The sequence below is a fragment of the Oryza glaberrima genome, chromosome 2 (genome assembly GCF_000147395.1).
Source record: "Oryza glaberrima chromosome 2, OglaRS2, whole genome shotgun sequence".
Classification (NCBI taxonomy): Eukaryota; Viridiplantae; Streptophyta; class Magnoliopsida; order Poales; family Poaceae; genus Oryza; species Oryza glaberrima.
In genome coordinates, this window is record NC_068327.1 from 30133486 (window position 1) to 30252817 (window position 119332).

General features: G+C 43.9%; 13 protein-coding genes, 1 long non-coding RNA gene and 1 other non-coding gene across 29 annotated transcripts; 9 read left to right on the plus strand and 6 right to left on the minus strand.

Moving 5' to 3' along the window:
• Nucleotides 1-415: 415 nt before the first annotated feature.
• On the minus strand, nucleotides 416-5375 carry LOC127762969 (soluble starch synthase 2-2, chloroplastic/amyloplastic). Its single transcript, XM_052287513.1, has 8 exons — nucleotides 4792-5375; nucleotides 4015-4390; nucleotides 3827-3891; nucleotides 3326-3403; nucleotides 3119-3229; nucleotides 2976-3020; nucleotides 2323-2496; nucleotides 416-1821 (listed from the first exon to the last, which is right to left on the minus strand). Exons 1-8 carry the CDS (start codon nucleotides 5068-5070, stop codon nucleotides 865-867), a joined length of 2085 nt encoding a protein of 694 aa, XP_052143473.1. The 5' UTR covers nucleotides 5071-5375; the 3' UTR covers nucleotides 416-864.
• A 4276-nt stretch (nucleotides 5376-9651) lies between these two features.
• LOC127763342 (geranylgeranyl diphosphate reductase, chloroplastic) lies at nucleotides 9652-12240 on the plus strand. The gene is made up of 3 exons (XM_052288009.1): nucleotides 9652-10243; nucleotides 10907-11362; nucleotides 11448-12240. Exons 1-3 carry the CDS (start codon nucleotides 9744-9746, stop codon nucleotides 11881-11883), a joined length of 1392 nt encoding a protein of 463 aa, XP_052143969.1. The 5' UTR covers nucleotides 9652-9743; the 3' UTR covers nucleotides 11884-12240.
• A 1-nt stretch (nucleotide 12241) lies between these two features.
• LOC127763343 (protein RKD1-like) lies at nucleotides 12242-14035 on the minus strand. Its single transcript, XM_052288011.1, has 4 exons — nucleotides 13953-14035; nucleotides 13665-13747; nucleotides 13226-13572; nucleotides 12242-12783 (listed from the first exon to the last, which is right to left on the minus strand). The coding sequence occupies exons 1-4, from the start codon at nucleotides 14033-14035 to the stop codon at nucleotides 12598-12600; spliced, it is 699 nt and encodes a 232-aa protein (XP_052143971.1). The 3' UTR covers nucleotides 12242-12597.
• Nucleotides 14036-16307: 2272 nt separating this feature from the next.
• Nucleotides 16308-19486, minus strand: LOC127761176 (ATPase GET3B). Of its 3 annotated transcripts, none has more exons than XM_052285424.1 (10): nucleotides 19079-19486; nucleotides 18923-18985; nucleotides 18494-18604; nucleotides 18279-18353; nucleotides 18130-18198; nucleotides 17979-18044; nucleotides 17184-17258; nucleotides 17015-17098; nucleotides 16773-16907; nucleotides 16308-16677 (listed from the first exon to the last, which is right to left on the minus strand). In XM_052285424.1, exons 1-10 carry the CDS (start codon nucleotides 19433-19435, stop codon nucleotides 16540-16542), a joined length of 1173 nt encoding a protein of 390 aa, XP_052141384.1. In that variant the 5' UTR covers nucleotides 19436-19486; the 3' UTR covers nucleotides 16308-16539. The 3 variants fall into 3 exon arrangements, 2 of the variants coding, with proteins under 2 accessions (XP_052141384.1, XP_052141383.1); XM_052285423.1 differs by having other exon boundaries at nucleotides 17000-17098; XR_008015214.1 differs by having other exon boundaries at nucleotides 16529-16677; nucleotides 16987-17098.
• Nucleotides 19487-29716: 10230 nt separating this feature from the next.
• Nucleotides 29717-33367, plus strand: LOC127761004 (aquaporin NIP2-1). Its single transcript, XM_052285206.1, has 5 exons — nucleotides 29717-30000; nucleotides 30143-30367; nucleotides 31973-32167; nucleotides 32272-32333; nucleotides 32683-33367. Exons 1-5 carry the CDS (start codon nucleotides 29851-29853, stop codon nucleotides 32945-32947), a joined length of 897 nt encoding a protein of 298 aa, XP_052141166.1. The 5' UTR covers nucleotides 29717-29850; the 3' UTR covers nucleotides 32948-33367.
• A 2762-nt stretch (nucleotides 33368-36129) lies between these two features.
• On the minus strand, nucleotides 36130-47005 carry LOC127763901 (uncharacterized). 9 transcript variants are annotated; one of them, XR_008015773.1, is made up of 9 exons: nucleotides 46512-47005; nucleotides 46316-46398; nucleotides 44898-45159; nucleotides 44025-44200; nucleotides 43391-43582; nucleotides 43173-43244; nucleotides 41225-42471; nucleotides 39614-39740; nucleotides 36130-37016 (listed from the first exon to the last, which is right to left on the minus strand). It is a non-coding gene; the product is annotated as an uncharacterized LOC127763901 (long non-coding RNA). The 9 variants fall into 9 exon arrangements; XR_008015770.1 differs by having other exon boundaries at nucleotides 41225-41300; nucleotides 42332-42471; nucleotides 43173-43582; XR_008015768.1 differs by having other exon boundaries at nucleotides 41225-41317; nucleotides 42332-42471; nucleotides 43173-43582.
• LOC127763900 (putative NAC domain-containing protein 94) lies at nucleotides 43592-46418 on the plus strand. Its single transcript, XM_052288701.1, has 3 exons — nucleotides 43592-44159; nucleotides 44839-45143; nucleotides 45462-46418. Exons 1-3 carry the CDS (start codon nucleotides 43973-43975, stop codon nucleotides 46128-46130), a joined length of 1161 nt encoding a protein of 386 aa, XP_052144661.1. The 5' UTR covers nucleotides 43592-43972; the 3' UTR covers nucleotides 46131-46418.
• A 686-nt stretch (nucleotides 47006-47691) lies between the features above and the next one.
• LOC127761804 (probable galacturonosyltransferase 9) lies at nucleotides 47692-49541 on the plus strand. Its single transcript, XM_052286137.1, has 2 exons — nucleotides 47692-48952; nucleotides 49050-49541. Exons 1-2 carry the CDS (start codon nucleotides 47744-47746, stop codon nucleotides 49326-49328), a joined length of 1488 nt encoding a protein of 495 aa, XP_052142097.1. The 5' UTR covers nucleotides 47692-47743; the 3' UTR covers nucleotides 49329-49541.
• A 3938-nt stretch (nucleotides 49542-53479) lies between these two features.
• LOC127763207 (uncharacterized) lies at nucleotides 53480-61728 on the plus strand. Of its 3 annotated transcripts, none has more exons than XM_052287846.1 (5): nucleotides 53480-53608; nucleotides 54164-54765; nucleotides 58466-58582; nucleotides 58691-59133; nucleotides 61160-61728. In XM_052287846.1, exons 2-5 carry the CDS (start codon nucleotides 54166-54168, stop codon nucleotides 61464-61466), a joined length of 1467 nt encoding a protein of 488 aa, XP_052143806.1. In that variant the 5' UTR covers nucleotides 53480-53608; nucleotides 54164-54165; the 3' UTR covers nucleotides 61467-61728. The 3 variants fall into 3 exon arrangements, with proteins under 3 accessions (XP_052143806.1, XP_052143808.1, XP_052143807.1); XM_052287848.1 differs by having other exon boundaries at nucleotides 54175-54765; XM_052287847.1 differs by lacking the exon at nucleotides 53480-53608 and adding an exon at nucleotides 53618-53973.
• Nucleotides 61729-62443: 715 nt separating this feature from the next.
• Nucleotides 62444-64654, plus strand: LOC127764588 (sphinganine C4-monooxygenase 1-like). Its single transcript, XM_052289485.1, has 2 exons — nucleotides 62444-62980; nucleotides 63791-64654. Exons 1-2 carry the CDS (start codon nucleotides 62750-62752, stop codon nucleotides 64355-64357), a joined length of 798 nt encoding a protein of 265 aa, XP_052145445.1. The 5' UTR covers nucleotides 62444-62749; the 3' UTR covers nucleotides 64358-64654.
• Nucleotides 64655-66266: 1612 nt separating this feature from the next.
• Nucleotides 66267-70901, plus strand: LOC127761005 (probable hexosyltransferase MUCI70). Of its 2 annotated transcripts, none has more exons than XM_052285207.1 (8): nucleotides 66267-66544; nucleotides 67045-67138; nucleotides 67245-67297; nucleotides 67896-68251; nucleotides 68520-68731; nucleotides 69098-69354; nucleotides 69439-69617; nucleotides 69933-70901. In XM_052285207.1, exons 1-8 carry the CDS (start codon nucleotides 66376-66378, stop codon nucleotides 70191-70193), a joined length of 1581 nt encoding a protein of 526 aa, XP_052141167.1. In that variant the 5' UTR covers nucleotides 66267-66375; the 3' UTR covers nucleotides 70194-70901. The 2 variants fall into 2 exon arrangements, with proteins under 2 accessions (XP_052141167.1, XP_052141168.1); XM_052285208.1 differs by having other exon boundaries at nucleotides 66268-66544; nucleotides 69827-70066.
• A 340-nt stretch (nucleotides 70902-71241) lies between these two features.
• Nucleotides 71242-72598, minus strand: LOC127763379 (uncharacterized). Of its 2 annotated transcripts, none has more exons than XM_052288060.1 (4): nucleotides 72457-72598; nucleotides 72200-72302; nucleotides 72034-72115; nucleotides 71242-71912 (listed from the first exon to the last, which is right to left on the minus strand). In XM_052288060.1, the coding sequence occupies exon 4, from the start codon at nucleotides 71883-71885 to the stop codon at nucleotides 71328-71330; it is 558 nt and encodes a 185-aa protein (XP_052144020.1). In that variant the 5' UTR covers nucleotides 71886-71912; nucleotides 72034-72115; nucleotides 72200-72302; nucleotides 72457-72598; the 3' UTR covers nucleotides 71242-71327. The 2 variants fall into 2 exon arrangements, with proteins under 2 accessions (XP_052144020.1, XP_052144021.1); XM_052288061.1 differs by having other exon boundaries at nucleotides 72007-72115.
• A 133-nt stretch (nucleotides 72599-72731) lies between these two features.
• Nucleotides 72732-75703, minus strand: LOC127763378 (cullin-3A-like). The gene is made up of 2 exons (XM_052288059.1): nucleotides 75366-75703; nucleotides 72732-74864 (listed from the first exon to the last, which is right to left on the minus strand). Exons 1-2 carry the CDS (start codon nucleotides 75533-75535, stop codon nucleotides 72824-72826), a joined length of 2211 nt encoding a protein of 736 aa, XP_052144019.1. The 5' UTR covers nucleotides 75536-75703; the 3' UTR covers nucleotides 72732-72823.
• Nucleotides 75704-79053: 3350 nt separating this feature from the next.
• On the plus strand, nucleotides 79054-79125 carry TRNAM-CAU (transfer RNA methionine (anticodon CAU)). The gene has a single exon. It is a non-coding gene; the product is annotated as a tRNA-Met (tRNA).
• A 35906-nt stretch (nucleotides 79126-115031) lies between these two features.
• On the plus strand, nucleotides 115032-117372 carry LOC127761185 (transcription factor TCP14-like). Its single transcript, XM_052285434.1, has one exon. It carries the CDS (start codon nucleotides 115784-115786, stop codon nucleotides 117017-117019), a length of 1236 nt encoding a protein of 411 aa, XP_052141394.1. The 5' UTR covers nucleotides 115032-115783; the 3' UTR covers nucleotides 117020-117372.
• The last annotated feature ends 1960 nt before the right edge of the window (nucleotides 117373-119332 follow it).

Genomic DNA, 119332 nt, shown 5'->3' on the forward strand with positions numbered 1-119332 from the left:
AATATAAGACTTTCTAGCATTACCATAAACATATATATATACATATATATATATATATTTAGTTATATATCTAGATTTATTGATATCTATATATGAATATAGATAATATTAGAAAGTCTTATATCGTAAAACGGATAGAGTACTACTGTTGGTACTACTGAGCTAGCAGCCGCAATGGCCGTCTGACTGAGATGTCTCCGGCTGTGTTTCTTCCTTGTACGTGCAGTATCTTGGGATGGCAATTATTGGAACACAGTCATTTAGTCATTGACATTAACACGAGCGCGCGAATCCCGGGTTGTTTAATGGTGTTCCTATCCCCTAACACAGTTCCAAATAGCAGCATGACATGGTAGTGTCAGTAGAAGCCCTGTGCTTCACTGCTTATATGAAAGAAAAGACAAGATTCAGAACATGGTTAACATCCGGCACTGAACTTGCTTGGAACCTGCACTGAAGAGCCGCACTGGCTTGAAAAACTCAGAAAGCTGGCAACATATACAAATATAACTCCCGCGACCCGGCCATCTCGTCTCCACCATTTACCAGGACAATGCCTTTAACACACACACACAAGACACAACACATTCGGTAATTCAGCGTGAACGTGAGTACGTGACCAAGAAGAGCAGATCTCATGTAGTAGCAGTGTAGCACCAGTAGTACAGTTCACTTCCACCGTTGCTCCTACCGTCCGGTGGCATGATGGCATCGCGTGCCGCCGTCTCAGCAGCAGCGTGCCAGTCATCGTGTGGGCGCGAACGCGCGCGATGCGTCTGAGCGTCTCCGACGCAGAGCCGCCCTAGAGAAAAAGCGCGCCCATCCACGGCGGGATCCAGAGGCGTCGCGAAAAATACCACCAGCTCACCACTGGTACTTGGCCTTGACGAGGACGTCCTCGTAGAGCTCGGCGGCGTGGTCCCAGCTGAGGTCCTGCGCCATGCCGCGCGCCTGGAGCCCCCTCCAGCTCTCCTTGTAGTTCCGGTACGTGTTGAGGCAGTGCCCGAGCGCGTCGATCATCCGGTTCGCCTCGGCGCGGTCGAACGTCCACCCGAGCCCCGTGTCGGCGAACGGGTCGAACGGCGCCACCGTGTCGCGGAGCCCGCCCACGGCGTGCACCACGGGCACGGTGCCGTACGCCATGGCGTACAGCTGGTTCAGCCCGCACGGCTCGAACCGCGACGGCATCAGGAGGACGTCGGCGCCCGCCGTGATCCGGTGCGCCAGCTGCACCGAGAACCCCACCCACCCGCGCACCTTGTCGTTGTGCTCCGACTCGAACCGCCGCAGCATCTCCTCCAGGTCCGGCCGTCCCGTGCCCAGCATCACCACCTGCACGTCCTGCCCGGCGATCCACGGCATCGCGTCGCCGATGATGTCCACGCCCTTCTGGTGGTCGAGCCGCCCGATGAACCCGATCAGCGGCACGTCGTCGCGGACCTGCAGGCCCAGCTGCCGCTGCAGCGCCTCCTTGCACTGTTTCTTGCCGGTGTCCAGCGTCTCGAACGTGTAGTTGGCGTAGCCGTCGGACTGCAGGTGCTCGTCCACCTCGGGGTTCCATTCGGCCATGTCGATGCCGTTCACGATGCCCTGCAGCTTCCAGTCGTTGTGGTTTATTATCTCGTGGAGGCCCCAGCCACCGTCCATTGTCTTGATCTCCCACAGATAGCCATGGCTGACGGTGACCGCGCGGTCAGCCATCTTCAGGCCAGCGGCGAACACGTTGCTGTGCTCACCGCCGACGGGGTCGTACAGTCTGAAATGATCGATGTAGTGCTCGGGCAAGTCCATCGTGGCGAAGTCATCTACAGGGCCACGACCCTGAAAGAAGAAAATCATGAAACATCTATAAGAGATTAGCATCAAGGTAAATGCCCACGGATGACAAGCGGGAAAACAAGATTGAATTACATTGCGAAACGCAATCATAAAATAAATAGAAGCCAATTTAACTTTCATAAGAACTAAATTGGTGTCACTATGACAGTAGTATAGTCAATTATCTTTCAAGAGGCAAAATCAATAACTAATTCAACTTCGTAAGAACAAAACTGGTGTCATAAATAAACACAAATTTCCTATATTTTCTACATATAGGGTAAAATAGCAGGTGCACTCTGCTGTATTCCAGTACACAACTCTGAACTGAATTTTGTACTTTTATCTGAATACCAGGTTTAAAATTGTATGGCCCTTATTAAAGAAAAGGAGAAACACTTGCAAAATACAAATGCCATTGAGCAGATCACTTGAAAACAAGTACATTAGTGGTTCAGATAATATTCGAAGAATGAAATTGCAGAATAAGACTAGGTGAAAAACCTGATGAGCAATGTTGTGTATCACAAGAACAGAGCGAGTATACTGCATCAAGCCATTATCTCGGTAATATGCCTTCAAATATACGGGTAAAAGTGCAGTATGCCAATCATTTGCAATGAAGACTAAATTGCCATCACCGTAGATGGAACCACCACATGGAGCAAACCAAGGAACCTGCAAATGTTTCATCAGATGAATAAATTGTACTTATTCGAGAACATAACATCAGGCTCATTCACCTCATAAACTAAAACAAACATGAAAATCTTATCATTAATTGTTCTTGTGTTTTCTACAAAGTAGTCAATGGCGCACAAACAGCTTGCTGCAAGACACTCAGATATATATCGACTGACTAGATGGTGTACTAAATTCTAATTGTCAAACATCAAAATTTTAGTATTAACTGTTTGCTATGAAGTAGTGAAAGGTGCATAAACAGCTTGCTGCAAGAAACTCAGATATACATCGACTGACCAGCTGGTGTACGAAATTCTAATTGTGGACTGTAGTAAGAAATTATTGTGTTTAGTCCCACTGGAAATTGATGGTGGTGAGATCTGGGTGGCCCACTCGTGGTGGGGTGAGCTGCGAATCTAACAGAACTGTAAGGAGTACATTTATAGACTAGTAGCAATAAAATGGGAAGTTACCTCAACAGCAGCTTTGCAGAACAAAATCATACGCTTCAAAACATCCTGCCATCAAATGATAAAATTGTGCAAAAAATATTTACAGAAGATTTAAAAGGAACTTATTTGTAAGTCAATTAAGCTATAGAAAAATTGGGACTTACAAATCTTTCTCCTCCATAAATATCATTGTGCCGGTGTCGAAAGGGAGGGGCCTCTAGAAACACAAAATCAACACCATCGATAAAAGCATGAAAATAACTCACTTCTGAATCCTGAAAACCACACACACAGAAAAAAAAAAGATTCTGTCATGAACCTTTAAACTTTTCATTTCACATTGCACAATAACTGTTTCAATGTTTTCTTACCTGTCCAGCTACCCTGTAACGTTTGCGGACACCTAGATCCTTGGCTTCTGCATATTCTCCGTATCTTGGTATCACAACCTAAAATTGAAATAGCCGCTTATATTTGGATCACTTAAAACTAAGCCACTGAACTCAATCGGTGCATATCCTACTACATTTCAATTTAAGATGCTATCTTAAGAATTGTCATCCATCTCAAGCATGCTAAATCATACAGCTCAAAAATTGTTATCTAACAAGAATACAAGATAGATTTCCACACTTCTCTCCTAAATATGTGAAACAACATTTAATAGCTGACAGAGACAACAGGGTAACAATTTGAGGATTGTTTTCCATGATGCACGCAAATCAAAAGAATGAGACTTAAGAGTTTCAGATATAACAATCAAAATACCACCTCTTAGTCTCTTACGTTGTGGATTGCACATATACTAGTACTACAGATTGTTAATCTCTTCCGAGACAATCAAACAAAGACAAATGTGAAGGAGTACGTACCATAACACGATGTCCTCTTCTTGCCAGAGCCTTAGGCAAAGCACCCACAACATCTCCAAGACCACCTTCACATGATAGCAGTTATTAGAAGGAACATTGCCTAAGCTTAAAAGTAAAAGCCTGATTGGTCATGCTCAAAAAGGGGAAATGATGGGGTCAGGCCCAATTTCCAGTTTAGATATGCATACCTGTTTTACAGAAAGGAGAACATTCAGAAGCCACCACAATGACATTCATCACATTTGGCCCTGCCAATGGACCAGATTCCTTGTTCTCACTATCATCTGCAGAGCTTACTGCACCTGCATCTCCACCAGCATCAGCCTTAGCTTCCAACGGTTCAGCAACACCGACGTCTTCCTTCTTGTCCAGTGCAGCCTTCGATTCCACAGCTTGTGCATTACCATCAGCTTCAGCCTTGGAAGCAGGAACTGACGGGTCAACTTTGGGTTTAGACACTGGTGCATCAGATTTGGTAGCTCTGCTCACAACCGCTCCATTTTGCTTCGCAACGGCAGGTTTCACGGATTTGGGTGATGAAACTGAATCCTCAACATGATCAGCCTGAATGCATATACACCATCACTCAACGAGAATCAGCAAAGTTATAAGCATTTAAGCATTATCAACTTGAAAAATGAAATGTCACACAGGGGTAGTGGAATATACTAAACAAGTTGGATAGGGAAATTCATGTCAAAAAGTGCAGCGAGGTAACATTTCCGAATAACAAATGGTAAATAATTAGCTCCCAGCTCGCTAGATCAAGCAACTGTAGTTCTAGCAACATGGCTCTACATGTAACTGCGCTATTTGCACTAACTAATTACACGTTCTGGCACGCATACTATAATCAAATCACGAAAAGTAGTTAAAATATCAAAATGACACGATCTGAAAGTCTGAAACACGTGGGCCAACAGTCTCAAGCTTGGTTCTAAAAAAAATGGAGGAAAAGTATCAACCTTGGCCGTGCTGCCCTGCACAGCGACCGCCTTCGAGCTCCCCGCTGACTTCGCCTTCGCCTTCGCGACGCCATCCTCACCACCGGCGGCCGACGCCGAGCACACGACGGCTCCGTCCCGAACCAAACCCCGCCGCTCCCAATGCAACCGCAGCCCCGTGCCACCATACGAGTGCCACCAAACCCCGCTCACCCTGCTCCGCCTGCGCCGCGGCGAAGAGGAGGAGGAGCCAGCGAGGAAGAGAGTAGCCGCCGGCGAGGAAGCGATTGCCCCCGACATAGGATCCGCCGCCGCCGCCGCTCCTCCTCCTCCTACTACTACTACTACTAGATTGCGGCCGAGCTAGCTAGCTAGGCAACGAGCGGCGCCGCGCGCGCACGAGGTGAATTAAGCGGCGGGGGAAAGATCTGCCGGAGGTGTGGCTGATGTTACGCCGGTGTGGTCCCCGGGGGACGGAGGGGGTGGAGGCCACTGGCCACCGACGGCGGAGAGTGGCCGAGGTGGGTCGTGCCGTGTGGAGCTCGGGAATCCGAGAGGTGGGAAGACGAGACGACGACGAGAGGAAAGAGATTGGAGGGAAGGCAAACGGCTCGCCGCTCTTGTGCAGCAAAATTTTCAGGATATTTTCCTGTATTTTTTTCTATTTTCTGACAAGTGGGCCCCACCGTTTGGAATGGCCGTCTCCGATTGGTTGTGGGTACTGGGGTGGGCCATGGAAAGGGGCATGGGAGAACAAGATTGGGTTTTGGTTTGACTGACCTGTGGGGCCTCAATTTGGTGGGTGATGGTGTGGGGCCCACGTGTCTGGCAGAGGGGAGAAGGTGCCAGAAGGACCGGCCTGAAACACGTCGTGGGCTCGTGGCCCTGTCCAGTCTTTGGACTTGATGATGTGGTGGCGATGTGGCTAGTGGAAAATGCAGTGTGCGGAGTGCATATGCAATCGGTTCGCTAATCAACTTCAGTCCAATAATTCACGTCTCCAAACAATAATTTTCATACTTCAGTTCAATAGTTTACCTCTTCAAAGAATTTTCCTACGGTACCGTTGTGCAAAGTACACAATTAGTTGTGCATTATACTCGGCCTAAATTTTCGTCTTAATTTCTATATGGATATGAATCATTTCAGCCGGAGTTGGATTGTAAATCCACCCAGCCAGTCAACTTGTTTACTTACCAAAAACCAACAAAATCTTTTATTATGGCTGTGTTCGGAAGAGCTAGCAGTGGCTGCGCTGCAGCCACACCAACAGGATCTACCAAGTAAATTTGTACTAAAACAATTGCAGCACTACGGCTGTACAGCTACTGTCTAGCTGAACCGAACAGACCCTATATATCGTTTGATGTCGCTGAGGCAAACATACTGTGTTCAAATCGAGCGGACTCAAACGGTATATTTTCAAATGAAAAATAATTTGTGAATAAAACTTTTATATATGTGTTTTTAGCGATCTAAAAGCAAAGGCTGAAAAATAAACTTCGATGAAAAAACCCAAAATCAACTTCAAATTTAAGGTTGAAAATTTAAATTTTGATTGATAAGTATAAGTATAAGCGAAAAGATGTGGCCCGAGCTTTCTTGAACATAACACTCAATTATGAATGTTTAGACCAACTCCATGGCACATACAATTGCAATGCAAGGGGTGTATTGAAACCAACCAACAGTGATAAACAATAGGTACTTTGTATGTATCTCGGAGCAAATCATAATGATGAAGAAATATAAAACATGAATACCTCAAATATTTCATGTCTGGTTTGTGCATATCTCTGTTTCGACCTACCAATGAAAATGGCACATGCATCTCCAAAATGCTCCAAAAAATACAATAAAACAATAAATTTCAATTTGAGAGGAATGCATGTTCATACAAGAAATCCAAGAAAATAACTAATTTGCTAGTATGAGGCGGCCATGTTCTAGAAAAATATCATAATAAGTTTTGCTAACTTAAGACAATCAGAGAGGCCCAAGTCATTCAACAATTAACACTAGCACAATCAAGGAACATGCTATGTGGAGTATACATTTCTATGGGCTCTATCCTTACTAGGTGGCACAAATCGGCTAATCTATAAGTGGTAGTTACTTACTATATTAGGTTATAACGTTCTTATTGTCTCATGCTTTGAGAATGGACATGTAGCCTAGTGGTTGCAGTGACATAAGTAGTACACCAAGTCCTGAGTTCAAATCTCCATATGAGCAAATTTTAGATTGAGTTGTTTGAGGGGCTAAGTTCTCAATTTAAAAGGCTGCATATATTCGGTTGGGTATAGAGACCAGATAAAGAATACCATTCTCTAAAAAAAAAATTGTCCCATGCTTTTAAAGAGACTAACATTCATGGCCCTTCACCAGCTGAAAAACACCCTTATGTTGAGATCAATATTTGTAATTTTTCCATGGCCTCAAATTTGCCGAGCTCATCTCCACCACACATGCACAAAACACACACAAACACATGCATGAATCCACATGGGGTTGGCCACATATGCATGACATATAATCTTCACTTCTTCCAAGAGATCAAGTCAACATAGGGCACTTAACACATGAAAAATTTACGACCTAACTTTTCTATCATGTGGCACATAGCACTTTTCACCATTTGCTCTTGCCTTCTTTCGATTGCCACTCATTTGTATATTGTCAATCATCGAAGAAAGCTCTAAACATTATAGATTATAGAACCAAGGTATGGCCATGTGGCTAGGTTCAATCCCATGCTATTACTTATTGCGCCTCATATAAACCCTTGGATTTGATCCTTGGGTTAGTCATGGCACATATGTATGCGCATCAGTGAGATAGTGGTTTTCATATTTGTTGAAGGTCGGATCGGTATCATATATTCCTACTATGTGGAAGCAAACATGAGTATGCTTGCGTAGGGTGTAGGTATCCACTTACCCTTAAGAAGCGTATCTCCAAAAACCGTGGAGTAGAAAAACCAAAACCTTTAATGATATAGCTCTTGAAGCTTGGGGTCTCCAGTAGATGCCTTTGAAAGAAAGTAAAATCTTTAATGTTTTGAGTGTTCATACCGCATACGCCCATAGCAATCACTTAATAGACGAAGGTTCGAGAGTTTCAAGAGTTACTAAGACCCAAGATTAATGAGCAACGGATAATATTTGTTTCAAGCATAATCTATAAAATCTTTTAGTTTGTTACCCTATCAAAGTAGCAAATGAATATTTTCGTGCATTTCTAAAAAAAAGTTGGTTTTATAGAACGACAACCAACCACATTCATTTTGTAATAAAAATTGCTAATGTCAATGCACCCATATCACAATTTGGACCGCTATACCACGGGATTCTGTCCGGACGATATGATATCAAGTAGGTATTAGATCTAGATACCCATGGGTACCAATTGATGCTCGTTTTGGTACTAGATCTCATACCCTATAGGTACCATCAGTATCTCATTGGTATCAATTGGTAACCGTCTGTACCAGTTGATACCCTATCGGTTCCACGGGTCGATACTCATTGATACTCGTTGGTGCCATTAGATATCGGCCTGTTGGTACCAGGAGGAAGGAGAGAAAGCAACACAGACAAATGAATGTAGTGTTGTCCTCTTCCTCTTCCCATTTTCTCACTCCCACATGATGAGACTTCCAACTGAAGACTGGCGAGGTCTTGCTAGCTAGGGAGAAAAGAAGAAGGAGCTCGAGGAGGAAGAAGAAGCTTGACAAATGATATCAAATTCAAACACCGGAGGAATGACGAGTTTAAGGGAGGACACTATATGACAAAACGAAGCCCGGTGCCTCCCTAATATGCAATGGCTAAAACCAAACTTCGGGAGCTCAATCCTTCCCTTATCCATTCCCCTCTATCTCGCTCAATCCTTTCCTTATCCATTCCCGTCTATCTCTTTCTCTTCCTCCTTCTTTCTCCCTTTCTTCTTCCTTCTCCGGCTCTTGTATACTGAGACCTCCTCCCTACTCTGCACCACGTGGCCATCAGCTCGATCGGCCCACCCCGCACCGTCACTAATCCCGTGTTCGAAGAAATCACTCTTCATTGAAGCACTGCAACAGCCCCTGTGAAATCTGGCTGCCTCTGCATCGTTTCTTTGCCATACCCGCATGAGGGAGGAAGAGGATCTCATTCTGGAAGCTAAGAATGATATGCGATATCTAGCATTGCCGTAAAATATTGGTTAAAAAAATACACAACACAATCATTTGCCACCCAATTCTTTTTATTGCCAAAACTCATCGTTACCAAATATGTTTTCTGATTACACGAAATACGCATACATGCACACCATGCTCACATACACGCAATTCCGCAAATAGACACCGCAGCACACGATAAAAAAAAAACAGAGACCAACGACAAGTCTTTAACCTCATTACAATCCTATTAAAAAACACATCAACAAGTATAAAATATACGTGGGCATCAAGATTTTAATCATGATGGATACAATAATACAACGATCACTGTGGCACCCGCCACACTTGATACAGTAGATAATCAAGCAAGCACTTCTTCAAGCTTGTCAGCACGCGTAGCACTGTGTACTATTACAACTACACAAGCGTCACGGTACAAAAACGTTGATCAACAAACAGTACGACGTGACGTGGCAAAGTATCGTCCATCACATACAGTACACAACGATCCAAAAGATTCAATTCCGACCTGGCAAAGCGTCAGCCACTCGCGCGGATCAAACGGCGAAGGAGAAAGCGGACAAAAACCTCATCCGTATCCAATCCGCGCCGTCCAATCGCTCGATCCAACGGCTCGTGTCCCCCGCAATCTCCCCTCATCCTATCCACTACTCGCCCCCCAAACCTAACACTTCACTACTCCCACCCTCTGCTCGCGTCTCACTCTCGCGCTCACTCCTCCACCGCCAGGTCGAGCTCAAACGAGAGAGATCTTTTCCGAATCCGAGGAGGAGAAGCCACAGAAACGATGACCTCGCTGTCGTCCTCCGCCGCCGCGGCGCGCGCCACCTTCGTCATGCCGTCATCGGTGCGTGGGGGCATGAGCCGCGGCAGGAGGATGGCGAGGCTGGTGACGCGCGCGGCGGCGTCGAGCCCGAAGCTCCCGAGCGGGCGGCGGCTGCGGGTGGCGGTGGTCGGGGGCGGACCCGCGGGCGGCGCGGCGGCGGAGGCGCTGGCCAAGGGCGGCGTGGAGACGGTGCTCATCGAACGTAAGCTGGACAACTGCAAGCCCTGCGGCGGGGCCATCCCGCTGTGCATGGTGTCGGAGTTCGACCTGCCGCTGGACCTCGTCGACAGGAAGGTGAGGAAGATGAAGATGATTTCGCCGTCCAACGTCGCCGTCGACATCGGCGGCACGCTCGCGCCGCACGAGTACATCGGCATGGTCCGCCGCGAGGTGCTCGACGCCTACCTCCGCTCCCGCGCCGAGGGGGCCGGCGCCGAGGTCGTCAATGGTCTCTTCCTGAGGTATATTGCTAACTCAGTCACATGCATTGTGAATTTTGTGAGTAAAAACTTCTGCCATCGTGTTGGATTTCTGATTGCTCTGAACCTTTGTGCGCACTGAACACTAATTTTGCACGATGATGAACAAAATTATATAGTACCTGCACGAAAATGTACATGTTTGTTTATTACTACTGCCTCACCAAGAGCTGATCTGTGTGCATGTGTGCAAAACCCAAAATTTCTAGTACTGTTCAGACGATTTGTGCATGTTTGTAGAACCACCCTGAATTCTAGCAACCGTAAAATAGCATGAATATTTGTTGCAAATTTATCTTAGGAACAGTCTATCTGCGTGGAAACCCCAATTTTCTAATACCTGTAAAAAAGCAATACTAATTTGTACGTGCATGTTGAAATAATGAAAAAAAATGATAATGGCTTGATGTTTGGATATGTTGCAAGATTCTAACTATTGATTTCCGTAAAGTCCAGAAAAATTTCATTGAAACATAATTCAGCACCACATGTATAAAGAAATACCTCCATGTTCTAAACTAGGCCCATTCGGTGTGATTGCAACATTTTTACTTGATTTATGCTGCCCTGTGCATTAACACTATTACAAGTTTATTGGGGAAAATAAACATGTTTTTGGATCATGTCGTCTCTGTTGTTTGAAAGGTATGAGGCGCCCAAGGAACCCAACGGGTCGTACGTGGTGCACTACAACCACTACGACAGCTCCAACGGCAAGGCTGGCGGCGAGAAGCGGACGTTCGAGGTGGATGCGATCGTGGGCGCGGACGGCGCCAACTCCCGCGTCGCCAAGGACATGGGCGCCGGCGACTACGAGTACGCCATCGCGTTCCAGGAGCGCGTCAAGATCCCCGACGACAAGATGAAGTACTACGAGGAGCGCGCCGAGATGTACGTCGGCGACGACGTCTCGCCGGACTTCTACGGCTGGGTGTTCCCCAAGTGCGACCACGTCGCCGTCGGCACCGGCACCGTCACCCACAAGCCCGACATCAAGAAGTTCCAGGCCGCCACCCGCCTTCGCGCCAAGGACCGGATCGAGGGCGGCAAGATCATCCGCGTCGAGGCTCACCCCATCCCCGAGCACCCGAGGCCTAAGAGGTAATCAACAATGCCAGAATCCACAAGCATTTCTGCATCAAATCAATGGCTGGTCGATCGGTCGGGGTTGACACCTGTTCGACAGGGTGGCGGGGAGGGTGACGCTGGTGGGGGACGCGGCGGGGTACGTGACAAAGTGCTCCGGCGAGGGGATCTACTTCGCGGCGAAGAGCGGGCGGATGTGCGCGGAGGCGATCGTGGCCGGGTCGGCGAACGGGACGCGGATGGTGGAGGAGAGCGACCTGCGCAGGTACCTGGCCGAGTTCGACCGCCTCTACTGGCCGACGTACAAGGTGCTCGACGTGCTCCAGAAGGTGTTCTACCGCTCCAACGCCGCCCGCGAGGCGTTCGTCGAGATGTGCGCCGACGACTACGTCCAGAGGATGACCTTCGACAGCTACCTCTACAAGCGCGTCGTGCCGGGCAACCCGCTCGACGACATCAAGCTCGCCGTCAACACCATCGGCAGCCTCGTCCGCGCCACCGCCCTCCGCCGCGAGATGGAGAAGGTCACCTTGTGAGCCTGAGCTGCCATGACCACGACCGCGATCGAACACTTTGCTTCATTTTCTTGAGGCATTAGAAACTGCAATTTGCGGTGGATCAGTGTGCATGTATAGTACAGATTCGCGGCTGATCAAACAGATTTGAACAAGCGTAAGTAGAGATGGATAAGAGAGAGAGGCTGTGTACCGATCGACCCTGTCCGATTTTCTTGTACAACACAAGGTGATGTTCAGACTTGGGGGCAGTTTGGTTGGATTACTGAAGCACACCAATCTTCGGTGTGAACTCAATGTACTACTATATAAGCTCCATGTTTCTGCATGGTTCATGTTTCCTGACGAATGGTGAATGACATGAAATGGTTTACTTTAGCTGTTCTTCATGCAATTCTGAATTTCTCCACAGAACAAATGTGCAGCAAAAGACGCCATGTTTATTTTCAGAACTAAAAGCACTAGTTGTTCACACGCCAGATCGTGTCTGAAAACAGATATATACATGATACTTCCCATGACCAACATACCAAACTAGTACTGTTACTATCAGTGAAGACTTGGCTAGAAAAGAGGTATATACAGCAAAAATTCCTACTTTTCTGCCTTGGGTCATACCTAAAAGCCTGACTAGAAATTACTGCCTACACATTTGATCAGCCAAAATAACCTGATTACCTGCACTATCCTGATGTTACCATCTACAAGCAGAGTCACCTTGCTACATATCCCTCTTCATCCTTCAATCGCCAGGAGCCTCCTCCTCTTGTAGTTCTCCTTGAAACACGCTTGCCTTAACATCTTCGTCCAATCATCCAGCTTAGCATCAGGACTTTGCTCGATGAGCTTCTTTGTTTGCTGCAACATCTCCACTGCGTTCCTAGTATTATCTTCGTCTTGGCCAGTCTCCATCCCTAGCTCCTGCAGGACATGAAATTCAGATTTGCTCAGATATAAACTTAGACACTATACTATTTACATAGATGGAAAATTACGGGAAAACTCTTATGGTAAGGTAATGGAATTGTTGGTAAATGACTTCGCCCATCAAAGATCACCAGGATAGAGGACTACAGGGGCGTGTGTGTATCAGGGTTTTCAATTTCGAAATTGGATTTTATGCCGGGGGTGACCAAAATTTCAGAAATTTCTGGCCGGAATTATTTGAAAATTTAACTGAATTTGAATAAAATTTGAAAAATTCACAAAAAATTGCAAAAAAACGAAAATTTCGGACGAAATTTGAGCATACCGGTGGGGGCCGAAATTTCCGAAATTAATTTCGAACCGAAATTTCAAACCCTGGTGTGTATACCTCTTCCATCTAATCGAGAGAAAAAAAATGAGATAGGAAAAATACTACCTGGACATTCTTGATGAGCGTCTCCAAGCTCTTGACCTTGCGGTGCGGCCATCGTGGGATGCCGAGCACCCTGCATCTCCTCTTCAGAAGCGTGAGCCCGACGTTGAGCTCCTGCGCCGCCTGCTTGATCGGCAGGCAGAAGTACTGGGACACGAGCTCGAACGTCAGTGTCTTTTCCCCTGATTGACGGCCGCTCGGGAGTCGTTGCAGCTGCAGCTCCATGGCCTTCTCATGATCCAGCTTCTCTTCCTTCTCGCCGCCATCTTTGTCGCTCCTGTGATAGGCGTCTTCTTTCATGTCGCCCCAAATGCTCAGGATATCTCCGTCGAAGAGGGTGTAAAGCTCGTCTGCATTGATAGATAGAAAATACATGAACTTTCAAAACTTTCTACTGCATACTTGCTTGAGTACATGATGCTTCATTTTTCCTCGGTATTACCTTGCACGAAGTTGCTATGAACACTAGTGCTGAAGTGGTGAGTGAAAAAGGGCTCATCCTCTCCCAGCAGCAGGTAATCAAGACTCCAAGATGGCAAAAATGGACAGTGTCAATGAAGAGTACAACATAAATTACAGGCATCAGTGAAGTTCTCTTTCTAATGCAGAGTGCAAACAAGAAGTTCATCTTGAAGAAAACAAGGTAAAATGAGCAAAGTTTTGCAAAGGATGGCATCTTCAGAGAGTATTAGTAAAAACACAAACCTTGCATGAGATTTTGACTGCTTACCTCCAATCCTGAAAGAGGTTCTCCTCTTCGTGAAAGCTGTAACTCTGAAACTGATGGCCCCCATAGAACCTCCACTTCTCCATTGGCAAGGGCTTAAGGGCAGTGGCGTAGCTACGATTTTAGGCTAGGATGGTCCAACTAAACATAAATTTTCTTTAACACTATAAATGTAATATGTCGACATAGAAGTATAGAATTTACCAACACAATGCGATCAGTTCATGCGATGCCGGTGCTTCATTCAGCTTTTGTCTTGTGGCCTGCGAGCGTCGTGTTGGCCGTCGGCAAGGGCGCAAGTTCTAGTGGCCTAACCGTTTACTAATCAAATTAGTAATTTAGTACCTAGGATTAGAGCTTAATGAAGACGGGAGGGATCAGAGAAGGGAGGGCCAAAGGACAGGAGCAGGAGATGAAATATACTTACCCTGATCCTGATCGCTGCCTCGCCGGCCACCGATTGCCGCCGTCGGTCACGGGAGTTGAGTTGCGGCAGCGGTGCTCGCGCAATCGCTGGCGCAGTCGCGAACTGGGAAGTGTGGAGGGCGGAACGACGACTCGACGAGGCAGATTGATCGCCAAAACCAATTAGCTCCGCCCCTGATTAAGGGTGGAGAAGCTGCTCACTCCTCCTGGGAATGGCACTTAAGAATTGTACTACTAGTAAATAGCCACATTCATGAGTAGCTAATGCAGTAACCGCAGAATGAGTGCGTTATGCAAACGTTAAATGAGATTAGGGAAGTGGCCAATGATGTGTTTGTGTACTGGAGTAGTAGTACTAGCAAATCTTTGCAGCCTGCAATGTGTTGAGCAGTGCTTTTGTCTCCTCTCTGCACATAGGATTTCTCATTATTAGGAAAATCCCAGTTTCCAAGACATGCCATTTTTGAAGCATGAACTTTTCATCTACCCTTTGAGCTTTGACGTCATCAACACACTGGCTGATACTATTCCCATATCGTTGAGGCTCTAATATCCACTGATGCACTCTACTCACATGTAGGAAAACCACAAACATATATTCCCTCGGTCTCAAAATATAAAAAGATTTGGATATATGAGATAATTTTATAGTACAACGAATCTGAACAAAGAGCATTTCCAAATTCGTAGTACTGAGAAATATCTCATCCGTTCAAAACCTCTTATATTTTAGAACAGAGGGAGTGCTACTCACTCATACGGAGTATAAACGTACATATAACCATGAACACCTCCCATCAAAATATTTAGCTGTCATATTTTACGATTGATAAAGTCAATCACTATAGATGCCTCGTTAGTGCGGCACGAAGCCACTGATGTAGTAGGCTCCTATGGAAGTTTACGGGCTTTGTGAAAGAAAAATAAAGTCTATTGACGGATTTGTCGGTGTCGTTGAAAAAAATAATTAGTCATAAATATAAAACATGTGTATACGTGAACATATGTGCTCGCATAATTTCTATAGAAACCTTTGTTTTATAAAAGAGATTTGTCATATTTGTACAATTTTTAATGAAAAAATATTAGAAAAATGAAATTCCTACGTAAGAAGCCATCGATAGCAGTATTGCACCCCAGCGGAAACATTTTTGGGTGTAGCGGGATAAGGGCTTGTTCGGTTAATTCTCATGAGGAAGGGATTAGAGGGGATTTATTTAACACCTATTATGATGTGAAATTATTACCCCTCAGTCCCCTCTAATCCTCTTCAATCCCCTCTAAACCGAACAAAACCTAATCGTGCAAGAAGCCCTAAGCTTGTGTTGTCTACCGTGCTCATGATTGTTTTGGGTCTAATCAGGGATGAGTAAAATCTACTGTTCGTGGAGTATATGGATAAATGTAAGATTTTTAGTGGCAAGATGTGATTGGGCCACATATATTCAACCTGCACAGAACAGAAGTGGAGTAGTACATCTCGATTGGATGGAAAAGATCTTCAACCGTCTTGTAGTACTACGAAAGACATAAAGGAAGATTACTACCCCAGTCACTGGTTTATCAGTACTGCAACGTCCATTGTGTATACTACCCCTACCTCTGTTTGAAAAACTTACCCCGTAGGATAGTTTTTCCTAGAATTTTCAGCTACTTAAATTAAAATCTCAACTGCTGCAGCTGTCTTGTCAATATTGTCTATTTACATTTAAGTCACACTAATCTGTAAGAAAATTTACTTAAAAGTGTTGTCTGATTTTCTCCATTCTTCATTCTCTAACCGACTTTACATGATGCACGAACAAAATTAATTTTAGTGCAAAGTTATGGACTCAAAACCCTCAGAATCGCTCCTATTAAAGGGATAAAGAAGCAGAAATATCACTGGCATGTTGCCTCAATGGACTTGATATTAGTGCAGCTTGATCCAATCCCCCCCCCCCCCCCCCCCCCTTTTTTTTTGAGAACACAATCCCCCTAGTATATGCTATTCCGGCAAACCTTCAGCGAGATGCTACTTACTCACATGAGATTGGGCATCTGCTAAGTTGCACACTTGCATTCTAGCTCTATCCATGCTGATACTAGCAGCTACCAAAGTTTGCATTGCAAAGCACTTCAATAAGTAGGTGTGATGAAGTTTATCGTATTTTCCATTGTGAAGTTACTTCCATACTATATCGCCCAAAAACTTCAGAGCAGGAACGCCTCTTATTTCCATGTCGACAAGAGGTGCTTGGATTAAGTTCAGCCCCATTAGCTCTGGATCATTCCTTATCATATCCAAAGCACGTGTTTGATCCTGGATGAAAGAAGATGGTAAATGGCCCTGCAACACAGTTTCTACAAGCAGCAGACAATTACTAGAGAATCATTTCGGCAGATTATGAACTCTACCTTTCTTTTTATAGCACAGAATTTACAGTCTGATGACGAAGGTGGTAGAATTTGGTTAACAATGAGTCTCTTAACGGGAACACTCTCCTTTCTTAGGGAAGAATGTAGTCTTGCTGATTCACTTATTGCCATCACCTGAAAAATGCCAAAAGGAAATATAAAGATGGCTATTACACTGATAAATACATACAGAAGGTGGTGGGGGAATGGATACACAGAATCTTTACTGTTGGAATAGTCACAATTATAAATTCAGTTGATTCTGTGTCACGAAAAAGTTCTCGCACTTGGACCATCCTTTCTCTCAGCTGCTCCAATTTGTTTGCCTTAAGGGGGAGAATAACAAATTCAAAGGTTTAAAGACATGGTGAAGAAACACCAAGTTCAGAGGAATTTTAGGCAAATACTTACTGCATCCTGCTGTTGAACTTCTTGTCCAAAAACTGATTTAATAGCTGATGTTGCAGAAGCGATCTTGCTCCTAAGCTGGAAAAAAAAAAGATGATAAATCAGTATGACAAACCACAACTTAGATGGAATGCCTAGCTCTTGGTAACAGGACTTGAAGAATAACTTTGCATTAATTCCTTATTAAATTCCAGAGACATGATATTTCATCATATGAAGCAGAACAAGGATAAGCGGTTTCTTCTAACAAGTGTCTAAAAAACTCTGATGAAAAAGATGTAAACAATGTATTTGAGCAGATAAATATTCAACAAGATAGGCAGCCTTCCAATTTCACAAGTTAACAAAAAAAAAAGCACAATCTGAAGCTGCGCAAACGAACACAAATGAATAATAGCAGAAATGCAATAAGCTTCCCGCTACCATTTAGCCACAAAAATAACAAGATTGTAGTGGCTACTCTCTCTGGTCACCATTATACAACTTTGACTACCTAGTTCTTTAGCATTTTTTTTAAAAGAAGGTTACATAAGTGTAGTATTATGAAATCTCTTGTTATGGCAAACTTAAATATATCATTTTTCATAGCCCCAAAACCTATATTTTAAGTGATATTTATGGTCAAAGTTAACTTGTGTTGACTACACACATTCTAAAATGACTTTGTTTTGTGTGACGATAGGCAGGATAATAGTTACACAAGATAATACACATTTTCTTCATCAATTATGTATGTACTGCAGGCCTTACATTGTAGCATGATAGCAAAAGGTGCACAAGCAATCAAGCAAATAATACCTTCAAGATCTTCCCAATAGATGCATCCAGGAAATCTGGCAAGGATAATAAACGGAGTGTATGGCCCTGTTGATGAGGGAGACAAATCATAGGTAATAATGTGAATGTGCGTATGGAGTCAATTGTGGATTCACATATATAGGATAGTTACCGTTGGAGCAGTGTCAAAAACAATGCGTCTAAACATGCTATACTCTTGTGCTTCAAGGAATTGCATAACCTGGATGCAAGTAGGAGTCACATGCTAGAAGAAGAACAACAAGATGAACCAGGTAAAGCCCATGACCTGCTTTTTCTCACCTTTGAAATCGCTATTGCTTCATCCAATCCTGGTGGTGGTGTGTCCAATAACTCCCCCAGTTTTAACTCCCCCAGCTATATGGAATAAGATGGTAATACCAAAGTTAAACAAAGAAATTCAGGCAAATTCACGAACACAAGGACCACAACATTCAGACATAATGGGAGGTGATGAAATACAGAGAGCGACAGTAAACAGATATGCAGCCTTGCACCTGCTCAGCAAGCACTCCCAGTCCCATGCCATCCATGAAGTCCTTTAACCCAGTCCCTCCATTCTTCTGACTTGCTGCACGAAACTCTTCTCGGGCTTTCTCAGGATTTATCTGCATTAAAACTCGAATATGCCACACTCAAGCACTATCTATATCGATCTAGAGTAAGTCAATCAGAAGGTTGATCTAAATTAAATCATTCTGATTACAAACAAATCCTAGAATTTCACAGGTAGAGGTTTTCAGCTTATTACTGTAGAAGCTAAATGATTATATTGCATAGCTCAAAGTTTCTCAAAGCAAAATGGATGTTCTCTACGATGTTCATATGCTAACACTTTATTACAATCTAAATGATTATGTTGCATAGCCCAAAGCTTCTCAAAGCAAATGGATGCCCTAAGATTTTCATATACTAATACTGCTCACCTCAAGCGCAAACAATGGCGCCTCAGGCCCCTCGACCGGCACGAGCGCCCCGCCGCTCAAATCCTAAAATGAGCAGGCAGGAAGTGATGTTAGCTACGCAGTACGCACACAAGAAACCTCGAACCGAGACAGCAGGTGCTCGACGGGGGAGGCGACCTGCGCGAAGGAGTCGCTGAGGGAGTGCGCGGGGTCGGTGGAGACGACGAGGGTGGGGTGCCCGTTGTTGGCGAAGCGCACAGCCAGCGACGCCGCGCAGCTCGTCTTCCCGACCCCGCCCTTCCCGCCGAGCATGTAGTAGCGCCTCCGCGTCCCGGCCGCCATCTCCTCGAACCCCATCTCCTCCGCCCCTTCCTTCGCCGCCGCCGCCGCCGCCGCCGAGGCGCGCAGGCGCAGCGAGGCGTAGCGGCCGGGGAGACTGAGCGGGAGACTCACGAACTGCGCCCGCACTGGCGCCGGCGGCGAGAGGCTGCCCCACGCGGCGGCGCGGAGGCGCGGGGCGGCGGTCGCGAGCATCGTGGCGGAGCGGTGGATGAGGCGGAGACGGGTCGGCTTCTCCGCTTCTCAGTTCTCTCACGGCGACACCGCCATCAACTGCCACGCACGCCTCTTCCGCGCAAGACAGCCCATGGGCCATGGCAACTCGCCCATGTAAAGCCCATGATCAGCGTCAGCCCATATGGAGGTTAGATCAACTAAGCAATCCTACTGGGCCGATAGCCCAATTCGCCCCAAACAGCCTTTTACTGTACCAAATCCTCATCTTTATTCCCATTTTCTTCAGAAAAGACTTTCAATTACGGCCTCATTTTTTTATACTTATAATTATAAGTCAAAAGTTAAATTTTAAAACTAAATATTGAACTTATTTTTTTTATCGCAGTTTATTTTACAACATTTATTTTTGAGTCGTTAGTGAGACTTATATGAAAGTTTTATTTGTAAATTATTTTCTATTTGTTAATAAGCTGTAAGGATAAGTATATGTATAAGAGAAATAATAGGGCTCTTTGGAGCTCAAGCCAGGCCAATGAACATGGTCAACATTGCACAAGAATCTGGACTACGATACAGTAGAAATCGACCTCCACAACGCGGAGGAGCAAAAGAATCATTCAACCATGATTAATCATGATACCATGGACCTACGACTACAGAACGATCCTTAGGTTCAGGACTGCAACACAGGAAGTCATGAACCCTGCACACTACAGTGCAGATGATCCGGGATGACCCTTCACCGAGTTGGACTAAAAACGCAAATGACTCCAAACTCCTCCTCCTGTAGCTGAGTCACGTCGAGCTCACATCCATCAGGTCGGCATTGCGAATGATAACAAGCGTCGCGTTGTCTGTCAGCGGCTAGTTGCACACACTCCAGTCGTTAGCCACCCTGGCTGGCAAACGAGGGCCCCGGTTTCGCTTTTCTTAAGTCGCATGGGATTTCTCTGTCAATCGCTCTGCATCGCTAGCCGAATGTGGCCATGATAAACAACGGGTTTTGCAACATTCTACAACTTGGTCCACTTGTGAGCCATCCTGACAAGGGAAAAAACAGCGAGATTAGCAGATAAATTAGACGGTTTCATCAGCTGTTACCGACATGTTTGGTGCCATATGAAAGTTGCCTTGTCGCCTGTAGCAAACAGGGGATTCTAAATGCCGAAGCTTTTCTGGACTGGAGAGAGCGAGAGCCTGCTTAGTCAACTGACTGATTCCTTCAAGATAACTTGCTGTCGTGTTCGCGGCCGAGCTAGATTAGCTTAGCTCCTGGCTCTTCTTGATTAGACAATGTGATAATCTCTACACGCAAGGATGACACCACACCTTCAATAAACTAACCACCATGCAAAAAATTCTTCAGGTAGCCTAAAGTGCGTACTAACTCCAGTTTCTTATTGCAATCTTTTACCGGTGCAATAACTAAAGAAAGATTGGAACATCATCAGATATTTGTTCCAGTACTTCAGTACTCCCTCCGTCCCAAAATAAATACAGTTTTGCACTATTCACGTTCAACGTTTGATCATTCGTCTTATTTGAAATTTTTTTATGATTAATATTTTTATTGCTATTAGATGATAACTTTATATGTGTGACTAAATATTTTTAAATTTTTCACAAATTTTTCAAATAATACGGACGGTCAAACGTTGGGCACGGATATTCACGGCTGTACTTATTTTGGAACGGAGGTAGTACGTCAATAACACATGAAAAAAATCTCATGCAAGGAAGTAAATCAAAGGAGACCAGCAGTCACAAGTCTCCTTTAGAAGCAGTAAGGGCAGTCCCAACCCATAACACTAGACATAGTTTTCATAAACTCCACATCATCAAGAAACTAGTCCTAGATACTACTCTTCCAATGCAAACACCACTATTCCATACTCCAATTTAATGCTATTTATCTCACATGATGTCTTGGATGTTGTGTAAAAAACCATGTCCCATGCAAGATATGGTTTCTTTCTCTTTTCTCATTTATTCACTTGCCACATCATTTTTTATCCTAGGTGACAACTTATTTAATGCTATGGACACCATCCTAGTCATTGGATTGGAAATACCCTAATACTAAGAGCAAGTATACTAGTAGGCTATAAGCCAACTATAAGCTTATGTGGATGAAAGAGAATTTGAAAAATGGAGAGGATTGGCTCTAATACAAGAGCTAGCAATTCACATACTTCAAAATAAATACATTAAATGCATAGGTGAGAGATAGAGAGAGGAGGAGAAAAAAAAAAGAGATAACCTTTGTAGCTTACTTACTATACATGTTAACTTTAATATAAACTATAAGCTTATAAGCTTATAGTTGGCTCCGTTATTAAACTTGCTCTAAGGAAGTACATTATTGATTCTTGCAGCTGAAGAGTGTCCATTGACACACATGCTTTCTCTGAATGAAATTGCTGCAACAAGCAAGGGGATCGAAAACGATGACTGAAAGTCTGAACCTGATGTTCGATGGAGCAAAAATTGTCAACAGTTTCAAGCGTGTGCCAGCTACAAAAGGCAGGGCCTTACTCCTCAACTACTAGTAGCCAAGCCGACCTAAGATGAAGAGAGATTACTGGCCAGCAGAGTGATCAAGAACTAATCAGTGCAGTACTTGGCTGGCCCCTCCTACACGGACGCCCAAACGGTGACATCAACGGAGCCAAGGCGACCTAAACCCGGCGTCAAACGCAAGGGCCCTTCAGTTCGTCCGTATCGTAGACTCTCGTAGTGTTCCAGTAGACCTTATGTTTTCCTGTTGTTTTCCGTGCAATATCAACGATCACGCTGACGGATAACCAACCTTGATAGGGGCTAGCATAAGTCGATACAAATGCCTTTTCAACCATCAGACGACCACGATCAAATGCTGGATTGCTGGTCTTCTCATGTCGGCTTTGCTCAAATGAATGAATCATGTAGTGATACATCCATGCTTCTACTATCATTACTGGATAGAGCAGTTAAAGTTACAATGATTTTGAGGTTAAAGGCCCTGTTTGGTAGTACTGCTTTTGATCATGTAGAACCACCAAAGCGCTTGTTTGGTTTATTACTGATGCGTATGCGCGGGCACTTATATTATTGAAAGGTAAGATTTTTATTGTTTGTTAAAAAAAATATCTCATAATTAAGGGCAAACTAAAGTTCGGATACTATTATTTTGTAATAATTTAAGGGTTCGATTTTTTGTTAAGATATCTTAAAAATCCATTTACAAACTTTGAGTGGGAGATGGATTAAGTACTTACAACTTTTGAAACATGTTTTTTTCTTGAGTAAATAGATTAAATCGTCTCATGAAGGTGCATGATATAGTAAGAAAGGGAGGGAAGCATATTCATGGAGAAAAGAAGAAATGAAAAAATAAAAAAAGGGAGGGGAGTAGGTGCGTACCAAAGGTGGAGAGGTGGGACCTCGTAGTATTTAGTTTATTCTAATATCAATTTAATCTAATAGTTTATAAACTATTGGACCCATCGATTCAAGTGAAAATCAAGTAATAGATACTTTGCTTTTTTTTCTTAGAATTTCTAATATTTTCTCTAATTTATTAGAGCACCACGTGGCATCTTGAGGGCATTTTAAGAAATTTTAATGGACTTACCACATGTAATTAGAATATTAACATGTAATATATATGTATGGGATGTATGTTAATATTCGTTCTAGCTTCGTCCATGTTTATATATATGTAGAGAAAAATTAAATATGTCGCTAGCAAGCCATTAGATGTTTAATTAATAGCAATTAATTTTGACACCTATTTACAATTGGTCATAGTAGTTCTTACAGATTCATCTTACGACTTTGATTATGTGTTGATCACCAATTTACTTATCACCATGACTCGCATGAAAAAAATATGTACTTTAGAGGTTAGGACAACTGAAATTGATGAATTATCTTATTTATGTGATAGCTATTTGAGATTATAAACGAATGAATTGACTTTTAAAAAGTTAAAAAGTTGTTTAATAAAAGCACCATTTAGTAACTTGGAAAGCATGGAGCGTGCAAATGAAAATTCAAAAGATGGAATCAGGGAAAAAATAGGGCCTTAAACTCCCTTATAACACTCTTATCCTAGTAAGAGTTCTATTGATGTTCGTTAATATTGTGTTCACAATTATAACATAATGATTTCTTTCAACTGTACGAACAAATAATACAAAATCCAAATACAACATAACACAATACATTATAATTATTATTTAATCAACTCTCGATTTCATCTTAAACAGAGTTAAGTGTTCCACGGTACTTAATTCTTCTCTCGCTGCATCACACCTTTAATTTTTTTTCATGCTATTAACAAAAGTGGTAGCGCTGCAGCGGTCGTGATCACCCAAGATGCCTCAAATACGACACTTTGTCACATGTGCGAAAAGTAGAGGTGCAGCCGTGCATTGTGCAGTGGGCCAAAAAGAGAACTTTAGACATTATTAACAATAGATCCGATGATTTAAATAATGGGTCCACCGGTTTTAGTGCAAATGTAAATTAGTTAATATATATATATATATTTTAAATTGTCAATTTAATGGGTACACAACATAATGGTAATGGTGTAGATTTTATTTTAAAACAATGTATTATTTGAGAATAATAGTCCAAAGTAATAAAAAAATAGATCCGATGATTTAAATAATGGGTCTATCTGTTTAAGTACACATATATATATATATATATATATATATATATATTAGTTAATTTAGATCTTAAATTGTTTATTTAATAGGTACACAATATAATATTGTGTAAGCTTTATTTTAAAATAGTGCATTATATGAAAATAATAGTACAAAGTAAATTATCTTAAATTATTGATTTTAGAGCTAATTTACATATAATATGGTGTAAATTTTATTTTCAAAGTCTGTATAGCTAATTTAGTTAATTACCTGTGTTTATAAAGAGTTATATGATGTTTTTTTCTTTTTTTAAAAAAAAATATGATTATTTAAACAAATATATATCAAATTGTATAAATGGAAAAAAGAAGGAAAAAAAGGAAAAAAAATGGAGGGAGGCGTACTTACTACAGGCCCACATGTACGTACGTGACCTATACTTATGCACGCGGGAGAAATAGGAGAGGTGGGACCCATATTATTTGGTTTGTTTTAAGATCAATTTTATCTAACGGTGTATAATATTGGACCCACCAATTTAAGTGAAAATCAAGAGGTAAATGTTTTGCTTTTTTCTTAGAATTTCTAGGATTTTCTCTAATTTATTAGAGCGCCACGTGATAGCTTGAGAGCGTTTGTAGGAAGTTTAATAGACTTTTAGTATATAATAGATTTTAACAATGTCAATATTTGGACCATGCCAAAGTTTTGGTAAAAGGCTGGTTAGGTCTGATATTTTGCCAAAATTTTAGTACCATCAAAGCTTAGTGTAAGTTTGGTTAGAGCTGAAAGTTTGGTTTGATGCCAAAATTAATGAATGTTCGATCTGTAGATAAGTAACAGCTGTATGGTTAGCTACATTAGTGGTGTATTTTCTATCATCAGTATAGACCACCGTAAAAATTGTAATGGCTCATGTCATTTCTACCGTTTGTACCCTCATTCATTAATAACACTTTTTGAAATTTGATGGCTTTCCGGTGGTCTGTCTAATTTAACCGAGTAACCTAGCTCTCAACCTCATAGTTTACTCCATAGCTAATAAACTGTAGAAAAATAAACGAAACAACAAAAAATAATTAAAAAAACTTGACCAGTGAGAAAATAAATGTCCGATGGTTTTCATTAAGAAGAAGGCTCCATCAAACCAACCGAGAAAAGCCACAAACCCTCGCCCCCCCCCCCCCCCCCACACACACACGCAAACTCATTCATATGGATCGTTCCTTAACTCATTCTTTGAGGCCCATGCTTCCTATACGAGGCCCACGCTCCATAGGTTGATTCTTAACACATATTTTTATGAGGGGCATGTGAAATCAAAGTGTGTTTTGATTGTTATTTTATGATGAACAATTGGCATATGAGATAATTGATTTCGATATTTGAAGATTATTAGTGAAGTAGTTTTGCTCTTTGTGTGGAGCCAGTTAGACCGGGCAGGATAAGCTGGTCATACTGGCGTGGTGTGCACTGTCAAACTGGCCAAAACGACAGCATGACCGACCAACTTTATGTCGATGTTGGTTTCGGGTTTTGTATTTGTTTATTCGTGATTATGACTTATATATGAATTCTATACATGTGTAATAATGTTGAGTAAAGTTGAGAAAGAACTTATGCTCAGATATGTTTCTTGTTTGATTCCTGTGTAGGTGTGCTTTGATGCATCGGGAGAGCGTTGCCGATGATGGTCAGGAATCAACTTGGGAGAAGATGACATCCGGGCGATTGGGATATCATGCGAGATGCTTAGGCTAAAAAACAATGCACGTGGTTGATGGAGATTCCATGAGGCATACGATGGGAGATTGTGTGCATATGGGATAAGGAGTCGATTTAAATTTAGGAAGATTGGAATTTGAATTGGAAAGATATAAGTTTGTTTTAGGTACGAGAAATGTTTCCCAGTGGATTAGGATATATTGCACAAGTTAGATTCATGGTTTTAGGCTGCTTATCTCGGGTATAAATAGAGAGGGAATTGAGGCCTCTCGTGATCGATTATGTGTAAGTTAAGTTTAAAGAGAAGTTAGGGTTTCGAGTTTAGTCCAATTCTATAAGAGAAGTGTTGTTATTGCACTTTGTAAACACGAATATATGCAAATAAAGTTTAATCTACTTTTGAGAGTTTTCGATTTGTGATTTGCTCGGAGTACTACAGTCACACCGGAAGAATACCGACGGTCAGACCAACGGCAACTACTCGGTCATACAAGCGGATCTATGGCGGTTGGACCGGAGGTGTCAACAAGAGGCGGTGGCTTGATTGCGCGGTCAGACCAATGAGGCTTGTACAGTCAGACCAAAGATCCAACACTGGTGTAACTTTTAATTTCGCTAAAAGTGTTTGGTGTTGCTACCATTCAACCCCCCTCCCCCTCCCCTCTCTTTGTTTGGTAATCTTAGTTCTCGTTGTTCGATCTTACAGGGCCAACAAGTGATTTTTTTTAATTAGGCTTAAAATTCACTCTCGTGGGGTGTCGAACTCAAAACCTAGATGTGCTACTTATCACTGTAACTGCTAGGTTACATGTTCCTTCCCAATAAAAAGTAATTTACAGGTAAAATTTTTATATCCGTATTCTTAGCGGTTTATAAGTCAATATTAAAAATAAATTCCAAGTAAGAAACTTAAGTTCAACACTACAATTATGTTTTAAAATTTAAATTTTGGTCACGGCTGATAAATTAGAAGACATACTATGAGTCCGTCTTTTTCTGTCTGATTCCAGAACAATCAATATCTACATATGAATCCATACATTATCTGCTCTGATTTCGAAACATAATAATATAGGAGAAAAGAATTAAAAATATGTGTAATCATTATTCGTCAAAATCCGATATGTTTCATAGTTCCATACGTAATTGCTTGGTTTGACAGTGGTGAATCGATCTAGAACCTTCGACAACAATCGAGAACATATATGGTCCTCAGATCTTTTGTTAAGGCCGTGAAAACGGAGGTAATTCGATGGGAAGACAGACATGATTGATTGCCATATAGGAATAACTGATTCAAGTTCTGAGGTCAGGCGCGCGCCATTGCAGATGCATCAGGGAACCTACCTACAGTATTAGCTAGACTTGTGCAAAGTAAAGCCATGGTTATTCTGAATCTAAACGATGCTTCTTCAGAGAATGGTTCAGGGCACCATATCAACTTAGCAGATATCGGATGGTACACCTGACCTCAACATGGGGTGCTTTTGCTACTGCTTGATCACAGGGTAGGGCCTAGCATTATGCCAGGAAATGTAGTTAGATTCATACACACAAAAGTGATTAACAAGAACTACACTAGTGGCCTGAGGAGCGCAGACAAAAGAAGATCAATAATCAGCGAAGGTAATTATGCCAGCTTCTGGATGGATGGTGCATCTGTGATTGATTCACTGATCTGATCGCTCACTCGTCAGCTATCTTGGTTCCATGCCTCTCATGAAAAGCTAAGGGGTTGCAGAGAACCGTGGATTTTCCCTCTTGTGGCCTGGCCTCATGCCAATGCGCTAGTCTCATCTCAGGCAGCACAAGCTGTCTTTTCATCCTGTAGATCGTGCAAAATAAGGTGCTGGTTCTAAACGTGCCCCAGAAAGCGCTCTCTGTTTGCACATGTGTGTATTTAGTGGTATTTTTCAGTACCAATATCCATTTATTTTCATTTAATTTGCTTTGCTCGTAAAGTAGTTCTTGATTCTACATGTATACATCTACAAAGTATTTATGAGTGCTCATTACAGAAGGCATCTCAAATCAATAAATTATCTGCATTTTTGCGAAAGAAACCTGATTGAAACACCTCGTGAACGAAATACCTAGCAAACTCTGTAAGGCCTGAGATTTTCACCAAGTCGAGTGGCTGATCTGCAACGAGCTGTACCGATCAAAATATGGGTTCTTTCATTCTTTGTGATGTGTGCTGATTTTCCAATCGAAAATCATTGTGGCAAGATTTTGTCAGGGCATCGCCGTCCACACTCTGCTCCCCCACCGGGGATGCCTACCAAGGGAAGAAGAGGCGTCATAACTGCCATACACTTGTGCTGTCTACGGCCATCAGAGCATTGACCATACGGGCCTACTTCACAGAACATGATTGACCTGTAAAAATCAGCTTCAGACTTTGAGTTCCGAATCCTGTTGATTTTTCATTGAGTTTAATTAGGAGTAGGTGGCATTGCTCTTCAGATGATATGTCGATTTCTGGCATTGCTCTTTTTAATACAAGGTGATGAAAATTCAGCTGCCTGAATTGGAATTTTGTTTTCCTGAACTGTAGTATCTGAACTCTGAAGACAGTTACTGATAGTGGTAGTACAAGATAGTACTCCCTCCGTTTCGAAATGTTTGACGCCGTTGACTTTTTATCACATGTTTGACCATTCGTCTTATTCAAAAAATTTAAGTAATTATTAATTATTTTTCTATCATTTGATTCATTGTTAAATATATTTTTATGTAGGCATATAAGTTTACATATCTCACAAAAGTTTTTGAATAAGACGAACAGTTAAACATGTGCTAAAAAGTCAACGGTGTCAAACATTTCGAAATGGAGGGAGTATCCTACAGGTACAGTACGGCAAAAAAGAAAAACTGAATGTGAGCTAAGCTCAATGAGAGAAGCTAGGATTGCAAATTGCTGAAGTACTCCAACTGACATGAGATTTTTCAATAGTAGCAGGTCAGTTTTGACAGTGACCATCCAAGTGCAACGTCCTCTGCTCTGACATTGCTTAGCATTGCTAACCGAAGCATGCACACTGCGTAATAGAGTGGTTAGGATAACCCCTTATTGTAATGTCACCTTTGCAAATCCTTAACTGCTTGGATATTTCAATTTGGTCACCAGAGATGGCAATCCTACAATTGAAAATTTGTTCAGTTGCCACGGATCCATCATTAATCTGGCAATGGCGGCAACCTCTGACAGGGACAATGGCAAATTCGGCCAATAGTAAATTTCGGTACGGTTTATCCTAGTTGGCATTGGCACACATGGTTCGTCTCTTCTACGAGTATAGATTATGAAAAATGTCAACTTACAACAGTGACGAATTTCGCAAAAAAAACGTATTAACATTCGGCATGGAAAACGTACGTAGAATGACCAAAAATATCCATCCCTATAGTATCATTTCTTTCAGGGGAGCCCCCAATCTACAAAAGAAAAAGAATTTGTTCGTCACCCATATATCGGCGTCATGACCTCGACGTCGCGCTTTATCCAGGCATATAGTTTACAACACCTTGCGAATTGAAAACCCACAATTATTTCAGTCTAACAGCAGACAGAGGCAACGTTGCTCTCGTTGTCGTTCACGGGGGGATGACGCGCGGTTTTATGCCCTCGACGAGAATACAAAATCAAGTATGCGTTTCTGTTTCTCGGCCAATGCTGATCCGACAACGTGTTTGAACGGATTAAACAAAATCTGAATCCCCGTCGAAAAATTAGACCAGAAACAATGATCTTATGCTGATTAATTAGGGCTAATGAGCTATGCATGCAAGCACTGTACCCAGTGGTGCTCCGACAAGTAGGCCTGCCTAATCAAAAGGCAGTGAGGACTGTAACTACTAGTACCTGCCACCTCCCAGTTGCTCAGGCTTCTCAACCTTAGCTAGCTCGATCTCCCTATAAATACTCCTGCTCATTACCACAACGAGCAAGCGATCGACGGAGCGAGCGAGCTAGCCAGCCAGTGTTAGAGCTTGAGCTGCTTGTTCTTCTTCTACCTCCTGCACTCGCGTGCTGCACAAGTAGCTCAGCTAGATAGAGCGTCAGAAATGGCTAGCAACAACTCGAGAACAAACTCCAGGGCGAACTACTCCAACGAGATCCACGATCTCTCCACGGTGCAGAACGGCACCATGCCTACCATGTACTACGGCGAGAAGGCCATCGCCGACTTCTTCCCTCCTCACCTCCTCAAGAAGGTGAGGAGTCTGGAGCTGAATGATTAATTCTTCAGACTTTCAGAGCTTTATCTGTCTTTCTCTGGTTGCTTGATTGATTCGAGATCGATTGAGCTGGGGGGGAGCTAATGCGTGCACGCTGCTTGGATCGCCATGGCTGCAGGTCGTGTCGGAGGTGGTGGCCACGTTCCTGCTGGTGTTCATGACGTGTGGGGCGGCAGGGATCAGCGGCAGCGACCTGTCTCGCATATCGCAACTGGGACAGTCGATCGCCGGTGGCCTCATCGTGACGGTGATGATCTACGCCGTCGGCCACATCTCCGGCGCCCACATGAACCCCGCCGTGACGCTCGCGTTCGCCGTGTTCAGGCATTTCCCCTGGATTCAGGTATGCAGATGCAGCAACACAGCTACCTCAAACTGCCAATTCTTCATATATATTACTTCTTGCATCAAAATATATATGCAATATAATAGTTAGCTATGTGTACGACTTAAGCCATGCACTACTTCGGCATACTAGCTAGATGCTTTCTTAGTTTCTTTCAATCTGTTCTTTGCCAAAAGATGTTAGCAGAGACACCTAACCAATTGAGTGCTGATTGAATATTAGTAGTCACATAAGAATTTTTTCTGAAACGACCTTAGCTTGTTCCGGTTGTCTTTTTACATATGACGGTATCTGAATCTTGTTAAATTTACCTCCGATAGCTACAATTTTCAGAGTTTCGTCAGCTTTGATCCTCTCCATTTTTTAATTTTTGACGCAACCCTCTTCATTATCTGAAAAACTTTTTAAATCTCAAGAGAGCAAAATCATTGGCTAATTTAGTCCTCATTTAAGTATTTAGTTTATTCACGCGTTCTTGTCAAGATGTTGCCATGGATTTGATTCTGCCAAATTAAATCTCTATTTTAGGCATATATGCCAAATTATTCAGTCTAGCTTATGTCGCCGGCCAGAAAGAAAGTCAAAAGGCAACGAGAGGTGGTATATGCTCATGTAACTTGTTATCCGAACCAACCAATCACATATCTTTCAAGGTCATTAAACTTATATATACCATAATGATGCACACATCCGCATTGTATAAGGAATTAATGTCGTCTCTTCTGTCAACAACATATATCGACCTTAATCCATAGGTCCTTTTCACTACACATTTGTCTAGCTAGCTGGAGCCTGAAAGCAAGCAACCACTCCATATCAGCAACACACAAACAATAGTACAGCCAGACAACACGTTGGGCAGTAGCATGTGATCGATCGATCACCAGATTAATTAAGCTCACATCAATCAAACAATCAGACATCTGAAATCTAGCATGAAACCGCCACAAACAATTCAGGCTCGTGCTAATTGAACACGAGCAATCACGCGTCAAAACCCCAGCACAGCCAAATTAAAGATGAAGCCACTAAGCTGGGATACGCTGAGTTAGTTGCCACGGATCACATTCCATATAGTCTATTTTTACATCGCAATCCACAGGGCACTTCTGCTGCTGCTGCTAGTAGAAGACAAGAGTCCGATCGTGGTCGAGGCTTTTTTGTTGCCACTGCACGTAAAGCTAGCAGGGACAAGTGTCCGTAGCGATACAGTACAGGAGAACCGGTCGCGACGCAAGAATTCATGTAAAGGCGGTGGCGTGCGTGGTGGTTCATGTGCCATATATTCGGTCGATCGATAGGGATCCGCCGGAAATCGATCGCCGGTGGCGCCGTCGTCCGATCGATCGGCACCGAATCCGGGGCTAAGCTAGTTGCCGCTATCTGCTATAGTGCTATATATCTATCTATATATTCACTAGCACACACACCGGTGAGGCTGACCGGAACCGATTCGATGTTCCCGGCTTCAACAGAGACATCTCGCAATGTGCAGTTAGATACTACTGCGACTGCTCTAGATCGATCTCCAGCTAGAGGTGCAGGGTTAAAGCGTTGAAATGAAACATCTTTTCAACCTTTTTTTTTTTCTCCCTTACACAGGTTCCGTTCTACTGGGCGGCGCAGTTCACCGGAGCGATATGCGCGTCGTTCGTGCTCAAGGCGGTGATCCACCCGGTGGATGTGATCGGAACCACCACGCCCGTGGGGCCGCACTGGCACTCGCTCGTCGTCGAGGTCATCGTAACGTTCAACATGATGTTCGTCACGCTCGCCGTCGCCACGGACACGAGAGCGGTACGCGTCGTCCACGGCTTTCACCTCCTTGTCGTCGATCGGTGATGACTGAATTTTGCCGTAAAATACATGGACTCTTGACCGGTGTTTTTTTCCATATGCAGGTGGGTGAGTTGGCCGGGTTGGCGGTTGGTTCCGCGGTTTGCATTACGTCCATCTTCGCAGGGTAAATACGCTAGAAATCGACGGCCCGTTAATCAATCAGCTATTCAATTCGTTCATTCATGTTCATGACCAAGAAGATTAGTACTAGCTAATTAGGAAGTAATTAACTTGGAGCTAGTAGCAAGACCAATTAGTTAATTTGTAGCCACTTGACTCCTGACAAGTGAGAGGGGGGGGGGGGCAAAGTCAAACTAACCTGGCTAATCAACATTATCTTTGATCGATCAGTAACCAAATTAATAAATGTAGGGAAACATACATATTGATCAGGCAGAACGTAGAAACTAAACTAGTTGAGCAGAATATACAATGGAGACTGAGACGCAGAGAAAAACGAGTGGTGGTTGCAGGGCAATTTCAGGTGGATCGATGAACCCGGCAAGGACGCTGGGGCCGGCGCTGGCGAGCAACAAGTTCGACGGCCTGTGGATCTACTTCCTGGGCCCGGTCATGGGCACGCTCTCGGGAGCATGGACCTACACCTTCATCCGCTTCGAGGACACCCCCAAGGAAGGCTCCTCCCAGAAGCTCTCCTCCTTCAAGCTGCGCCGCTTGCGGAGCCAGCAGTCCATCGCCGCCGACGACGTCGACGAGATGGAGAACATCCAAGTGTGATAGGACGACGAGATGTCGTCGATCGTGTCCTCTTACTCGGAAAATTACCAGTCGATCTCGGTCTCGTCATCACTAGCTACGTCTTTGTGTGTGTTTTGTGTCGTGTCACTGCTGCTTCGTACACGCCGGAGAGAGTTACATAAAACGCGCGCGCGTGCACGGGGGAGTGGCGCTAGCTTTGGTTGCTTGGTGGTTCGTGTGGGGTACGTAGATTGCTCGCTCTGTTAATTCCGGGGCTGGAGCCTGCTAATTTTGGGCGTGTGCGTGTGCCGCTTGTGCATCAGTCTCTGCCGTCAAATTGTGCGTGTGTGCCAGGTGTACTATCTCTCCAGCAGTTGCTTGTTCCACTTCAATTCACCCCCAAAGTAATTAAAAGGATGTCACGTTCTCTCCCCTATATAAAACATCTGCGACTTTATATATTGTTGTGGGGGTTGCATTTCTTGCATGTGCGTTATCATTCCGTCAATGATTAACTGATGATGTCGCTAATGATCGATAGAGCTTGGTTGACCTGAACAATACCTTGGGGCACTGGAAAGAGTATTGTCATGATATCGGCCCCTGTCGCGGGCATGAACACTTGTTGAGAAAACCGTACAAACAGCACTAAAACAGTGTGTTTTCATGGGATATGGCACCTTAGTTTTCTCTTCTCCTCTTCTCCACGTCAAGAAAAAGCTATACGGCGAAGCTTAAAATGACACATTTACTGCTTTTTTTTCATGCTCTAATTAATGAACTGCTTGCTTGGAGTAATCATTTAGAGCCTAGCTGCCTAGATTTATCAACTTCACTTTTATGGCATACTTCTCAAAATTGTCCGCAGTCGGTGCAGATTTTTTTTTTTATCGACACAGAGTGTACTTCCCGGTAAATTGGTCGGCACCCCATTTTCTTCAACTATCTACATGGCATTTGACAGAATACATATATAAGGCTGAGTTCTTTTTTCAACTTTCACAACTCACATATCTCGTTTTCCACGCGCTCGTTTTTCAAACTACTAAATGGTGTGTTTTTTTTGCAAAAATTTTATATACGAAAGTTACTTTAAAAATTATTTTAATATATTTTTTTAAAATTAGTAAATACTTAATTATTCATAAGAAAATGTGTCGCTACGTTTTGTGTGCGCGGGAGGTGAACCTCACCTCCCGAACACAGCCTAAAAATATTGTGAATTCTAAACTGTTGAATCATTTTGAAGTTGTGCAACATCCCCTCCCCAGCCTCTCCTACCACCGTAATATTGCGTGCAGATGCTCCCTCGCCTCCTAATTGCCATCTCGGCAGACCAGAAGGTGTCAACCCCCCTCCCCCCCCCCCCCCCCGCGCCACCCCTCATCTCCTTAGTCGGCTGGCCTCCTCCCTTCCCATGCCCCCTCTTTCCTAAGCTGGCGGCGGTAAGTGCCCCTACCCCAACCGTCTTCCTCGTCTCTGGAAGCTCCCTGCTGCTAATTATATAAAAAAAAAAAGGTCAATGCTGGCTCACTGCCCTCCTCTATTCCCTTGGCTCCGATGTTGTCATCCGCCTGTGTCCACCGTCCACCATCTCCCATGGCCTCCCCTCTAAACCCAACAATCCCCCCCCCATCTCCTCCTCTCACCCCAACACTAACCCATACCCTAAACCCTGACTCATGAGGCCATTGCTGATCACCAAAGTTGTGGAGTAAGGTTCATCGTTCACTGGAGCATGAATCGTAAAGCAAATTATAAGGTTAGAAATTTATAAAGATTTTACCCTCCCATATTCTCTTCAACATCCTATTTGATGTTGTGGAGTAGTGAAATATAATGCAAATAATTGTGAAAAGCTTAAAGAAAATCATAACAGTGTATGGTGGTCCCTTAAGTAACTAATATAACATAGAAGCAGATAGGGATTGTGCGCGTGTTGATAGGTTTGAATTTTAACATTTGCATGAAACTATATTATCTAACGAAATGTATGAGACACTGAATGAATCATTTTTTATCACTTCAAGGTGGTCCTCAGCTGTAGCTTTCGAGTTTTTTTAGATTGCTCGATCAAAACTAGCAAAAAGAGAATAATTGGTGCTGTCCATTGTTCTTATCTAATCTAAACGGATTAAAGTGCGTGCTTATTCTTATATACTACTACATCCGTAATAGATAGCACAAGCATATACTATGTGCTTTGCTCCTCTACCTTTTCATCATTTTCTCCTTTTGCTTGGATATGTGCAATTTAGTTCCCGTGCCTAAATTTAGTATATCTAGCTATCTAATGATTCTGTACTCGTATAGTCATTTTCATCCACATGCCAATTAATTAAGGCTTAGTTTTTTTTAATTATTTAACAGGTTGTACATTGAAATAGACTATTTACTTCACATTCCGAAAAAAATACATTTTATAAAGCAACTTCTATGGTATTGTTTAGGAGTGATTTTATAGTACTTGCAAAGCTATCGAGAGATACCGTATTTTCTAATATAAATTTTAATATCTCTCGGTACTTTCGGTCCTAGGAGATACGAAAATCTGCACTAAAAAATTTTAGTGCCTCTGGTACTTTTTGATATCTCTAAAGGATCGTAAAATTTCTAATTATTTAAACTAGTTGTTTTAAGTTATTTGTTAACTATCAAGATATTTAATATATATACTCATATTAAATAGATAATTCATAATGATAATCTGCTTGTATGACTCGGCGGAAACGGTGGATCACTAACTTTCTCTAGAAAAGATAGAACGAAAGAAAATCCCCGGTATGGATTTTGGAATCGGCGAGCCGCGGATGATATTTGCAGTGCAATCTAAATAATCATTACCTCACTCTAACAAGTGATCAGGCTCACAAATTCATATGGTGGGCTCCACGTCATTTCGTAAGACAACAATATACAATCATGATGACGCAACCAGTGCAACAATCAACAAAAGAAGTCCATCAATTCGATGATGTAACTATGTAAGGCTGTTTCTCACTCACGCAAGAAGATTTTGTGATGTGTTCCCTGAACCATTTTCTAACAGCGTGCCAACGTATAAAATACTACTACCAGCCGAACAATTAAGAAAAACATTAATCTGCCTTGCACCGTCTGCCTACGTTCAATTAACCTCCTCAGATGCTACACCAGTCATTTTTTTTCTTCAACTCTTCTAACAAACAAATAACTCTAATTCAAAGAGTTTAGGATGTACAATATTCAGTATAAGGGGTAATTAAATGGAGTTATAAACCGGAATTAAAAACCCTTTCTCCAACAGTGAAATGGAGTTGTCTGTTCCCACCAAAGAAAGAAATAGAAAACTTTCTTTCACGAATAAACATATTGGAGGTAGATCGATCACTGGATTACATATGTGATTTACACTACATATTTTTTTCGAACAAACATATCCTGAGAGTCTAAACAGGACCTGGTCTCATAAGATTTTTTTTTTTCCTCTCCACCACCGCCAAGCACCAATTAAAACACCTAGCTGACAGACCAAGCTATCTGTACCAATGTACCATACAGTGATCGTTCAACACTGGCTACTGTTATCACTACTAGCTAGTGCCACCCATGAACATATATGGAATAAGAGACAACGATGACCACACTTCCACACAATTAAGGGCGGCGACGACATTCTTCGCGCGGAACCAACTTGGGATAGATGAGAATACAGTACTACAATCATGCCAGTAAAGCCTAGCATGCCGCCTATTGCTCCACAGCCGTTTTCGCTATCATGCATGGCCTCACAGCGCAGGACGATCGAGCTTGCATTGGGAGCTGAAAATCACCCGGAGGAGTCGCTGTTATTCGACCGATGCATCGCCATGGGTGCAGTGGTCCCCGGAGCATATCAAAACAGTCGCCCAATGGCTGCTTGATCGTCAGGTCTGCTGTTGCTGCCGCATGTCGTCGTGGATGGCCTCCCGGCCATCAGTGTAAGATGAAGCTGTGGCCGTTAATTGCTCGACTTTGCGTGCGTCCGGCGCCGGGACCCGCCGGCCATGCACGGTCGGCTTGAACATATGTCCGTCGGTCGCCGTCGTCACCGAATTTCAGGCCGCTGCTGGACAGAAAGAAGCATATTCTGGTGTCGTGCAATAAGAATCTAGAATGAGCCCTAGAGATGTAGGCTTTGCAAGAGAAGAGAATTTTATATAGCCACTTCCTTGTTCTTCATATATATAGCTAGAAGAAACCAGGGATAAAAAAGAAGCAAAAGTGGGTATGTTTCATTGGTGTTTTGGTTGAAATTTGCGAGTAATATGTGTTACATATTTATTTGAAAGTGCATTGTATGGTTGTAACCTGTTAGTTAATACTATCACTTTTTTTCTCTACCACGACAATGTCATGTGTTTTATCCTCAATCCACCTAACCAGCCAATCACCAATCATATATAGGTCTCAATCTACTTTCTCCACCATTCCCCAATTATATATGGGTGTAACCCGTTATAATACACGGACTTATCAATAAAACTTTCAGTAACGTGCACCGCGTACATCGTCCCAGCATACTGCGTTTAGTGCAAGCAGACAGGCACGCACGCACGCAGAATCGAACTGTATCACGTCGATCGGGTGCTGGATTTGCAAGAAAAGCAAACCTGATCAGGGACAAGCACGCGCACTCACGCGGATCAGTTCCTCCACATTCTAGAACTGATCGACCTGCCTACAACCACGAGACTGAATGATATTGATCGATCACACTAGATGACAAATGAGCATGCATGCAGCCACATATTCACACACTGATAGATACGACTGATCACCGATGCATCACAACTTCACAAGTCGCACTGAAACTGAAATAAGTCTTCGGTACAATGACAAGCGGTAGCTAGGTAGCGTCTCCTGAATCTTCTCTGCATGCATGGCCATCGTGACATGTCGAATCAGCGACAGATGCACGCCGCACAACTCTCTACTGAACGGTCATGCAGGGTCAGGCGCGCCCAATCAGTGAGCACCTGCAAAACCAAGCACGCATCCTTGCCTCACCGCCTTTAGCTTATCACATTTCACATGCATGCATAGTGCTACCCAGTCTCGGTGTGCTTTCAACCGGTCGGCGGACGGCGTCTCGGTGATGCCGATCTTTACCTTCCATATATCAGGGCGAGCGAGCGATCGACCCGCCACCCGGCGCCACCTCACCGTCGCCGACCACTACTGACACCCCGGCCCACCCCGCCACTACGCCGAAAGACGCACACCACCTCGCCCGCTAGTGCGCGCCGTCGCGCTCATCTCGACGTACCCCCAACCCGACCCCACCCCATGCATCTCACGGTCACGGACGGCTGCCTGCTCGATCAACCGCGCGCGTGACTGCGTGAGGGAGAGAATCTATTGTACGGCTCGGCGCGCGCTGCAATCGATCGATCGGCAGCGCGCGCGTCACGCCGCACCCACGGCGAAATCCGCGTAACAATCGCGTCGCGTACGTCGCGTAGCGCGGTTGATTTGCCGGACGAGGTGAGCACACACGACTACACGAGCCGCGCGGCGGGCGCACTCGCGCACGGTTGGGTGGGTGTTGGTCGTTCGATCGGTCGCCCCGCGCCTTTTGATCCGCGGGATCTTTTTCTCGACCGATCCGATACTCGCCCCGTCGCCAGCTTTTGACGGATCTTTGGAGGCGAGACGCGACGTCGGCTACGTGGGACTGGGATATTTGGCTGGCTGGCTAGCTTCTGGCGCACTACGCGCTCGTGCACATCTCGTCGCTTGTTTATATTAATCTGAAATGTATCATGCATCGCTTTTGAGCGTGATACAATCACACTAAATAAGCTTCTTTTAATAAAAAGAACAATCACACTAAATAATTTGGGGCCCTTTTGCTGCAGGCAGCGGGTGGGGAGATCGATCGGCCTCACGTTCCTTTGGTGTGGGCGATCTGGGTCTATCATCCTGGGATTGTATATAATACTAAAAATCTTCTCTGCAAAGCAGGGGACACAGTGGCACACTAACCATATGTACGCCACACGGTTTCTTTGATCTCCTTTTTCACTGGAGTTTTGGCGAGGTGGAAAGTAAAGAGGACTCGAACCTTGAATGTTTGAACTTTGAAGGGACTGCTTACCGGATGGACGTGTGGCGATGTATTTTTTAACTGAAAGAAATTTGGCAAAATCACCTGGGCGCATTATAGTGCACCAGTAAAATCGACAGATGCCTGATTCCTAAGACTCGGACCTAAAGGTGCTTTTGTGTTACGCATCGCATCCATCTATAACAGGTAACCCCACCATTTCCACGACTCCCTTAAAAAGCTCCATCAGCTGCTTGACACATGACGAACTATATCGAACTAGGATTCTTTTGGTGGTAATTATTGTTCTCCTGGTAGCCTTTTTAAGTTTAATCCTAGTAACTGACAGCGGGGATGGTCATGAGGGATGGCAATTCAACATCAATGTCACGAAATGTGATAGTAGTGCGAGCTAAAGTAACTAGGTTCTTATCACCTGTTGCGACAAATTTGTCATGTGATAAAACGATTAGATTTGGATGATCACAGCGACTTTTTGTGCTGGATACAATGTACTAGTGACTTGCATCATCGATCCTTATGGGTTTCAAAAGTTAGCAGATATACGTAAAAGAAAGCAGGCAACTTTTTCCCCTCAAGAAAACATGGATGATGGATATCGATGGCCAGTTACGTACCTTAGATTATTATTCACGAAAGACTTGATTGAACTCCCGTGAAGCGGTGAATGCAACAATCAGAACGATATGCGTTGAAGACTTGATTCTCTTTGCGGCCCAGATGGGTGGTGACAGCCCATTAAGCCTGAAATTTTTGAGCTGTTTTCATTAAGTACTTCTCTCAAAAAAAATATTAAGCGCTCCTAATTAACAATGCAATACACTGGAACAGCATTACAGACTCTGTTTTGCAGTTCAGTAGGAGAAATGTTTCTCCTTGTTGCTTAGTAAGAGCTTAAGCTGTGCAATATTGCTACAGTAATGAGTTTAATGGGCTTCAGATGTTAACACTCTTCAAGACCTGGGCTCTGGTGTGGTGGTGGTGTGACCAAGAACAGTCGAGTAATATGGAAGTTTGACTGCATGAAATTTTGCAAAAAAGTACAGCACCTAGAATTCCTGAACCAACTGCATAGACATGTCAAGTAGAAATGTGAATCAGGACCTTTCAGGAACACTCGCTTAGTTTGCAAGTAATCCATGAAGTCCCAGCCCTAGCCTCCACCATTGCACCATCATGCATGAATACATGATAAAAACGGTGAAACTGGGAAGCTGCTACTCGGATTGATCGTCGTGTCTGTTTCGTGATCACTGTTTTTTTTTTTCCTTTCTCCTGGACGTGATTTACCTCGTTCCTAGTCGATGCAAGTTGATTTCCACTCCGTGTTTCCGTCGCGTGGTTCTAGAGAACAAGTGTGGAGTAAGAAACACTCATTGTCTTCTTTGGTTTTATCAGTTTGGGAATGGGAGCGTGTAGCATGACTTATGTTAGACATGTACAGATGTACTAACTCTGGTTTAAGTCTTGGAATATAGTCAAAAGACTAGAAGAAAACAAGCGACAAAACTGGAGCTTCACCAGTTTAAATATTCCAAGCTGAAGAAGGCTTAAACGACCAGAGGTTAATTTGGTGTCATCATCCAACAAAGTCAACTTGGTCTACAGATTACAAGCACATTTTTACCTATCCATTTATAACATAGACTTTCACCAAGGGTGTCAGGGCTCCAAGAAATGCCACCTGCATCCAGCTCTGCAGCGCCAATCTCAGCATTTCTTGCTCGATAACAATTGGATATAAATGCTTATTCTTCACTCATACTGCTACTACTATTTATTGGCGCCCTACGCTGTAGCTGTTTTGAAACTGTCCCTATACCTTTCGAGGGCAGAGTGCTTTCCCATACCACACGTGCACGGGGGCAAAAGCCGATGTGCCACGCTCGGCGTACCATGCGGTTAAGCGCGTGTGTAAACACGCACAAACACGGCCTAAGCACATCGATTAGCCGCGCAAAAGTACAAGGGGATTAAATTTGGAGTCTGCACCCTGGAAACATGGGATCCTGGATACTAACAAACTTATTACATGGCCACGCATTGCAAGGGGCATGAGAAGGAGGATAACTTGAACCGGAAGGGTTTGACTCAGCTCACCCGAGTAGGGGCTAGCTACTGTACTACACTTGCTAGTAGTAACATCAAACGGAGGCCGCACGAGTGGGTTGGCATTGGGCACAGCAAGATCGAGGTCAAGCAAGCAAGAGACAAGGAACTAGCCATACCTGTCGAGGAGAGAGGCAGATACGCCTGGCTCACCAGGTCAGTCACCAGCTCGAACGACCATTCCAGGACACCATGCTACAAAGGGCAGACAACTGAAGCAATAAGCATTAGTAATGTATCTACATATGTTAACACTCCAGCGTAAAAAGTCTGTAAAACAAGAGTGCATGTCACCTGCTTAGCACACAACAATTTAAAAGATACTCCCTCCATACTCGTAAAGGAAATCGTTTAAAACAATGTTCAAGTCAAACTTTGGGAACAGAAATCATAAATAACTCTTAAGTTGTTGAGTTTAAAAATGTAAAAATTATATAAATAGATTTGTCTTGAAAAATACTTTCATAAAAGTATACATATTTTTATCGAAAAAAGAAGTCAAAGTTGTGTTTTGGAGATAGTGTCGCTGTCCAAAACGACTTTCTTTACGAGTACGGAGAGAGTATTAGCACAAAAACACATTTATTTGCAAGATTTTTACCGCTAGTTATTTGTAACAAGATCATACTAATGCAGGAAGGAATACTCGTAGCAATAGAACTGGTATGAACACTTCAGATCTGAATAGAAAACTGCATAGGTTTCCACGGACCGACTTTTAGCATTTGAACTCAGAGGTTTGACCCTAATTACCCCTCTATAAACCCCCTACAAGTGACCTCTTCCCTCATTTAATTCTAAGCTTCTTACACTGTTGGGTGCTTGGACGACAGGGAAGGAAAACTTGGGCCCATGGGATTTTGGGTTGCATAATTTTCCTAATTTAATTTCCTGATGCAAGGGACGAATGAGAGGGCTGCACTTGGATCCATGCAGGATTTTCGCATCAATGTCTGTAGAAGTTCTGTTGATGGGCCCAATGCAACACCATATGCACGAATGGGCAGGCCTGAAATTTTCGTTTAGTTAAAAGTGTGATGGCAAGTGGCTATGGTGGAAACTTGATGACTATGACTGTTATGAATATACTTGTATCTTGGTATTTCCATACAAGAACTTAGTGTGTAAAATATTGATCTGGTTTCAACTAACTGTAGCAGCCTAGCACGCTAGCAAAATCAGACGTGTAACAGTATAACCAAAACACATAAAGGATGCCAAGTTACCGTTCCTTGAAGCTAGAACTGACTGAGCAGGTTAAATGGTTAATAGCCAAGAAAGGGATGCGCCTAAGAACACACCAGGTGGGCTGACAAAATAAGGACCCTCAGAATAGCGACGAACAGATGGGCACAAAACATTGTCCCTACATGACAAAGGTAGTTAATAGTGTGAATTACAATCCTAGGTTGGCAGCACTTTGCACGGTAAGGAGAGAGAAATAATAATCTAGAGATGAGCAGATTCTTAAATTCTCAACACCCCTTTACACATACAAACCTCTTGGCTGTAACACCTCATCGTCGACTGATAGATCACTATTCAGATAGTAAAATAATGACTTAGGTTGGAATTATAATAGGTTTGACCATTCGCAAGCTTACAACAGCAAGAGACATTAACATCTTTCCAAATGAAAGATAAATAACTTTTCTTTGAGAAAGAAAGATAAATAACTTATCCAGACATGACCATAAAGGACATCTTCAGAAAATGACCTAAATTAATACCATATAACAGAAATCAGAGATGTTGATAAAAAAAAGTTTCTCTATTTCTTTCTGGAGGAATTTTAAAATAATGTACCTCAGAGTGTAAATATGACCAACATAAGCAAACATGTAAATTGTTCTCTGCGATGTTTTTAGACACACAGTTGCTAGTGTTTAACAATTCCCAGTAAACTTCAATTATATAGGTAAGAGAGAAAAGGAAAGGAACGAAGGAGAAAGGGATTTTTGGATCATGAGAGGATGATAGGTATTTGTTGATACCAATGTAAAATATAGATGTTGTCAGAGAGAATTAGGCTCTTAGTGTTCCAATATAATACTGTACTATACTTACTTGGAATTTGGAAGTCTCTGATGTCTTGGGAATTGTTCCACATAGTTCACTATGGACAACCCAAGGAAACAACTACAAAAAAATAATTATCCAAATATCTAAGGAGTCAGATTATTCTCTCAAAGGTCTAATTATAAGAAATGAGGCATATGTGAGAACTCTATTAGATTAGATGCTAAGCTATATAAGCAATGATGCATAAGTACAGTTCAGTTAACTTAGTGTAATAAGAGAGATTGCTAATCCCAAAATTACTGCTGAAGTTGTACAGCTCATCGAGATCCTCGTCATGGAGTAAAGACCAAAGAGACCCTGCATGAGTTCAACAACAGGTGAGGGTTTTAAAATTCTGCTATAAGAACTGTACCTGAGTGCAGGCAAAGGTGCGAACGACAAGCCAAATAAAAACCCTACAAAGGGAGCAACCAAGCGAGGAGGGTTAGCTGAAGTCTGAAACTTAAGGTCGAGCTTCTTCTTTCTAACAGCACGTGATAGCTGTCTCATAGTTTTCTTGCAAGTTTCAGTTCAGATTAAGAATATAGCTCGCTCTTTTGTTGATAAGAAAGCACGTACTGCTAAGAGCTAGCTTTGTTCAGGTCTGGAGGAAGCTACAGTTATATGTAATCTTATGTATAATTGTTCCTTTTCTATCTTCAGTAACCAGCAGAAACCAAAATCTTTTAGGTATAGCCATTAGGGTTTGTTAGCTCGTAAGGTCTTGATAACCAGAAGTAGGTGAGAGTGAGCACCGTTTGAGCTAGCTAGTTACCATCCACCAGTAGTTTCTGTACTGTGTTGATATGGACGAGATGAGGAGTAGTGACATAGAGAAGCAAGATGAAGTCATGCTACCTGGCTTCAGGTTTCATCCAACGGATGAAGAGCTCGTCAGATTCTACCTTAGAAGGAAAATCCAGCAGAAGTCTCTTCCCATTGAGCTCATCAGGCAGCTGGACATCTACAAGTATGATCCATGGGATCTCCCAAGTAAGATTTGTTACTTCCATTTTCATTCTTTTTTCCGTTCTCTGCACAGATAAATAAAGAACTATGAAGCCTTTCTCTTCCAAGATAACACTAATTATATGTTTCCTATTTTTACTTTATGACTTTCATGGTGCATGTTCCATCATGCTGAGACTTCGTATCTTAGAAGTAATAGTTTTTTCTTCTTTTAGCCACCATGTTGAAGTCGAACTCTAAACTTTTTGCATGCATCTTTATTTAGTTGTCTCTGAGGTTTTGATAAGGAAATAAGAAAAGTAACTACCTAAGAGTTTTCAACCTGCCTCTTAAGCGCTACTACTATAATGTCCATTCATCACGAAGCCCATGCAGTTTTAGGGTTAAGCCTCATAAAACATTTAGAGCAAGATTTGCAAGTCTACCAAGCTATTAATGTCATGATGTATTCTGAGATTTGGCTTTCAGTAGTGTTAATGTGGTATAATTGATTTACAAGTATCACAGTTGGGCTCTCAAGACTAAAATGGCATGCGGATAGTAAATAGATTATTTTTCATGTGATGCATATGCCTTTTATCAGTCAGACCAGTTAGCCTAGCTGACTAGCTCACGTTTTGTTTTAAGTCAGTGTTACACAGTAGACACCATTTAACTTATTTCTAGTCATATTTACTTAACAAATCCTTTTTTCACCGTGAAGAGTTAGCAAGTACTGGAGAGAAGGAATGGTATTTCTACTGCCCAAGGGATAGGAAGTACCGGAACAGCACAAGGCCAAACAGGGTGACTGGAGCAGGTTTCTGGAAGGCCACTGGAACCGATAGGCCAATCTACTCCTCCGATGGATCAAAGTGCATAGGCTTGAAGAAGTCCCTTGTCTTCTACAAGGGCAGAGCAGCTAAAGGCGTCAAAACTGACTGGATGATGCACGAGTTCCGGCTGCCATCGCTCACTGACCCTTCATTGCCACAGAAGAAGCCACTCGAGAAGATCATTCCACCAAATGTAAGCAACTGGCATGCTGCAACATTTGAAAACAAAGAACTTCAAACCTTAACATATATGCTACAAAAGTAGCTTAGGCATAGCTACCAAAACTGGCACTAAGGTAGATGATCTGAGCAATACATGTCTGCCCATAATTACAATGGGAAAACTTGCAATATAAACTGCAAAAGGCCTAGCATATGTAGTGCTTTCCGAGCTAATTCAGTATGACACCAACAATTTCATATACCATTTCCTTGTGAAGATAAGTTGAATGCAATTTTTACCTGAAAACACTGCCCTAATCTTATTCTTCTTTTTTCTTATCATGAGCAGGATTCCTGGGCAATCTGCAGGATTTTCAAGAAAACCAATTCCACGGCACAAAGAGCGCTCTCACACTCATGGGTATCTCCTCCCTTGTCCAGCACAAATGAAGCCTGCACTGCCCCTGTCTCGCAGACCACACAGAGAAGTCAGCGTATCTCAGATAACACATCATCAGTAATGACCGATGTCATCTCCTCCACCATCCAGTTCACCGGAAGTAGCTACTTGCCTTCAACAGTTCCTTCATGCCACAACCCACTCAGCATGATTGACAGCAACAGCAGGCCAGATGCATCTGTACCTCTACCCTCACCGGTTGTAGAGCATCAGACCATGGGTATCCTCTCAGCAATCCCACTTGATATTACAGCTGGGATTGACATTGCATCCATGGTTTTCAACGCATCATCCTTCACACTCCCAAACATGGATAGAATGACTGCAAACATAGAGTTTGGCCAACCACAGAAGTGCAACAGCAGCAGCAGCATGACCAACAGATGTGTGGTCGACATGCCTGATGTTGCTAACAATATCAACAGTGGTCCACGGTCCATCAACTTCAACCTGCAAGGAACACTTTCTGATGACTGGAGAATGACCTTGCCATGGGAATCACTCCCTTGCACGACAGAAGTCTCAACAAATTTCCAGTCAACCAAGTGCTATACTTAGGTTTCTAGTAATGTAGGTTTGGTTTTAGAATGCGGTAGTGAAGATTAGCATCTACCTCTGTCTGCTAGTATTACTGTTAGCATGAAGAGGTATTCGAATTTCGTTCTGTTAACAGTGAAGCTAACAGAATTAGGAAGCAATATGCTACTAGTCCACAATGTAGGATGCATCATGGAACTAATTACCTCCTTATGCAGTGCAAGAGTGGTTGTCGTCCGTCTCATGTGTAATCGTAGCTCGGTTCCAACTTTGTCCATAGTTGCATGTACTGCAAAATGCGTAGGGTATTAGCAAATACTCCCCTGATCAGCTGATTGTCTTCATTTCTTCGTTTTTCCTAGTTCTGAACATTGACAGTTGTTGCCTTTTTGGTTCACATACCTTGCGCACATAACACCTCATAAATCGAAGAATCGATAGCAGATGCAACAAGAGGGATCCTCGCTGCAGTGATGGTGAGGTCCCCGTGCACTCCGCCCCCGTCGGACTTGAATTCTGAATTAGTTGGAATCCCGTATAGATTGGGTCACTTACAAATCCTCGAGGTGTGGATCGTGCTCGCGATCGACTGAAGCGGCGTGCGGCGAGCCGCCCGTCCGTGGCGAAGCCCCGCTGGGCATTCCGCCGAACGGGTGGCGCGCACCGCCACCAAGCGGCACTCCCCCGGCGGCGGTCGCCGTCTTGTGGCCGGATATTAGCCCGCTACTGTTCCTTCACGCCCAACGGCTGGCCTGCCACCGCCGGCTGCGAGTTCACGGCGCCTCGCCGACATCGAAACCGCGATCTCCATGGAGCCCTCAGCCCTCTCGTTTCCGTTTTGGCGAGGCGGCAGGAGAGAGAGTAGAGAGAGACTCATCAGGACTGACGTTTCGTCGCTTCGACAGTTCGACCTATAATCGGCCCGGATAAAAATCTATTCCTGTCCAGTTATTAGTGGACCAAATGGGTTGACCTTTGTCTCAAACTAGGCCCAGTTTGGTTAGAATACTGGGCCTGTCGTGATGGTTGGGCCTAAATCCGAATAGGTGATCTGCATCCAGATTGACAGTCCGCCCGTTCACACTGTCAAGATATCGGCAACTCCAACAATATTGTTAGGCAAATCATCGACATGCCACCACTAGCCATGATAGTGCGACCAAACCAAAACCAATATTTTAACCTTTTTTTCCTTAGTTGCGACACACAAAAAAAAAAGTCAATGCACCTTCGCAACACCCACTGACATCGGGCTAGGATAACCCAACAATCACATTGTCAAAACAGAAGACGGTATTCTGCATTCTGCACTAACATGGTTGGCCGTCGTCATCCGGCGCCTTACTGGTCATCACCAACTCACTGCTCCTCTCAGTGTGCCACTACCGGACACACTTCAAATCCGATCGCACAAGGAGGTTGGGAGAAAAGCCCCACATGTCAGTGACACGGCCAGCCTCTCACGTCAAACCGTTGAAACCCCAAATGTACAGTCTATGAGTCACTGGCAGAAGGGCCCACGAGAACCTAACTAAACCCACCTCGCCGGCGTTAGAAAGCGTTGCGCGCCCTTTTCCTCCGCATTTCGCCTCGGGATTGCTCGACGGCGAGCGATTCCGACTTCACGCGCTCCCATGGCAGGCGGCGGCGGCGGCGGCGGCGGCAGAGCTTCCGCGCAGCGGCGGGCGGCGCTCGCGGCGCTGATCACGCTCCTCTTGCTTGCGTCCCTCGCTTTCCTCCTGTCGGCGACGGGCACCGCCTCCGCCCCGAACTCCGCGCCCTTCCGGCTGGCCGCCATTCGCCGCCACGCCGAGGACCACGCCGCCGTTCTCGCCGCTTACGCGGCCCAGGCGCGGAAACTCAGCGCGGCCTCCGCCTCCCAGACGGAGTCTTTCTTGTCTATCTCCGGGCATCTCAGCTCGCTCTCGTCCCGCATCTCCCTGTCCACCGTCGCGCTCTTGGAGAAGGAGACGCGCGGGCAAATCAAGCGCGCCCGCGCCCTGGCAGGCGCCGCCAAGGAGGCGTTCGACACGCAGTCCAAGATCCAGAAGCTCTCCGACACCGTCTTCGCCGTCGACCAGCAGCTCCTCCGCGCCCGCCGCGCGGGCCTCCTCAACTCCCGCATCGCCGCCGGCTCCACGCCCAAGTCGCTCCACTGCCTCGTCATGCGCCTCCTCGAGGCACGCCTCGCCAACGCCTCCGCCATCCCCGACGACCCGCCCGTCCCGCCCCCTCAGTTCACCGACCCGGCGCTGTACCACTACGCCATCTTCTCCGACAACGTGCTCGCCGTGTCCGTCGTGGTGGCCTCCGCGGCGCGCGCAGCCGCCGAGCCGGCGCGCCACGTCTTCCACGTGGTCACCGCGCCCATGTACCTCCCGGCCTTCCGCGTCTGGTTCGCGCGCCGGCCGCCGCCGCTCGGCACGCACGTGCAGCTCCTCGCCGTCTCGGACTTCCCGTTCCTGAACGCCTCCGCCTCCCCGGTCATCAGGCAGATCGAGGACGGCAACAGGGACGTGCCGCTGCTCGACTACCTCCGGTTCTACCTCCCGGAGATGTTCCCGGCGCTGCGGCGGGTGGTGCTCCTGGAGGACGACGTGGTGGTGCAGAGGGACCTGGCCGGGCTGTGGCGCGTCGACCTCGGCGGCAAGGTGAACGCCGCGCTGGAGACCTGCTTCGGAGGGTTCCGCCGATACGGCAAGCACATCAACTTCTCCGACCCCGCCGTGCAGGAGCGGTTCAACCCGCGCGCGTGCGCCTGGTCCTACGGCCTCAACGTGTTCGATCTCCAGGCTTGGCGCCGGGACCAATGCACCCAGCGATTCCACCAGCTCATGGAAATGGTAAGCTAGCTCACCGCGATCCCTCTCGATACGGCTGAAAATGCAATTCGCTTTCGGTTTTTTTGAGCTTGATGTTGCTCGTGTTCGTGCCATGCAGAACGAGAACGGCACGCTGTGGGATCCAGCGTCCGTTCTGCCGGCGGGGCTCATGACGTTCTACGGCAGCACGAGGCCGCTGGACAAGTCGTGGCACGTGATGGGACTCGGGTACAACCCGCACATCAGGCCGGAGGACATCAAGGGAGCCGCGGTGATACACTTCAACGGGAACATGAAGCCGTGGCTCGACGTCGCCTTCAACCAGTACAAGCATCTCTGGACCAAGTACGTCGACACCGAGATGGAGTTCCTGACATTGTGCAACTTCGGACTCTGATCTTTGCTACGATTTCAATGGTAATGATCAGATGTAGGTTCAGTCGTTTCTGCCTGCCGCTGTTGTTGCAACTTGCAAAAGCAGACGAGTTAATGGCTCTGCTCCGCTAACTGTATTGTGTTTGTCCCCCTTGTCATTTAGGCTGTCTGAACTGAAGAAATCTCTCATGTATTATGGTACTAGTAGATGATATCCCGTTCATTACCGTGGGAATTTTGATTTTTTAGGTATTACCTAAAACTTTCTAACATTACTCATATTCATACTTAGCAACCATATATGCAGAGAATAACGGAAATCAAATTAGAATAATGGTTGTGCTAAAAAAATAGAATAATGGCGTTATATTTTTACAAGACTGCACAAATTACTTCCACCCGGCGTCACCGTTCACCGCCCTGCACAGTCTTGTTGTGCACCCACTTGGCAATATATTTTTGGAAAAATTACGAATTACCCCTCTGAAATAGGGCTGTAAAAAAAACTCAAGGCTCGCCGAGTAGCTCGAGCTTGGCTCGTCCTAGGCTCGATTTGAGCTCGGCTCAAGCTCTAAACGAGCCGAACCCGAGCCTGAGCAAAAGCTCGCGAGCTTTACCGAGCCGAGCTCGAGCTTCTACCGAGTCTAGGTGAGCTTGACTGTGTATAATTTATATTACATGTTTACCTTATTAATATAATAAACTAATAGATAAATATATATTAGTATCTATTTACACAGTAAATTAGCATGTGTTAGCACAATATATTTATTTTAATCATTTTCTACTCTATTATTAGTGTGATTAGCTAGAAAATAATTATACTTATCAAGAGATTATCATTAAAATATATATTATACTACTTATAGCCGAGCTCGGTAGCCGAGCTCGAGCTCGAACTGAGCTTGCCTAAAAGCTCGAAGGTGCAATAGGCTCGGCTTGAGCTCGAGCTTGGGCAGACGAGCTCACTCGAGCTCGGCTCGTTGACAGCTATACTCTGAACTATTGAGGTCGTTCAAATTACACCCCTAAACTGCAATATCGGATATTACAAACCCTAAACTCTTAAATCCGAACGAATCACCCCCCCTAACTCAATTCGAAGTGGTTTTTGGTCTATATGGCATACATGGCAGCCTAGTCAGAAAAAAAAAGGAAAAAAAACACACTGGGGCCCAGTTGTTAGTGCATCTTCATTTCCTCTCCTTCCTGGCAGCTCAATCCCAACAGGCATGGCTCCGGTGATGTGGGCCATACGGCGGCAGGAAGAGGAGGCGATGCGGCGGGGCGCTTGCAGAGGCCAATGGCATGGAGGCGGAGGCGAGGAGGTTGGGATCCAAGACCAGCAGGCTACGTCGATTCGTGGTAGCGCAGAGGCGGCGATGGAGACGAGCTATGCGACGGGGCTCGACGTGCCGATTGCGTCAAATCCAGGCGTGTCGGAGCATGAAGCAGCACATCCTCCTTTGGCAAACGAGAAAGAGAGGAGGAAGAGTCAGAGCGGGAGGACTTTGGAGCTAGCGGTCGGGGGCGGAGCTCAAGCCTCAGGGAAACGGCCTCGAGATCGACGTTCCATAGCTTCGCCGACGTCGTCTAGGCTCGTCGGCGCCAGCCACCGCAGAGGAGCTTCGCCTCCAAGCCGCTGGCATCTACAGGCGCCCCGCCGCGTCGCCCTGTCTCCCCGCCACCGTATTTCCCCTACCATGGCCGTCTCCACCGCCGCACCTTCGCCTTCGACCGCGTCGCCCCCGCCGCCGGTCGTGCCGTCCTCGCCTCCGCCTCGATGCCGTCGGCATCTGTGCACGTTGCTGCTGCCCCTCTCGATCTTTCTCACGCTTTGTTAGCCGCGCCTAGAGGAACACAAGATTTTGGTGTCGCTGCTGCTACGTACTACCGCCGCTTGCCATCTTCGGCCTCCACCGACGGGCACCTCATCCTTGGCCTCCACCGCTGGCGCGCGGCTCGTCCTCGGCCTCCGCAACATGGCGCGCCGCTCATCCTCGGCCTCCCGCCGCTCGCCTCAGTGCGCCAGATACGGGGAGAGAGGGGAAGCGGCGAAGAGGAGGGGGGAAGAAGGGAATTAGGCTGACAAGTGGGTCCCACCATGTTTATTTGTTTTGGCTAACAAATGGGTCCCATATATTTCTTATGTTTTGATTGACTAGACTGCCAGTCTACCATGTGTCCGGTTTGTAAATTTCAGGGTTAAAAATAATCGGTATTAAAGTTCAGGGTTAAAAATCGGATGCGAGGGGGTAATTTGTAATTTTTCCAAAAACTTTAGCAATAATATGGGCAAAAATTCCTGTTGGGCCTGGGCGTTGCGCGTTCACCGTCGGAAGCCCGAAAAACTCTTGCTAAGTGGTCCATGCAGCCCACCTGTGTCAGGTATAGAAGAAAGGAATAAGTTCATCTAAGGTCCCTTAACTTGTCAACGAATCCGATTTTCGCCCTTCAACCACAAAACCAGATACAATTGGTCCCTCAACTATCAAAACCGGTGCATATTAGGTCCCTCGGCGGTTTCGATGGCGGTTTTGGCTGACGTGGCGCCTACGTGGCTAATTTTGACTCGGTCTTGATCTGACGTGGCACTGATGTGGCGCTTACGTGGCAATTCGATCCGGAAAATAATAAACCCGGTGGGATCCACATGTCAGTTTCACACACAATAATAATAATAATGGTGGGACCCACGCGGACCCCACATGTCAGTCTAATTAACCCCTCCTCTTCTGCTTCCTCTCTCTCCTCCTCCCCCTCTTCGTCTCTCTCTTGCGCTGGGTCATTCTAATTCTCCTCATCCTCATCTTCTCTATCTTCATCTCTCTCCCCTCTCCTCTCTCTCTTCTCTTCGGTTCACGGGCGGCGGGGAGAGGACGGTGTCCGGCTAGGAGAAGGGGTGCGACGCGGCGGCTGGTGGGAGGGAAACTAGCGGAGAGAAGGGAACCAGCCCGGCGGCGGAGGCAGCACCGCCGCGGCCGTGGCTGCGGACGACGTTGACGTCAACCTCGGCATCCTCGGCGGCGGGATGAACGTGTCCCGCCGACCGGCCGACACACGCGCGCATCCTCGGAGGCGGCCGTCCACGTGGGCGGGTGAGGGGGCCACCTCGCCGGCGGGAGAGGGGAGAGGCGGCCGGCTGCAAAGACAACCCCAGTGATGATGACGACCGTGCGGCGCGCGGCAGAGGCCGATCCCGTGAGCAGCAAGCTCTTCGTCCACGGCCTCGGCTGGGGCACCAGAGTCGACGACCTCCGCTCTGCGTTTATGTGCCTAATCATACAAAGGTAGAAGCAATAGCGACTAGCACTACCTGACTAGAGTATATTTTGCTTCGTCATCATCATTTGCTTGTGTTATGACGGGGTTGATGAATGAATGAATGATCATTGTTTTGGGCAAGAAAACACCGTTCCGGCCGGACTGACGAGGAACCCATATCGATCCGCTCGTCGTGGCCCATGGAAACCCAACAGGAGATGGCGGCGCTACCTTCCGCCGCCAGCGACTACTAATGGTGGGTGATGCTCGAGCACATTGACGAACTCGAGGTCGACGACGAGGACTCCAACTACAACTCCTGCTCCGCCGCTGCCGACGACACCGCTAATCCCGTGAGTCCATGACGACTTCGCTCACCTCCGACGGCCACGTCGTAAGAGTCTACTTCCGCCTCGAAGCGCCCCCGGGACGTCACACCTATGCCCCTAGCGGTCACTCTTCTCCATTTCCGCCGCCGTCGTCGTCGCCGGCCGCATCCCCTAGCGCAAGAGAGAGATGAAGAGAGGAGAGAAGGAGAGAGAGGAAGCAGAAGAGGAGGGGTGAGTTAGACTAACATGTGGGGCAGCGTGGGTTCCACCATTATTATTAATTTTTTTTGTGTGAAACTGATATGTGGGTCCCACGGGGTTTATTATTTTTCCAGGTCAAATTGCCACGTAAGCGCCACGTCATACCACGTCAGATCAAGACCGAGTCAAAATTAGCCACGCAGGCGCCACGTCAGCCAAAACCGCCATCGAAACCGCCGAGGGACCTAATATGCACCGGTTTCGATAGTTAAGGGACCTGTTGTATCTGGTTTTGCGGTTGAAGGACGAAAATCGGATTCGTTGATAAGTTAAGGGACCTTTGATGAACTTATTCCTAGAAGAAATCCGCCTCCTTGTAGCCACCGCTCCGTCGGTCAGTTGAACCAGTCTCCTCGAGCGCTCGGAGGAGCGGCAGCGGGCGCCTCTCGATCTCCCCCCTCGCGAGTCCGGAGTCCGGACGGGGAGGCGCACAACTCCAGGAATCCAGGTGCTCCCTCCGTCCCTCCCCTTCTCCTCTGGTAGGCGCCGCGCAACTGCTCCACTCGTGTAGCGTAGTCGCCTCGCTGCTAGGACCGCCGCATCGGGGCCCGGGACGGCGGAAATCAGGCACCGACGACGTGGAAAACTTCGGTGACTGGTCTGTCACAGTCTCGGGGTCGTCCCTGTTGCCGCTGAATCCGATCTTATTAGTCGTCCCCGTTGCCGCTGAATCCGATCTTATTAGTCGTCCCCGTCGCCGCTGAATCCGATTTATAATAAGAGTATAATAGATTGGGGACATCTCTCGTAAGTCCCAACGCTAATATCATCGCGACGCGCGGTCGTACGAGTGGTCGTCTCTTACTTTTTCAGGTAATAAAAAGCGCAGGCACCCCTCCCCTTATCCAGGTCCGGATTTGGGTTTCCCTCAAGTTTTTTCCGTTGTTCAATTGGATCGAATTAAACGATTTATGCCCGTACAGGGTTTGGTTTGAGTAGAATCATCTGTGGTGGTATATTGGTATTCTATATACTTTTTTTTTGATTTGGCTGTTTCGATCAGCCATGGTGAAGACGTCGGCCAACCCGAATGCCAAGGGCAAGGCCGCAGCTTCGTCCTCTGGTCTTCCGTCACCCAAGACCACGCCCAGAGGGGTGAGGCCTAAGGCGTTTAAGAAGAAGGCCAAGGCCGATCCAGAGATGCAGAAGGTGGCAGCTGCGGAAGCCGCCGCCACTGCTGAGACTGCATCGGCACCCCCTCTGAAGCCGGCTGAGGTCAGCCCGGCGGCAGCGGTGGCCAAGGAGAATGGAGGACAGAGGATGAGCAGAAAGGAAAAGACGAAGATGAAAGAGGGGGACCAGATGAAGGAGGATAAGAAGGGGAGAATAAAGGGGAAGGAAAAGAAGGATGATAAAGCGAGGGAGAGGAAGGGTGAAGCTGGGTTTATATTCATGTGCAGTGCTAAGACAAAGCCGGAGTGCTTCCAGAATGGTGTGTTTGGCTTGCCTAAGGGGAAGATCGATGTGGTGGAGAAGATCCGGCCAGGGGCAAAACTGTTCCTCTATGACTTCGACCTGAAGCTGCTCTATGGGATATACAAGGCCAAGACAAAGGGAGGGTTAGATCTTGTGCGAGGCGCGTTCCATGGAAAATTCCCTGCACAGGTAACTCTTTAGTCTGTGTGTTCCTTTCCTATGTTTTATGTTCCTTTCCTATGCTTTAGGTTCCCTGCACAGGTAACTCTTTAGACTTATTGTCAGTGCGTTCCTTTCCTATGCTTTAGGTTCCCTGCACAGGTAACTCTTTAGACTTATTGTCTGTGTGTTCCTTTCCTATGCTTTAGGGTATTGGGAGGACCTGGTCTGCTATTAGAGCAATACAACTGTCTTGATTATCCAGGCAATATAATTAAAATTTAAAACAACAAATCAGAACTAGAAACATTTCCTCAGGCTTAGGGGTGTGCAATGTCTAATAACGAATAATAATTTCAGGTCAGAACTGATTATTGATGTTTGACTCTTGTTTTGTTGTTCTGATTGGTGTTAATAATTGGAAATTTAACCCTAATGGAACGGTAAATGATTGCCAAGGTATTTTTTCTAGCATGACATTGTGGCTATTTAAATGGTCAAATAAGTTCTATGTTTTCAAAAAAAGGGACAATGATCATCGGTCATCATTAACTTAAATCCCCATTTGTACACATGTTTTTCTAACCTTTTTAACATAATTCGTTAGCCCATATGTTATTCGTTCAGATTGGTCTATCATTTTTGTAAGCAAGTGTCATGCAACTGGCACTAAAATACAAACAGCTCAGGATAAACTAGTCAACTTTTGTCATGAGTTGATTTATTCTTAATACTTGTTGACAACTTGAGAAACATGATTGCTCATTTTTATGGGGGAGTGCAACAGTTATGCCTATAAGTTAAGCTTTAACACCAGTTTGGAATATAGAATGTGGCCACATCCTATTGTTATGTTTTTGTAAGACACTAAAATTTGAGAAAATTTTGCATGTGGCAGCGGCTGTGTCATTTTCTTTTTTGCATGCCATCTTCAAAACTATATTTTTGTGCTTCCACCCAAAATAGCTTATGTTCTTATCCATGACACTGGTGACTTGTTGGATCCAGCCAACAACTAACTCTGAAAATTGGTATCTTTGTTATATGCTTATTCGACTATTCAATTCTTAAGCACTACTGGACCAACTAGGCATTGTCTACATGGAAATCATCCCACACTTGAAACATAAAAACTGCAATGACCCACAATGTTCCTAACAACGGTAGTGACAACGTGTTTTTGCCATTGCTACCCTTGTTCATGTCCATATGACCACATGGGCAGGGTCACTTGGTAGGGAACATGCAATGGGTAATGGCAAGGTTATTTGTACTAGTTTTTCTTTTCTTTTTGGTGGGGATCTACAGCTAGGTCTTACAGGAAAGAATCGACATATTGTCCACAAACAAAGTTAGGTGGCAACAGGAATGCTCTACAAGGTCGATGATGACTAACAAGCTATGAGGAGGCTAAAGGGGATAGTGCATGGTTAAGCCTAGAGAGGCCTGTGATGCTCTGGCTTTAAGGCTCAAGGTGATCGGTCAGTGATCTTGGTCTCCCATAAAGTGGTTAATGGAACATGGCTATTAGGCTGAGTTGAAGGTGATGATTGTGCTCAAACTAGCTCGGAACACGTAATGGGCGCACGCCTCGCCCTAGTGGTGAGGTTATATGCATTTGTAAATAGTTAATCTGTATAGGCGGTGGTGTCGGAGATGAGAAATTGGTGCATCATCATTAGGTAAGTAAATGCTGATGCGAGTTGAACGTGATGATTGCGCTCAAACTAGCTAGGAACACGTAATGGGCGCATGCCTTGCCCTAGTGGTGAGGTTGTTATATGCATTTGTAAATAGTTAATCTGGACAGGTGGTGGTGTCGGAGATGAGAAATTGGTGCATCATCATTAGGTAAGTAAATGCTGATGCATCAAAGGCTCAGGTTGGGAAGAAGAGAGATTTGGTTGTGCTAAATGTAGGACCACATGGGAATGTAGGGAATGTAGGGCATTTTGTTTTTTCCCCTAACTCTTTCATGCTCACCTTCTCAATCTAATTCTCTAGTGGTATAGGAGGTCCAATCTCCTTTGTTTCGACGGCACAAAAAAATTGGATTATATAATGGCATATGCAAAGATTTACAAAGTTTTAATGGCATGTGTAAAACTCTCTTAAAATTATTATTTGGCGTGCTAGCTTTTAATTTCATATACACATACATTTTATTTTCGACAAATTGTACGGTTTGATCAAATTAAAGAAAATATAGGAAGATGTAGTAAGTACTATTGAAGAACAATGCGATTTAGTTTTTTAAAAATCGTCAATAACTTACTGCCAAGCAATGATGTTGAGCCTTACCTATCCGAACTTCGAAAAATTTCGACATAACTTTCAAGTTTAGCCATTCCATTTTATTAAGTCCTTCACATATCGTAATGCCTATAATGTTGATACCTCTTGGCTCATTGATATCTCCATCTACTTTTCTTTTTCCCTCTTATCCTCGTATTTTATTATTTTACAATTATTGTTGTAGCTAGCCTTTAAAGGCATGTTTATTTTATATTTTAGTCTAAAAATGACTTAACCTAGAATTGTCTCTGCACTATTTGTGTATGGTTGTGATACATCAATCTGAACTTTGAGAACTTATTTTAATTCCTTACTAGGCATTGTTTGAAGTTCTAATTATGTTAGTTGAAGAGTAAGCGACGAAGTTTGTTTATTGAGTTAACTCATTCCCTACTTCATAATGCTAGAAAGGACTATCTTAATCGAGTTCATTTCCTACCAAACTAATCTCTCAGTTGAGTTTATTTTCTCAAAATTTGATCAAATTTCTCCTTGGGTTAAATAGAAACTAACTAGTTAATTGCCTTAGTTGTAAGTTTCAAACCTTAATTTTACCAACAATTAGTTTGGTAATTTTTCTCCAACCTTCAGGAGCATAAACTATATGTAGTATTATAACCATTTGGGCCTTTTGATTTATAATAAACATCTTAGTATGTCCATACAGTCCTAGAAAGAAACTCTTTTAATATGTTTGTAATGATATTCTTTGCAAGAAATTCCATGTAAGGAGTACGTATGGATGATACATATGAGAATCGGGGAACCAAGTTAAGTTGCACACGAACTTCGGGTTATCCTGATTCAATATAGTGGTGGTTTTTGTGTTTTACTAGAGCGCATCCATGAATATATTATTATTTTCTAAAGTGGTTGCTAAATACTATGTACCTTTTGCTTTACAATCTACATTAGAGTTCTCTATGTAATTCTACCATGAAGTTCTTCATTTCTTATATCAATCTACATCAATATAATAATATGGCCTACTAGAGTGGTAGGTCATTCTCCCTTTTTCAACTATTTGTGGGAATTACTATATTTTAGGTAATATAGAGTCTTTCTTTAACAATCATACTAATATATTTTTCATCGATGATAGACACTACTCCCTCCGTCCCAAAATATAAGCATTTTTAGTATAGTGATAAGTTAAACATTTTCAACTTACTATTAATAGCAAAAAAATAAAAAAAAAGATCAAACATGTAAAATTGATGTTACTAGATTTATCATTAAACAAACTATCATAATATGCAACTTTTTTTATTTAAAACATCTTACTTTTATAGATATTGTTGGTCAAAGTTGCATCTCGGAGACTGTGTCAGAGTCAAAAAAAATCTTATATTTTGGGACGGAGGGAGTAGATAAAATCGGATAATGTTTAAGGGTGAAACTATTGTAGTCCAACTAACTTGTGTACGTGATATAGGTCAAATTTAAGGTTGACAAAGATTGCCTTCCTCTTCCGGAGAGTAGTTTCAAGCATGCCATTAAGGAAAACTACAATTCAAAGGGAAAGTTCACCCAGGAACTCAGCCTTAAACAAGTGAGTTGTGGAGATTTTCTATGTAGTTTTAAAAGAGTGCCAAAAGAAAATTAAATTGTAAACATCAAGTTGTGTGCTGATGTCATAAGCTATGGTGCTATCTTGTAGGTTCATAGGTTGTTAGAACTATTCAAGCCTATTAGCTTGCCTCAATCATCTATTCAATATGTTAAAGAAAGGCATCGACGATTGGATGTCTCTGAGGGTCGCCTACCACACTATGTTGAAGGAAGGAGACTGCCACGACATGTCGAGGAAATGCATCATTTACGACATGTTGAAGAAAGGAGATTGCCATATGACCATGAAGAAAGAAGATTACCGTATGACCATGAAGAAAGAAGACGACCACGATATGTTGAAGATATTCGTCATCCACAATTTCTTAAAGAAAGACATGCTATAATCGACTCTCTGCATGATCCATTTCGATCTCGGCATGTGACTCATTTACCAGAGCTTCAACATGCTCCTCCCACATACTATCATCATGTTGCTCATACTTTTGACGAACGGTACCATCAACCTCAAGTTGATATCGTGTATGAACGGTGAGTGCTTTAGGCCTTGTTTGTTTCAGCTTAAGATTATTGTAATCTAGATTATTAAATCAGATTACTCTAAGCTGGATTATAATAAGCTAACATAAAATAAGCTACGAGTTGTTTGTTTCTCTGGATTATTAGAGGCGGCATCTAAGGGTAGTGGGTCTTTAGCTACTCAATAATCTGGAAAAAGCTTCTCTAGAGGAGATTATTGGATTATAGTAATCTGGCTTATATATTATAATAATCTAGCATAATAATCTACTTGTTTGTTTCAGCTTACTCCTAATAATCCAGATTATAATAATCCTAAGCTGAATCAAACAGGGCCTTAGTCATCTCTTGAATTTTCTAAGCTAAGTGCTAATTGATTTTTTGGCAAACTTGGTTAAATAAATCTCACTCATTATTGAAAACAATCTATATGATGAGTTGACTCCGCGTCCTTTCTTGTTAGCTTGAGCTTTTTGGATGAATAGGCTATATATGCAACTTAATTTGATATTAGGGCCAACACGTCTTAAAGTTATTCCAAGTACGCACAGTAAGTTACAAAGTGCAACTTACTTCTACTCCACTCAATGCATGCGTGGATCCTACATATGAGGGTGTATGTTGAAAGTATATTGGATTGCTCACCTTTCCTCATCAAATTAAGCTTTGTAGGCTAGTGCATGCAACTTATACTTGGGTCCAATCCTAGTTTTGGGTGATTCTTAATATTTCTTAATTGAATTGTGAGTAGAAATCTAAAAGTTTCTTAATATATTTTGTTCACTATGCGATTGTGCTTTGTGTTAGTTGACACAAGATGACACTATGGCAGATTTGCTATTTTAGTACTCTAGCTTTCTAGTTGGTTTATTAGCAAACTATCTAAATTTGCTCCTCACCATCTTCATGATTTGTTGGCCTCTATGCTAGAGATCTGTAAACTATATAATGATGCCAGTTATGTCTTGTAACTTGAAAAACAAGCTCAATTTCCGCACAATTACACATGGACTAGATTAAAATTTATTTGGAATGTACACTGTATTTTGTATACAACTATATTGATTAATCTACACAATTGTAATTTGGACCAACCATGGTTGAGAAAATAGATATTTCTCTTTTTCCTCGATTAATATAGTAATTTCCATGCCAACAGGAAAAATGTGGTGGCTCCTTTTAGCTTCCGCTTAGCAACATAATTGAGAAATATTTTAGGTTTTTCCAAACATTCAAATTATAATTGCGTCAGTCAAACAACTTTTTTATTACCTAAATTCGTTGACATGAGAGTGAATGGAGGTGTAAAACTAATTTGGATAATTTAGAGAGATTGTTGATGCAGTCATTGAATTTTGGGACTTTCCAGCTCGATAAAAAAGTATAGAGGCGTTGAACTAATAGTAACCGTGTAGATAGGAGATTCAATACTGCAACTCAGATTCACTTCGCAATTCACACGGAACTTTCTACCCTTGTTCTACTTGCACTCTCCACATGTTTTGAAGGCACATCAATACTTTTAGCTAACTGAAAAAACAAATTATTGCAAGTTTAGCAATCAACTAAGTAGTTTATTTTCAAGTTTCAATTCTAAGGTACCACAGGATGGCAAGTTTATGGATCTCAGTTTTCTACTGCTGGAATTCATTGTCTCAAAACCTGTCCATGTTTAATTCTAGAATTTTCAGCAATTAGCTCATTAGCTGTACAAGACAATATCTATAAAAGGAAGGAAGAATTGACTGTGGTGTATTATCTTAAGGAGGCTGAGGAAAGTTGTTGCCTAATGAGTAGGGTCTTACTATTGACATATAAGGGAGCATAGCTTTATCTGTCAGAGTGCTGATGATTGTTTTAGTGATGTGCTAGAAAATTGTGCCTTCCTGTTATAGCTAACTTTGTCGTGCTAATTTTGGCTGCTAATTTTGGCTTCTAATAGCGTTCGTTGAGTTAGTTTTCTTTGAAGTTATTTACTTATTTGTAAGTCTTTTGATCTGTTTTAAGTTTAATGAATTTGTAACCTTTTGAATTTCAGTTCTGCCCCCAGAGCTATAGTTGAGGCTACTGACAGGGAGGCCTTCCTCGCAAGAGATTACAGAGTGCCAGAAGAGATTGTCGCACGCTCGGATCATGTGGATGAGCTCTACCGTTCTTATAGACTTGCCACTCGTGCAATGGATCTCCATCAGGGTCCGTCCTATGTGACAGCTGCCTATGAGAACCCAGGACCTGCCTACAGTGAAAGCATCCATCAGATGCCTGTTTCTTCTACAAGGCCTAACGTGCCTGGTGCGCCGGTCTCCTCCCTGTATTCCTTTGCTGGTGCACCAGCATATCGATGATCACCCCAGTGGCCCAGTGCACTGAAATTGGCCCCAGACAACCTTATTGTCAGTTGGTGATGGTGTAGGTACTGGCATCCTGGTACTATACTCCTGCTCTCTTGAAAGTCAGGCTACAAGTTAATCGTACTTGTTGCTGCAGAGTATCGATTCCTTTTTATCCCAATTGTAACATAGATTCCTTTATACTGGATCATGGGTTTTATTTCATCAGATTTAATGAACAAAATAAAATGTGCGGTATTTAGCTGTCTGCCTAGTATTTAGTTTGTGTCGTGAAAGGGAATTCATTATCGTCCTGCCCTTTCATTTTTTATATGTGGTACGTCTTGTCTTAGCTAAATGATCCTGAGATCGTTCTTCAGTTGTTTGGCTCTAACCTGGTCTGCTAAAGTGGTTATGCGAAGGAATCCAGGATCCGCTCACTTCGCTTAGAAACATTCTGTTTCGATTGATTTTGCCTCCTGAAGCGTTGTCTAGCTTTTCATGTCTTGCGTAGGCAAAGAGAAACTTTAGAATCGACATGTGTTTACTGGTGTTCCAAGCCAGGTCTTGGAAAATACGAGATGGTGTGGATTGAGCTCTGTATACGTCCCTTCAAGATTAGCATCAGTAATTCATGCGCTTAGTGGCACCAGTAAATTTATTATAAACTATTTTAAAAAGTGTACAGTAATTCATGCGCTTACTGGCACCAGTAAATTTATTATAAACTATTTAAAAAAATGTACAGAACAATAAGGTTATTGGCCAGAGACGCATATGCTACCGTAAATATCCATGCACCATAGATCACACAGTCCAAATCAGAGAAGAAAAATGAAAAATGCAATCAAACCATAGATCACACAGTCCAAATCAGAGAAGAAAAATTAGCCAAGTTATGTTTAGCTGTTCTTTTCAACTCGTACGAAATTTCCTTAGATTTTTTGCACGAGAAGTAGAAACAGGCACATGTGCCCGGTTCGTCGCACGAACCCGGACCACACGCTCCCCTTTGCAACCAACGCCCGTCCCCCTCCCCTCCCCACCTTCTCCTCCCTCATCTCCTCTCCTCGTTCGGACCGACGGCGACGGCCGCCTAAATTATCCATACCTCCCCTCCGCCGTGGCCACCAGCCACCTCCACGAATCCAATTCCAACATCTCCTCCTCCTCCTCCGCCGCCGCCGGGGGGATCCGCGCTGCGCCGTGGTAAGCCCATCTCTCTCCCGGCCTTCCCGGCTCGACGTTCGTTGTGGGGGGCGTGTTTTGCGCCCGAGGATCGGTGGGTTGGCGGGGGGATGGGGATTGGGGCGTCGGACGAGCTGCTGGGCACGTTCGTGCCGATCGCCGTGTACTGGCTCTACTCGGGGCTGTACCTCGCGCTGGACGGCGTGGAGCGGCTGGACGTGTACCGGCTGCACCCCAGGGAGGAGGAGGCCGCCAAGAACGTCGTCTCCAGGGGCACCGTCGTCAGGGGCGTCCTCGTCCAGCAGGCCTTCCAGGTCGCCGTCTCGCTCACCCTCTTCGCGGTAATCCTCCTCGCCGCCGGTTATCTCTTCCAGCATGCGGGCACCCGAGTTATTGGTTGGATGAATTGTTTCATTTTTTAGCTTTGTGGTAATCTGATGCGAAACATGCAGAATCGCTTTTTTTTATTATTATTTTCCTTCAGAAGTGCAGAAGCAGAGATGCAAATACTTGGGGTGAATTTTGAAGTAAAATAGGCAAATTGTTGTACATGCGTCTTGATTAGATTGTTTTGGAGAACATTGAAGTAAAAATTGCTTCACACGCGTTTCGATTAGATTGTTTTGGCCCACCATCACCGTGTAGCACTCAATAAATCAATCTTTAAACCTCAGCATCTGTGCTAACATGCGGAGGATAGGAGCTAATCGCATCATGTATTAAGTTTTGGTCTGTAGGTGTGTTGTTTGGTAGGATAGCTTTGGTGCTACTTAAAATACATTTTTTGTATTCACTTCGTATGGAAGGAAGCTGCACATAACTAAAAGAAGAAGTCATTTGAATATAATGAGTAGGGAGCAAAGTTATGATACTTGTTTTGATTTTGCTTCTGCGTTGCTTATCAAGAAAATCTGTGCTTTGTTGCTTTCTGACTAAGTAGAAAAATATATTTATGAGATGGCAGCTGCTCTATGCTGATTGAAGTATATCAAAATGGTGTCCATGGAAAATAAACTGATATGCATGAATGTCCAGTTGTACGAATGCTTATGTGTCTTGAACCAATATTGTATCTTGACATTTCTTTTGGAGTTTACCTAATAGCTTTACTTGTATGGTTCTCAAACTGTTGAACTTCTATCGAACTGCAGGTTATTGGTGATGAAAGTGGTATTGAACAGAAGCAACCTTCTGCCCTTGTGATATTGCTGCAATTTGCCATTGCAATGTTCGTTATGGATACATGGCAGTACTTCATGCACAGATACATGCACATCAACAAGTTCCTATATAAACATATCCACTCCAAGCACCACACTCTTGTAGTCCCTTATTCCTTTGGAGCTCTTTACAACCATCCTCTTGAGGGTCTTATTTTGGACACCATTGGTGGTGCTCTCTCATTCCTTGTCTCTGGTATGACACCACGGACATCCATATTCTTTTTCTCGTTCGCAACCATCAAGACAGTGGATGATCATTGTGGTCTGTGGCTTCCTGGTAACATCCTCCATGCACTGTTCAACAACAACAGCGCTTATCATGACATTCATCATCAGCTCTATGGAAACAAGTACAACTTTTCACAACCATTTTTTGTCATGTGGGACAAGATACTTGGAACTTACATGCCTTACTCTATCGAGCACAGAAAAGGAGGAGGGTTTGAGTCACGGCCAGTTAAACTCAACATAGCAGAGCAGACCAAGACTGATTAGTGTATTCTCGGTCCACCACTCTCGGCTTTGTGGTACCCTGATCTTCTAACTACACTGTTGGTGTGAAATTATCACCTTGTTCGTATAGTGATGTTTTTCTTGTTCTCTATATTCTTCTTCTGTTACCTTTTGGGAGGGGTTCTCCTTGTACCAAGGTATAGTGAGTAAATTAGTGTACTATATCAAAGAATACTAAAGCACTAAGATCCACTTGGATCTGTTTCCTGGAGATTGGCTGCATGTATTGAGCTTACATGCATGCCAATGTTAACAAGAGAAGATGATATTTACACTGTATGCACCTATGCAGTAAGCCAGTAACTTTTGTGGTGCATTCGATCGTTCCTTTGCCGTAGTGCACAGATGCAGTGTTATCTGTGTCACTGGTTTGCCTTGAGTATTCTTTTGTACTACTAGTTTATTCACTGGCTTACAATCAGAATGCTAGATTAGTAAACTACCCAGATGAACCGCGTTGTTTTCACAGTACTGCTTCTAAGCCCTTGTTTAGTTTTCAACTTTTTTCTTCATACTTCCAACTTTTACATCACATCAAAACTTTCCTACATATAAACTTTCAACTTTTTTCTTCAAACTTTCAATTTTGGCGTGGAACTAAACACACCCTAAGTCAAGTTCGTATATACGAAATCTTTCGTGCAAGGCAGCTCACACACTTGTAATTCCACTTGTAGTATCACGAAAAGTAGTTGCGAAAACTGTAGCAATGTTGACACAATCAAGTTCAAAATTTGATCCACACATTAGGGAAAAAAAGAGTAATCAGTTGTCAATAGTCAATACCAAAACTTTTAGTACTATTGGTATCTAAGGCTGTGTTCTTTTGGAAGGGTTGAGAACCCCTCCCCTCCACACGGAAAACGGAGCGATAGATTATCACATGATTAATTAGGTATTAGCTATTTAGCTGTAAAAAAACTTGAAAAATGAATTAATATGATTTTTTAAAGCAACTTTACTATATAAACTTTTTACAAAACATGTACCGTTTAGCAGTTTGAAAATGTACACGCGGAAAATGAGGGAGAAGAGTTGGGAACATATGGGAATACATACTTCAGCATGCTTTATCCCTGTAGATCCCTTTTCCAAAATTGTTCAGCATGCAACACTCAGGCAGCGTTCGTTTGGAGGACATTGAGGGAGAAAGCATCTCGTTTTCCGCACGTACGCTTCCCAAACTACTAAACGGTACGTTTTTTGCAAAAATTTTCTATAGGAAAGTTGCTTTAAAAAATCATATTAATCCATTTTTAAAATTTAAAATAATTAATACTCAATTAATCATGAGCTAATGGCTCACCTCGTTTTGCGTATGTTCTCAATCTCCTCAATCCCCTTCTTCTCAAACACACCCTCAGGAGTCAGGACCATTGGCGAAGGGCAACGATCTATACAACACTTTGAGGCCCTTTTGAAACGCAGGCAGGAATGATAAAACATTAAAAATAAGAAAAACACATAATTTTGATAGAATACATATAAAAAAAAAACAAAAGATTAAACACATGGAAAACACATAGGAATGACCATTTCGATACGTTGGAGTAAAAAAAATGTCAACAGATAGAATGCAAAAGAAATGCATGAATAAGATGAAATATAAACTCAAAAAGGAAAATACAAGTTGGAGCACTTGCTAACTATCCTCTAAAATTTACATGTATTGAGCCATTACCAGAGAATTCTATATGATTTAAAAAGCTCTAAACCTTTGTTTCAAAATGCCAAATAGAAAAGTTTCTTACAAATTGGAATTCTACGAAATTCCCGCGAAATTTATTTCACAAAGGAGGCCTTAACCAGATGACAATATTTGTTTCTTTCTTTTTTTTTTTTTGGGTAAAGGTTTGCACTACACTCTACACGTCTACACGTGACGAGGCCAATGGCTATCTGAATTTTACCGGAAGAGAGCAAAGCAAGAGAAGAGAGGGCACCACCAGAAGGGGGGAAAACCGCCACCTCTACGCGTCGCCGGAGAGCGCGCCGGTGGCATGCCGGAGCGCCGCCTACCAATATCCACTCCGGCGGCGGCCGGACCCCGCCGTCACCCCCGACGGCAGCGGCGTCACTGCCGCCTACTCGTCCTCCCGGCCTTCGCCCTCGCGCTTGTCTCCCTCGCCTACCTCTCCTTCTCTTCCCACCCCAATCTCCCCTTCCATGGTAAGCTGCGCAAATCACCCTGCTAGAGATCCGTAGTTTTAGGGCAAGAACTATCGTTTTGCTTGCAATGTAGTAATTGAAAAGCGGGGTGATAGTGGGTTTGTGTCGTAACACTAGAATGTTTTCTCCTCATCGTTTTCAATAATTCGTGGGATTGGGTGGAATAGGCCGAGAAGCATTCTTACCTGAAGTGTGTAGGAAATTAAGCGTGGCAGAAATGAAAAATCCAAAAATATGTTTTTCTGTTGTCATCATGTCAAATTTAAGCATGTGACACATTTGCATTATAAGATAGGTTTGGGAGTGAACTTTTGATTTGTTAGGGGAAGGAGAAGCGGTGTAATGTTTGTATGCAACAGGACTAGAAAAGGGAATGGACTGTGACGACAATTATGTAGGCCCTTAGGAAACTCACCAACTTTAAATGACGACAAACAGATTCTTTCGTCGATAATGTTCTCATACTTCTCTGGAATGAAGTTTGATGCTATGCTCTACAGAAAAACATCATGATATGGCTAGTATAAAGGATGTTAAGGAGAGAATGGATCAAAGACAAACTCTCGATGCTAAGGTTAAGGCAAATTTGTCTATGTGAGTTCGTCATTTTTTTTCATATGTAAATAATATCTATCTGTGTGTATTTACATTCCTTTGGCTACCATGGAACAACAGTCATAGGATTAACTTCTCATGTCAGGACTAAAGTTGAGTCGGAACCCTTCAAAAGACGAAAGAAATCTCGCAAGCATTGTAAGAGATCTTCTCTACTATATTCTCTACATATTGAGTTTCCTAAAATATGGTACTTTTTAATCAAATACAATAAAACATATCTTATCCAACTTTATCCTAGATGCACTTTGTTCTAAACAGACTAGATAGCATATCTTTTGTTCTCTTGTATCTGCCAAATGCCTAGCCAGCGGCAAGTTGATTGTAGTAGTACTACCTAATGGATCAGAATATCTACTACTTTGATTAATGTTTCTCCTGGGTTATGACATGTTGAGTATATTCTATAAAAAATGTAAAAACATATGTATTACTGTAATATATTTTATGAAAATATGATAGTATCATTTTTCACATACCAATTCAAATAGTTTTTTATATATTGGTAGTCAAAATTAGACAAGGTTGACCACACATTTTCTTTATATTTCTGAACAGATGTATAGTACAAGTTAGCATCAGTTCTGGTTCTTACGACTCATATAAGAGATTTTCTAGTCAATTTTACTCATATGCTAAATGCAGACATGAATGCTGTTCTTTTTTGTTTATTAAATTTGCTATTGCTTTCTTCCATCGTGCATACTGCTTTAATTTATCAAATGAATTTTTGCAGATGTACCATGTCAAATTGAGTTTTTGCCATCAGTTGATGATCTAGTGGAGCCTGGTATCTACAACAACTTTACAGGGTTTTCTTTGAACTATATCTCGAAGGAGAATGTATCATCTAGTAATGGTATTTTTGAACCATTGTTTGGTGGACACCAGAGCCTTCAGGAACGAGAAGAGACATACTACGCAAGAAACCAAACCCTCCACTGTGGTTTTGTGCAAGGACCAGAGGATTACCCTAATACTGGATTTGATCTGGATGAAAATGACAAGATTTATATGGCTTCCTGCCATGTTGTTGTTTCATCATGCATTTTTGGAAGCTCTGATTACTTAAGGAGACCAACTAAGAGCAAGGTAATTTTTTTTTAGGTGCATGGCATACTTGTATACATGTATTATAGCAAGTACCTTATCTGAGAGTACCTAATTTGCGAGTAATGGGTTCTTTTGGAGTTTTATCTCCCTCATGCTAGTACATTAATTACTATCTTTGGCTCCTTTTAAATCTCTCTGTATTTTTTTTTAACTTCCATGACTATTGTATGTTTTGCTGATATTTTATAAGTTCAACAATAGGCAGGGTTAGACTGTACTTAAACATTACCGGTTTGAACTCCCACAGATTGGTCCATACTCTAAGAAGAATGTATGCTTCGTCATGTTCCTGGATGAGCTAACACTGGGAACTCTGTCCTCTGAAGGAACTGGCCCTGATGAAACTGGATTCATTGGCCTGTGGAGAATTGTTGTAGTTGAAAAATTACCGTACAAAGATATGCGGAGAGCAGGAAAGGTGCCAAAATTTCTGGCTCACAGACTCTTCCCCTTTGCAATGTAAGTTTTTGTTTGTGCAATATGTATCTTGCCTAGTTTCATGGAGAATATGTTTGGTGTTAGTGATGTAGGATTTGTTTAGGTGCATCAGGAATTTATTAATTGGCTAAAGCTAAATTGTCCTATTTGCAGTTGAACATTTCTATAATAAAAGATATGTTATAAATTCTAAACCAACAATAGTTACTGTTTACTTACCATGTAACAAGTTGATAAAAAGCATCCTAAGTTCCTAAGTCCTAACTACTCCCTATGCTGTTTAGGATTTTTGTGAATTCTTTCAACTGTTTCCTACATATCAATCTCCTATATATCCATGATCCGTGTTTCCTCTACTTGGTTAACAAAAGATTTGTACTTCATTAGGTACTCTATTTGGTTGGATAGTAAACTGCGCCTTAATGCTGATCCAATGCTTATCGTTGAGTATTTCTTATGGAGAAATAAAGCAGAATATGCCATTTCAGTGCACTATGATCGTACTTGTGTCTCGGAGGAAGTGCTTCAAAACAAGCGACTGAACAAGTACAACCACACTGCTATTGATGAGCAATTTTACTTTTACCAATCTGATGGTCTTGTGAAGTTCAATGAATCTGGCAGAGAGCCTGTTCTTCCAAGTTGTTCGTATCATTACCTTATGATCTGATAAATTACCCAGTATGAATATTTCTTCAGTATTGATCTTTTACATCACAATTGTGCAGATGTGCCTGAAGGATCTTTCATTGTACGTGCCCATACACCAATGTCTAATCTGTTTTCATGCCTTTGGTTTAATGAGGTTAACCGGTTCACCTCACGAGATCAGTTGAGTTTTGCATATACTTACCTGAAGCTAAGGAGAATGAACACTGGAAAACCTTTTCACCTCAATATGTTTAAGGTAATAAAATTTCTGGTAAAGCATTTCTTTTCCTTGCTGAATTTCTGCTGCTGTGGTTTGAATTAGTTTGTAATGACAAAACATAGGAGTCCATGCATTTACACTTTTATGTCCCAACATGAAACTCCATAAAAATCTCTTTATTTTTTTATGAACAATTTTAAAGAATAGTTTAATCACCGTTTAATAAGATGTACATCAATAAGCAGGATTGTGAACGAAGAGCGATAACTAAACTGTTCCATCACCGAGCTAACGAGACTGCAGATCCACCTCCAGCTAATCCTTGATTTAAGATTCACTTACCAATATCAGGGAAATGCCTTCATTTGGCTGTTACTTCTGCTACTCAAGCCGCTGCTGCTACTACCACTAGTAGTGCATCGCTCTCTACTAGTAGGGCATTGCTCAGGAGTTCTTCATTTGTTCAGTATGTCCTATCCCAAGCTGCTGGTCCTTCATTGCCAGGTGAAGGGAGTATTCTTGATCAGGGTTCCCTACTGCTGGCCAGACTGGTTTACCCAATCTACCACTTCAGCTCACGCAGAGCATGTCGGCTTCTTCTTTCTCGTTTAGCTTGCAGGGGCATCGTGGGCTCTCTTCTTTAGAGTCATATTTGTGGGGGCTTTATGGATTTGATAGTGCACGTCTGGGCATTGCCGACGATGCAGCAATTTGGTGGGGAGCTCCCAAATCAACAGCAGCAGACAGATGGCTCTTACCAGCAGCCTCTTCCTCGAGCTCTCAGAAGATAATGCTCTCTCTTTTTTTTTGGAGGAAGTTAAGGCATAGACCATGTGTAGTTTGTTTTTGCTTCTGTCGATCTCTGGTCTGTAATTGCTAAGCTGAAACGACTTCATAGTTCTTACATATACTCCATTTTCTAGTACTAATTCTAAACCTGGGCACCATGCATGCCTTTTTCCTTATGCGGAGTTTAAAGCACAATTTAAAGTTGTTCAACCGAGTTGAGCACAATTTGTTCCGCCCGAAAGGGATTTACCGGGAACTCTTCCTTGTTCGGTTTGAAGGGGCTTGAAGGAGATTAGAGGGGTTTGAGGGGGAATAATTTCACACCACAATTTGAAATAAATCCCTTCCTCTTTAGGATTAATCGAACATAGCCTTATGCAGTTATGCCGAGTTGAGCGCAATTTGTTCAGCCCGGACAGGAATTGATTACCCCACACGTGCTGCGGACGTACTTTTATACGTACATATACAGCGGTTCAAATGAATCAGGAGACTCAAATGATCAAATCAGAGCAGCCTACCTAGCAGATGGGAGTCTCAGAAACAAAGCCAAGTAAGTTATCGTAGTAGTACATATAGAGTTACGGGATAGAATCTACGTGACTTTAGAAAGTTATAATAAATTTTTTTTTTAGGAATACGTAAAAAGATTGTACACTTTTATATTAAGAGGAATAAAATCTATACGGATGGCCAAACAAAGAAGAAAGGGAGGGATCGGGGAGAAAAAGAAGGAAAAAAGAAAGAAAAGGAAAAAGGAAACCAAGAACTTGAGCATATTATCGCGTTGACAATGTGACGACCTAGCGATGAAAGTTATAGTAGTTTATCTTTTGTAAGAGGAATATGATGGTTTGTCAAGGCTGAATAACGAAGATGTAGATCACTTCCATTTTGTCTTTAAAGAAAGAAACACACATTGTCTTCATTTTATCCAGATAGAACAACATCTACACGCTACGCACGAATAATTCTTCTTAAATAACAACAAAGTTTAACTACACATGCATATACATAAGCAAACAGTAGTACTGCACGGGTCATGGGTGCCTGCGCCTTAAGCTGCTGCTGCTTCAATGCGAGAGGCCGCTTCTGCTTGTTGAGACGCCGCTCATCTCGCTCTCGCTCGCGTCTCTGCAGCCGCTTCTGCTTCTTCATCCAAGCAGGCGTGTGGCGGCTGAAAAGCCTCCGCACGCCGGCCTCCGCGGCCTCCAACTCCTCCCGCCGCGGCGTGCACTGGTACCACGCGAACACGCCGTGCTGCTGGCACACCCGCCTCAGCCTCGAGAGCCCCCAGCCGATCTTGACGAACTTGAAGTAGCGGGTCCTCCTGATGTACCCCTGGTCTCGATGCGACCACACGCCGAATCGGTTCTGGACGATCATGTTGCTCGCGTGGGCGTACGTGTACAAGTGCCGCTTCATCGCGAACGCGCGTCTCCCTTCGGGCACTCGTGAGCGGCAGTAGTTGCCCTCGACCTCGGCTTCTAATTGTGCCTGGGTCGGCGGCTCCATGTCTCGATTGCCGCTCTCGAAACGATCCTGATGCAAACGAGATTATAACTAGCTAGGAGTAATTAATTAACCAACAAGACAAAGTTGTATTCAGATACGTAGACAAAGGTAACACTATTACGTTGTTAACTTTGATTCGGTCACGTACAAGTTGAGAACCGCAGAACGCTCGTATTTAAACGGGGACAACCGGACATATATGGTGGCGGATGAGTCTCATTCCGCGCTCTCTGCATAATTTATAATTAATTAATACATATTCACAACAATGGCACATAATTAGTCCTAAATGGAGTCTGGGTTGAGTGACTAACATAGAGCAGTTCAAGTTGGCACACAACATTTTCTGCGAGACTTGCTGCAAAGTGCAAACTCCAGGGGGTGAGAGTGAGACCATCTGTTATTGTACCGAGCCAGCTGCATGACAGGGGCAAGAGAAAACATATTCGTATAAAAATATACTACTTCCTCCGTTTCATAATGTAAGTCGTTCTAGCATTTTCCACATTCCTATTAATGTTAATGAATCTAGAACATCAATATGAATGTGGGAAATGATAGAATGACTTACATTGTGAAACAGAAGAAGTATATATCAATACTAGATTTTGGGATCGACGGCAAAGATAATTGTCTGCCAATGTGACGATTACTGTCTCATGCAAGATCAGGAAGCAGCCGGCCGGGAATCATCTTCATGTTGGCTGTGAATTTGACGATCCATCTCCATTATATTAAGATAGCAGCAACTCGTAACATGACATCAGTATTAGCTGGAAAACTCTGAACACCAGCTTGCCTACGGGAACCTACGGGAAACGAGAAGTAGCTATGATTCAGTGGACAAAGTGGAACGAATAAAACTGAACTCAAACGTCACGGAAACCGTTTTACATGAATACAAGCCATTTGCTCATCAATAATCACATAATGACCTTCTATGCAAGATAGCGATATAACTTCCTATCTGCTTTGTCCCTCTCTAAGAATTCACGCTCAATTAGAGATTCTATGCGTTTCTTTATGACAACAGGATTCGGCATGAATCGGGCTTGCAATTGCTTGGTAACCTCAGCTACAATGCTGTTATGATCCAAGACCCTCCTGGATTTCATAATCCTGACGATAGCAGCCTCAATTTGAGGTTTCCTGTCCTCCTCAACCCGTTGACGAGTCTCTTGTTTCTCTGGCTCAGATTCCTTTTGCGCCACTACTGTCCCAATCTTGACCTTAACAAGCTTGCTTGTGAACTTGTCGTTGAAGTAGAATGTGTCATCCTCCGATATATCTTTGCTCATGGGTTCCTTGCGGAGAACATTCTTCCCCTTGACACAAGCAAGAGATTGAAGGCATCTCTTTAGATCCGAGGCAGGTATCGCAGTATCTTGTTCGATGTCTTTGTAGGTTAACCCATCGGTAGAATTAAACAGCATGAGAACACACATCTGATAAGTGGATACATTTAGTTCATGCTTCTGACCTTTCCCAAATGTGGCTTTTATGTCAGCTGTTCCCATGTTTGTTTGCCATGTCAATCTCCGGCCACTGTGAGTTCCAAGGTAGTATGTCCGGAACTTATCACATATTGCAAGGATTTCAGTTGGAAGGTTGCAGGGAGGGCAGGGCTGTGTTGGCCAAGAACCAGTTGTAAGAATGTGGACATCAAGTGTTGGGCCATCGCCAAGTTCCTCAGACTTCTTGGCATAAAAGTCTATCATAGTGTCCTGAGAGGTCTTCATGTCAGTGAACATGCCCTCTAATTTGGAAGTGAACTGGTACCCACATTCTGTCTTGAGTTTAACTATCATACTCCTCTCAGCATCATCAGAAACAGTTTTGCCAGACAATAGTCTTTTCGCCAAATGCTGCTTGTAGTACTTCTCAAATACATCCTTCTCCTGGAGGTACCGAAACAGCATCATGACTTTGTCCAGAATAACCTCCACATCCTCTTCTGTGGCTCCTTTCAATCCTTTCCGGAGTTTATCATCAACATACAACGATATGAATTCAGGTGACCTGTTGTTTAAGTTGATGAAGTACTCAAAGGATGAATTTAGAGCATTCTGGAAAGTTTTGTCATTGCCAAAAGCAACGTTGATGATCTTATCATGCTTGTCCTTCTCATTTAACAAGCGCTGAACAAATTCCACTGGGTCTTTCAACCTCTCAGGATCTGTCACTAACTGCTTCCCAGTTTCCCTTAGGTATGAAGTCATCACATCTCTGATTGTCGATAGCCCATCAAACACCCTTCGGAATAAGTTGTACATCCTAGCCAAGTCGTCATATTTGTCATCTACAAGCATATTTACAAGGCCTGAGTTTTCCATATGAACCAATCTATGCATGTGATTGGCAATCATTTCTTTCTCAACCACACTAGTTATCTTTGCCTCAGTGCCAGCATCCAAGTAGTGTGAGACACGTTCCATTTCCTCATTGAGACGTCTCTCGGACTTCTTAAGATAGTTCCCACAGTCACAGCACTCAATGAACTCCTGAGACTCTCCACTGTAGAAGCTAGCTGTAACATCCAAAAACGGCTTCTCAAAGTCATCTTGATATACAGCAGCACCAAGATCCATTAACATTTTCGTTATGCTCCTCATCAGGCCTCTGTTAATCATTTCACCCATTCTCTCCCTGTGAATAAGATCCAGAAGGGTATCAAGCAGCCGACTATGAATCATGGGAGAGTGAATTATGTGATCCCTCCACAAATTCAAACCAAGCTCATGAACAGGTGTTCTACGGGATTGCGGGACATATGTTCGATCCATGTACATTAGAATATCTCGGATCATCTGCAATGCCTTATTGTGATCCATCCACTTGGCATTCAGCTCCTCCAGAAACAAACCACCCTGTGCAGCCTCTATTGATTTTGATATTTCCTTCAAGCGCCATGTCATAGTTCTCTCCAGGCCATCATATAGCTTCTCACCATACTTGTGGAGCACCATGTTGTAGGCACTCCTGCACAGATGAAAGGAAATATTGCAAATTACAATCAAGTGAGGTTCAGAATAGTTATTTATCACCAAGTTGCTGTGACGACCAAAGAGGCCGACAAGCATGGCTTCCAACAACTAAGTCAATACTACAGATGACTAGATGGAGTAACCCATCAATATCCAACACCTAACATCCGCCCAATCTCCCTAATACTGATCGTTGACTATAAAAATTCTGTATTTTAACGAAAATTTGTAGGATCACAAATACTAAAAGAGAATTCTCTCGAAAGAAATCACTTTCAACCATCAACATATGCGACAGGAATGTTCGGCTAGTAATCATAATCATTAATCATCTCAAGAGGAGCAAACTTATTAGAATTGGCACACTGAAATTTTCTAATTAACCACATTTTAGGGCCGGGGCGGTAGGATCTAGGTCGCCAAGCGGGAAACGCGACGGCGACGGCAGGAGGCGGGAGGATCATGGGAGTGCGGGGCCTCGGGGGGTTGTACCAACCTGTAGAGCTCCTCGAAGGAGAGGCCACTGGCGTTGTGGTTGTAGATCTCGTGGATGGCGTGCTCCAGGACCTTCCATGTCCGCTCCGCGTACTTGGGGTCGAGCTCCACGCGGTGCTTGAACAGCTCGATCTTGAAGTTGCGCTTCTTCGGCGGCCCGCCCCCGCTCATCGCCGCCGCCGGTGAGGTCCCGCTCCGCCGGCGGCTAGGGTTTTAGGCCGAGGTGGGGTGGGGGAACGGTGGACAGAGAGGGGGAGGGCGCAGCGGCGAACAGAAGAGAAAGGCTTCAGTTCCTCTTCTTCCCTGCAGTGCTGGCGTCGCCTGCTTTTTTTTTTTCTCTCTCTCTAATTACGAAGGCGTTTGCCTGCTTTTCGCTCAGGGAGCAAACTAATAATTGTGTTGCCACAAACCAAATACCCCTTTAACAACACTAACCAATAAATAATAGTAGATATTTCTTGATGTTTTGAATAACAAAATATATCTTTGTCTTTTTTATTATAATATATGTAATAAATAAATACCCTACCCTCTAAGAGCACCTCCGGAAGACTGAACGACATATCTACCTTACCCCCTATGAGCACATCCAGAAAATTGGGAAGTTGCTTTAAAAATCATATTAATCCATTTTCCAGGATTTTTAAGCTATTACTTAATTTTTCCTACCCTCTATAAGCTCCTTCAGAAAATAGCACCTTGTTATCGACAGGTACGTCACATATCTACCCTACCCCTTATAAGCACTTTCGGAAGATTGGGACATATCTACTCTACCCCCTATGAGCACCTCCAGAAGATTGTGCTAGCACCTCGCTGTCGACAGAGGTACGTCGCATATCTACCCTACCCCCTATAAACACTTCCGGAAGATTGGGTTGTCACCTCGCTGTCGACAGGTACGTCGCCTACCACTAAAAGAATAATTAGCCGTAAATGCAAGCACCTGTGTCAATCTTGAATTTGAACCCGGGTGAGTTGGTTCCATCACAAGGAACCTAACCAGTTGAGCCACGCTCATTTCACTATTACTTAATTAATCATGCGCTAATCCATTACTTCATTTTACGTGTGTGAAGGGTTAATTTCCAACACATTGAAGAACACAACCTAAATATACAATATATCTCGGAAAGGATATATCATATTCGCCACATAGAATAAGCCGTTAGATCGTGATGAAACCAAACCATAATGATATAGAGCGATGACAATATAGTTGTATAAAGATGCAATTGTATACACAAATATAAACATAAGTTTGTACATTAAATCTAATCCTAGATTCAAATATCGATCTATTCTATACAAAATATAATTGCATATATGGACATATGCGCAAAGAGTATTATCACAAATCCAATATTTAACTAGCTATTTTGTATGGGGATGTCCTCTACTTTATTATGTAATATTTGTATGATATGAATGTATCCTATATATACAAGTTTTTACGTGCACACACCATTCACACTAGTTGATAAATGTCACTAAAAGTTCTTAGAAAAAAACTATACATATATTTTCAGTAATATTATATCTATATATATTTCTTTGAATCTATATATGGGGCAATTTTATTCTTACCCCTACTTTCATGTTTAATATTGGTTTTGCCTCTATTTTTTAGGGTTTTGTTTTGGCCCCTATTTTTTTAAAACGAAATTAAGCTTTACCCCTATTTTTGATGGACATGTTAACGGCGTTAAATCTTTGATGAAAAGACATCCTACCCTCACTGTGCTGATTTTCCCCTATTTTGTTCATTAGTTCTGTTTGCATCTTGCAATTTTCGTAAACCAATTTGTTTCAAAATTTGACATACAAATGTGATAAATATAGACAAATATTGAACAAAAAAAATGACAAAATTTGGAAAAAAAAAAAGGTCATATTCTACCAGTCGCCGCCTCCTGGCCGGGTCGACGGGCCACCGCCGCCACCTCCTCCTCTCCGCCTCCTGGTCGGGCCAGCGGGCCACCGCCGCTGTCACCCCTGGCCGGGCCGCCGCCTCCTCTCCAAGCTGAGTCGCCACCACCACCTCCTCCCCGTGTTGAGCCGCCACCGTCGCCACCTGGCCGAGCCGTCACCGTCGCCTCCTCCCCAGCCGAGTCGCCACCACCGCATCCTCCCAGCGTCGAGCCGCCGCCACCCGCGGGAGGGGCTGCGCCTGGCCCGCTCGCCGCTGCCGCTTGGCCGCCGGCCGCTCGCCGCCGCGCCGCCCTCTCCCCGCCGCCTAGCGCGCTCGCCTCCTGCTCGCACCGGGAGGAGCTGCGCCTAGCCGACGCATGCTCTTCGCCGCCGCCGCCGCCGCCACCCGCTCGCCGCCGCCGGCTAGGTCTCAGTTTGACCGTGTGCAGCGAGAGGTGAGGAGAGGAGAGATTAGTTTTAACTCTTTCAAGGGGTAAAAGAGTAAATCACTAATTTAAAAAATCTTTATTTCCTTTATTTCTCATTTTTATTGCCATAAACCTGGTCCCACTAACTTCCATCCAAACCAGGGGTAAACGCCTCTTTCGGTTAAAAAAGTGGGGGTAAAAACGAAAACCCTAAAAAGTAGGGGCAAAATCAATATTAGAGGTCAAAGTGGGGGAAAATGAAATTGTTCCATATATTTTCAATAATATTATATCTATATATAAAAAATATGACATGTTTATACTCATAAAACTATCAAAGTTTTTTTTTTCTTGATACGGGTTGAATTTGAGGCTAACACTCTACAGATAAACATAATACTATTGAAAGTACCGAATTTTCGCTGATTTTGTAGTTGGTATGATATCTTCCTTCGTGTAGTGCTTGTAATTAATTAATAACTATAAAACTATGTATAGAATGTACTTACATTTTTCATTACTTTCTTATCCTGTTAGTTATATTCAGAAATTCGGAATTAACAAATATAAAGTTATAGGTTGTGGATTCTATTTTTTTTTCTTCATAAAATAATTCTAAAAATTGGAAAAATAAGTATAAAGCTGCACTTTTGCCATAATAACGCGATTCTAGCATTGAAACTTTATTTTTTTTAAAAAAATGCAATTCTAAAAAAAATTTCCCTCTAACCACCTTTCATTCATTTTTGTTCATCGTACCTAACAACCCTCCCGCAGTCCCGCTATCAATCACCCTCATTTATGAGGGACATATAGATTATTTTTACCCTGCTGATTTATTATCTTTTGAATGCTATAATTGTATTTTCTTTAGGGTGGAGGAAGTAGCTTTTAAAACAAAAGCCTCACATTATCACATCCACCTTATCCAAACACCAGGAAAGGGATGTAGAATCGTTTCTCTCGACATGATTCTTGCATATTTTTTTTTTGAGCTTTTCCGGAGAATCTTGTCTTGCTGTTGCAGCTTGCAGAGGTACAGCACGGCATTTCCCTTCATAAGGATTAGGTACTAAAAGTACCGGTAAGAAAGAAGGATTAGGTAAACTCGATTATTGTGTGGCTAGTAGCATGATTGCACATGTAGAAAGGTTTTTTATGTAAAACCGTATAATATTCCGACTTAGTGACTGCTGATTTCTCACAAGTCGATGGTCCCTGCCCAATCTGCTGCCTTGTCCGCACGATTACTCATCAGTTCACAGCGTCTCTAGACTCTAGGCCTCCTTTGGAGTTGTAGACATCAGAGACCAAGATTATTTATATATTTATTCTTAATCCAATCACCAAATCAGAGTGGCGCAGCGGAAGCGTGGTGGGCCCATAACCCACAGGTCCCAGGATCGAAACCTGGCTCTGATACTTTTCCTTTTTTTTCTGTCTTGAGCGAATTTTAAGGGACCGGCCGGCTACAAGATTGGGTTTTCGGCCCAAAACGTAAGGCCAACCACAGCTCGTATGGCCCAACATTCTTACCAGCGTTCAACATCATCGATCGATCCACTGCTTTGCCAACGGTTGTAAGAAGACCCTGTTACTTTCTGCCGCTCTGGTCGATCACATTCACACACCCACAAGGCCAAATGAGACCATACCATACTGCACCGAATCGATCGGCACAAGCCTTCACGTGACGGAGCCACAGTCGCCTTAGCCACAGAGCCAGCGAGCGAGCTAGCGCCATAGATGCATCGGTCCATAGCTTAATTAAATTTCGCGCGCATGCACAAGCCCTCGATCGATCAGTTAGCTGGACCGATATGATGCGATCGAACCATCGATCTGGGGCACACACGCACGCAGACAGATCGATCCATGAGACGAGACGCGACGCGCGCGCGCGCGCGGTCCGCGGTGGCGGGGGCGCGTACTGCCTCACTGTTCATCCGACGCGGATCGGTAGCTAGCTCGCTGCTTAGCTCCAAAAGGCGGCCTACCCCTTTTGGCCTGTAAAGAGCAGCGTACGTACCCCGCGCGCCACCGCTTGCTGTTTGCATATGTGCATACAGAGAGCTAGCAACACTAGTACGAAACTACGAATTATTGCCACTGCATGCTGCGACATCTTCTGGCTAATTTAAACAGCTGCGTGCAAATGTAGGAGTATATATATAGATCGATCACTGCATATTAGCATATACTGTATTAGTACTCCATAGATCGGGATCCGGGATTACTATAGTTAGTACGCTTTCTGCCTGCGCATGCATGCATGGATATATCTACAAATTAATTTGAATGCAACCTTAATGACGACGTACGTGGTACGTACCTGCCCTGCAGCCGTTACGGCGATGAAGTCGATCGATCTGTATATTAATTTGCACTGTCAGCCAGCGCTCTGACGAGATGATACTATCCAGCTAGAGCTAGCTAGGCATGCATGCAGCTAGCTCTGCCGATCGTATCACCCCCATCTATGGCCTGTGCAGTGCCTCCATTTAACTCGCCCAACATCGCATGTTTGCCATTGCAGCGCTACCGCTGCATGTCTGACACACACGACTAGTACTCTGGAGTATCTAAAAGTGTAGTAGTAGTAGTACGTAACTAGTGCAAATCTGCAATACCGCAACTCCCACGAGAGATATGCCAATAATTGGGATGCATAATGATAACCACGTCAGAGATTTCGCAAGTGCGAACAACTGCATACGAGTGATCGTGTGCCTGCGCTATTCTCAGAGTCTCAGTCTTTAATTATCGACCTGACCATCTTAATGCATTAATTGAGCGTTTTTAAGATCGACCGGAGCACGTACATATGCTAGTATTATCGCCTTTCCGCGGGTGCCTTTAGGGCTTGTTCATTATTTTGTACTCCCTTCGTTTCAGTATATAGTAATCTTAGATCGAACGAGACTCATCCTAAAACTATAAATCTAAATATTGGTTGTGTCCAAAGAGATTACCTTAAAAAAAAACTATTACAAGTTTTTTTTAAAAAAAAACTTTCAAATCTACCTATAGTATATAATTTCACTAAAACTACACTATAACAATAATAATAACTTTACTATAACAATAATAATAACTTGTATATATGTATTAAAATAATATATGCAACTTTATATCTAATTTATATAGAGATAACAATGTAGTTATGTAACTATAGTTTAACTACATGCAACTAGGATGTAACTTAGATGTAACTTGAACAAATCTGTTATAAACATGCGATGGTGGGACTGGCTGGTGTCACTAGCTTATGAAAAGAGAGTTCAAATCCAACAGCAAAATATCTCAGCACAAATCTTAGCGCAGGATCGACGGCCAAACAAATTGAATGTTTTCAGTCCTGAAAAACCTGTCGACAACTAGCTATCAGCCTAGCAGAAACGATGTCGAAATTTATAGTTCTAGAATGAGTCTCATCTCATTCTAGTTTGCTATATATATTAGGATAGATGAAGTAGGTACTTCCCAACATAACTACCACATTATTAGATTACCAACTTTTATTAGATGTGTTCAGTTTACAGTTTTACTAAAATTTAGAAAAAAAATCAAGAGTGAAAATTTCTACAATTATCAAAGTTTTGTTAAATAGCATTCCTAAGTACACATTTAATTTGTTACATTACCAATATTTGACAGGGTTAACGTGGTGGCAGCGAAACAAACAAGCCCTCAATACACGCATACATGCAGAGATCAGCCGGATTCGATATCACGATGATCAATACTGGCCGCGAGCGCCGCCGGCCCTTCGTCCATCCGGCCTCTGCCGGCGGCTAACCATTGAAGGGCAACTGCGTAGCTACCGGCGCGCGAGCCCGCAAAAGCTAGGCGACGGATGATAGCGATGGCGCGCATATTTTGCTGGCTTTACTATTGCTTCTCGGTAGGAGTATAGTACTCGCTGTTTATTCTCGCGATGTCCTTTGCCTGCACGCCCGGCCATTAGCATCTGCAATTCTGCAGCTGCTGTTTCCTCTTCCTTTACTACAGTTGCACGTACAGCTAGCGCTAGGTAGCTAGCTGTTGCTTTTCGATCGGAAGGTTTCTTTCCCATTCCCATCGTATTGCCTCCTTTCCCAAAATATAAAAAAAGTTTAGAAGGTTAGACATGAATTAAGAAAGTTGAGGAAATTAAATAAGAAAATCTTGTAATTGATTGAGAAGATAATGTAGGTAGCTAGGGAATTTAAATAGTGAAAAAATATAATTGGTTGAGAAAATAAATGTAGATGAAAACATTGTTATATTTTAGAACGACATGGACTATTTTGTATTGAGATTCTCCAAAAATAACGGCCATAAAGAAAATGATACACTTACGTATTGAAGTTACCATGATTTAATCAACAAAGAACATGACATAGGTTTTCATCTAGGAATAATATCATTTGGGAGGGGGCGGGGTTGCAAGTGGACGCGATAAGTGTGGTATGTGATTCCGAGTCATGTAGGGATGTGCACTAAACGCTGAAAACGTCAGCCTCTATATAGCATACGTGATTTTTTTTAACGAAAATTAAATTTGAAAAAAAAATAAGAGTCTGAATAAAACAAGCTCAATTTTTCTTAAAAAATATTAACCAAATTTCAAAACTTTAAATCAAAATTTAAAACTTCCACCTCAAATCTAACACTTTCAACTCAGCATTTAAAATCTCTACCTAAACTTTTGAAACTTACATCTCCAAATCTAAAACTTTCAACCCCTATTATTTTATTTTTATTATAAAATATCATGTTTCGTCTCCCTAGCGTAACTGCGTCTAATAGGCACCCTCACATGTCTTCATAGAGAGTAAATTACATAATACTGTTAACAAACCTCTAAATAAATCACTAGTTGTATAAATTCCTTGATTTCCACTTACAGTTCAAGTGCCTACATCTAACAAAAGGTCTATATAAATCATCAACTTTTACAAGTTGTCAGGTTACATAAAATGATTGGGCAATTTTTTTTTGTTGTTGTAAAATGAAAGAGAAAAATGGGTGCAGCGGTGGAGGCCTAGCATGCCACAACACGACCTCTAGATCCAGTCGTTGCCTCCCGACCAATTAATTCCATTGTGTCAGCTGCACCAGCGACAGAGCACCCCCCCCCCCAACTCAAGAATCACATGACCTAGAGGCGTAGCATCCGTCGAGGACTCCTCGACTATAGTGAACGACCTCCACAAAAGTCATTGCCGAAGCCGTGGTCTCCCTAACATCCGTCTGCTCCTCCTACTATTTCCTAGGGATGCATGAAGTGGAGCATCGTCCATCAGCCAACTCTGCAAAGGTGAACGCAACACAACAAACACACCGCAAACCACAGGACAAAGTAAGAGAGAGTGCGAAAGTGTAGAAATAAATAACAAGCGAGCTATCATCTTGTTGATGTAAAAACACGGCGGCCTGAGAGATCTTCTTAACTCCAGTGTAGGTCTAAGGTTAGCCTCGAGTGTCCCACTGGGCGTGCCAAAAGCGTGTTGAAATATGATGGCCTGGAAGATCTGCTTAACTCCAGTGCAGGTCCAAGGCTAGCCTCGAGTGTGTCAAGGGCGTGCCAGCTGATTTGATCTTACAATCGGCAAGAAAGACAAAAGCAGAGTTAGTCAGCCGATAGCCGATCGACAGATGGGTTGATAGCATATCGTTGGTAGTCTTAGCTGATGCGTAGTCTGACCCAAAGATCAACTCGATTTCACACCAAATCCGCTTCGCTCTTCCCCCTTCTTTTTCGATTTTGATGTTAAAATTTGTTGCTAACACATCTGCACACAAAAAGCAAGTTTTCTTAAGAGTCCGTCTGTAAAAATCAATGTTGGTTTAGACTACAATACCTAATTCTTATCATTATCTAAAAAATGGCCAATATCTTGGAAAGTCATTTTTTAAGCAGTGTAAATAAGAGAAACACAAAAAAAAAAGCATATCACGTATTGTTGAACTCGCCAGGAATGGATCCAAAAGATTTTACAGAACATGTCGTTCGGTAAAAACAATAGGAACTCTACTACGTATTCCAACAAGCACATACCAATGTCTTTCCTGATATATATACGTTAGTTTTTCTTGAAAGTTCCCATTAAACAGCATATTCAATAGAATTTCAAAGAAAATTGTGGGACCATGCATCCTTCGGTCCAAAGGAGTACTAAAAATTCTTTCAAATTTTCCTCTTACCAAACGAGATGGTTGGAAAAATTCCATTAAAAAAAAAAGAGAGATGGATGGAAAAATGACGCGTTCCTACTCCCAAACTGGCCAGTGGGCTCTCCTCTTCCACATGAACAGGTGATGGGCCATGCATGGCACGCACGGACGCACCGTACCGCATCCTGCAATCCACGCACGATCCGGCCGCGGGCCGGCGCATGCAAAACAATCATGCGCTCTTTGACTCTCCCACCCCGGCAACCTGGCGAGCCGCCGCCAATCCGCCGCCGGCCGTCCAGTTGCATGCATGCATGCGCACTCGCGACCGGCCAGTTCAGGTGGTTCAAAACTAGTAAGAGAGGAAGCAGATAGATCATCGTCATCATCTCAGCCCTGAACCTGTGGTCTTATTAATACTCCACTACTGCTCCATCATCTCATCATCTGCTTCGCACGCACTGGCGGATGAGCTAGCTAGCTAGCGAGCGAGCGAACAAGCCCAGCGGTGCCATGCATGCGACGCGAGCAGGAGCAGAGGCTCTGCAAGTGACTGCAACCCGCATGCATGCACGCTCACACAAGTTAATTGGACCAACTGGCCGGGAGAGCTGCGTATGCAGCTGGCTCCTGAAATCTAAAACTGGTTGTTGGATTTGGACCAATTGGGGACTTGGGGGCCAGAGAGGCGCATGTACTCGTGAAATCTCTTGGGCCCTCGTCCGCATGTACTACTCGCCTGTCCATACGTTTTAACGCTACGTACGCGATGGCAGTACAGACTGAGTACGTGCATATGATCTATCAGCATATGTATGTATCGGTCCTGTCATGCACTACGCTGCAGGTGGCGTCGTGGATATGTTAACTGCTGCTATTCCATATGCGCTGCATGCTGCTGCCAACGTACGGCTGCAGAGAGGTATATACCTATGGGGCCCACCGGCCGGGGACCCGTGAACTAGCTAACCAAACTTACTGTAAAATTTTTACCCGATCGAGCCGTAGACCGTAGTCTACACACAGCTCACAGATAAACCGTAGTCTACACACAGCTCACAGAGAGGAGAGGCCTGCAGAGGCACAGAGCAAATGGCAAAGCAAAGATTATTGAGGGGGTGTTTGGGATATAGGACTTATGTTTTTGTGAGAGGGGCTAAAGTTTAGCCCCACTTTAGTCCCTCCAACCAAACACCACCTGAGCCACAGGCAGCAGAGGAAGCAGAGGCCTATACTACTACATCTGCATGCATGCCTGCGTGCAGATGTCACCGTCGACCTCTGCCCGTTTTGCCTCCCTGGTATTAGCAGCAGCGCAAGCCTGGCCGGCCGGCCCCTCTCTCGGATCGCAATTTGCAGCCCACAAATCCAAACCCCAGCCGTCTGATCGATCGATCGATCTAAGCGCCCTTTTCTTTCTCTCTCAATCAAAGACAAGGTGATCAGGAGTGGCCTATCCGTATTGCTCCTCGTGATCTGCTTTATGTGCGTGTCCGTGCCGCAGGTTTGCTGTTCCCCTTTGTGGTTAGCCCGCATGCATGCACGGACGACACGATCGAGCTGGTGCATGGCACGCACGACATCAGTCATCAACGGGCCAGCCTTGGAGCCAGTAGGGACACACGCCACAACAACACAAGATAGCAGTGGTATAACTATATACTGCTCGCGACACTATATTTCTAATTAAAACCGTTTTATATTTGGGAGGCACACTGCGCGCGACCCAGTGTTGTCCATGCGATATGATTGTTCTCCATGCCAACGTTTAAATGCAGGTAGGTTCATGTTTCAGGCCAATGTCTACACATCACGCGCAGGCCGGGCCGGTCTCACCTATCCGTGCGTGCCATCTTACATAATGTACAGCCGCACTGGCATCTTGAGCTCATGCCCCCACCGTACGTTGGTCGCGTCAGGGACTGCTGCATGCATGCATTATGTAAAACCGGTAACTGAAATCGTTATCCAAGCATCTTTTTCACCCGCCTTTTTTGAATATCGTTGTCCCGTTTCTCTCTCATCTTTGTGGGCTAAGGTGGCATGTCGGACTCAATGCCAACTGTGGCACAATACCTGTAATGCTAATGATCATGATTTTATGTATATCTTTGCGATTGGATATGATGAGTGAATTATACGAAACAATATGATTTGATGTGTGAAACTTCTCAAGGTTCATAGAGCATCACAGAAGGAAACCGTATTGCATTACTACCTAGCAAATCATGCAAAACTATTGTAACGGTTGGTTTGTGCCTTTGTGCATCTAAGATCCAGCTAGCGGCCGGTTTATCTCATTATCAACAAAAGCAACACACACAACCTCACAAGAAAGAGAGAAAGAGAGAGAAGAGATAAGAAGAGCAACACAAATTAAACAAGCATGTATATATCATGTTACATGGTGGGGGATAGAAAAAAATCTCCCTTTTAAGAAGCACCAGAGATGTGATGGAGGATTAGTCTTGGTACATAATATTATACTCACATGTTGGTAACATTGTCAAAAAAATTTAGTGAGGTTAGAGCATCACCAACAATCCCCTTATTCCATTCCCAATCCTAATATTTTAGGATTTTAATGAAAAAAAATGCCTCCAACAGATCTCCTATCCAAATCCTAATTTATTAGAAACCCCTTCGCCGCATCCTTCGCTCTCTTCATTTGAGGGAGAGAGACGACGCTTCTTCCGTTCCCAATCTCTTGTTTGCGCCAGACTTTTCTTGGGGGGAGTGCAACACGCGTGGAGGGAGCGCCACAAGTGCACGCGAGAGAGAGGAAAATAGAAAAATCCGGTGTTAGTTTAACATAAGGGCCCACTTTTAGTTTTTTTGGATAAAATTTAGGTTTTCTCTTGGAGTGATCTGTTTTCTAGCTGCCTATTTTCAGTTTAGGAAACCCAAAAATAAATTTTTGGGGAGAGATTATACGTGATCTGTTGGTGATGCTCTTAGATATTTATTGTTGATCTCGTTCTTTTTTTAAGTGTGTCAGTGTACTTAAATATGATGAGATACCCTACAACTACCCGAATTTGTTTGTACACATGACAAGTTTCCTTTTGTACTGTTGTGATGTCTCTAGATAAGGAATACAACTCATGTTAATTAGGGAATGAAGCCCTCTTAGTACTGAAGGACACCATGTCAAATATAGTCAAAACTATATTCAAGCTAGGATTTGTCAATAATATACGGTGTTGCTATAATTATGTCGACACATTTTGTGAGTAATCACAGTCGATTTCTTGTTCAATTTATCTCCCGTGAGATTCGTGCTTCGATTGCAATAGCATGTGCATTGAACGTCTTTACGTGTTTCGTGTTGCATCGTGAAGCCAAACAATTCAAATTTCTCATCTCGTCAGCATGTGTTTTCATGAAAGAATTACATATGTAATTTCAGGACTTACATATGTAATTTTAAAACTTACATTGTAAATATACTAAAACTACATATATAATTTAGAGACTTACATATGTAATTTTAGAACTTACATTGTAAATATACTAAAATTACATATATAATTTAGGGACTTGTAATGTAAATACATGCTGACTATTTTTTAGTGAAAAATATGGCGCTATAAATATAGTTACTCCCATAATATATCTATGAGTCCCGAAGGAATATGGGGAATCTATGAGGATGAATATCAAAGCCCCTTGAGGAAGAGACCGGCCGATGGCCAAGCAATCCACAACCCAACACTATCAATGCATAAATATGAGAAATCACGACAAAGACTCACCACAAACACCTTGCTCATGGATCTCATCGAGGTACGTAGTTAAACAGATCTAGCTTAGACCAACTGTCAGTCCACATATTATAGTACTCCATATACACCCAGATCAACACATGTAAATAGGGCATATATAGCTAGTCTATTACACTAACTGAGACCTAAATTTGTATAAAATCTTTTTCTTGTACCACAGGGCTCATCGATCTCGACCACCACACAAGCAATTCTAGATATATCCATTTTGGGATGCTTTCATTCCATTATCTAAAAAAAGATATATCCATTTTTTTAAGAGAAATTATTATCGACTATCTAATCTATGATAGATAATGTGTGTGTTAGAGGTCCCCTCATGTATTTGTGTCTTCGTAAAAAAATAATCTCTTTTAACTTTTGATACTTCTTAAGATTTTCTAAAGGTGTTCTTCAACTTATATATTTTCGTGAAATGATTTTTGTCCATGCCAACCTCGTTATGATATATGTCAGCACTACCCATATATCTCCCCTACCAACATCTGGTAAGCTAAGAACAAATTAAAGTAGATTCTTAATTAGGGGAAAAATAAAAAAGCAAAATACTGTAATAATATTAGAGGACAGGCTTGAAACTCCAAGAAAGTTCTGATGACCTGATCCATGAAAATGCCATTCTCATGGACCCCATTCCAAAGCCAACTTCAAGTTTGTTTTCTCCTTGCCGAAGAGCTCGCTTGATCACCCCATCCAGGATTTCCAAAGCAGCTGCCACACGAGATCATATATATATCCGCAAGATATCCAGGGCAGACACATGGGGCCTCTGAATTGATAAGCACACAGACACCAACACATGGCGTTGTTCAGCTAAAGTAAGCATCTCTCTTGGTCAGAAAAGGTTTTACTCGCATATATACTTTGCTATTCTTCCCCACATTATTCGATGTCACTACGGTATGCGATTTCGATGTGCAATACATGCATGTACAGTTGCCTACTATCGGAGGATATTGAAAGCTCACGCTCAGCGCTGATGCATTTGAGACTGCAGTTCCCCATCCTGTCATGTATTCGCATCACAATACGGCTGAGGATATCCTTTTAAATTTCTTTCCCAAGTGGATATGTTGATGCTGTACTGCACTAGGTACATGCATGCAAATAAAGCCTGTCAAAGCAAAGGTCAAACTAAAATGGCGTGAAGTTATGGACCAATAGCTCCCCATATCGTCAAGTGCAGCAAAATAATATAAATAATCAAAGCTAAGATTTCCTTCCGAGATACTTCTATTGACAGACTACAAATAATTGAATTTGAAAACATGTACAACAAGACACTGCTGTTCATCTAGTCTCCGATTAAATGAAACCAGGTACAGCTTTGCTAGCTTGCCTGTCCTCCATACAGCTGGAGAGATGTGTTCTGAGATACCCCGCATGCGTTTGATCTGCATGCAGTAAAAATGAAACAGGGTGTCACGTGCACTTGTTTGGTTGCCATTGGCACGGAGCAAGGTCCTCTAATACCAGAAAACTGAAATCATCGTGGTGCTTTAACTCCAAAATTCCACATGTCAAAAGTACACGCCGCAGCATATTACAGCGAACTACGTACTGTACGTATGTCAACGAACATGGCATCTGCCGGTCGTGTTTATGAACACAGTTTACGTATTCAAAACGGTACTACTGTGCACAGTACAGATCTATATAGGGAGTAGGTCGGTTGTTATGATCGGTGCTGCAGGGGTAAGTAAAATCGGATTTAAGAATGCTCTGTTTCTTTGGAAGAAAAAACGCGCGCAGCAAAGCGTACATCGGTGCACCGGAAACAACATAAAACTGCCAGAAAGAGGGTCGGGCCACACTGCACAATAAAAACTGCCAACCAATCAACCGGGGTGGTGCTGGCTGGTGCCTGTGTCCATATGCTGCGGCGTACGTACAGGGGCATGCCAATGATGCCATGCATGGCATGGTCATGGACCAGAGTGGCAGAGACGGCCGCGTCCCGTCAGTTCAGAGCCTACTACTTAGCTTAGCCCCCTCGAGCCGGGGGTGGTCCGTCCGTCCGTCCGTCCGGCCGGGCGCGGAGGGGCCAAAAACTATACGCGTTTCGCTTTGCCTGTGTACGTAACGAGGCGTGCGGGCGCGTGGGGATCATGTATCGATCGGGGCGCGCGCCAACCACCAACGCTACCTTCCCCCCCGCACTCGCGGGAGGGGGGGGGGGGGGGCACCACCGCGGCCGGGCGAGCGGGGCGGGGGAGATCAACAAATCGCCCGCCGCGCGCGCCACGCGCGCATGCATGCCGCTGGGCCGCCACCTGCGCAGCTAGCAGCAGAGACGAGCATCTCACGCGAGTCCGCGACCGAGTCGCGCGCGCGGCGCGGAGCAACACGTACGCCCGGCCGCCGGGCCACCCCCGCGGCCCTCCCGGCTCCCCGTCCCGTCTTTTTCGCCGATTTCGCGGCTGCGCGGGCGCGCTCCTGCTCGGCACGTCGTCCGTTTCGGCCGGTAGCTAGCTAGAAGCTTTCTAGCTAGGGTGCCAAACCGCTTGACTGCTCACTGTACCGATCCCATCTACACCTGTTGTACGTGTGAATGTGTGGATTCCCAGTACAGATAATTGTACATTGATTCCGATGGGGATAAGGAACTGCTCGATCGGTCGATAGGTGTTTCCGTGGAGGTGATCAGTGCATCGACACAGGCAGGGGCTTGCAGTGTATAGATTCCGGAAATTGCTCGAGGACAATGACTTGATGACCTGAGATGAGCTTGGCCACGGTCGATGGATAGGACAGTACTGATCGAATTTATGAGCGGCTGGCCGACGCTATAGCAAGCTAATTGCCCGCTTCCATGTATGTGAGGGTCAGCTTTGCCAGGGAGATATATAGCCTGGCAGGTGTACCATCATGTGTGCGGAAATAGGACCGCAGCCAAAACCTCCGACTCCGGAGTCTGGACCATCTGAAAAAGGAGAAAGAGTGGTGTGGGCTTTTCGGTGAGAAAAAGGGAATCAATCGATCTCATCGAGAAGGACCATCGAGCCGACGGTTGTCCATGCAACGAAAGAGCAAACTCTGTCGCTACCAAAGGTACCTGTATGTAGAACGTAGACCTCGATATACAAGTACAAATTGTTGCCAGTATTGGTGGACACAGTTCTAAAGTAACAGGGAAGAAATGCTCAATAAAAATAACTAGAATCAACACTTGATGTATATTATATTGCAATCGTATAAGAAATAGCATACAACCCATAAATTAAGAAAAATAACATATAAGATATAAAATATAGTACAAATTCGAAGTCTAGACCTAAACGTCTATTGGCTAGGGTACTGGGCAGATGGGCACCACAGGGTAGATCAACAAAGACGTGTTTGCATGGCTATGGGCCCACACATAACACGATGGTGACACATAGACTAACACTGGTGGCCAATATAGGCACTAACATGGCAAATAGGACGAGCGTCAAGTGACAAGCAATGAAGATGAACAATCAAAGGCTAGAGGAGAAGGGACACGTAGGGCCTGTTCAGATTGTAGCCAAAATAAATCTTACCAAATTTAGGCAATGTCATTTCTTATGTATTCATTAAAGTTTGGCAACAAACTGAACGTAGACACATTTCTATCAACTATGCTAAAAAAGTGGTATGGTTAAAAATAGCATAAATCTGAACAGCCCCGTAGTCACGTAATTGGAAAATAAAACAAGAATTGACTGTCTGATGCCTAATCTACAATACTTCATGATCTGATAGACTCGGGTCTTTCTCTAGGCATGTGGGATGAGCGACCACACATCTATGTTAGTGTCTTCTAATATGTTTAGGATGTCTTCATTCCGTTTTTACAAATTCTCTATTTCCGTTCCAATGTTTTGGAAAAAGTGTGATTTCTTTTTTGGCTAGAGCTATATATCAGCCACTGCTACTACATTAGCAGTAATGTACACTACCAAAAAACGATTTTCCTGAACGAACCCCTTGTTAGATTCCAGACGGTCCATAACTGACCGCGTCTAGAAAAATCGTCCTCCCATTTTTGCTGTGGATCCTTAAGATGCCCGCACACGAAAATCGAACATGCAAAAATAAGCATATTTTTACATGCGAACCCTTAAGAGGCCCGCACGCGAAAATCTCCTCCCTCCTCAGGCATTTTTCTCCCCGGCGGCGGCGCCCCTCGCCCGCCCGGATCTGGAGGCGGTGCCCATCTCCCACCCAGATCTGGCAGTGAGCGGCGGCGACATCGACGCCAATGACGGTGACAATGACGGTGACGATGATGACGGCTAGGGTTAGGGTTTTGATTTTTTTTGGTTCTTTTTGTTGCGTACGGGCGACATAAGCCACCCGCATGAAAAAAAAATCATATTTTTGCAAACACCCCGTTGCAGACGGGCACGAGATCCACACGCGAAAATCCTTTTCGAGCGCACACAAAAATCATTTTCGTAGTAGTGGCCACGGATGATGGGTGGGGACTAATGTGGGTGGCTCAGTACTAAAGTGGGTTCTAGGGATGTGATGAAATATGGACCGTAGATCTTATCAAATGGATAGATTCACCTCTCATTGCGAGTGCAATGTATTACGCATGAAACACATGATACAAGAAGGAAATTAAGTACTTTTATATAGTGGTTGTAGTGACCTGAGTATCACCTAAGGTCATGAGTTCAAATCTCCATATAAGCGAATTTTATATTGGGTTATTTGAGGGATAAGTTCCCTATTTGATAGGCTACACTGGTGGAGAAACATTTTTTACTCCCGGTTGGTAACCCCCTTTTAGTCCCGGGTTTCCAACCGGGAGTAGCAATCCGGGACTAAAGATCAATCTTTAGACCCGGTTGTTGTGCTTTTAGTCCCGGGTTTCCAACCGGGAGTAGCAATTCGGGACTAAAGATCCATCTTTAGACCCGGTTGATAACAACAACCGGGACTAAAAAAGCCGGTTGTTGTTACCAACCGGGACTAAAGAGAGGGTAGCGGGCAATCCAGATTATCCCCTTTTCTTTTTTTTCTTTTTTATTTTCTCCCAAATCGAATGTCATTCACATCCTCAAATTAAACCCCAAATCCCCAAGTCAAAGTAACATCCCAACTTCACATCACAAATCTTAAAGTTACTCATACACACAAATAAATAAATCACAAATCCTAAAAAAATACAAAACAAATCAAATACATCACAGATTATACATTTCAGATCCATACAAATATCCAATGAATTACAAAACTATACATCTCAATAATCACAAATTAAAAAAAGAAAAAAAAAGAAGTCGGCTGCCTCCGCTCGCTACTGCCAGGCACGGCCCCGCCGGCCACCAGCCGCCTACCCGCCGCCGCCACCGCGCGCGGCCCCCTGGCCACAGGCCGCCGCCGGGCCTGCTAGGCGCCGCCTGGCACGGCCGCCGCCAGCCGCCTGCCCGCTGCCGGATGGGAGGGGAGGAGGAGAGTAGAGGCCACAGGTGGAGAAACCATCTTTGGTCGGTCTACCAGATTTCACAATAGTCCTGGTTGTATTAAAAACCGGGACTAAAAACATCTTTAGTCCCGGTTTAAAAGCTCTGAGGAATTTTTTGATCTTTAGTCCCGGTTGGTAACACCAACCAGGACTAAAAATCTATTTATAGTCCCGGTTGGTAACACCAACCGGGAAAAAAGATCGATATAAGCTTTACTCCCGGTTGATGTTACCAACCGGGACTAAAGATCTATTTTTAGTCCCGGTTGGTAACACCAACCGGGAAAAAAGTCGACATAAGCGGGGTGGTTGCACGCGGATTGGATCAATACAATCTCCTCCTCTCCGTTTTTAACTCATCTCCTCACAGAGTCACTCTTATCTCTTCCTCTCCCTCCTCCCTTCCTCTCCCTCCTCCCTCCTCCCCACCTCCCACCTCCCCACCTTCATCTGCAACGGCGGGGCGCGGAGGGCCGGCCCGCGCGGCGGCGCGGCGTGCGGAGGGCCGGGCGAGGCGGCGCGCTGGCGGCTGGCGGCCGGGGACGCGGCGGGCGGCGCGCGGCGGCCGGCGAGGCGGCGGGCCGTTCGTCTTCTTTTTTCTTTCTTTCTTTTTTTTTGAGAATCTGTGATTCGGATCTGAGACGATTTGTGTGTGATGTATTTTATTTGTGTGTGATGTGAATATGTGATGTATTTGTGATGAATTTTGTAGAAGTTGTGATATAACTTTTTAAAGATTTTGTGACGTATTTAGAGATATTGATTTGAGAATTTGGAGACTATTCGGGGATGATTGATTTGGGATTTTGAGATGGGATAGAGTGAATCAATATATTAAAAACAATGAAGAAAAGAATAGAATAAAGTAGCAACCGGATCTAGCCTCTTTAGTCTCAGTTGTGTTACCAACCGGGACTAAAAATGAATTTTTACTCCCGGTTTTTTCACCAGGGACTAAAGATAGCGATCTTTAGTTCCGAATTCGTAGTCCCGGTTGGAAAACCGGGACTAGAGGGGGGTTACGAACTGGGAGTAAAAACTCCTTCTCCACCAGTGAGGGGAGGAGGAGGAAGGGGAGAAGGGGGAGGAGGAGAGGGGAGGAGGAGAGGGGAGGAGGAGGCTTGGATCGAATGTGATGGAGAGGGCGATATCTGAGAGGAGTTGGAGAGGGACGACCTTATCTCTAAATATTTAGTCTGGGACTTAACCAATCAGAGAGGGGAGAAAAATATTTACTCCCGGTTAGTAACTCCAACCGGGACTAAAGATAGATTTTTAGTCCCGGTTTGTAGTACCAATCGGGACTAAAGATCTAAATGATCTTTACTCCCGGTTGTTACTACCAACCGGGACTAAAAATCTATCTTTAGTCCCGGTTGATACTACCAATCGGGACTAAAGATCCTCGGTCCCCTGACATGGCTCTGACAGGGCATAAACCAGGACTAAAAATCATCTTTAGTCCCGGTTAGTAACTAAAGATCAAAATTTTTATAACTAGATCCGGGACTATTGTGGAAATCAGCCGACTGAGCAAAGATCATTTCTCCAGTAGTGCTAAGTTCCTAATTTAAAAAGGTTGCGTATATCCGGTTGGATGTAGAGACCGGTAAAGAATATCCTTCTCTAAAAAAAGTACTTCTATGCTCTCACACTCTGATTAGAGCTTAATTTTTTGAGTTCTGATTAGAGCTTAATTAACTGATCTCAAAGCACTTCTCCGTGTTGTCCTGGGAGACGTGTATCTCTCTCATTGTGCATGCATGAGTATATGGCAAATAACATCCACAGCTCCACCTAGCCAGTTGGTATTAATTAATTTAACAATGTCTTTTTCTGTGTGGCTTAAGTGAAAATATTCGATGAAATATGATATGATAAATATTATATATAGTTCCTATACTATTATGATTTTTTTTTGTTAGCTATACTATTATGATTGATGAATACCAATAATCAACTTAGTTTTGAGGCCAACTTTAATCAAACAAGGCTCTGGTATAATATCGATCAATCATTATCTTAATATATGCAACTATAATATATAACACAAAATTATTGCTAGTCACTTTTATGTATTGATATGAAAGCTCACCTGTACAATTTTAACAAATTAATTAAGCTGCTTGTCAAAAAAGATAATCATGCATGCTTTGAATCTACTTAGCCATTATATGGGTCTAGCCAGGAGCTAACTAAAACACACTCCAAAGAAAATCAGTTGGACGGACCAAACACCACGGTACATGCATGATACTGATGTTTGATGCTTTGCTGCCGGTTGCTATCGACCATACTACTATAGTAGTGCCGTAAAGTCCAACAAGTGCATGCCGGTATTCCGGGATCCATCTGTCACGTCCTAAAATGATCCTAAAATATATATCTTTTAAATTATGCCTAGAATAATTGAAATCCGTGTGAAAGCCTCTAAAAATTAAAATGTGCAAAGTAAAAGTCAAATAAGGCTTAGAGAATTTTTGTATATATTTCCTAAAAGCCTAAAATGTGTAAATAAATTTTAGTGGAATTTTCAGAACACAAATAATAATTATTAAGAAATAAACAAAGTTGAAAAGGTTTTATAAAAAGAAAAACCCTAAAAAAAGTCCCCTCCCTCTCTTGGGCCGGCTCGGCCCATTTCCCTCCCCCTCTCTCCTCTTCCCCCGCGGCCCATCCGGCCTCTCCCACGCACGCGCCGCTGACGGGCGGGCCCGCCCGCCACCCTCGCTGACGGGTGGGGCCCACCCGTCATCCCCTTCCTCCCGCCGCTCCCGCTGCCCCGCCCGTGCCAAGCGCCGCCGCCGCCGCCGAATCCGCCGCATCCCGCCGTCCCCGCGTGCAATAAAGTAGGGGGAATTATTCCCCGTGATCCCCTCCCCCTTTCCCCCCATTTTTCCCTCTCTCTCTCGCATTCAAACGGCCGGATTTGCTCCCGCAAATCTCGCCGGCGCCATTGATGGCGGTCGGACCTCCCGGCCCGTTTCCTTGCTCTCCCGGCCGCCCTCTCCCCCTTCCAACCCTATTTAAACCTCCCCGCACCCCCTTCGCCCGTTTCCACCCTTTGCCGCGACTTCTCCCCACCGGAATCGAGCTCGTGCCGTCGCCCTCTCTCTCCTCCGTCGCCGACGACCTCCGGCCGGCCTTCTTCGCTCGCCGGGACCGTCTCCCGCCCCGGCGTCGCCTCCTCTGGCTTCGCCGCACCGCCGTCGACCCCGTCCACCCCCTCGCCGATCTCGCCGACCGCCGGAACGCCGCCGACCCCGTTGACCCGAGCCGCGCCGTCGCCTTCCTCCGCTCCGGCCGCCTTTTCGTCGTCGCCGTCAACCTAGGGTGAGCCGTGGACCGCCGCCTCTTTTCCCCCTTCCCTTCCCCTCTCTCGGCCGCCGCTCCGCCGTGCCTATGGCCGCCGCCGGCGACCATAGGGGCGCGGGCGCGCCGCCTCCCGCCGGCCGCGCCGACGTGGCCACCTTCGGGTGCGCCGAGCGGCTGCCGCGTGGGGCCCGGCCGTCAGCCGCCCGCGCCCTCGGGTGCGGCTGACGCGTGGGGCCCACGGCGCCGGCCGGTTCGAGCCGGGTGCGCCCGGTCCACCGTGGACCGTGAGGCTGCCGCGTGGGCCCCACCCCCGTGGACCCGGTCCGTGCGTCCTCTCCCCTCGGCTGACGCAATAAATCCTTTTTAAATTAAAATTTAAATGAAGAAATTCGCAAATATTCACTTAAAGAGCATATAAACTTCAAATGGCCATAACTTGGCCATTTGAGCTCGGAATTGGACCGTTCAAGTCTCTAATTTTTCCTTAAGAAGTCAAGAACCCATTTTTGTGCTTTGTTCCTACTTGTTATATGGAGTTTATTAGAGTAAAAGCCTTTTTCCTTTCCGTTGGTCGTGTAGACGCTGCAGCTTCGGAAGATCCCCTCTACGTGGAGGTTGAAGCCGACGTTTGGGAAAGCGAGCAAGGCAAGTCACATCATCCTTGAACATATTGAATCCCAGTTTATAAAATTATTTTGATTTAAATTATTGCATTATCGCTTTATTTAAATTCCCGCGTTATCACTGTTTTATTTAGCCATGCCTACTTACCTTTGTTATGACCTTATTATTATTGTTATTGTTATTATTACCTTGTTCACCCTAGATTAAACAAAACCCCAACTAATGAGTACTCTATTTATGGTTCCACTAGTATGAACTTAGGTAGATGCTTCGCTGGTTAATTAGGCAACATTAGGTGGTTTTACAACTCTAGACTTTGGGAATATTCATATCACTTGGACATTATGGAATGGTTGGATTATTGTGGAATTGGATTCACACCTCCCCCTCTATTCAAAACCCTCAAAATGGTTTTAGGCTGGGCTCGGGGTGCATGGTTTTGATAGTAGCACCTCGGCCATATAAGAACCGGTCTTCGGGCCTTTGTTGCAAAGCACTACCGTACTTCCACATGTCTAGTGGGTAAGACTTAGTTTGTGGCTCAGTCTGGTTATAAACAAAAGTACACGGATGGAGATGGACGAAGTCGGGGGTCGATGGACATCTCCAGGGCAAATGAAGGCTACACGAGCTGCGGCCCGGTAGTCGAGATGTGATGGCACAGGCCCGGTACTCTTGTCTATGGCTAGGATGGGTTGGAAACTATGTCATGTCTTCCGTCCGTATGCTGTGGTGGTATGTGGCACGTGGTTACACGTGAGGAAGACATGTCTTGTGGGTAAAGATGTACACCTCTGATCAGAGTATAATCTATTCGAATAGCCGCGCCCTCGGTTATGGGCAAGCCGAGCAATGTACCCAAGTTAGTGTTTTAATTCTTAAAACCTGCTTAACAACTAAAATGTGGAATGGTTGGCCTGGGTTGGCTTGGGACGAGCTAGGACCCAGGGTCGGGTTGCCAGTTCGGTCTGAATCATCGTAGGCCTTGGGTTAAGGCAGGTTCGTGTGGGTTCATGGCCTTGATTAATAATCTTGTATAGTTCTAAGATCGTATTTACAAAATAGCCTTGAGCAACTAAGTGTCTTTTAATGCTGTTTACTGCAAACCCTAACCCCTATATTATGACTCCCTTGTACTCCCTTGCATTTATTCTGCACTTGTGGGTGTGTCTTGTTGAGTACGGTGGTTGTACTCAGTCTTGCTCAATTTTTCCCAAACCCAGAAGAGGAGTTCCTGGAAGATGAAGGCTTTGGAGTCTAGCTCGTGCCTGCCGTCAAGTGCATGTGGTCGTCGCCCTAGTCTTCCGCTGTTTTTCGTTTGTCTTCATGTGTGCTGGGCCTTCGCCGCCCATGTAATAAATTAGCTATTTATGCTTCCGCTTGTTAAACTCTGTATTGTATCAACTTTTGGTGTACCTTGCCTCCTGGGACAAGGAATAATACACGTACGTAAAGAACGCTCGTTGGGTTATTTCCGGTCGTGACACCAACAGTGTAATTAAGAGGCCGAACAGATGTAGTAATAACCAGAAAGAAGAAGAGAGGAAATGGATGGAAAAAAAAAGTACGAAGTGCTCTTCAATTATCATGCCGATTGAATTACCTCTAAAATTGAATAAATATACTTTACACCATCAACTACTCAAACTAAACAAATAGCCACCAACTCCATCTGGAGGTTGTCCTATGTGACAAACATGTGACAGTCCATAAAATAATTTTTTTATAAAAAGAATCGGTGGGACCTACATATTATATTCTCTCCCCGCTATTTATCTCATTTCCCTCTCCTCTCTATATATATCTCTATCCCTATCCCTATCTTTATCAGGGGCTTACCTCGAGTCCGAAGGTGGCAGACGAGATGCCGCAAGGTTGCTAGAGGCGGCAACCAGCGAAACTTTTGATATCCTTGGAGAGGGCTGGAGGCGACGACCGACATTCAGCGAGCTCGGTGATTGCACTAGAGATGACGTCCAGTGGTAGAGCATAATGCCCTTGGGAAGGGCGCCGTGGTGGAGCTCGAGCTCACCTCAGGAAGGCTGGAGGCACAGCTTGTGTGGAGGTGGTTATAGTGGTGATGGAGTTGAAGCTTGTGCGAAGGTAACGACGACCTCTGCCACTTCTTGCCCTCCTCCCGACCCTCGCTGCGTACTGCCCTCCTCCCTAAACCAAGGTGAGGGTGAAGAGGGAGAGAGAGAGGGAGTGGGAATTGATAAAGAAGAGAAAAGAGAAAAGATATGTGAGTGATTTTGATGGGTGGATCCCACTATTTTTTAAAAAATGCTGACTGAGCTATCACTATTGAATTTGGTCTATTTGTCTGATTTAAATAGTTGAGTCTTGTGGTTAACTTAGGAGGGGTTTGATTTGGTCGATCAAGATTATTAGGGTAATTTTGACTTTTGTGATAAAAAAATAACTATAGGAGTGATGTTTTTTTATAAGAACTATAGGAGAGATGTAGCACTCGTCTACCACGCGGGAAGAGGATGGTACTACTGACTACTCCATGAGCTGTGGTTACTGGTTAGCCTTAGCTAATTTAGCTTAGCTAGGCGGCGGGTAGGTGGTTACCGTCCGTAATACGCGGGCCGGGCCCGCTGGCAGGATGTAAAGGGACCCAGTGGGCCCACCTTGAGGGGTGACGTCAGTGCAAAAGCGAGTGATGACCATTGGCCTGGCCTAGGGATCCAGGCAGGAAGATTCCAACTGTCTGGATGACGTGGCTCGCCCCATCCAATCCCAATCAAGCTGCGTTATACACGGTCCTATCCCCCTCTGGCTACCTGGAGCGGCTTCAGAAGCCGGCAGTCAGCATGCATGCCACTACATACTCGAGTTCCCCTCACCTCAGATTATCGGTTAATGCCGTCCACTAGTATTAATTACCTACTGCTAGCGGCTTGATTATTCACTGATCTATACAAGGGGTCAGCGTCTAGGCAAGGCAGCTGCCGTTTTTTAAAGACCCGTAGTAAAGATATAATAGTACTTCCACTGTCAAGAGTAATTGAGGTTGAGGGATGTAACAACTTTCATGTGATTGAGAGTAAATGGGGGAATTATATGGAACACAGTGGATATGAGAGAGAAAATTATACATTAGGAGTATATTTATATATATATATATATATATAAGTATATATCATTGTCGGTTCATATCGATTCGGTCAATTTTTTCTTTATAGACTTGATGAACCAGCGGGGGATGCCGCTGCCGCCAGATCCGGGCGTGAGGAGCGTGGCGCCGTTCCTGGCCGCTTCCTCACGAGCGTGGGAAGGAATGGTCGAGCGGCAGCGGTGCCTCCTCGCGAGCATGGGGAGGAGGGGGAGGAGTGGTCGAGAGGCGGCACCGCCTCGCCGTGCGGGGACGGCCGCCGGGTCCCGCGCCGCCTCCACTGCCGCCCCGTGACAGGCATGACAGAGAGAGAGGAGAGGCGTGCGAGAGAGAGGAGAGGAGAGGCAGGTGTGTGTGAGAGAGAGGGGAGGAGAGGCGAGAAAGAGAAGAGTGAGAGGCGAGGCAGAGAACCGAGGCACCAGATAAATTAAAGAGAAAGAGGGGACCGAGGAAAAAGGGAAAATTTTGAAATGGGTAGGAAGGAAAAGAGGGACAAGTATTTTTGAGTGTGGCTCTCTTAATAGGTCCGCACGGGAAAATCGGCTAATTTTCCTGTGCGGTCCTCTTAAATTGACCGCACAAGAAAATGAGCCGATTTTCCCGTGCGGACCGAGTTACCGCATGCACGCAATCTAAAAGGCTCCCTGTCCTGAAAAATCGTTTATGTAGTAGTGAAAGAACAAAGTTGTAATCTTCTTCGTTATTTAATATATATTTGGTCCTGTTTTGCAAAATAAAAATTTAGATATTTTTTTAGGAAATGCTTTATATGATAAACCTATCATATATTGTTGGAACGAAATTCAACATGTACGGCGAGGCCTCCCTTCTTCATTAGAGGGAACCAAGCTTAAAGACATGGGAAATAAGATAAATAAGATGAGAGGATGAGAATAAAGATTACAATAGTGTGGATGGAATGGGAGAGAAAGCCCTCTTCATTTGTCCATTGGAGGCTCATTTTATTCATGTACAACAGGAAGTTACATTATTGCCTTAGGTTCGCTATATGCAAGTGATATTTTCTTGGTGCGTTTTAGTTCTATATTACATTACTTAATATAACATTCTAAGAATGGGGTTGTTCTCCAACATATATGACAACGCCGATGGTTTTCCTTACTGTTTGGGAGGGGTTTGTCCTGTTAAACTGAGAAAAACCGAAACTTACGAAAACAAATTTTGTTTATATTTCTTTAAACTTAGTTGGCTTAAAGGATCTTTATCGTTACTGTGCCCTGAAGATAATTAAGTACAGTTATCATGGTAACCACATGCATGTAATCGGCGGTTGAAAACCGATTCCATATTAAGAGAGTTCCATGAAAAAAAAACATTTACTATTATACTTCCTCCGAGTTGATAATACTTAGAGCAAGTTTAATAGTATTGGTATCTACTGGCTTTAAATTATGTATAGTCAATCTAATAGTCAATTCATACAATAGTTAACTACAAATATATACTACATCATTAATAATTGGTCCCACATGTTATGCACACACAGTGTTTTAGAGTTCGTGCTGCAGTTGGCTATAAATCTGTAGCCCGTTTTTCTTCTCTCTCATCTCTTATCTCTTCCACATAAGCTTGTAGCCGACTTATAGTCTATTATTGTATCTGCTCTTATCGTTTTGGACAAGAGCACGATCTACAAAAAAAAGCAACTTTCACCATTATTTTTTATTATAATATTTATAAAAGTGTTAACAAATATATGATTTTATTAAAGTACTTTTTTTAAGACTATATCTATACATGTAGTCATCATATTTGAAAGATAAATATTTAAAAATGATTCATAATTAAAGATTTTAAAGTTTGACTACATCTTTATCTAAAACGACAAGTATTATTAACCCAGAGGGAGTAACTAATCTTATAATAGCAAGCAAGCAAGTACGGAATGAACGGGTCGGGTTGGTCACGGGTAAAGCAAAACCATGCCCAACCTCATGCCCATCGTCGCCCGCCCAAACCCTACCCACTAGGGTTAGTGGGTAAAACTCTATGCCCGTACCCATGCCCGACGGGCACGGGTATGCCCGGCGGATACCCAATGGATCTCACATGAGTAATAACTCGAAAGATATATAATTTAACAAAGAGAAATAAAATCAACAATTTACCAAATTATCAGTTATCAATAATAATTTGAATTACATCGCAACTTATTATTAGTTAGTATCACAAATGAACCAAAAGAAAGGGGTATAATAATTAAGAGATAAATCGAAATTAGCTAATACATATGTATCGGGTCGGGCATGAGTTACCCACAGGTAAAAAATGAAGCCGGCTGTTGCCCACGATGTCTACGGGTCTCGGGCGGATAAGCCCACGGGTAAAATTTCACACCCATGCCCGTGCCCATTGGGTCGGGTATCCGCGGATACCCGAACCCATGGGCAAAACTGTCATCCCTAGTTGCTTCAGAGCTCCTACGTGCTTTGGCAGTTTGGCATGCTGACACTTCTATATTACAACATACTCCTTGTGCACCTTTCATTGTCTTTCTCCTTGTTTATATAGATTGTTTCTAAACATTAAACTGCTAGCACAGTATACAATTCTAGTGCACCTTTCATTCAAATAAATAAATAAATAAAATCTAGTGCACCTCTGGTTGGGTTGAAGCTTTTCATGATATCTACTCTGCATGCTCATAAACAATCTATCTATCTATCTATCTATCTATCTATCTATCTATTATATTATTAAAACAGCTTTGAAAGGAGGCACCACATTCGCTGTGGGGGCTAGAAATTCCCACATTAATTGGAGAAAAAAAAGAAAAAGAAAAGAAGAGTCCAAGTAGAAGTACAATCTAAAAATAGCTGAAATTCGGAATTAAAAATAAGCAATATTGAAAGAAGTTTCCATATAAGAACCCAATACGAGATTAATCAAAATTCGAAATAAAAATAAAATAAAATCCAAAATTAGAAAAGGAAAGGAGAGTCCAAGTAGAAATACAATTTAAAAATAGCTGAAATTCAGAATTAAAAATAAGCAATATTGGAATAAGTTTCCATATAATAACCCAATACGAGATTAATTAAAATTTGAAATAAAAATAAAATAAAATCCAAAATTAGAAAAGGAAAAGAAAGTCCAATTAGGAATACAATTTAAAAATAGCTGAAATTCGAAATTAAAAATAAGTAATATTAAAAGAAGAGTCCATATAAGAACCCAATACGAGATTAATTAAAATTCAGAATAAAAATAAAAATAAATCCGAAATTAGCAAAAGAAAATAAAGAAGAGTTCAAGTAGGATTAAAATTTAAAATTAGCTGAAATTCGGAATTAAAAAGAAGCAATATTGAAAGAAGAAACCATATAAGAACCCAACACGAGATTAATTAAAATTTCAAGTAAAATCATAATAATATCCAAAAATAGAAAAACTAAAACAGAGTTCAAGTAGGAATACAATTTTGAAACAACTAAAATTCAAAATAAAAAATAAAAACATTAAAAGAACACAATTCGGTATTAACTAATTTTTTTAGAAAAAATAAATTCTGAAATTAGAAAAAAAAAGATTTTAATAAGGAATAAAATTTATAAACAACTAAAATTTGTGATAAAAATAAAGACTATTGAAAGAAAAGACCATCTAAAACACATGACGAGATAAATTAAGTAACATGCCTATAAAATAGTAGAGTTGGTGGCGGTTAGATGACAATAAAAAGGAGAAGCAGCGAGCGGGGTGTATAAGAGTATAGTTGCAGAGCCTCCGACGGTTGACGGGACTTCTAGAAAATAAAAAATGAATTGCAATGATAGTTATGTTCGATTTTTAGAATCACAAGGGCAATAAAGAGTAGGCGGCGGACGGGCTGCAGAGGGGCACAGTGGCATCGTTTGATGAGACTTCTAAAAATTATAAAAAATGAAACTATAAGTCCAATTTTTAAAGGTTCGGAACTTCTGAAAAGTAAAAAATACCAATGATAATCATGTTCGATTTTAAAATCTCAATGACAATAAAGAAGGGAGGCAGCGGGCGAGCCGTAGAGGAGTACAATGGCAAAACCGCTGATGGTTTGGCGGGATTTCTGGAAAGTAAAAATGAACCCAAACTATAATTATGTTCGATTTTTAAAATCTCAATGACAATAAAGAGAAGAGATAGTGGACGGGCTGTATAGGAATATAATGACAACGTTTGACGGGACATATAGAAATTATAAAAACGAAACCCAACGTGGCAATAAACTCTAAAAACTATAAAATCCAATTTTTAAAGGCTCCAAGAATGAATAGAAATAGTGATAGATCGAGCAAGCAAATAAAGAATGAGATGACATAAGGAGTAGCAACTGGTGTGATTTTTAAAACTATATAATTAGAAACACGAGGATGATAAGGTTTGGTCTTTCAAAGTGTTAACGATGAGATAGATATTTAATAAATTTTAAGTAAATCATACTTAAAAAAATATATAATTTTTTTTGCTAGCCGCGTAATTGCGCGGGCCACCCAGCTAGTTTATACTAACAGAGATATGACCTTGTCGTTTTCTCCATTGAATATATGTAGTCAATTAAAGCGCAACATATATTGTGCATGAATCAAATCCTTTATATGGTATATTGCCGAGTACGTCTTTGTGAATTGTGATCACTCACGATACGCTCCCATCCCAATTTTTAAGAAAAAAAAACATTTTAGAAATACATATTAGGTTCGACACGGCCACTTGTTATATGCTTATGCATAGCAGCGACAAATTATTTAGTAGCCCAACTAAATATTAATAACATGGATTTGATTACTAGAAAAAAGGAATAAAAATTTCTCTCCAATTCCATTTTAGTTACAGGTGGTAAAAAAAACTGTGTGCTTTTTTTTTACATTGCTTTGCACTTTTGGGGACAAGGAGAAATTACAAAGGTAGTATGCACAAGCATGGAAATTAGTGTGTGACCAAATGGTGGTGCAGTTTGTGCATCTAATATACCAGAGTTTTTATCTTAGATTTGACGTTGGTGTCTAGAAGTACCAACTTATTAGTGGATAAACAACCATGCACTGTCTACGGACAAACTCTTTGATCATCAGCCTGGCGAGTGGTATTGTTTTTTTCGAACGGTTAGACCATTGCCGGTGTTTTATATGAAGAAGTGTCCCATTTTAAAAAGAGAACGGGACCAAACCATACAATGCACAGGAAAAACTGGGTACAAACCACGACTATCAAGACATTCCACCAACTAAACTAAGCTACCAAAGAAACGAGAGCAGGACAACCAATCTCAACACTCAACAAAAGCTGTTCACAGTAACATGCAACAAGCTAAAAGAAAACAAGGCTCCCATACACTGGCAAAGACGTAGCGTTATCGTCATCACACCAAAACTTGGGTGATTACGACTTCGTCAGGAACACCGGGGTCAGAACAACAACCTAGCCCATGCCAAAGCGCAACTCAAGTCGGCTCATGTCATCATTGCCACAAGTCCAACTTCACGACCACCAGTCTCGTTAAAGCAAGGCCTAGCCAGATTGACAAACCTTGCAGGGCGAAAGCTTGTAACCCCATACCAGAACGAAACACAAGAGACGAAGTCCAACTTGGATCATCGTTGCCAAGCTCACAAGCACGAAGCAGCTCCGACTTTCCAAGAGGACAACAACAAAACCCTACCCAAAACCAAGCAAAGCTACGAGTCATCATTGCCGAGCTTGTCGATCGCCTCGACACAGTAGCTCCAACATTCCGAAGGCCCTCCTTAGGTGTCAAAGCAGAGCCAAACTAGAGATTGCCTCGGATTTCCAGAGAAACCGAACGCGATAGAATAGGAAGGCAAAAAAAGACGCCTCCAAGGAGAGAATGGTGCCCACAGGCATTGCCATCTGTCTTCCGCCTTGGTCTCCTACCAACTTGAAGGTGATCCCACTGTCAACACTGCATGCGCTCGTAGGCATGTTAGTCATTACAGCACACCGAGGTGGCCTTCTTTCCTGCACTGCCGCCAACACCTCCAAGAACGAAAACCGCCGCCACCACTAACAGAGCCGGTGAGACCTAGGCATGGGTTGACCTGCCACCCCTAGCTCCGCCTCCGATGCCAACCAACAGGACGAAAGTACCGCCGGTGCGCCGGAGAGGAGCATGCCGCCGAGATCCTCCGTTGTTGCTGCCGCTCCACCGCCACCGACATCCTTAGGACAATCACCACCATTGCCAGCTGGCCCCGGGGAGCTTTGCCGTTGTCACCGCCGCCCCATGGGCCGGGAGGAGCCTGGGAGCACTTGTCGTCGGTGTCGTCGTTCCTTCACCTGCCGGCGACCCCCGCCGCCACCATCACCATGTCTAGGAGCGGAAGGCCCAGATAGTGGCTCACCGGAGAGGGGGAGCTCCTCTAACCCGCCGAGTGGGAGCTCCTCCTCTCACCGCTACATGGGGAGATGGCCTCCCTCATCGGAAGAGGGCGCCGGATCTGGCCAGTGGAGCGCCAAATCCACCGGCGGCCGCTGTGACGACCCCGCAGCCATCACTGCCTCAAATCCACGCGCCACCATGCTCTCCCCGTCGCCTTTCCTCATCCACTTCCGCCGCTACCGTCCGGTCTGTCCTCGCCTCCTCCGTCGCCTGCCGCCCTGTCAGCCGGTCTCTCCCCGTTTGGATTTGACCATGGAGGCCCGGATCTAGATGGCGCAGCGACAACTCCAACTCCGAGCTATCGAGGGAGAAGCCCTACTGCCGCCGTCATAGTAGGCAGGCGACTTTGCTGACAACCGCTCAGGCGACGACGAGGATGGTGAGAGAAGGGAGGGTTGCGGTGGCCGGCGCTGGATGTCGTCCGTGTCATCCTGGGGAGAGTGATGTTGGGCCTAAACAATTCCTCACCACTGAATTCAAATTTCACCACAATCTTAGAAGGTTAATTGATAGTACCATCTTGTTGCTCCAAACCGTATATACTAAAGAGAATCGAACGATCCATCTTGTGGATAATAGGTATATATTTCTAGTGGAGTCAGCTATTGGTATGCGGGTGCACTGCCACCTCATATTTCAACTAATTAGATTCCATGTTGATCAAGGACCATAATCAAACTTGGAAAAAAAAAGTCCTTCATGTTTTAGAATGCGCTGAAAGATAATATATTGATTTTAGAGTAAAATTAAAGAGAGTTACACTATAGAAAATGATTAATTTTTGCGGATGACCTTCCTTTCTTTTCGCAGGTAGACTAAAAGAACACCTTTATGAAAAAAAAAACAAAAATTTGCCTAGTAACAACCTTTGTAGATGGATCTCTTAAAAGGTTTGTCTGTACAAATGGGTTCATCCTCGCAATCGAACCGGTTAATAGGCATGTATGCAACCGCCCTCTTTTTTTCCTTCTCTCCCATGCAGGCCCGAAAAGGGTAATGGGCGAACGTTCGCCATAAGTTGATTCCGCGAATCAGAAGGGGGAAATTGGAGGACACGTATTTTCTTCCATTTTCAGTTTCCTTTTTCCTTCTTTTACATGATTTTTCTAATCCGTTGCAAAGTCTCAACCATCTCTTTTTATTTTCTCACTTCGGTTTATTTTCAGATTTCTTTTTTTTCGTTATAGTATTTTTATAGCCTTTTTAATGGAAATTTTTATATAAACAATTTCTGTGAAAACTTTCTATATATAGAATTTTTATATATAGAGACTTTATATATGTAAAATTTATATACATATATATAGACTTTGTATATGTAAAATTTATGTAGAAATTACGTGTGTAGTTAGAAAGTTTAGTGCATATAAATTTTACTAGAAATAATAAAATAAAAATTTTTAAATGTATAATATCCGTGGAAAATTTCTATGTACAGACTTTCTATATAGAGAGACTTTATATATGTAAACTTTATATATATATAGATTTTGTATATGTAGATTTATATATATATATAGATTTTGTATATGTAAACTTTATATAGAAATTATATCTATAACTAGAAATTTTAGTGCATAAATTTTATTACAAATAAAAAAAATGCTGATCATCACCACATATTTCTCAAAAAAAAATCCAATCCGAACAAACCTCCTAACAGAAAAAAGGATAAAACAAAACATTGATTTTTTTCCCCATCGCGTGAAATGGAAACGGGAAATGTTTTCCTCCTTTTTTTTTTTGCTGTTTTCTATTCGCCGCTAGCGAATGTTCATGCATTAGACTTACCCAAGCAGGCCTGCTTTTTTTTTCTTTTTTTATAAGTACTCACTCTCTCCATATCCTCTACTTCTATCTCCCTCTCTCCGGGATACCTCAGCCTCTCCTCTTGCTCCCTCCATCCTCTTCTCCTCCCCTCTCCTCTCCTCTCCTCCCTTCCTCGCGGCCATGACAAGAGTAGCCGACGGGCACACGTCAATGTTGTCGATGGTGGATTCAGCATCGTCGACGGATTCAACCACCCTCCCTCGCAGATTCGGCAGCGACATATCTGGAGTCATGACGACAACGGCGATAGGGAGGGGAATGACGGCGGCGGCGACAACCTCAAGACACCTCTTCCACACCCGCCGTGGATCCCGCCACCTCTCCCCTACTCTTACGTGTGGATCCGTCATCAATGACAAGGGAAGGGACAGATCTGGTGGCCTCTCCTCCTCCGTGCAGATCTTGCCGCCTCTCCGCCCCCGATGCACGCGGATCCACCGGTGGCAACGACAGGAGAGGCGGATCCTATGGCCTCTCCTTCTCCCGTGCGGATCCCGCCACCTCTCTACCCCCACGCACTCGAATCTGCCGCCGGCAGTGACAGGAGAGGTGGACCCGACTACCTCCCAATACAACGGCAACATCGGTCGGCCTCGGGGGGAGGGGGGCATGATGATGTGGCGGGTGACCACGACGGTGGACTTTGGGCAGCAGGGGTTCCGTTGCTGGGGATGACACTGTTTTGGCGACGGGTAACTCACTGAGCACGGATCGACGCTTGGATTGAGCTAGGGTTTCTACAATGCTTTTTTGAAAATTTCATATTTTTTTGCGTAAAAAATCTTTTTGCAGCCAGCATCATTTCATGCCCGCTTGCGAAAATCTGTTTTTGCCTATGGTTGTTTTGCCCCTCTACAAAAATTATAATTTTGTAGACACCTAGAAAATAGTGAATTTTGACCGTTTGGGGGAACCCATTCTATAGTAGTGTTAAGAGTCGGAAAAGGTAAATAGTTTTTCCTATATCATTTGTATTGTACGTAATTAACTACTCCCTCCATTCGTTGTGTCCAGGTATATAGCTAAATAAAAATAACTTTTTTATAGATGGATGAAGTATTTATTATCTTTTAAAAAAGGCTGAAATTAAGACATGCATTTATTTATGTAGATACTAGCTAGCTAACTGCTATAAACATTGTAACCAGACGATATTGATTACTTAATTAATTAAGAAAATACACCTCAAACAGCAATCATTAGAGGCCACAATTTGAAGCTGTGCATGGACCTTTTTAAAATGGATTCGATAACATTATATATTGTCCCCTCCTGTACCATTGACACAAATCTCTGCAACCTCAAGTCCTCATGCATGTATGTCATAATATACACTAATTAGGACAGACAATATTTTATCCGTGCACTCTAAGTACCTTTGCACCTATTAAACAAACTCCATCATGTGTTTTGTTAGTTTCTCAATCATTTGACATCAGATGCTCATACTTTAATTTATTCCCTCCATCTAGCACACACAACGAATATTTTCTTTGCTTGACATTTTTTGACTCCTTCCTGTTCATTAGTACCTATAAATGGAATTTTTAATACTCAAGTTTCATTGTTTTCAGCTGAAATAGATGCCTTTTGATTTGGTGTTTGCTTATTTTGTTAGTATCCTATACTATATAGATTAATTAATGGTGCATGTCAAAGATCCTCCACTAGCCCACAATTTCTGGTCCTTGCTCCCCAGGCCAGCTCACTGATGCAGCCTGCGAATTTGTAATTTTCCATACTTTCCTACTTCCTTTCTGGGAGGGCTTGACTCAAGTCACTCAACCTATATAACTAAAAGCTGAGAAATGGATTGCTCCTCCTTTCTTTGCCACCCTTTTCTTCTAATAGTGATCCCAAATTCAACCCTTTAGGCCTTTAATTACTGGAGCGCATGCAACTTTAAACAGAAGAAAAGGTAGCAACAGAACACATGTAATGTGTACACCAAACTAGCTGATGGGATTAATGTCTACCAAAGAAGTAAAATGACGTGGCCTCTGATATATATACATGCGTCCAATGACGCTAACTAGCTTTACTTGCATTGCTAATTAATTTGTTGCAAGCTATATATTAGTTTACCTCCAAAAGGTCGTGTGTGGCTGCTGAGATGCACTAAAAAGAAGAGATGTTGTAAAGGAAAGGCTGAGTACACCGAGCATTGTTGTCTGTCTTACCTGTAACAACCAACGACTTTTGCTTTTTATCATTCGTCCATGCATGTTAGCTCCTATTAATCTAATGTAGGACACGACGATGAACAGCAACACATTTTATTTTCTGTTGCTCACCACCTAGCTTGAAACACCCAGGTTTGGGGATAATCTCTCCCTGTGGAGTGAATCCCAGTTAATTAACTTATGGGTAAGATATTGGGGATAATCTTGGTAGCTCATTTTCGACCGCCAAAGAAATCGTATGGCAGTCAAGGACATTCCGTTTTCTCGTAGTGTTATCCTGAAGAAAATATTTTTGTGTAATAAATTATACCATTTTCTGTTTTGTCTTCCCTCAAAAAGGGATACCTGTTGTTGGTAACAAATGAACCTTTTCAGGCGCCTCTGCTGCATTAAGCTCTTTATCTAGTAACAGCTAAATGAAGCAATAATACAGTGTGGTGAGGATGCACTCAAAATGTAGCAAAAAGGTTTGGAGGGGAACTGTGTACGTTTCTAATATAAATTAAGATGAACGACGATGATTGTACCCATAAGGATGTTCATTTCGAGAACTAGTCTCATCCGCCTCAACTAAAACTCCCGGCCACAACAAATAGGTCATAAATGGTTTTCTAGATGCATGCATGAGCTGAATGCTATAGCTGCCTTTCTCTTAAAGAAAAAGGTAAAAATCAATATCATATATGCCTTTAATTAGTTTTGACTAATGTCCCTTTTCAAAAACGTATTTCAAGAATGAACACTGACCCCTAAAAAAAATGAACACTACCAAAAACTTTAACCAGAAATGGATCTCAACCTTAACGTCAATCCCGATAGCAGTGAGGTCCAACATCTCAACGCTTGGATTACTAGCGCTAACCCCCTACCACCGTGGAGTCCAAGTTGATCTAGTTGGCCAACGTGTAGGGGATCAGTGTCATCGATCTTGGTGTTGACCTTCCGACTCAATGCCAGTCCTACTAGTGTGGAGGTTGGGACTTAGCCCCTCGTGTGGTGCCTACACAAGACCGTGGATATGGAATATCTCCTCGAGATGAAGGGGTGGGCTAGAGATCGTGTTGGATGTGACGAAGAGCAAAAGAAGAAGACAAAAGAAAACATAAGGAGAAGGAAGAGCGTGAGGTCGAAAGGGAGGGGAAGTGCAAGAGGGCATATCGAGCTATGGAAACCGATCCAAAGGCTATGGGGAAGTACCTAAACCCTAAACCCTTACAATTAATCCACATCTCTTATATCCACATTTCTATTGATCGCCAGCTTGTTGAATCGTGTTTGCAATATCTACTTCTCTTAATATTTGTGAAAATTATTTTCCATGTTCCTAGCTAGTTTGTGTAATATAATTGGACTAGCTCACCAGCTGCATATGGATTTGCCAAAACTTGTTCTAGAAATATAACTGATTTCCATCCAGCCTAAAAGATTTTAGAAGCTGGGCTAGCCCTCCTTTTGGCCATCTCTATCCTTGCAGTCATGCATAAATATAAGAGTAATAAATTCCATCACCAGCTAAGAGGTGGCTGACATGTATTTTATATGCAGACAAGAGTTAATTCATGTTCCTCACATGTATAGGAAAGTTTGAAATATCTTCACGAAAGAATATTCCAATGAGCCAACCAAGGAATAGGTACATGCATGTAAATAAGGATCAACATGTACAAAGAAAGACGACAAGGGAAGGGGGGGGGGGGGAGCTGGAGAACAACAATTAATTGTACTAGCCCTGCTGCTTTACACATATAACAGATCGAATCAGCAGCTTGCGGGTCGTATTCGGTAATTTTAAATTGCTCAAAGTGAACCAGAAAAACTGAAAAATTAAGGATAGAATAGCATGGTCAACGCAAAGCAACTGTGATAGCCTAATTCTTGTGGTGATCTACATGCACCTATGGCCACGCATATCTCCTACATCCATATCTTCAATCATCGATCTCGTGATTAATATTGTTGTGGGCTTGTGGCAAACATGGTTGACAGGGAGGTCATGAGAGATGTGCAGTTAGCCCCACACCAAATAAAATGGTCAGAGGAAAAAAAGTTAGGGTTTTGGAAGGGCTAGCTCCAGGTTGGGACCCTAAGATAAGTAAAAAAAAAAAAAGCTAGTAAAAGGGGGAGGGGTAATTCTATGCATTAAAGGACATGATATTGCTGAAGGAACTCATAATTAATGGTACTTAAATCAACCCATACAAGGAAAGAGACGTCCAGGTGCCTTAATTCAGCAGGTCGTAAGATTGGAGCAAGTTAGCATTGCATACACTTGAAGTGCCTCACCCACTGGAGTTCTTATTAAGATCCTAAACGTCTTTCCCTGCGACCGTATAAATATATACATTGGGTGTATTACATGTGGCAAATTAAATGATATACCGCGCGCGCAAACTTCAAAAAAACAAGGTCTTTCCTGTAGGACACTATATAAATATAAGTCTTTTTTGCGGGGACACTATATAAATATAAGTTTACTGGTGGATACTCTTACTTCTTGATTCTTCGTCAACAGACACCAGACGTATTATCCTTCAACCGTTCTTCAGCTTGGTACTATTCTCAAGTATCTACTCTCTTCCTCTGCATGCTCGATTCTGCCCTGCCGCTTCCTCTCATTTCCATTTGGCCCGAACTAGGGCCCGCTCCATCTTATCACCATCGATTTGGCCATTCACCTCATTTGTATGTCAAAAATGGCAAACAAATGATAAAATAATACATATTAATTGTGCCTACTGACAAAGAATTGCAAAGCTAGAGTGTCCACTAACAAATCTATGTTTTTACAGTGTACTACATTAAATATTGTTTCTTTATTGCCTCGTGGCGAAATTTTTCATATGTATATATTGTGAGTAACTTTACTCTTAAGAAGATATCAAAAGTTACCATATTTTCTAGTGTAAAAATTAGGAAAAATTTTATGGCCCTTGACAAAGTACCTCAAGGTACTTAAATTTTACATTAAGAATTTTAGTAACCCAAGGTATCTGGTGACTGGAGGTACCCGGTTTTATAAAAAAAATGTGGTATCTCCCGGTACATTCTCAAGGATGATAAAATTACCTAAAACCTGATACCTCCAGGTATTACTTATCTCAAGATTTGTATAAAATTTTGATATTTTCAGGTACTTTCTGAAGTACGATAAAATTTCTCATATATTGTAGAATATCCTTGTGTACCATTAAGATTAATCGTTCTTTGGTTATCCGATTGTTTGGTTGTATGCCGTATGGCAGTGATCGGGAATATAATATATTTCTATTATCTAAGAAATATATATGTGATAGGAAACTCAGAGCAGAAGCTTTCTAACTATATAAACATATGCTATCACCTTTTTTTTGTTGTTGCTTTTCCCTCCTGTATTGTTTCATTCTGTCCCAACTCCTAGTTCAAGTTGTGTATGGCATGCATATAAGATACTTGTGTGCACCTGGTCCATAGCAGCAGAAACTAGGGCACTAGAGATTCTAAGGCTGGCAAACAAAGGAGATGAGAGGAGCAAAGGCCAAAAGGCAATGGAATGATTACTGGTCTAGCTGGCCCTACTTTATTAGGAGTACCTCTTTCTTTTTGCTCCCTGCTCTTCCATTATTTTCCAAAAAAAAAAATGCATGGTTTTCATCCGAAATAATCACCAACATTGAATCCATAATTTAGAAGGTCAAGGGACTAAAATATCACACCTAATTAAGTACATATATACATCATACTTACAACTTACAAGAAAAGATATGGGCTTTAATTTTGTGTGGGAAGAAAAAAAAGAAAATCTCCTTTGCTGGAAATTCTCAATGTGTATTTTGACTTGGAGAGTGGCGCCAACAGTGGACAGTGCAGTCTTTGGGGATTGAATGAATGATAAAGAGCACCGCACGTGGAGCGCCTGAGCCAAGTGACTCTGCATCTGCACAGTTTAAAGATTTTTCCTTTTACAAAAAAAATAAAGAGAGGAGCAGAAGCACACAGACGAAGGAGAAAAATAATTGAAAAAAAAAGAAACACATTTCAAACAGCAAAAGGGAGGCAGCAAAAAATTAAAGAGTCTGGGGTGCTCTCATCTCATCAAAAGCAGCCAATCCAGAAAGGAAGCATATAACATTGCTTTCCATTCAATTCTCTGAACAAGATATATATAGCTAGTTTCTCTTCACCACCAGTTAATCCTCCGGAATTATCTCCTGCTTAGCTATCATCTTGATGATAGATATATATGGAGAGATAGAGAGAGAGAGAGAGAGAGAGAGAGAGAGAGAGCAGTAGAGTAGTGAGGCATATACACGTGGTATCTGAGATAATTTGGTGGAATCGTTAGTTAGCAACGGGGAAAACACATCACGTTACGCTCTGCCACAGTACTGATGAACAACTGTGCATGGGATTAGCTGCTAGCTAGCTCCTCGCTAGGTGAAGCTAATAATTTCCCCGCTCCCGGTCGGCCCCGGCCTCTCTCCCTCTCCTCCTCTTCCTCCTCCCCGCGCGCCTTATCCTCCTCTCTCTCTCTCCATCTCTCTCACTCACCGGTCGCCTTCCATGTACACCACCTATGCCCTCTAGTCTTTCTCCAGCTTCCTCTCTCTCTCCTCACCTTCTTCTCTGCCTCCTCCAACATCAAGAATCCATTTATTCATTCACCCATCTCTCTCTCCTCCTCCATGCCCTACAAACTACAAAGTACACTTCCTCTTCCTCCTCCACCCTCTCCCTCTCCCACTCCAGTGGCTGGCCTGGCTACCTAGCCACCTAGGGTCATCTGCTCCTACTCTCTAGCTCTCTCTTTCTCTCTCTAAGATCACCCGGCCGGCCACCAGCTGGGGATGAACCTGACCAAAACACCATAAAATAGTGTGTGATCTCCCCACACGCACACAGAAGCTAGCAGCAACAAGCTTCATTCGCCTCACCCTCTCCCATCATATCATATGAGGAAGCAGGATTCTTTCCAACCTACAATATATCTTTTCCCTGATGGCTAGCTAGCTCTTTCTCGGACTTTCTTTCTTTCTCTCTCTCTATCCGTCTCTACCACATCGCACCACCTAACCTTCTCGAGCTAGACCCACCCACAACGAGAGGGAGGCAGGCAGGCCGCCCGGAGACATCAAATTCATTCTCCTCTTCTCTTCCAAACAACCACCTCACTTACCAGCCTAAAAAATCCAATCAAAGAGAGGTATAGTTGGTTTATATCTGTGTATATATACCATGGCCTAATTGATGACCATGGACGTCGCCGGAGACGCCGGAGGTGGCCGCCGCCCAAACTTCCCCTTGCAGCTTCTTGAGAAGAAGGAGGAGCAGCCGTGCTCCAGCTCGGCTGCAGGAGGTGGTACTGGGCCATCATCGGCGGGTGGCAACGGGAACAATGGATCGGGACCGGGCGGTGCCGGAGGGGAGATGCAGGTGCGGAAGGCTGCGCCGAAGCGGAGCTCCACCAAGGACCGGCACACCAAGGTGGAAGGGAGGGGGCGGCGCATCCGGATGCCGGCGCTGTGCGCGGCGAGGGTGTTCCAGCTGACGCGGGAGCTGGGGCACAAGACGGACGGCGAGACCATCGAGTGGCTGCTGCAGCAGGCGGAGCCGGCGGTGATCGCGGCCACCGGCACCGGCACCATCCCGGCCAACTTCACCTCGCTCAACATCTCCCTCCGCTCCTCCGGATCGTCGCTGTCCGCCCCGGCGCACCTCCGCGCGTTACCTAGCCCCGCCGCCGCCGCCCGGTTCGGATCCCGTGCGGACGCGTGGGACCGGGTTGTCAGCCTCGGGTTCCCGTCCGAGGGCCCCGCCTCGTCGTCCTCGTCGCCGTCCCCGCTTCTGTTGAACTTCCACTCGGGCAGCGTCGGTCTCGATGTGCAACCTTCGCCTTCCGCCGCTGCCGCCGCCGCCGACCTCTCCAGGAAGCGGCGCTGGGAGCAGGAAATGCAGCAGCAGCAACAGCAACAACAGCAGCAGCAGCAGCAGCAGCAGCAACAACAGTACCAGCAGCAGATGGCCGGGTACACGCAGAGCCAAATGCCGGGCACCGTGTGGATGGTGCCGAGCAACAGCACGCAAGGAGGTGGGCCGTCCGGTGGTGGCGGTGGCGGCGGAGGAGGCAGCGGGGAGTCCATTTGGACGTTCCCGCAGATGAGCAGCGCCGCCGCGGCCGCCGCCGTGTACCGGGGGAGCGTTCCGAGCGGGCTACATTTCATGAACTTCCCTGCACCGATGGCGCTCCTACCGGGACAGCAGCTGGGGCTCGGCCCAGTTGGAGGCGGCGGTGGCGGTGGAGGAGGCGGGGAGGGGCACATGGGGATCCTTGCCGCCCTCAATGCTTACCGGACACAGGCGGCGACGGATGCCGCCGGTCAGCAAGGCGGAGGAGGAGGTGGAGGAGGATCTAGCCAGCAGCAACACGGAGGCGGCGGCGGCGGCGGCGAGCGGCATCAGAGCATAAGCACCAGCGACTCGTAGGGCTCTGAAGATCGCGTCGCGTCGCATGCATTGGCCCGGTCGGTGTGACTTTGATCTGTTCTTTGTCTTGGTTTCATTCTTTCTTCTTTTGTTGGTTTCCTTCCACTCTCTCCCTAGGCAAGAGCTTGCAAGGACTCACACACTTAGCTGCATTCCATGGCATTCTTACGTACGTATGCTAGGCTAGCTAGCTACCTGAACTTGTGCTTATGGGTGAGAGCGAGGTGATGATGCCTGGGAGGATCAAGAGGAGGGAAACGCACGCAGCTGCATGCGGAGAGATTGTTCTTTTTGTTCATTTAGCTCTAGAGTTTGATCGAGTGCGAGCAGAAGAGAAATTTTTTTTTTATCAAGCATGGCAATCCATTATCTGCATGCCATGACGATGGTTCATTTTTTTTTCTCCACAATTGCTAGTTCAGTAGTAATACTGGCCTCTCCCATGTTTTTCTAGCTAGGCACTCACCATTGATTTTTGCATGCTAATTGAGTCCGTTGGTTCCTTGATTAACATGCATATATTGTCTTAGCTTTGATCGATATATAACATCAGTCACCATGAGCTAGTTAGGGTTTTAAACGGTTGCTGATCCGCTTCCATATCCGTGACAGCCTCCGCGATCACGCAGGCAAAAGAAAAAAAAATTGCACGTAACATACGCGTATAGCAAGTGGCCGTGTACAGAAACAACGTTCCAAAACTAGCCATTCTACCAGCAGGAGGAGGCCCGATGAAGAAAAACGACTCAACGAGACGAGGGAGGCTAGCTGGCTGGCCAGCTGCGTGGCAATGTTTTTGTCATCTGATGGGCGAACAACCTGCAGAGAAGCCAAGCTAGCAACCGATGGCGCCGTGGACCACAGAGAGAGAGATTGAGAAAGAGAGAGAGAAAGAGGGAGACCGGGCGGCGCCCGTTGAGGCGCGGACTCGAGTCCAACAGTGACGACGACCAAGAGCCACAGCCCGTACGGTTTCCTTTAGTTTTTCGCGCTCGCTGCCCCGCGAGGCGAGCCGTCACAATGATTTCCCCCCACGCGGGCGGAGCGTACGTACCTACGTGAAGTACGCACCAAGTCACCACCGCGCGCGATGCATCATCATCAGACCGATCGATATATCGATCCCGCCGACCCAACGTCACGGGGCGCGCGGCGGCTACGTGTACTGCGTGCGGCAGCGAACACAAGGCGCACGTAGTACACCGGTGCGCGCGAGCAGCAGCAGCAGCAGCAGTAGCAGCAGGCGTCTCATTGATGGCGCGCTTGTCGTCTCCCGTCGCTCTCGCTCGCCGCGCTCCCAAATCTCGATCTCCCTCCCTTCCTCCTATATCCACCTATCTCCTCGCTCGCTCGATCTCCGCACTCGCACTCCCTCTGTCAGATCGAGCAGCTATACCCAATGCAATCCATCCACCCATCCATATAAAGCAGGGGCGCAGCGCAGGGAGCAGAGCAGCAGGGGGGGGGGGGATGCAGTAGTATATGGTGGTGATAGTACTAGTACCGCCTCCTGTGCCCCAGGGTTGCCCTTCTCGGCCTTGTGTTTTTTTTTTCATTGCATGTGTGGTTACCTTTCCGAATCCATGTGTTGCCCTTGTTTCTTGCTCGACCTTGGGGAGGCAGATAGATATGCAGGGCCAACTGCGCCAAGGCTAGCTGAGGTTATGTGTGGCTGGCTGGTACGCGGTTTTGAATTGTTACACTGTTTGGATGGGTCATGCATGGGTTGGGTGGTGGCTATGCCGGGGCTGATTTTTTTATTAAAAAAAAGAAAAAGAAAAGAAGAGTGGGTTGGGTGGATGGACGCTCGACACATGTCCCTTAGAGGCGCGCGCCCAGTATAATAGTGGTTGCTGATGAATGAACTGTAACTGCATATGAAATTGTCGTGTTGATTAGTAGATCTAGTTGAACGTTGAGTCACCAGTAAGTCCTGTTTATTTACATGTGAGGTTCTGCATAGGCGGGTTGCATAAACAGTTTAGACTCACATGTCAGTCATGTGAGACATGATTAGCTGTAGTTCCATGTAAGTTTGTCGCACTTATTTTTAGCTTGGCTATGGTTTTCAAAAAACCATAAAGCCGTTTGTCCGCTGACAAGTGGAGATGCGCGTGAGGGGACTCTATCAGCATCTGGGTCCTACGTGTCAATGACAAGTGGCATGATAATCTGGCTAAAATGAGGTCAGCACAGTCCAGCTGCCGAGTTCAGGAGGGAAAGAGGATGAGACCAATACGTGCTGGACCTGTCGGTTGTTCTCTGTGCCATATTGGTGCTGTCACATGTTGAGCAGATTGGGTGCATTGAGTA

Excerpts from the sequence above, each read along its gene's own strand:
- LOC127763379 (XM_052288060.1), bottom strand. The coding sequence starts at position 71,885 with ATGGAGCCGCCGACCCAGGCACAATTAGAAGCCGAGGTCGAGGGCAAC.
- LOC127761804 (XM_052286137.1), top strand. The coding sequence starts at position 47,744 with ATGGCAGGCGGCGGCGGCGGCGGCGGCGGCAGAGCTTCCGCGCAGCGG. Across the intron at positions 48,953-49,049 it reads TCCACCAGCTCATGGAAATG|AACGAGAACGGCACGCTGTG; the intron begins GTAAGCTAGCTC and ends CGTGCCATGCAG.
- LOC127763378 (XM_052288059.1), bottom strand. The coding sequence starts at position 75,535 with ATGAGCGGGGGCGGGCCGCCGAAGAAGCGCAACTTCAAGATCGAGCTG. Across the intron at positions 74,865-75,365 it reads TCCTTCGAGGAGCTCTACAG|GAGTGCCTACAACATGGTGC; the intron begins GTTGGTACAACC and ends TCATCTGTGCAG.
- LOC127764588 (XM_052289485.1), top strand. The coding sequence starts at position 62,750 with ATGGGGATTGGGGCGTCGGACGAGCTGCTGGGCACGTTCGTGCCGATC. Across the intron at positions 62,981-63,790 it reads TCTCGCTCACCCTCTTCGCG|GTTATTGGTGATGAAAGTGG; the intron begins GTAATCCTCCTC and ends ATCGAACTGCAG.
- LOC127763342 (XM_052288009.1), top strand. The coding sequence starts at position 9,744 with ATGACCTCGCTGTCGTCCTCCGCCGCCGCGGCGCGCGCCACCTTCGTC. Across the intron at positions 10,244-10,906 it reads GTCAATGGTCTCTTCCTGAG|GTATGAGGCGCCCAAGGAAC; the intron begins GTATATTGCTAA and ends GTTGTTTGAAAG. Across the intron at positions 11,363-11,447 it reads GAGCACCCGAGGCCTAAGAG|GGTGGCGGGGAGGGTGACGC; the intron begins GTAATCAACAAT and ends CCTGTTCGACAG.
- LOC127761176 (XM_052285423.1), bottom strand. The coding sequence starts at position 19,435 with ATGCTCGCGACCGCCGCCCCGCGCCTCCGCGCCGCCGCGTGGGGCAGC. Across the intron at positions 18,605-18,922 it reads CGCCATTGTTTGCGCTTGAG|ATAAATCCTGAGAAAGCCCG; the intron begins GTGAGCAGTATT and ends GTTTTAATGCAG. Across the intron at positions 18,354-18,493 it reads TGGGAGTGCTTGCTGAGCAG|CTGGGGGAGTTAAAACTGGG; the intron begins GTGCAAGGCTGC and ends TATTCCATATAG.
- LOC127763900 (XM_052288701.1), top strand. The coding sequence starts at position 43,973 with ATGGACGAGATGAGGAGTAGTGACATAGAGAAGCAAGATGAAGTCATG. Across the intron at positions 44,160-44,838 it reads TGATCCATGGGATCTCCCAA|AGTTAGCAAGTACTGGAGAG; the intron begins GTAAGATTTGTT and ends TTCACCGTGAAG. Across the intron at positions 45,144-45,461 it reads AGAAGATCATTCCACCAAAT|GATTCCTGGGCAATCTGCAG; the intron begins GTAAGCAACTGG and ends TATCATGAGCAG.
- LOC127761185 (XM_052285434.1), top strand. The coding sequence starts at position 115,784 with ATGACCATGGACGTCGCCGGAGACGCCGGAGGTGGCCGCCGCCCAAAC.
- LOC127761005 (XM_052285207.1), top strand. The coding sequence starts at position 66,376 with ATGCCGGAGCGCCGCCTACCAATATCCACTCCGGCGGCGGCCGGACCC. Across the intron at positions 67,298-67,895 it reads AAAGAAATCTCGCAAGCATT|ATGTACCATGTCAAATTGAG; the intron begins GTAAGAGATCTT and ends GAATTTTTGCAG. Across the intron at positions 69,618-69,932 it reads TTCACCTCAATATGTTTAAG|GGAAATGCCTTCATTTGGCT; the intron begins GTAATAAAATTT and ends TACCAATATCAG.
- LOC127762969 (XM_052287513.1), bottom strand. The coding sequence starts at position 5,070 with ATGTCGGGGGCAATCGCTTCCTCGCCGGCGGCTACTCTCTTCCTCGCT. Across the intron at positions 3,230-3,325 it reads GTTACAGGGTAGCTGGACAG|GATTCAGAAGTGAGTTATTT; the intron begins GTAAGAAAACAT and ends TGTGGTTTTCAG. Across the intron at positions 1,822-2,322 it reads TACACAACATTGCTCATCAG|GGTCGTGGCCCTGTAGATGA; the intron begins GTTTTTCACCTA and ends TTCTTCTTTCAG.
- LOC127761004 (XM_052285206.1), top strand. The coding sequence starts at position 29,851 with ATGGCTAGCAACAACTCGAGAACAAACTCCAGGGCGAACTACTCCAAC. Across the intron at positions 32,168-32,271 it reads TCGCCACGGACACGAGAGCG|GTGGGTGAGTTGGCCGGGTT; the intron begins GTACGCGTCGTC and ends TTCCATATGCAG. Across the intron at positions 32,334-32,682 it reads ATTACGTCCATCTTCGCAGG|GGCAATTTCAGGTGGATCGA; the intron begins GTAAATACGCTA and ends TGGTGGTTGCAG.
- LOC127763207 (XM_052287846.1), top strand. The coding sequence starts at position 54,166 with ATGGTGAAGACGTCGGCCAACCCGAATGCCAAGGGCAAGGCCGCAGCT. Across the intron at positions 54,766-58,465 it reads ATGGAAAATTCCCTGCACAG|GTCAAATTTAAGGTTGACAA; the intron begins GTAACTCTTTAG and ends TACGTGATATAG. Across the intron at positions 59,134-61,159 it reads GTTGATATCGTGTATGAACG|TTCTGCCCCCAGAGCTATAG; the intron begins GTGAGTGCTTTA and ends TTTGAATTTCAG.
- LOC127763343 (XM_052288011.1), bottom strand. The coding sequence starts at position 14,035 with ATGGAGAAGTGGAGGTTCTATGGGGGCCATCAGTTTCAGAGTTACAGC. Across the intron at positions 13,748-13,952 it reads AACCTCTTTCAGGATTGGAG|TCTTGATTACCTGCTGCTGG; the intron begins GTAAGCAGTCAA and ends GCCATCTTGGAG. Across the intron at positions 13,573-13,664 it reads TCATAGCAACTTCGTGCAAG|ACGAGCTTTACACCCTCTTC; the intron begins GTAATACCGAGG and ends CTATCAATGCAG.